Here is a 139,021-nt window from a genome sequence, read left to right as displayed (position 1 = left end):
TCTTTCCTGCAGTTTCTGGGTCTGGGTATACTTTCAGGATGCCTCATCCTCCTGGACAGAAAGTCTTGTCCTTTAGTGGCAGAGTGATCTTATCCCCAAATGAGACAGTTTCCAGAGATATTGTCATTCTCTGCTTTTCCCCTTCTCTTCAGCTGAAGAATACAATCTGCTAAAGCTAGGAGAGATCACGCTGGCAATTTATTTTATTGATTGATTGATTTTGTCCAATACACAATGAGGGTTTTAGTGGGTATACACATAGTAAAATACATAATGAAGGTCACAGAGCAGGGGTCCCCAAACCTTTTACACAGGGGGCCAGTTCACTGTCCCTGACTGTTGGAGGGCTGGACTATATAAAAAAAAACTATGAACAAATCCCTATGCACACTGCACATACCTTATTTTAAAGTAAAAAACAAAATGGGAATGTACTATTTAGAGGGGGGAGGGAGAAGTCTGAAATTCATATATGTTTATGTTTTGTTTTTAATTTTCTTTTGTTAACATCTGATTGCAGGTTTTCTTGGCTTATAGAAAAATGTATAAAGAAAGAAGGAAGCACTTTGGCATAATGGTTAATAAGTTAGAATATAATTGGTGTACTTTTTGAAGGAACATTAAGGAGGGAATTTAATTAAAATAAAATGAATGTAACTGGGTGACAAAATTAGAAAAAAAAACTTTTTGCAACTTTTTTGATGATTGATATTAATTTATTTTATTTATTTATTTATTAGATTTGTATGCCGCCCCTCTCCGCAGACTCGGGGCGGCTAACAACAATAAAAAGACAATATAAAAAAATCTAATATTAAAAACAATCTAAAAAACCCCAAATTAAAGAACCAATCATACATACAAACATACCATGTATAAATTCTAGAAGCCTAGGGGGAAGGGAAAATTTCCGTTCCCCCATGCCTGACAACAGAGGTGGGTTTTGAAGAGCTTGCAAAAGGCAAGGAGGGTGGGGGCAACTCTGATATCTAGGGGGAGTTGGTTCCAGAGGGCCGGGGCTGCCACAGAGAAGGCTCTTCCCCTGGGTCCTGCCAGATGACATTGTTTAGTCAACGGGACCCGGAGAAGGCCAACTCTGTGGGACCTAACTGGTCGCTGGGATTCGTGCGGCAGAAGGCGGTCCCGGAGATATTCTGGTCCTAGTTACTAACAAAATACCACATTTTATTCATAGAAAATTAGATGGAACACTGTGTTGTGTCACTCATCCACGGGCTGGATAAATGGCCTCAGCAGGCCACATGCGGCCCGCGGGCTGTAGTTTGGGGGCAGCTGTTATAGAGGATATACTCATACTGAAATATATCTAAGAAAGAATACAAGAGAAGATATAGGAATAAAACATATCAGTGAAAGAGTAGAAGAAGAGATATAGGAATAGAAGAAAGGTATAGGAGATATAGGAGAGCAATGGGGTCTTTTAATTATTTTAAATATTAGATTTGTTATATGTTGTTTCATTATTGTTGTTAGCCACCCCAGTCTATGGAGAGGGGTGGCATACAAATCTAATAAATAAATAAATAAATAAATAAATAAATAAATAAATAAAATAAAATAATAAATAGGACAATGGAGGAAGGCACTGTAGTGCACTTGTGCATGCCCCTTACTGACCTCTTAGGAATCTGGATAGGTCAACAGTGGATAATCTAAGGGTAAAGTGTTGGGGGTTTGGGGATGACACTATGGAGTCTGGTAATGAGTTCCATGCTTCGACAACTCAGTTGCTGAAGTCGTATTTTTTACAGTCAAGTTTGGAGCCGTTAATATTAAGTTTAAATCTGTTATGTGCTCTTGTGTTGTTATTTAATTGTGACAAAACACTTCCCTTTCTGAAACTGAGGAGTGCTGTCATTTTAAATGTTTGCTTTCACGTGTGCAAATGCCTGGTTTGCTGGCAATGTCCTTTCATACCAGCCCCCTGATTTGGAAGGAACAGTTGTAAAACTGAGTTGGGACTGCAGGCTCCAGAGGTTCATGGCTATAGAATGGGGTGGGTTCCTCTTACCTTTCCTACCAGTGCACATCGCAATGTTTTGCATGCATGTGCTCGCTTTGCTCTGGTGTGTGTGCGTGCCCTTGCACGATTTTACTTCCGCGCATGCTCAGAGAGCCAAAAAATTGCCAATAATTGTGCCTGGTATTGTGCCTGGTATAGTTTTAAATTTCAGTTTTACTGGATCTTCTGAACTTGGAAAATTCTACCCTCTTGGATCTCTGGAAACTTGTGTTTATTATCTAAGAGACTTTACGGCTTAGCATGTTATGGTCTATTTCTGTGGTTGCATTCATCTTATTTTTTTAAATTATATAAACTGCCAGGAGTCGGGTTTGACCTGGGCAGAGGGGCGGAGAGGGGCGGCATACAAATTTAATAAATAAATAAATAAATAAATAAATAAATAAATAAATAAATAAATAAATAAATAAATAAATAAATAAATAAATAAATAAATAAAACAAACAAACAAACAAACAAACAAACAAACAAACAAATATAGAAATACCAGAAATGAATTAAGTAACTGTTGCATCAACCCAACTATTATAATTTATCCCATAAAACATAACTTATCAAAACAATTTCCTCACAATCTAGGAAGATAGGTAGGTGTGGAAAGAAGTCCAGTATGGGGCAAGAAGATGATTTCACTTTGGCCTGGCCCTGCAAGTTGTTATGCTACTCAGGATTGCAGTAAGTTGCACCTGATTGAAGAGCCACTTTAGAGCAATTATGCTGAAATATGTGGGGATAAATACTGACAGCTGTACAGGGTATTATCATCCAAGCAAAGTAAGGGCGCCATCTAGTGGAGTTGTTTAGATCAACACAGTATTTGTAGATGAGATAATTGAAGGTGGGGGACCAAGTTAATTACGATACAGTATACACATTAGATTAATCCATGGTGTCTGCAACTTGTCACACATTGCTGAGTACATATTTCATACTAAAACGTGGGTTACTAACTATAATGGTTGACTTCATACAAGGCGGTAATGAAAGCCAAACAGTTAGATTACAGAAAAATATAATGGGCAAACTAGCCAGCAAATTTTATAGTCAAGAAAAAGTTGAATGTATATTTCCCGGTTCAAGCCCAACAGTGAAATAAGACATCAATCTAATATTACTTGTGTAAATGGCCTTGCTCTCCCAAACCATTACAGATGTCTGGACAATCAATGGAGAGCAGTAAAGAGCCTTGGTAGTTAGCCCTAGGGATAAAATAGCCAATCTAAAAATGCTTTTGGAAAATTTTCCAATGTCAATTTTTCCCATATAATTTTTTAAAAATTTCAAACAGGTTTCACAATTTCAAACTTGTATAATACTTTACTTTTCAGACTATTGTTTTCAAAAACAGGGAGGTTAAAAGTGCATGGCAATTGCATCATATTTTATTGACTATTGTATTGCCTAATATCTTTCCAATTTTGTTTCCAACATTTGAAAAAGAATAACTTTTTTCCATACATCAAAGCTTTTTGTGTTTTTAAATATATTGCTCAACCTTTATGATAGAATAGAATAGAATTCTTTATTGGCCAAGTGTGATTCCACACACAAGGAATTTGTCTTTGGTGCATATGCTCTCAGTGTACATAAAAGAAAAAGATATATTTGTCAAGAATCACGAGGTACAACACAATGGTTGTCATAGGGATCAAATAAGCTATGAGGAAATAATCAATATTAATAAAAATCTTAAGGATACAAGCAACAAATTACAGTCATACAGTCATAAGTGGGAGGAAATGGGTGATAGGAATGATGGGAAAAAATTACTACTAGTAGTGCAGAGTTAGTAAATAGTTTGACAGTGTTGAGGGAATTCTTTGTTTAGCAGAGAGATGGCATTCGGGCGGAAAACTGTTCTTATGTCTTGGTGTGCAGTACTCTGGGATGAGGTTTTGAGGGTTGGAGTTGAAACAGTTTATGTCCAGGATGCGAGGGGTCAGTAGATATTTTCACTGCCCTCTTTTTGACTCATACAGTATAGAGATCCTCAATGGAAGGCAGGTTGGCAGCAATTGTTTTTTCTGATTATCCTCTGAAGTCTGTGTAGGTCTTGTTCGGTTGCAGAACCAAATCAGACAATTATAGAGGTGCAGATGACAGACTCAATAATTTCTCTATAGAACTGTATCCACAGCTCCTTGGGCAGGTTTGAGCTTTCTGAGTTGGCACAGAAAGAACATTCTTTGTTGTGCTTTTTGATGACATTTTTGATGTTAGGTGACCATTTTAGGTTACGAGATATGATAGACCTAGAAATTTGAAGGTCTCTACTGTAGATACTGTGTTGTCTAATATTGTGAGAGGTGGTAGGATGGTACACAGCCTTGGGGTAGCTCTGTGCTAATTGTACAGGTATCTGATGTGATTTTGCCTAGCTTCACCTGTTGCTTCCTGTCTGTTAGGAAGCTTGAGATCCACTTACAAGTGTGTTCAGCTACTGCTAATTTAAAAAATAAAAAAAAAATTGGGTAGGTTTAATTTCCCCCCCACATCAAATAATGTAGATCAAGTATGCTGGATATTGATACAACTATAGCAGGCAGATGTTGAGATCTTTTTTTTTTCAATCTTTTTTTTATTAATTTTCTTAAAATAACACACAGACTTACAAACATTCAACATAAAATGTGGGGATGTATCTTCCCTGCTTCTCTCAAAAGTATAAATGCAGATACAGAAAAAGGAATACATAGTTAAATGCATAGTTCAATACTACTCATACAAAATATCTAATAAGGAAAAAGTGATATTATAAAAAAGAAAGATAGTTATAACTAATATAAAACCAAATAATCTTATCAATTCTATGTATATAAACTAATTCTAATATTATTCTTAATAAAAGAAAAAGAAAGATTTAAACCAAAACATCTATACTTATTATTAATCTTCTGTTGTTGTTTTCTTCTTATCTATCCATACATAAACATTGTTCCATGTTTCATAAAATTTCGTTTCTTCTTGATCATTTAAGCGTCTTGTCATCATATCCATCTCCGCGCAATCTAATATTTTTGTGATAACTTCCTCTTCTTTGGGGATATTTTCCCCTTTCCAATTTTGCACGTAAATAATCCTTGCCGCTGTAAAAATATGTATGATTAAGTACAAAATTTCTTTTTTGTAATTTTGGTTAGTAATTCCTAGTTAACAGAACTCCGGGGTAATTTCTATGTTTTGCTTTGTAATCTCTTTTGTCATTTTCTCTATCATTCTCCAGTACATTTTAGCTTTATTACATGTCCACCATTGGTGGGAGTAGGATCCTATTTCTTTCTTACATTTCCAACACAAAGGTGATGTCTTGGGAAACATTTTTGCTGGATATTGATACAACTATAGCAGGCAGATGTTGAGATCTAACATGGAGTTTGCAAGCTTACAATAGGAATACTGCCTTAATATTGTTGTGAGCGTTCCCTGTCAGCCTTTGGAAATATCAGATTCAGAGGAGGAAGAAAATGCAGAAGCTGTGATATACCCTGATTTAAGAGAAGTGGAGGAGGGTAATGGGGATGAAAGCTTAGTAACATCCATCGGACGTAAGCATGGATAGCAATGCTTCTTCAGACAATGGGGGAGTAGAGAATAGTCCTTGGTTAAATGCTAGGTTTAGGAGGTTAGAGAAAAGAAAAGCCACGCTTTTTGGAAAGAGGTTTTGGATCTGCTAATTTAGAATGTGTAAATTAATTAATATGTCACATCCGGAGGTGGCCGGAAATGAAGGATGCTTTTCTGCAAAGTGAAGGAGACAAGATGGATGTCTGCCATTTCTCCGGCATAGTAAGTTTTTTAACATTTATTTTATTTTATTTATTTATTCAATTTTTATGCCGCCCTTCTCCTTAGACTCAAGGCGGTTTGCACCATATTAGCAATAGCACTTTTTAACAGAGCCAGCATATTGCCCCCACAATCCGGGTCCTCATTTTACCCACCTCGGAAGGATGGAAGGCTGAGTCAACCTTGAGCTGGTGATGAGATTTGAACCGCTGACCTTCAGATCTACAGTCAGCTTCAGTGGCCTGCAGTACAGCACTCTACCTGCTGCGCCACCCCGGCTCATTGCATGATAAAACTATTTGAAATTAGCTTGAACCTGACCCAGAGATAAGGAGATGCTAGAAGCCGACAATCTGCTCAATTAGAGAAAATTTATGACTCTGTATGACTCTGTTTCATGCCTAACTCAGCCTGTGTAGGGTTTCCTGCATAAGCACGGGGTTGGACTAGAAGACCTCCGAGGTCCCTTCCAACTCTGTTATTATTATTATCTTCTGTTGTGTGTTTTCCTCCATGAACCATGTGCTGCTTGCATTAGCTTCTTGTATGGCTTTTAACAAAGTCCTCTTATGTCTTGAGTCCTGTTTACATCAAGGAATAACTTACCTACCACCTTACTAGCTGAAAGTGGTGTTTGTCATCTATGGGTTTATTACAGGCATTACTAAGAGCACCTTATTACAGGCAGAAACAAGTAGGCCAGGACCTCTCTGCAACCAAGAAGTGGTCTTTGCTGACTCTAAGAGAAATCAAAGACCTGTTTTTATAAGCAAGCATTCCCTGTTTAGGTCTTGTTTGTTTGTTTGTTTGCATTTTACCTCTAGAGCTTGAGGACTTTGGAGGGGGTTGTTTATGCATGATTGATTTGCTTTATTCAATGCCATTATTCAACAGTGTTTAATATCTTATTGTACAACATTACAAACAGGCATGCCAGGGGTATAAATTCTACAATCAGCCAAAATGCATGCAAAATGCTAGAAATAACCTTATGGCAGCAAAATATATGTTCTAACATTGAGGGGGGCACTCTTTTAGCTGTAGGACTGAGGAATTTTGAGAATTCACTAAGTGGGAAGAGTTGATGGGTTTTTATCTAAAGAAGTTTGGCCTCCCCCCCCTCTTCTGGTCCAATCAAAATAAATACAGCTAAATGCTAAAACTAAAGAACAATATTTCTCCAGATAAGATTCTTGCTAGATGCATCATAGCTATATGACAGATAGCTAGATAGCCAGATAACCAGACAGACAGACAGACAGACAGACAGACAGACAGACAGACAGACAGACAGACAGACAGAGTTGATAGATTACCCTACATCTGAAATTGCTGTGCTTTGTTTTGGCTTGGTGTGATAATGCTTGAACTCAGCCATTGAACTCCAAGGCTTTGGAGAGGGGCAGCATATAAGTCCAATTAAATAAGTAAATAAGTAAATAAGTAAATAAGTAAGTAAGTAAGTAAGTACCGGTAAGTAAGTAAGTAAGTAAGTAAGTAAGTAAGTAAGTAAGTAAGTAAGTAAGGAAGGAAGGAAGGAAGGAAGGAAGGAAGGAAGGAAGGAAGGAAGGAAGTTGTTGTAATCATAGGTTTATAGGCACTGAACTTTGGGATAGAATATTGCTGAAGGGTGATGTTTTATCCTAATGGGTGCTGTATTAACCTTAATTCTTCCTCTATGGAAAGGCAGCAAAGTCCAGGCTGAGTAAGCAAGCTGCAGAATCCATGACCACGTGGGAAATAATTAACTTGATATACAGCATGAAGAAAACGTATAGCTAACTTCCATATAAGGAAATATATGCCTTACTCTCATTCCTTTGCTAATCACCAGTAAACACACAATCCAGGAAAAGGCAATGAATGGAGCTTCCATTAATTATCTATAGGGAAGTCACGAGGAGGTTGCCTTATACAGCGCATAAGTGAATGGTAGTTGGGGGATGGCTTAATGTATGTGGCGTTCGCGGATTGGTTATTCTGTACCACATGTCAGGAAAAGTAAAATACAATAAAAGGAGCGATCTCAAAACAATCGAGGTCGTCTCATTGAGGAATTTTTCTCTGTTGCTTCATTTTGATGTGGCAATTATGGCACCCTGTGCCTCCCTAGAGGTCGGCCCACTGGGGGAGGGCTGTTTGCCTTCAGGAAGTAAATAAATAAATGTAAACAGTCATTTATGGCTGAGAATTATGCATGAACTGGGAGATTATTTTAAAAAATTCAGAGTTAAAAGTCACAGCTTAATATGGTTTCTTAATATGGTTTCTTAATCCAGGCATCATCAACTGAGCATCTTCCAAACGTTTTGAGATTTTAATATCTGTTCCCATTTGGCAACACAATTTGGCAGCCAGTGGAGCAACTTGCTAGACGTGATAGATTCTTCTTCGCAGGTTGTCTTCAGAGGCTGGATGGTCATCTGCTGAGGGTTTTCTAGTGGGTCCTGCATTGAATAGGACATTGGACGAGATAACCTCTAAAGTTCATTCTGCTGCTTTGATTCTACAAAATGTGTCTGGAGGGCATCCAGCTAAAGGCGGCTATAGATAAAGGCTGTGGCCAGTCTTTCTCTTCTGTGCTTGTGCCTGGAATGCAAACACGTTTCAGCTTTCAATATGACATGCAACTAATTAAGCAAACATGAAATACACGGTGCCAACAGAACAGAAGCCATCTGTTAGGAGTTACAGCTCTGTCTCTGGTATCACATTTCAAGGAGCCTCAGATTTTCTCAATCAAGACTCTGACAGCCCTGAGAGACTGACAAAACAACAGATGATTGAGGTGAGGGATGACAAATCAGCCGGTGGCATCACTGACAGGTGTGTGTGGAGGGACGACTGTTTACATGGATTGATCAGGCGTAGACCCTGGAGATAAAATGAACAATGGAACTTCTGCCCATAAACAAGGCCAGAAGATAGTCTTAGAACTAAGACACCTTAAACAAGATCTAAGTATTGCCCACAAGATCATATACTGCAACCTCCTGCCTGTCGGCGACTACTTCAGCTTCAACCACTACAACACAAGAGCACACAACAGATTTAAACTTAACATTCACCGCTCCAAACTTGACTGTAAAAAATATAACTTCAGTAACCGAGTTGTCGAAGCGTGGAACTCATTACCGGACTCCATAGTGTCATCCCCAAACCCCCAACACTTTACCCTTAGATTATCCACGGTTGACCTATCCAGATTCCTAAGAGGTCAGTAAGGGGCGAGTACAAGTGCACTAGAGTGCCTTCCGTCCCCTGTCTTATTGCTCTCCTATATCTCCTTTACCTTTCTTCTATTCTTTCATTGATATGTTCTATTACTATATCTTCTTTTCTATTCTTTCATAGATATATTTTACTATGAGTATCTCCTCTATAACCTTCATCATGTATTTTACTATGTGTGTGTGTGTGTGTGTGTGTGTGTGTGTATATATATATATATATGTCACATGTTTAAGCTGAATTTGAAAATTAAGGGAGACTAGGATAGATCTATTTCGGCCTTATTTTGGCCTCATCAGCTAGCCATACCCACTGGGACTTGAACCTGCAACCTTTGCCTTGTAAGGCAGAGAATTATCCTCTAGGCCAGTGATTTTCAACCTTTTTTGAGCCGCGGCACACTTTTTACATTTACAAAATCCTGGGGCACACCACCAACCAAAATGACACAAATCTAATAAATAAATAAATAAATAAATAAATAAATAAATACATACATACATACATACATACATACATACATACATACATAAATAACCCCCTCATATATATAATCCCATGTAACATCCCCTTATAAATACAGTCAATCATCAATCATCCCTCCTGAAATTTATACCGCTGTCTCATTTCTGGGTACTTCTCCTGTCTTTCCCCCTTTTCTCTCTCATGTTTCTCATTTCTCTCTCTTCCTCCCTTTTTCCCTCATTCCTTCTCCCTTTCACTTCTCCTCTTTTTCCATCCCTGTCTCTCTCCCCCCCTTATGTGTGTGTATGTATACACACTCCAACCATTTCCAAAACCAGGTGAGGGCTGGGGTTTAATTCTCTTTTATTCTTTTCAAAAACAGGTGAGGGCTGGGGGTTTTTTCTTATTATTTGGGTGCTTTTTACCATATGCTTCAAGAATCACCTCTCTCTCTCTCTTGTTTCTCTCTCCTCTCATTCTCTGCCTCAATCATTTTCTCATTTCTCCTCCCCTTTTTGTTCTCATTTCTCTCTCTCTCTCCTTTCCTCTTCCTGTCTCTCTTGCTATCTTTTTTTCTCTCTCTCTCTTGCTTTCTTTCAGTATCTCTTGCTATCTCTTTTTCTCTCTTGCTTTTCTTCTCTCGTGCTTTTTCTTGTTCTTTCTCTCTCTCTGTTGCTCTCTCTCATTCTCTTATTTTCTCTCTCTCTCTCTTTTCTTTCTCTCTCTCTTAGTCTCTCTCTCTCTTGTTCTCTCTTATTTTCTTTCTCTCTCTTTCATGCTTTCTCTCTCTTGTTCTTTATCACTCTCTCTCTCTCTGTTGCTCTCTCTCGTTCTCTCTCTTCCTTTCTTCTCTGTGGAGGCCAGCGAAGGTTTCCCTTAGTTTGAATGTTCCGAGCAAGCAGCCCCTTTACTGACAGCCCGGGACAGGACTGTGAGAGGGGTGGGCGTTCCCACAGCGCTTGGAGCGGCTAGCGGCCAGATCGCCAGCGCCGCTGCAGCCACCGCTGTGGAAGAAGCCGCACCCCAAAAAAGCTTGAGAGAAGGAAGGATCGGGCTGGCGGGGACAGCCACAAGTGGAAGCCTCAGCCCTGGAGCCCCCTCGCGCCCATGGCTTCTCGTCGATGTCTCTGCCTGCCCGATCCGCTGGAGTGCTAATAGCAGCGGCGGGCAGGAGCCCCTCCCGCTATTCCCGCCGCCGCCACCGCTATTAGCACTCCCGCGGATCGGGCAGGCAGAGGCATCGATGAGAAGCCATGGGTGCGAGGGGGCTCCAGGGCTGAGGCTTCCACTTGCAGGCCCCCCCCCTATTCCCGCCGCCGCCGCTATTAGCACTCCCGATGCCATTGCCACCGTGGGGAGGCAGGGGCAGCCGCGGCTCCCTTTACTCCTACTGCCGCACCTCCCTGCCCCTGCCTCCCCACGGTGCCTCCGGCCAAACGCGCCTCTGGCTTCTCCGCCCTGCCCCATTGCCCGCCCACTCTCCTCCTCCGCCGCCTCCTGCCTTGGGGCGAGGAGTCCGGGACTGTGTGGCTTTGCGCCATGAAGAGAAAACGGCAGCAGGGAAAAGTCGGCCGTTTTCTCTTCATGGCGCAAAGCCACACAGTCCCGGACTCCCGGCCAAACGCGCCCCTGGCTTCTCCCCCCTGCCCCATTGCCCGCCCGATCCGCCCACTCTCCTCCGCCGCCTCTCGCCGCGGCACACCGGTTGGGAAACGCTGCTCTAGGCTACAGTATCCAATCCCTTCAGCTCTGTACCAGGGAAGGGTTACGTTTTTTGTGTCGAATCACCCTGGTATATTGAAGGAACATCACAGCTCCTGTTTTTGCCTCTCGGCCCAACCCAGGGCCATTTCCAAGGCAGTTAATTTTATTGATAGCCGACAATTCTATCTGTATGTGTCACATGTTTAAACTGAATTTGAAAATTAAGGGAGACTAGGATAGATCTATTTCGGCCTTATTTTGGCCTCATCAGCTAGCCATACCCACTGGGACTTGAACCTGCAACCTTTGCCTTGTAAGGCAGAGAATTATATATATACCCACTAAACAAAATAAATAAATAAATGGACAAAATAAATAAACAAACAAACAAATAAATAAATAAATTAACAATCTGCAACTAATCCATCCTTTACCATTAGTTAATTTTGTTTTTCCAAACTTCTTTGCCTTTTGCTACTTCTGGAGTATATCAGAGAGTGAACATTGATATCTAGGCTCAAGGAAGTATTGCAGGATCCAATCTGGGTTGGCCACTGGGACCACAAGTTTTGTCTTCCAAGCTTTCGGACTCATGCTGGAGCCCATCCTCGTCTTGACCCAGAGTTGTTCCCCGAGGATGGGCTCTAGCAGAAGTCCGAAATCTTGGAAGACAAAATCTTTGGTCCCAGTGACCAACCCAGATTGGATCCTGCAACATTATCCTAGGACACGTATATTCACCTTCATTTGTCAAAGAAGTATGCATATTATTATTATTATTATTATTATTATTATTATTATTATTATATTATCAGTACAACACAGCAAACAAGATCACAATACTGGATTTCGTATTTCATCACCAGTCAGGCGCTTCCCAAGCACCTAGGACTGCGTGATGTAGTGGCGAATTATGTTTGCCGATCCCAGTAAAGCGGCCTTTTGCAATTGACAGATGGAGATTTTGTCAATTCCGATGGTTTTCAAATGTCCGCTGAGATCCTTTGGCACTGTGTCCAGCGTGCCAAGTACCACCGGGACCACTTTCACTGGCTTATGCCAGAGTCGTTGCAGCTCCATTTTTAGATCTTCGTATTTCACTAATTTCTCTAGCTGCTTCTCTTCAATTATTATTATTATTATTATTATTAATTATTATTATTAATTAAATTTGTATGCCGCCCCTCTCCGCAGACTCCATAGACCATATGTATACACCACATACATATGGTGTATGGATGATAACAAGAATCGTCCTGATGCATTGGGCTAAGGCAGTGTTTCTCAATTATTTTCTGTTACATCTCTTCTAGGAAGAAGGAAACATTTCGCATCCCTACAACTCTCTGCCAGGACGATTGTTTGCAATATTCAGCACATTTTCGCTGAAAAAAAATCAAGCGGCTTATCAATGTGATTGGGGTGTAATGTGTTGAAGTGACGCCTTAATTTATTTGGCTTCATGCTATCCGCTGCCAACATTTTTAGACACAGTAAACATACCGGTCTTTCCTTGTTTCCCACCATAGTCACAGCGAAGCCAAGCACTACATATGCTTCCTCATATTTCCTCGTCTTAGCTTTTGGGAGACATTTGTCTCATTATCTCTGTCGCTCTCCTCCTTTCTTTTCATCCCTGTTAAATATATTTCCATGGTGTCTCTTAGGGATTTGTTATCTGCACTTCATATCTCCTACTCTGTGCTGTGTGCTATTGTTCAGTGCAAAAAAACCCTACTCCTGTGGCAAAAAAAGGCACGTTCCCTGGGGTCATGTGGCCCCTGGCACTTTGTGCGCCCACAGGTCCCCCCGCCCCACTATTTGAAAAACACTGGGCTAAGGAGACCCAAATACCATTCCAGCCTCAGCCATGGAAACTTACTGGGCGAATAAGGGGCCAACTGCTCTTAGTCCAACCTACTTAACAGCTTTGTTGTTGCATCGGTCGGAGTGGGGCATTGATTTTCAGGGAAAAATAAGACGTGAGCAAGTTTTTCTAACTCACAAGCAGCTTAGCTTTCCAATTTGCTAGCTGGTCAGAGGTGGCAATGTTCCTAGGTTTCATTTTCTTTCTTTTTTTTAAATGAGGCATTTTAGGTGAGAGATTTATTTATTTATTTATTTATTGGATTTGTATGCCGCCCCTCTCCGTAGACTCGGGGCAAAACCACATGCGACAATCCAATACTAAAACAGCTAAAAACCCTTATTATAAAAACCAATCATACATACAAACATACCATGCATAAATTGTAGCAGCCTAGGGGGAAAGAATATCTCAGTTCCCCCATGCCTGACGGCACAGGTGGGTTTTAAGGAGCTTACGAAAGGCAAGGAGGGTGGGGGCTATTCTAATCTCTGGGGGGAGTTGGTTCCAGAGGGCCGGGGCTGCCACAGAGAAGGCTCTTCCCCTGGGTCCCGCCAAACGACATTGTTTAGTTGACGGGACCTGGAGAAGGCCCACTCTGTGGGACCTAACTGGTCGCTGGGATTCGTGCGGCAGAAGGCAGTCCTGGAGATAATCTGGTCCGGTGCCATGAAGGGCTTTATAGGTCATAACCAACACTTTGAATTGTGACCGGAAACTGATCGGCAACCAATGCAGACTGCGGAGTGTTGGTGTGACATGGGCATATTTAGGGAAGCCCATGATTGCTCTCGCAGCTGCATTCTGCACGATCTGAAGTTTCCGAACACTTTTCCAAGGTAGCCCCATGTAGATGGCAACATTTACCTTAAAAGTCCCTCAAAGTCTTTGTCCATTCCACAGAAACCCCTGCAACTGAGTAAGTAGAGTACCTCTACTTAAGAACTTTTCTAGATAAGAACCGGGTGTCCAAGATTTTTTTGCCTCTTCTTAAGAACCATTTTCTACTTGAGAACTTGAGCCCAGAAAAATTTCCCAGGAAATTTGAGAGTGGCACGAAGGCCCGACCAGTTTCCTGCCATTCCCCCTTTAATCCCGGCCATCTCGGGCTTTTCTGGAGAAGAGGAGCCTTTCTGGCGCGCTTAACGAGGTTTTGGCAATCCAGAGTGAACAAAGCATTTTCCTTTCTCTGGGCATTTGGAGAAGGAATAAACCTCTGCCAGAGCCCAGAGAAAAGAAACGCCCCCTTCGCTCTGGGCAGCTTGGAGAGGGACTAAACCACTTCGCTGTGGTGACTCCCTCATGCTACTTCCCACCCACCTGGTACAAGGTTGCACCAGGGAGCATCTGGGCACAGAAAGGCAAAAGGGGGCGCTTCGCCCCCGCTGGATCAACTTGGCTTCAGCCAAACCAAGGAGTCACCACAGTGAAGGAAAGGCGCCGGCTACAAAGCAAGCAAGAGTAGAGGGGAGCCCTTCAGCATGGGAAGGAAGAGGAAGCAGGTAGCAGCTGCCTTTTGGTCAAAGGAGCAGGAGGTTCCCCTCTCTCACCCACCTGGGTTTCTCTCTCTGGCGCAGTGTATGGGAGGCAGCCTAGCGCCGGGTGTACGGGAGGCACGTGCTCCTCCTCACCGCCTCAGAGTCCCTCTTTTTTTTTTTTAAGCCTTAAAGTTTTGGATTTCTTTGATTCCCCTCACCTCACCTTCTTCCTTCAGCAGCGACTCTCCTCCTCTTCCTCCTCCTCATCCCACCCAAATTCCGAGCTTTTATTTCTTTCCTAATGGGTTTGCACGCATTATTTGCTTTTACATTGATTCCTATGGGAAAAATTGCTTCTACTTACAAACTTTTCCATTTAAGAACCTGGTCACGGAAAAAAATAAGTTCTTAAGTAGAGGTACCACTATATAAGTAATCTCACTATTTGGTCACTGAAAATGAAAGGTATGATCTTGGGGTATTTCTGAAGCTACAAATGGAATCTTGGACCATCTAAGGCAGTGGTTCTCAACCTGGGGATTGGGACCCTCTTGAGGGTCAAATGACCATTTCACAGGAGTCGCCTAAGACTATGGGAAAAGACAAATTTCCCATGGTGTTAGGAACTAAAGCTTATATTCTAGCGCCCTGGAACATATTTTTATAATCTGACCAATCAGGTGTTTATAACCTGATAGCTGAAATCTTGGATCAGTGGTCCCCAAACTACGGCCCGCGGGCCGGATGCAGCCCACTGAGGTCTTTTAACTGGCCCGCGGCAGCACATGAGATTTTACCGATCGATATAATAAGCTCCCGAATCTTCTTTCCACTCACCGCAGTCGGCTGCTGAGCGAGGAGGAGGTAGACAGGCAAGAGGCGGGGAGGAAAGCAGGCCTGCAATTGGCCCCTTTCTTTGCCGCCTCTAGGGAGATAAACTGCTGCTGCCCTATGGCAGAGCCTTCCCAACAGCTCCCGCCGCCGGCGGGCAGCTCTGCTCACCCGAAGCCTGGCGTTAACGCTGGAGAGTGGGCTTCGGGCTCTCGGCCTCAGCGGCTGCCATGGGGCCGTTCTTGTTGCTGTTGTCGTGGCAGCTGCCCTGTGCCGGCCAACAAAGCTGCTTTCCCGGGCAGCTGGCTTTGCTGGCTGGCTCAGGGCAGCTGCTGGCGGCAGGAGCTGTTGGGAAGGCAGACGCAACACCTCCGCCGGGAAGTCCTATCAAAGAGGCCCTGAAGGGGGACAGGGTGGTCCCCACCGCCTTGGTCAGGGGTTTGCAAGCAGTTGCAATGTGGCCACGCCGGCTGGGGCAGGAGAAGGCTAGAGTTGCGCAGAAAGCGGCACCCGCTGGTGGGGCCTGGTCCAAGAGGAACCGCCGCTGTTGCTGCACCAATGGCAGCTGCCGTGGGGCCAGAGTGAAGGGGAGGGCAGGGAGGCGGTGCCCGCCGGAGAAGCGGAGAGAGAGAAGTGCACCAAAAGAAAGAACAGGGAAAGAGAGGGAGGGAAAGAGAAATGGAGAGGAAGGAAGGAGAGAGGGGAAGGAGGGAGGGAAGGGAGAGAAAGGGGGAAGAGAGGGAGAGAGATAGAAAGGGAGAGAGAGAAAGAGGGAGAGAGAAAGAGGGGGAGATAGAGAAAGAGTGAGAGATACAAAGAGGGAGTGAGAGAAAGAGAGAAGAGAAAGAAAGCAAGAGAAAGAGAGAAAGAGAAAGAAAGGTAGAGAGAGAGAAAAGGGAGAGATACAAAGAGGGAGAGATAGAAAGAGAGTGAGAGAAAGAGAGAAAGAAAGAAAGAAAGAGAGAGAGAGATAAATAGAGAGGGGGGAGAAAGGAAGGAGAGAAAGAAAGGGAGAGAGAGAAAGGGAGAAATAGAGAGGGGGGAGAGAAAAAAGTGTGAGATACAAAGAGGGAGAGTTAGAAAGAGAGTGAGTGAAAGAGTGGAGAGAGAAAAAAAGCAAGAGAGAGAAAGAAAGAAAGAAAGAGGGACAGAGAGAGAGAGAGAGAGAAGAGGGAGAGATGGAAAGAGAGGGAGAGAGAAAGGGAAAAATGAGAAAATGATAGAGGGAAAGAACGAGGTAGAGAAAAATGAAACAAATGAGAGAAAAGGAAGAGGGAAGAGAGAAGTGGAGAGGAAGGAGGGAGGGAAGGAAGGAAGGAGAAATGGAGGGAGTTTGTTGATTTAAGTTTAAATTTGTCAATAAAGTATAAATTACTTTATTACTTAATTATTAATTACTTAATTACTTATCACTTCTTTATTTTAAATATTGTATTTGTTCCCATTTTGTTTTTTACTTTGAATAAGGTATGTGCAGTGTGCATAGCGATTTGTTTATAGGGTTTTTTTATAGTCCGGCCCTCCAACAGTCTGAGGGACAGTGAACTGTCCCCCTGTGTAAAAAGTTTGGAGACCCCTGTCTTGGATAATCTAGACTCTACTCTATGTGGCCTTGACATGACTCAAAATCAAGGCAGGAGAAAAATAAATAAATAATAGTTTGCCCCGGCTCCTGCAAACTACTAAAAGCCAATGGATATTCTGTCCACCCCTCGAACGCTGTTTCTTTCCCTCCTCCGCTTGCCCAAGCCACTGCCGCTGCCAGCACAAACATTTCCTGTCAGCGGTGTCCCTGCTGGGCTCCACTTTGCTCCTCCCAGCTCCCCCGCCTTGGCTCCTCCCAGTGTAATCCTCCTGCCTGGAAAATGAGGTGAGATGAACACGTTTCCAAGCTTTCCTCTCCTCTCTCTCTCCCCCCCCTTGCTTCTGATTAGCTAAAGAGGAAAATTGCATTTCTTCCCTGTCATGGCTGCCATGTTTGGGGGCGTGTCTAGTGTGTGTGCGCAGAAATGCCTAAAGCCACGCCCCCAAACAGCCATGACATCGGATGAACTGGAATGTCGGATATCGGATATAATATATGTGAGCCGTCCCAAGTCTTCGGAGAGGGGCGGCATCCAAATCTAATAAAATGATAATAAAATAATAATCCGAAGGACAGATAACCGAGACTCTACTGTATTTTGAAATTTTAGGTGAAAATACAATATTCTCACAAATTCTTCTGAATGAGATAACAAGAATCTTATAAAATTCCATGGCTGTGTATGTCAACCATAATGTACCAAAGTGGGGTGGGTGGGTGGGCTGTCTCATAATTTAAGATGGTAGTAACATCTGGCACCTGAAGCGATTGCTATCATTACATTAAGCCAGTGTTTCCCAACCTTGGCAACTTGAAGATATCTGGACTTCAACTCGCATTCGCTGGCTGGGGAATTCTGGGAGTTGTAAGTCCAGATATCTTCAAGTTGCCAAGGTTGGGAAACACTGCATTAAGCTACCGCTTAATACGCAATATGAATAGGCAATAACTTGATAGTTAGATACATTATGTGTGAATCCACAATGTCTGGATTCACTCTTGGTACTCTGAATGCAGAGAAATTAGTGTTTGTATGTTTATTTATTTGTTTGTAAAACGTATTGGCCACCTAACTTATTCATCAGGGTTTAGTCTTCTATCTTTTTAATATGACCCTAAAGAATGACAATGCGGATTATAATTAAATAATAATAATAAATAAATAAATAAATAAAAATAATTATAACTGCGGTAGGAAACATAGTAATTGTTTGGATTCACACATTAAAGCAAAATATTGTAACCCATGTTTTGTTTTAATGAACCAGAATTGGCTAGATTCTCAACCAAAAACAATGAATGAAATTATGGCTATGTGCGATGTGTACATGAATGCAGACATCATCTCATTTCAACTACACCATACAATTGCTAGAGGGGCTAAAATTGTGTTTGAAATTTGGACAAGTGAGGTGTCCAAATGCTGATAAGTGACATCTTGGACAGGAGGCAAAGTCTACACAAAGCACTTTCACTTGAAGGCATAAGTCTTCAAATCAACTCTCCCCTGAGTTTGGACCATATCAGCTTTTCATGACATCACCAATGTCATGTCATGTCTAAAATTGCCCGAGGCAAATGAATTTTGAGTGTCCAAGAGCAAGACAAGGGGAAACTGATTTGCGGGTCAATGAATATTTGCTTGAATATGCATCTTGTAGACATAGAAACATAGAAGACTGATGGCAGAAAAAGACCTCATCATCCATCTAGTCTGCCCTTATACCATTTCCTGCATTTTATCTTAGGATGGATATATGTTTATCTCAGGCAGGTTTAAATTCAGTTACTGTGGATTTACCAACCACGTCTGCTGGAAGTTTGTTCCAAGCATCTACTACTTTCAGTAAAATATTTTCTCACGCTTCTTCTGATCTTTCCCCCAACTAACCTCATACTGTGCCCCCTTGTTCTTGTGTTCACTTTCCTATTAAAAACACTTCCCTCCTGAACCTTATTTAACCCTTTAATATATTTAAATGTTTCGATCATGTCCCCCCTTTTCCTTCTGTCTTCCAGATTGAGTTCATTAAGTCTTTCCTAATACGTTTTATGCTTAAGACCTTCCACCATTCTTGTAGCCTGTCTTTGGACCCGTTCAATTTTGTCAATATCTTTTTGTAGGTGAGGTCTCCAGAACCGAACACAGTATTCCAAATGTGGTCTCACCAGCATTCTATACAGTGGAATCACAATCTCCCTCTTCCTGCTTGTTACACCTCTAGCTATGCAGCCAAGCATCCTTTTGCTGGGAGTGACAATTCACACCCAATGCCATACTTGCACCTGCAAATGAATGTAAACACTTAACACCATCCGGCAAGCCCAAGAAAACTGAACATACCAGCCACCCCCAACTTGGCAATTTCAGATATGTCAAGACTCCAGATCTTCCAGTCTGCACCATTTCAATATCATGAAACTGACAAAGGCTGGAATACCGAAAAGACATTTGAACCTATGTAGAGAATTGTTATGCATTTCTTTTCCCCGTTCCCTGCTGTAACTTAAAAAGTGCAACATTGCTAATGGCTGAAAGCCAAACTATGTGATATTTACTCTAATACCTTTATAAATAAATACAGATTGCCAACGTCTCTTACATATGAGGATATTTGTTCTCCATATGCTCCGTGATTATTGGAACACACCTAAAATAATATGTTCTGGAAATACTTAAAAAGCCCCCCCCCCCCCAAATATGTCCTTCATTGTTCAGTGCATTGATTCTGTTGCTTAAAGTTCTTCCCCCTTGAGAAGGTTAAATTGAGACTCCTTTGTCATTGGCCTTCACAAGTGATGCTTCTGTGTACCTGGTTAAGGAAAATAAAAATGTTGCTTCTTCGTTTTTCCAAGCACGAAACATCATTCGAGTAGAAGGAAATGCCAGGCAAAACACACTGTTGCAAAACCAACAGCTGAAAGGTTTGTCAATTCTTTGCCTCTGAGTCCCTGATAAGTACAGTACGCAGGGTCCTCTTTTGCAAGTCTCACTCTCTCTAGCTGCATAATGAAAACGACTCTCTCACAAACTGCCGGCACATGGGGCACTGTTGGAAATACTTCACGCATTCATCGCATAGGCAGGTGTGTCGGCAAGGAAGAAGCACCCAATTGACGGCTCGGTTTTGGCAGACAATGCAGTCCTTGCTGCTCTCCTCCAGCACTTCAGGCTGGGTCTCCACCAGCCCAGCCTTTTCAAGCAGGGCGTGGTCTTCGGTCCTTTCATTGGAGAAAGAGCCGCTCAGAGAGGATGCGTTGTTGCTGGCAGACATGAACAGTTGCTGGTGGAGGGAAGATGGGAAAAATTAGAAGGGAGAAACCAGCATTTACCAACATAGAAACATAGAACAGTGATTTTCAACCTTTTTTGAGCCACGGTACATTTTTTACATTTACAAAATCTGGGGGCACACCACCAACCAAAATGACACAAAATGACACTCTAAGACACTCTCCTCTCTTTTTCCATCCCTGTCTCCTCCCCCATTGTGTGTGTGTGTGTATACACACTCTTGAACCATTTCCAAAAACAGGTGAGGGGTGGGTTTTTCTCTCTTATTCTTTGGGTGCTTTTTATATATGCTTTAAATTAAGTCACTTCTCTCTCTTTTGTTTCTCTCTCTTTCCTCTTATTCTCTGTCTCAATCATTTTCTCATTTCTTTTTTTCCTCCCCTTTTTGCTCATCTCTCTCTCTCTCCCTTCCTCTCATAATCTCTCTCTCTCTCTCTTGATTTATTTATCTCTCTTTTTCTTTCTCTCTCTTGCTTTCTCTCTCTCTCTTGCTTTCCTTCTTTCTCTCTTGATTTATTTCTCTCTCTCACTCTCTTTCTCTCTCTCTTTCACCCTCTCTCTATCTCTCTCTTGCTCTCAGCAAAAAGTTGCGAGACCGGAACCTGAGCTTCCTTCTTTGCGGCACACCTGACTATGTCTCGCGGCACACTGGTTGGAAAACACTGACATAGAAGACTCCTCTCTTACATGTTAGGAATCCTCAACGGGGGCTTCCGGTTTGGCGGTGATCGCGGCGGGACATCCTTGGCAGGGCTCTGCCAAGCGATCCCTTCTACCCCCTTCGAAGGTCGCATTTGCGATCGGATCGGGCTCGGATGGCCCGATCCCAGAACAGGGGGCTCCCCTCTGCCCGAGGAGCCATCGCTGAGACTCCAGAGGCAGCGGTTCGCCCCGCAGCTTCGAAGACGGGAGAACCGATCCTCTTCGCCTGAGAGGATCGGCCAGCGCTTTCTCCCCTCACCCAGCGGGAAGCTGAGAAAAAGCTCTAAATTGAAAGTTCTACATTTAACTAACTGAAAAAGAATACATCCGATAAAGGACTCAAGGTAAAAAATTTCCTCTTTGTTTCAAGACCAAAATCTGAAGATTTGATCGTTCGCAAGCCTCAAGGGAAAGTTTTCTTTAACGAGGCGAAAGTGAAAGTTTTTTTTTTCCTGAGTCTCATCCGCAAATAACAGCCGAGACTAAATTCTCTCATTTTCATTGTTTCCATTTTGTATTTGAATTTTGGAATCTATAAAACATTTTTTTACCCTATGCTTTAATAAAAGATCTTGAACTGGAAATGACTATTTAGAAGATTTCAATGATTAAAAGAAATTAGTAAAGATGACTAAAATTTCTTTTTTATAGTCTGTCAAAACATTGTGTTCCGGGCTGACATCTTAACAGCGGAGGAATATTACTTTGTTGCCTTATTTTTTCTCATCCTGTTGTCTTTGCAACATAATAACATTATATAACAACTTGAAAATAAATGGGAAATAGAAGGAACTGATACTTTTCCTTTGGAATATTTACCTTTGGATTAACCTACTTGGATTACTTGCTGATTGCCTTTGAACTACTTTGGATTACTTGCTGATTGCTTTTTTTCCTTGGGATTATTTTTTCTTCTGAGAACCTTTTTACATCTGCCTGATCATATGAACTTCTGACTTCTAACCTGACTCCATTTTGGGATCTATTTTTTTTTGCCTTTGTCTAGAATTTGGAAAAGAACATAGACTCCATTTTAACTACAAGAAAATTATTAATTTGACTTTTTTTTTCTTTTCGTGAGACCTGCAATTGGGATTAAGTACAATTGTATTTTCTGACATTGGGATTCACACTCTTTATTCATCTAATATAATTTCTTGATTTATAAGAAGAACATAACTATACATATTGTGTTTTCTTTTTGATTAATTAACTCTTTTTTTGTTCTCCTTCTGATTTTCCTTCTTTTTATTCCTATTTTTAAAAGAAGTTTGAATTGAAGACTATGCATTGTTAGCAAACCTTGGTTTCCTGCTCTATTCTAATTATTTGAATTGAAATACTCCCCATTTCTTTTTTCTCTCTCCCTTTTTCTCCCTCTTCTTGCTGCCTTATTAAGTCTTTTTTCTCTTCCTTTCTTTTCTCTGTACTTTTTCAAAGTCTCCCTTTTTAAAATAGTTATTACTCTCTCTTTGCTGTCATTTATTTTGTCTTTTTATTAGACCATTTATTTTTAACTTTTATTGGTTTTCTATTCCTAAAAGTTTTATATTTGTTTCCTGAGTTATTATATCTTTAAATTTTTAAATTTTTAAAATAATTAATAACAATATATATTGGATTTTGAATTTTGAATTTTCTTGATAATTGAATAGTTATAATTTAAGCGTAATTGCTAATAAAACAGATTGAATAGATTTGGAATTTATAGAAATTTTCTCCTTTTCACTATATATAAATTTAGATTGATTTAAATTGATTCAAATTCTAAACAGCGGATCCAAAATTGATAATGTCAACTTCTTCAACCGTTGTTAAAACAGTCAAAAAACAACCTACTGCAACAATCTCTTCTCCACAAGTGTCCCCACGTCCTTCCCCGACGCACCAGGCCTCAGCTATGTCTTCCAAGGATAAAGAAAAAGACAAAACAATGCAGCCCAACTTTGCAACATTACAAGAAACTTTAAACAATATGCAGGACTCTATCTTTAAATCTCTAGAGAATGCCACCCAACAAAGAGAGGCTATAAAAGAGGATGCAACACAACAAAGGGAAGCTATAAAAGCAGACTTGGCAGAATTTAAAAAGGAGATGGCCCAACTGAAAGCTGATATGGGCGAGGTGAAAGACCAGATAAAGGTGATCCAACAAGCACTACAAGAAAGTGATGATCGAGTGAAAAAGGTTGAAGAGAAATCTGACAAAAACGCAAAAAGAATTGATTATCTCGAAGGGAGAGCCGATGCAAGACACAGAAGACATGATGAATCAATTATTCAGCTGGAGATGCAACGTGCTTCGTATGGACTACGATTTCAGAACATGAAAGAGGAAAAAGATGAAGATTTAAAAATGACTATGGCGGAAACGATTGGAGGAATACTCCAGGAGGATCCTGCTGCGCTAGTGAAAGAAATCGATGAAGTTTACAGGACTTCGAATAGCTACATCCGTCGCCACAATCTTCCAAGAGAGATTCATATCAAATTCACCAGGAAAACTTTGCGAGATGACATACTCCATTGGGCAAGAAACTCCAAACTTCAACATCAAGGAGTGGAAATAAAAATATTAAAACAAGTTCCAAGAAGTGTCAGAGAGAGCAGAAGAGATTACCAGTTTCTTACCAGAATTTTGATCAAAGAAAATATAACCTATCGTTGGTTAATCCCACAAGGTCTCTCTCTGACATGGCGTTCTACAAGATACAAGCTGGAAAATGTAGAACAAGCTAGGTATTTCTTTGAAAATAGTGGCATCAGCCACATGGACTTTTCAGATAAACAACAAGAGGCTCAACAACAACCAGCACAACAGCAACCAGGGGAGATACTAGCAATCCAACAAGAGGAACTATTGGGGGCCTCAGCTCAAGTAATAGAGCAGGACCAAGGTGCTATAAGAAGAGTTCAGCCTCAGCGAGAAACCAAAAAACCCACTAAATGACAACAACTAAAGATCTAAAGATCTTTTCGGTAAACGTTAACGGACTTAATGAACCAAGGAAAAGGAAACAAATCTTCTCTAAAATCAGAAATCAAAATGCTCAAATTGCAATATTACAAGAAGTACATATTAAAAAAGATAACCAAAAATTATTGTTGAATCCCAAAATTGGAAAAATGTATGCTGCATTAGCAGATCAAAAAAAAAGAGGTGTGGTGATGTATGTAGAGAATTCTATAAATTCCAAACAGATATATAAGGATAACGATGGTAGAATATTGATTGTACAAGTTGATATTGAACCTAGACCTATAGTGGTTGTTTCTATTTATGCTCCCAATGAAGACCAAATGACATTTTATAAAAATTTACATCAAATAATAATAGATTTAGCTATTGAGAATGCATTAATAATAGGTGATTTTAATGCTATTGTGAATAGGCAATTAGACCATTCAGGGGGAGGGAGCCATAATAAAAGGAAAAAAACAAAAAGAAATCTACTACCTAGTACTTTCCAAAAAATGAAAACAGAATTATTGCTAAATGATATATGGAGGGAAAGACACCCCCATAAAAGACAATTTACGTTTTATTCTAATCCCCACAAAATCTGGACAAGAATAGACATGGTATGGACATCAAAAATGGTCGCAGAAGAAATAAGGGAAGTAGAGATAGATGTTAATACATGGGCTGACCACAACCCAATAGTGGTTTATATAAGAAGGAACAATAAACAGAATATTTGGCGGATGAATAGAAATATACTAAATGATAAGAAATATAAAGATTGGATCGAAAAGGAATTAAAAATATTTCTTGAAATTAATAAAACCCCAGACACCACTCCACAGAATATATGGGATACACTCAAAGCTTATATAAGAGGGTTAACAATATCTTATACAGCAAAATACAATAAGGAAAATAAATTAAAGTACGTACAACTAATAAATGAATTAAAACAATTGGAATTTGCATCGCAGCAACACACCAAGAACAGAGACTTTAAAACAGAAATAAATGTAATTAAACATAAAATTAGAATTATAGAACAAAATCAAATAACGGAAAAAATTAAAAGAGCAAAACAACATTATTTTGAACATGCAAATAAACCAGGCAGATGGTTAGCATATAAACTTAGAAAGCAGAGTCAATCCAAATTGATAAAAAAATTAGAAGACAAAGATGGTACAATAAAATATGATACAGAAGGAAAGGCGGACATTGTTTATAATTTTTATAAAGATCTTTATGCCAAAGACAATGTTAGTGAAGATGAGGTTTTTAATTACTTACAGGCCTCAAAATTACCACAAATAACAGAAGATCAACAGACTATGTTGGATGGTCCAATAACAATGGAAGAACTCCTAACTATAATTAAAAAACAGAAAAACAATAAGGCCACTGGTCCGGATGCTATACCGGCAGAATGGTATAAGATAGACAATGAAATAATAAGAAACTATATGCTAGAAATTTTTAATTTATGTAGACTTGAGGGTAAAATTCCGAAATCTTGGTCAGAATCGCTGACAACTTTAATACATAAATCCGGCACTGACCCACTAAAAATCAAAAATTATAGACCCATATCTTTATTAAATGTAGATTATAAAATATTTATTGCCATTTATGCAGATAGACTTAAAAGAATTATAAATGGAATAATACATCAAGACCAAAATGGATTTCTACCAGGGCGACAAATTAAAAATAACCTTAGAACAGTAATAAACACATTAGAATACTATGAACAACACCCAGATAAGACAGCATCCTTAATGTTCTTAGATGCTCAAAAGGCCTTTGACAACGTTAACTGGACATTTATAAAAATGCAATTAAATAAAATGAGATTTGGCTCAAAATTTGTTAATTTAATAGATACTATATACTCAAAACAAACGACTAAAATAATATTAAATAATAACCAACTACAAGCACTTGACATAAACAAGGGAGTTCGTCAAGGATGTCCTATATCACCATTGTTATTTATTATGACACTTGAAACTTTATTAATTAAAATAAGAGCGGATTCCGAAATAAAAGGTCTAACTATAGGAGACGAAACTTACAAACTCCAAGCTTTTGCAGATGACTTAACGTTTATAATTGAAGAACCGATAACAACTGTTCCTTCCTTATTGCAAACTATTGAACAATACGGAAAAGTAGCAGGTTTAAAGATAAATAAAAGCAAAACTTCTTTCTTAACCAAAAATATGAATAAAATACAAGAAACTAAATTAGAAAATATTTCTGGAATAAAAACCGTAAAGAAAGTAAAATATTTAGGAATAAATTTAACAGCGAAAACAATAACTTTAAAAAATGATAATTACATAAAATTATTATCAGAAATTAAAAAAGATTTAGAAACATGGAATAACCTGAAACTATCATTTTTAGGAAGAATTGCCACAATCAAGATGAATATTCTGCCTAAGGTTTTATTTCTCTTTCAGGTAATTCCAATAAACCCAGGGGGAACTTTCTTTAAAACTTTGACAAATTTAGTTAAAAAATTTATATGGCAAGGGAAAAAAGCAAGGATAAAAATAAACTGTTTGGAAGACATTAAAGAAAGAGGAGGATTTGGTCTTCCAAACTGGAAATTATATTATCAGGCCGCCGCCTTAACATGGATTAAAGATTGGATAACCTTAGAGAATAAAAGAATATTAAATTTAGAAGGACATGATCTTATGCTGGGTTGGCATGCATTTATATGGTATGACAAGGAAAAAAATCACTCATATTTTAAAAGACACACATTAAGGAAGTATTTACTAGAGGTTTGGAAGGACATAAAGAAAAATCACTTCTTAAATGTTCCAGAATGGATAGCCCCCTTAGAAGCAATAACACACCCAAAATCTATAAAAGACACGAAAATATTTTATAGATATAAAGAATTATTAAATGATCAGATGAAGCTAAAGCCTAGGAATAAATTACAAGAAGAAGGGATAATAATAGATTGGTGGCATTATGCCCAGATTCGATCCAGATACCAGAAGGATATAACTCTTTACACTTTTAATAAAAGTAAGAATTTGCTAAGTCATTTAATTATTAATAATTCAGTAAAAATGATAGGGAAAATATATAAATTTCTTATCGCTCACAAAAATATAGAGTTGACTCTAAAAGATACCATGATAAGATGGTGCAGAAATATAGGTAAGGAAATAGATATAGATACTTGGGAAAAAGTCTGGATTAATAATTGGAAAATGACCAAGTCAGTTTCATTAAAAGAAAACCAAATTAAAATGTTTTATAGATGGCACCTTCCACCAAACAGGATAGCTAAAATGTTTCCTAAAACATCCCCACTGTGTTGGAAATGCAAGAAAGATATAGGAACTTATTACCATCAATGGTGGACATGTAGCAAAGCTAAAACTTATTGGAAGATGATTGAGAAGATATTAAAAGAAATATTAAAATATGACATAGATAACACCCCGGAATTTTACTTATTAGGAATTACTAATCAGACTTATAAGAAGGAAACTCTTTACTTAATCATACACATATTAACTGCGGCTAGAATAATATATGCGCAAAACTGGAAGGGGGAGGAAATCCCCAAGAAAGAAGAAGTTATAGCTAAAATATTAGATTGCGCCGAAATGGATATGATGACAAGACGATTAAACGATCAAGAAGATACAAAATTTTATGAAACATGGAACAACATATATAAATGGTTAGATAAGAAAAAATAAGAGATAGATCTGTTTTTATTTAGGTAATAACAATATTAGATGTATTTGTTGATGATTTTGATATAGTAGTTTACTCACAAGCGATATATTAAAAATTTTGTTTTATGTATGCTTAGCAATTGAGATTTGTTTGAATGTTTGATTAGATGAATATATTACACATAAATAACATATTAAGCATTTTTACTTATACCGTACTAATATTGCATTTAAGATTTGAAAATTTTTTACTAGACTTTTTAACATTTAACAAATGTTTGATTATGTATTCTTTTTTCTATTTGAATGTATACTTTCAAAAGAAGCGGGGAAATACATCCCCATTTTATGTTTAATGTTTGTACGTCTGTATGTCTGTTTTATGAAAAATAATAAAAAAAAATTGAAAAAAAAAAAAAAAAGGAATCCTCAACGTTATAAACTGTCAGATATTTGCTGAATTTTAGAACATTTTGTGGCCACTTCTGCAAAAGGACTCCTGGAGAAGCCTTGCCCCTTGCCAAAATAAATGCATTGGCAGGTAAACAGGGAATCAGCTCCCTCCAGAGTTTAGAACTGCCCCCACCCTCCTTGCCTTTCGTAAACTCCTTAAAACCCACCTCTGCCGTCAAGCATGGGAACTGAAACATCTCCCCCTTCCTATGTAGTTATTTGTGTATGATATGACTGTATGTATGTTTTTATATATTGGGGTTTCTTGTTTTTTAGACTTTTTTTAAATGTACAGTGATACCTTGTCTTACAAACGTAATTGGTTCTGGGATGAGGTTCTTAAGGTGAAAAGTTTGTAAGATGAAACAATGTTTCCCATAGGAATCAATGGAAAAGCGATTAATGCGTGCAAGCCCAAAATTCACCCCTTTTGCCAGCCAAAGTGCCCATTTTTGTGCTGCTGGGATTCCCCTGAGGTTTTCCTCCATAGGAAACCCCACCTCTGGACTTCCGTGTTTTTGCGATGCTGCAGGGGAATCCCAGCAGGGGAATCCCGGCAGCGCAAAAACGAGCGCTTCGCTGGCAACGGAAGTCCGGAGGTGGGATTCCCAGTGAAGGGAGCATCAGTGAAATCGCAGCATCGCAAAAACACCAAAGTCCTCGAAACCCCACCTCTGGACCTCTGTGTTTTTGCGATGCTGCGATTTCACTGAGGCTCCCCTCGCTGGGAAACCCCACCTCCGGACTTCCGTTGTCAGCGAAGTGCCTGTTTTGGCGCTGCTGGAATTCCCCTGCAGCATCACAAAAACACGGAAGTCCAGAGGTGGTATTTCCCATGGAAGGGAGCCTCAGGGGAATCCCAGCAGCACAAAAACAGGTGCTTCGCTGGCAACGGTAGTCCGGAAGTGGTGCATCCCAGCGGCGGCGGTGGGTTTGTAAGGTGAAAATAGTTTGTAAGAAGAGGCAAAAAAATCTTAAACCCCCCGGTTTGTATCTCGAAGTTTGTATGATGAGGCGTTTGTAAGACAAGGTATCACTGTATTATTGTTATTTTAGATTCTAACTATTAGATTTGTTACTATATATTGTTTTTATCATTGCTGTAAGCCGCCCCGAGTCTACGGAGAGGGGCGGCATACAAATCTAATAAATAATAATAATAATAATAATAATAATAATAATAATAATTTTAACAGAACTATTCCCTGATATTCAGTTACCCTTTGACCCCTTTCTGGGAAGAGGATACATTTATATACAAAGCACAAGACTTATATTTATTTTCTAATAAACCAAATGGGGGTCTTTATCAGTCATTTCTTAGAAATAACATTATAAAGACATTTGTTTCTTCTCAAAATCTAAACATTCAGGATAGTCTGGAAGTTTGGCAAACACCAAGGAAGATGGCTGTGGATTCACTGAGTATCCATATGTCACTTTAGAACAGTGCTTCTCCGTTATTTTCTGTTACACTCCCCCAGGAAGAAGTAAACATTTAGCGTGCCCTCCAACTCTCCACCACGACTATATCGCGGCCACGGCCCGGTCCACCCCCAAATTGCGCCCCACCACGAGACGGGCATCCTATCTGACTCTTGTACCAGTACCTCCGTCATTTTCCTCAGCGTTGTGTCCAGGGCAGCCTGTTCTAAAAGAAAAAGTCTCACGAGTTTGAGAAGTTTGAATGAACTTGCGAGATGTTTTCTTTTAGAATGGGCTGCCCTGGACACAACACCAAGGAACATGACGGAGGTACCAGTACAAGTGTCAGGTAGGGCAGTGTTTCCCAACCAGTGTGCTGCAGCACATTAGTGTGCCTCGAGACATGGTCAGGTGTGCCGCGAAGAAGGAATGCGAAGAGCAAAAAGTTGCAAGACTGGAAGCTGAGTTTCCTTCTTCGCGCCTTCCAAGTTTTCCGGCAGCTGCAGCGCCCCACCCGGCTGGAGCTTCCCTGGTGGCAGCAGTAGGTGAGCTTTAGGGCCCGGCGGGAGGGCGCTAGCAGCAGCGGCACCAGGCAGTAGCCGCGGGGCTGCTGCTGTGAGCGATCGGCAACAGTGTACACCACGCCACCGCAGCAGCAGTAGCCGTGGGGTGGCGGCAGGGCGGTCAGCTGTGAGGTGGAGCTCCCGAATGGAGGCACCGACTGCGGCGGCTGGACTTGTTGCTAGATGCCGTACACGCTGGCTGGGCCGGGACGGAGGCTCCAGCCCCACAGCCATGCCCAGCGCCAGTATGTACGGCGTCTAGCAACACGTCCAGTCGCCGCCATCGGTGCCTCCCTTCCGGAGCTCCACCTCACAGCTGACCGCCCCGCAGCCACCTCATGGCTACTGCCCAATGCTGCTGCTGCGGCGTGGTGTACGAGAAAGAGAGAGAGAAAGAGAGATAGCAAGAGAGAGAAAGAGAAATAGAGAGGGAGAGAGAGGGGGGAGAGAGAAAGACAGCAAGAGAGAGAGAGAGAAAGACAGCAAGAGAGAGAGAAAGACAGCAAGAGAGAGAGAAAGAGAAAGAAAGCAAGAGAGAAAGAGAGAGAGAAAGAAAGCAAGAAAGAGAAAGAGATAAGAGAAAGAGAGTGAGAGAAGCAAGAGAGAGAGATACAGCAAGAGAGAGAGAGAAAGAGAGAAAGCAAGAAAGAAAGAGAAATGGTTCAAGAGTATACACACACACATACACACACACACAAGGGGGGGGGGGAGGAGGCAGGGATGGGAAAAGAGAGGAGAGTGTCTTAGAGTGTTATTTTGTGTCATTTTGGTTGGTAGTGTGCCCCAGGATTTTGTAAATGTAAAAAATGTGCCATGGCTCAAAAAAGGTTGAAAATCACTGAGGTAGGACATGCGTCCTGCTTCCTACAGCAAAAAATCCCCATGTTCCCCAGGGTCATGTGCCCCTCCCCCCGGCATTGCTCCGTGCCCCCCCTCCAGGGGGCCCTGCCTCACTATTTTAGAAGCACTGCTTTAGAATAATGTTTAAGCAAGCTTTAGATGTGTGGAAGTTCCAGCGTTTAAATGTGCTGACATTGAAGAAAACAACTTTAGGAACAAAATATGTAGGATTTCAATTCGGGGCCAAAGTCTGGATATCTGAGACTCCCCACGGTCCCTCTTCTGTAAATAGAATTTAGGGAGCAAATACTGCAATGACAATTTCATGATCAGCAATCGGGGAGTCTCAGAGAAGGGAAAGGAGAATGAAAAGTAATGCAAAGAAAAAAGATACCTCACATATTGCATTGGCATGTTGCATAACAGTGGAAAACTAGGAATTGGAAAGTAGTGAAAGTTAGGAGGTTAGTGGAAAAGAAAGAGAATGGTGCCCTTTTTCACCATGTTGTCAGAAACATGAGAAAAAGCGCATTGATTCCTGGAACTCAGATAAGTGTGTAAAGAAAATTAAAAAAAGAGACTTCTCTAAATGTGGCTTAATTTTACTTTCTAATCCCACTGAAAAAGGAGCCTAGAGGGGGAAAAACAAATACAAATTTTACTATCAAATACACTAACAGATCTACAAGTCTGTGATAATAGAACGATGATTAGTTTTTAGAGCGCTACAATAGGGATAGGAGGAAAACTGTAATATGGCATATATTTGATTTTGGCTTATTTTGATCTAGGAGTTCAACAATAATGATGTAAACCATAGTTTAATGCAACCTAATGTATGAAATGAGCCAGAATGTTTGTCAACAAACCTAATGAAGAATGCACAGGGGAAATTTAGAGAGGCAGACTGGAAAAACTTGCTCCAGGGAATCCAGACAATTATAACCTTCAATTACGAAAGATTATAGATTTGCTGATGTATAAAAAAGCTTTGCTCTTACTTAACGCATCACTACACAAGACTTCCGCACCAATTAAAAATCAGTTCTAGATGTGTGTAATCAAACAAGACTGCCTGGTTTAAAGAATACAATCCTTTTTCTGGTTTAATGGCCGTTTTTTCAAAATCCTAACATCAACAACATCATCAAAAAAGCACAACAAAGAATGTTCTTTCTGTGCCAGCTCAGGAAGCTCAAACTGCCCAAGGAGCTGCTGATACAGTTCTACAGAGGAATCATTGAGTCTGTCATCTGCACCTCTATAACTGTCTGCTTTGGTGCTGCAACCCAACAGGACTGACACAGACTTCAGAGGACAATCAGAACTGCAGAAAAAGCAATTGCTACCAACCTGCCTTCCATTGATGACTTGTATACTGCAGGAGTCAAAAAGAGGGCGGGGAAAATATTTACTGACCCCTCACATCCTGGACACAACCTGTTTCAACTCCTATCCTCAAAACGTCGCTACAGAGCACTGCACACCAAGACAACTAGACATAAGAACAGTTTTTTTCCGAAAGCCATCACTCTACTAAACAAATAATTCCCTCAACACTGTCAGACTTTCTACTAAATCTGCACTTCTATTCTACTAGTTTTTCTCATCATTCCTATCACCCATTTCCTCCCATGTTGACTGTATGACTGTAACTTGTTGCTTATATCCTAAGATTTTTATTAATACAGTATTGCTTCTTCATTGCTTATTTGACCCCTATGACAATCATTAAGTGTCGTACCATATGATTCTTGACAAATGTATATTTTATTTTATGTATCCTGAGAGCATATGCACCAAGACAAATTCCTTGTGTGTCCAATCACACTTGGCCAATAAAATTCTATTCTATTCTATCCCTGGATATCACATTTTTTTCCTCTGCAATGTGGTGGTTCCAATGGGGGCTTATGAAGGGTCTAGTTATCTGTGGGAATTCTTGTCTCACTCTGCTTCTGAATTTCGGGATTTCAGCTCTTTTTTCCGGTCTTTTTGAAGAAAGCAACCTTTAGTAAAAATAAAATAAAACCCTGATCTAGAAAATGAATATGAAAGCTTACCTTTAGATCATGAAATTGACCTTGCGCCAAAAGGAGATACTGATACAGTATCCGGCAGGAAAGCCTGTAACTGGCATCTGGAATATGTATTATCGATACCATTGAAATCTTTAACAAAGACGGAAACATTTATTTCAGCACACTGTTCCTTTGAGTTCAAGCAAATCCTAACCAGACCGCAGCATAGTTAAAAATGTTAACAGGTGATATCAATTGTTAACTCAAGTTGAGTCTCCAACAGTTTTACTTAGTATCTTAGACTTTACATATTAAAAATGCACCTGTTAAATGTTGAGTCGCCTTTAAACCCACACATATATTTTGAAGCTGTGCTATACAAACAAAATTATTACTGTTTATTCTATCTTTCCAATCATTTAATTTCAGAACGGTAAATCAAACACCTACTTTGATTATGATACTTGCCTATTAATGCCCTGTGATTTAACTGATTTATGTGGTCATGTTAATTACTGTTTTTATATAAATGCTTCCATTAGCTGTGAAATAGTTTGAAGTTATTTTGAATTCAGATTGGGCTGTACCTTTTTATTAAGGTATAGCCAATCTGAACTCAAAATAAGTTCAAATTATTTCAAAGCTAATGAAAGCATTAATATAAAAACAAAAAGGCAATCACTGTGTAACCCTTATTTCAATTATTTATTTTGAAAATAATACATTTTGTTTTCAAACAAGATTCTAGTGAACTACTGCTCCCACTGATAGTGATTTCTGTCATGTGATATTTTATTTTAAGATCGCCTAAGAAAATTATTTTGGCTTCATTAGTTGATTATGCAAGTTAAAAACTTGCCAAAATATTAAGATTTACAGTGTTCCCTCGATTTTCGCAGGTAACAGGCCGTTTCCGGCCTCCAGAGAGCCTCTTGGGGATGGGAGCTGTTTTTGCCCTCCCCAGGCATTGAATTATTGATGTGGGCACTTGTGCATGCGCAATAACATAAGTCCACACTCTTTTGGCACCCGAGGAAAAAAAGGTTCGCCATCGCTGCCTTAGCCAATTCTATTCAATGGCACATTTTTTAACACATGTATAGAACAATACAAATTTCTCCCTGTTTAGAAAAAGTGGCGACTACGTACAATGTCATAGATTTCTCTGTTGTCTTCATCAGCAAGGGTTAACAGTACCACTAGTGGGTACCGAGATCTAGGCACTAGACCAAAATCATTGGTGTCTGCCCCTTCTGGTAACCGGCTATGCTTTTCCTCTTCTTCTGTCTTCTTTATACTTTGTTGCGTCAAGGAACGGTCTTTGTCATCACAAATAAAGATTATTTTGTTAATCATGCCATCAACTTGTAAAACAGTCCTGGCCTGCTCTCAAATTGCCATAGGCAGGAGGGGGGGGGGGAACTGAGGGAGCAGCACTGGAGCTAAGACCAGAAGCACATTCCAGGCATACCTTTTTCAAGGCTGTATCCCAAGCTACTGGAACCAGCCAGAGAGGCATGATTTTTACAGCCCACGAAAGTGCTCTTTTGAAGAACGCTATTTATGATGCACCCTGGGGGGAAGGGGGAAATAGGGTCATGGTTAGGCCATAAATTACATAGGGCTGAGCTGACTTTACTTGGTAGTGCTGACATGTTGTTCCTAATAAATAACTGGATTTCTTTTGAACCTTGGCTCGAGATTCATGGTTTAATTAGGGCATCCTTCGGAACCCTGACAGCTGAGATTGTTGAATAGTGGTCATTCAAACTACATAACAACCACTATTCTACAATCTCAACTGTTTTCACCTGAGACAAAGGAATAACTTTATTATTCAGGAGCCCAGAAATTAGGATTGAACCCTTGAATGATTGTGTTCAGTTTTAAAAGCATTATTAGCTCCTACAAACAGCATCCAGCATTGCATAAGTAATTTTCAGTTGAAAGAAAAGGATTTACTTTTCATCATTAATCTTTCAAATTATTCTATAATATTTACCTGCCAAGGATGTACATATAATTCATTCTAGTGGACAAATTGCTAACATGTTGTAAGCTGCCTTGAGTTTAAGGAGAAGGGCGGCATTAAAAATAAATAAATAAATAAATATTGCACACAAGTTAAACACACTTTGAAAATGATTAGGAATAAGAATGGTTGAAGCTATATAAGCACAATACTGCTCTGCTATTTGTAAAAGCAGACACTTCCATGTGAGCCTTAAAAAAGACATGGCTATAGGTAGTCTTTGCTTACTGACTCTGTTTCGGGAACATTTGAAGTTACAGTGACACTGTCTTCACATACAATTGTCACAGCATTTCTGCTATCACATAATCATTATTTACACACTTCAAAGCCAACTTCCTACAGACAGAATCATCTAAGAAGCTGGCAGTAAAATTGTAAGTTGCAGTCACATGAAATCTCACTTAACAACAGCAAATAATTTATTTAATGACTGCAAGGAAATGAGGCAATAATTACAAGACGACTGGCTTAGCAATGGAGTTTCCTGTCCCAATTGTGGTAATTGAGGTTATATACCTGTATTTTAATGAGCTGAAGTAATTTAATGGGACTATCACAACAATTGTGTCATTTTTCAAGCTTGCATACAAGTCAGTAAACATAGCAAAGCAAAGTGAAAGAAAGCTATGATCATCTGAATTCCAATGTAATTCTTCCAAACTGTTTTCAAAGCATGCCCAGTCTTACAAGTACTACTGGATTTCACTCTGCGAGGGCAGTAATAATCACTATGCCACATAACTTCTTTGGATTAGTATACACTTTTTAAAAAATGCAAACATTTTGCCAAAAAATAAATGAAGTGCAATGCATGCAATGTTTGAATTTTAAGAATAATTAAAATAATAACTGGCACAAAGACATTCATGACTTTGCAACCATAGTGAAGTTTTGCTTACAAATACATGTTATAATTTACAAATGAAAACTTTCCCCTGTATAATTAGGCAAAATTTAAAATACACAAGCTTCACTAAAGGATACCAATACTGTTGACAATAGAGATACTCATGACACATTGCATCCTCAAATGACTGGGGAGTTTTTATTCGAAAGCTGTAGGCATGTTTCTGCAGAGCATCATGGACTTTTTGCACGCTGCAGCCCCAATAGCATGAAAGGAGACAGTCTTCCAGGCAATTAGACACCAGGGTAATGCCATCTTGGGGAAAACGAAAGCAATGGTACAAATGTATAACAAAGAATTCTGCTACTCAAAACTCAACAATGGAAACAAAATGCAGTGGTACCTCATGATACGAACCCCTCGTCTTACGAACAACCCGAGATATGAACCCGGAGGTTCGGCAAAAGTTTGGGTTTGGGAGGCCACTGGGAAGCCCCGCCGCCCGGCTGTCACCTTTTAAAACAGCCGGGGGGCTTCCCAGCGTCCTCCTGAACCCAAACGTCAAACCCGAGCTTCTGGGTTCGGCGTTCGGGAGGCCGCCGCGACCCCCCCCCCCGGCTGTTTTAAAAGGTGACAGCCTGGCGGTGGGGCTTCCCAGCAGCCTCCCGAACCCGAACTTTTGCCGAACTTCCGGGTTCGGCGTTCGGGAGGCCGCTGGGAAGCCCCGCTGCCTGGCTGTCACCTTTTAAAACAGCCGGGGGGCTTCTCGGCCGCCTCCCGAATGCCGAACCCAGAAGTTCAGGTTTGGCGTTCGGGTTCAGGTGGACGCTGGGAAGCACCCCCGGCTGTTTCAAAAGGTGACAGCTGGATGGCAGCGTTTTCTTTTTCGTTGCACGGATTAATTGATTTTACATTGTTTCCTATGGGAAATAATGTTTCGTCTTACGAACTTTTCGTCTTACGAACCTCTCCCTGGAACCAATTAGGTTCGTAAGACAAGGTATTACTGTATTATCTTCACACCATGCTAGTATATAATGAATCTCATATTCGCCTGGTCTCGTGATGGCGAACCTATGGCACGTGTGCCACAGGTGGTACGTGCAGCCATATCGGAGGGCACACAAGATTCTGCCCTGTGTCAGCTCCAGCGTGCATGCGTGTGCTGGCCAGCTGATTTTCAGCCCTGGGAAAGCCGTTTCACCCTCTGGATGGTTCAGGGAAGCTTCCCTGAAGTCATGGAGGCAAAAAAAAAGTTTGGAGAAATGCACTTTCGGTTTGCCGTTGTGCTATTTGTTGCACTCCAGAGTTTCAGGAAGACTCCCTGTACCCTCAGGAGTACAAAAAACAGCACCACAGCAAACCAGAAATATGTTTTCCCGAACTCAACCCTGACAAGACAGAGTGGCTGTGGGTTTTGTCTCCTAAGGACAATTCCATCTGTCTGTCCATTACCCTGAGGGGGGAATCATTGACCCCCTCAGAGAGGGTCTGCAACTTAGGCGTCCTCCTTGATCCACAGCTAACATTAGAGAACCATTTTTCGGCTGTGGCGAGGGGGGCGTTTGCTCAGGTTTGCCTGGTGTACCAGTTGCAGCCCTACCTGGACCGGGAGTCACTGCTCACAGTCACTCATGCCCTCATCACCTCGAGGTTTGACTACTGTAACGCTCTCTACATGGGGCTACCGTTGAAGAGTGTTCGGAAACTTCAGATCGTGCAGAATGCAGCTGCGAGAGCAATCATGGGCTTTCCCAAATATGCTCATGTCACATCAACACTCCACAGTCTGCATTGGTTGCCGATCAGTTTCCGGTCACAATTTAAAGTGTTGGTAATGACCTATAAAGTCCTACATGGTATCGGACCAGAATACCTTCGGGACCACCTTCTACCGCACGAATCCCAGCGACCAATTAGGTCCCACAGAGTTGACCTTCTCTGGGTCCCGTCGGCAAAACAATGCCGTCTGGCGGGACCCAGGGGAAGAGCCTTCTCTGTGGCGGCCCCAGCCCTCTGGAATCAACTCCCACTGGAGATTAGGACTGCCCCCACCCTCCTTGCCTTTTGCAAACTCCTAAAAACCTACCTTTGGGACAGGCATGGGGAAATTGATTCCCCTCAGCCGCTCCGTTTATGTATGGTTTGTTTGGGTTGTATGAATGCTTTTAAATCAAGGGTTTTTAACTGTATTGCTTTTTAATCATTGGATTTGTATTTTGTATTGATGTTGGGAGCTGCTCCGAGTCTTCGGAGAGGAGCGGCATACAAATCTAATAAATTATTATTTATTATTATTATTATTAGCTTCCGGTTTGCCCGTTTGGGCATTTTTTTTCAGGTACCAGGCTTCAGTAATTGCCTGTGCGCAAGCGTGAGGGACAGCATGGGTGGATGTGCCTGCGTGAGGGGGTAGGGAAGGGGTGTTGGTATGTGCATGCATGATAGCACGCCCACACACAACTTTTTGGCATGCAAATCCAAAAAGGTTCACCATTACTGGCCTAGTCTGCCTTTCCAACTTCCATGCTCAACAGATTTTCTTCCAGCAATGAAAATATAAAACATTCGGAAACTGACCCATTATTTTTTTGAGGCCATATAAGGTTGTAAATATATTCAGATTAAAACTGTCAGTTCCAAATTGTGCTATTAATATGATGACCTAATTCTTGCCATGTAAAGTTAACCAATGAAGCAGCTGCATACTTTCTGGTGATTCTCTGTAATGAGCTTATAGTGTTTCAGCTCTCATATCCACAAGGACAGAGAACCATTATCCACAGATAAAGGGTGTTTTCTTTTCCCCACAGTGGTTCTTATTTAAGTTTATAGTGCAAATCAAAACCTATAAGGGACAGATTTTTTTTTAATACTTATTGCTTAAGGAGGGATAATAACAGAAGTGATGCATTTCATCTATTTCTGATAAATAGAAATAAAAATGGAGGGAACAAGAGAAAACAGAAAATGCCAACAAATATTATAACATATATTATATACAATATACTGACTTGAAGCTGAAGCAGTTTCTGGATTTTTGATATCTAAACTGAATGGATTTTTCACTTGCCGCATCTGTTTCTGAGACACTTTCACAATTGATTCAGTTTCTTCTGAATTCCTCAGAATCACAGGAACATCCCATCCAAACCTAAGAAGCACAAAATGTTTCCAGTCATAGAATTAAGAAATCTGAAAGAACAGAGCGTAACCCATTATTCAGTGCAACTTAAAGCATAATGAAATAAAAGATCTGTATTAATACCCAAGTCTGAATATTCAAGGAATAATCATTTCTTCAAAGAAGCCACCCTCCAAATTAGGTTACATTTGCTTTAAATTACCCTCTATCGATCAATTAATTTTTCCTTACAAGTTTTTTTTACATGGAAATCATTGTTATTTTTCCTCTCCTGCTAAAAAAATATACAAGCAGAGCCATATTTTCAATCCTGCCTAAGCATCACTCCTGTCAAAACCATTGAGTCTCCGGAGAGGGGCGGCATACAAATCTAATAAATAATAATAATAATAATAATAATAATAATAATAATTCCCTTTCTGTTTTCTACAAAGCCCCATGCTTTATTCCACCTTATCCAGATTTTAAATTTCTTAGATCTCTCAGATTATCTTGGTCCAATTCCTCTCCATTTAAATGGTCCCTCTCACCCAACCCATGAGGTTCCTAATACTGGTTTCCTTTACAAGCATATGACTTCAGCAATAGAGTGATCAATGCCTGGAATGCACTACCGAAATCTGTAGTTTTCCCCCCAAATCCCCAAAACGTTCACCTTAGATTGTCTACAGTCGACATTTCCCTATTTCTAAGAAGTTTGTAAGGAGTGTGTATAAGCACATCCCTGTGCTACTGTCTTATTGTCCTCTTTTATCATTACTTTTAAAATAATAATAATAATAATAATAATAATAATAACAACAACAATAATTCATTAGATGTATATGCCGCCCTTCTCTGAAGACTTTTATTTATGTTTATACAAACTACTACTATCCTATACATGTTTGACAAATAAAATAAATAAAATTTTAATTTATTTATTGGTTTTTAATATAATCGGGGATTTTAGGCTAGTTTATTTAGTTTTAATTAATTGGATTTAGGATACTGTGTTCTATTGTTTCTTTTTATATGTTGTAAGACCCCCCCTAGTCCTCGGAGAGGGGCGGTATATAAATCCAACAAATCAATAAATAATAAAAATAAATAAAATAATCAGTGGTCATGCTTTCAACAGTGTGGTGGGCTACATTAAATCCCATGGGAATCATTCCCATCCCAGACATGCTGGACTTCTTATCTATGCATGTAATATAATTTTATATTAAAACTATTAAAAATACACTTCCTCCTACGCACACACATCCTATAGAACAGTGTTTCCCAACCTTGGCAACTTGAAGATATTTGGACTTCAACTCCCAGAATTCCCCAGGCAGCGAATGACCCACCTTTGTCGTCAGGCATGGGGGAACTGAGACATCTCCCCCGGGCATATACAATTTATGAATGGTATGTTTGTATATATCTGTGTTTAGAAAATGGGGTCTTTTAAATATTTTTAAATAGTAATTTAGATTTGTTGTAAATTGTTTTCACTTTGTTGTGAGCCGCCCCGAGTCTGCGGAGAGGGGCGGCATATAAATCTAAATAATAAATAAATAAATAAATAAATAAGTTGCCAAGGTTGGGAAACACTGCTATAGAAAGATCCGACAGTAGGAATTCCTTGCCCATCACAAGTGGAGGGTATCTGGTTACAGCAGTGTTTCCCAACCTTGGCAACTTGAAGATATCTGGACTTCAACTCCCAGAATTCCCCAGCCAGCTGGCTAGGGAATTCTGGGAGTTGAAGTCCAAATATCTTCCAAGTTGCCAAGGTTGGGAAACACTGAGTTAGAGGACAATCGCTTTTCTGCATAGCTGCTGCATTGAGGACCCAGATTGTTTGGGGGCAGTAGACTGACTCTGCAAACCGCTTGGAGAGGGATGTAAAAGCGCTGTAAAGCGGTATATATGTCTAAATGCTATTGCTATACTGTACTGCACATCTCCCCCCTCCCCAAAGACTCTCAGCCAATCTTCGCGGTTCGATTCCAAAAAACCCCGGCGCGAAACTGTAAAACCATCCACCGCCTCCCCACGACTTACCAGCCCATGATGAGGCCGCTGGTCACCAAGAAGCAGACGAACACCAAGGCGATGTAGAACAGCGGGGAGTACTCGTACAGCGTCACCAGCAACGCAGCAGCCATCGGGAAACGGAGAAAGAAAGAAGCGACTCTCCCGCTCTGAACCCCCACCGTCTTTTTGTTGTCATCCAAGAGCGCATGCGCAAATGAAGCGCATGCCCGCCCAGAAAGCGGCAAGCGGCATCTCTCCACCTGCTACTTCCTCCTCCTCTTGTTTATTGCAGATCTGGTTGGTGAGAGCTTTTTGCAACCGCGCCTTCCCAGTTCGCCTCGTGCTCCTGTGATTAATGCAGATGTCTTCCCGTATATTATACCACTCTTTCAAATCAGCGGTACCGTATATTATTATTAACACCCCATTGCAATACAGTACACCATTTGTTTCTTTGAAACAATTGAACGATGTTTTGGTAATATGCAGCCATACCCACACAAGGCACTTACAGGAGTCGATGTCACTATTAGATTGAAGCGCACTATCCTATAAAAGCCATCCTTCAGTGTTGTTGAATTCCAACTTAAGGGAGGCTAATGGCGAGAGGGGGTGGGAATTGCAGTTTCTGGAGGTTCAAACTGTGGTGATCTTAAAACAAATAGAAAAATATAGTACTACTTCACTAGTAAAGTGCTTCATGCATATCTTAAATGGATCCTTAGATGGATTAAAATAAATAGAATAGAATAAAATAGAATTTTTTATTGACCAAGTGTGATTGGACACACAAGGAATTTGTCTTGGTGCAGATGCTCTCAGCGTACATAAAAGAAAAAGATACATTTGTCAAGAATCATGTGGTACAACATTTTATGATTGTAATAGGGGTCAAATAAGCAATGAAGAAATAATAAGAAAACAAGCGTACATAAATTATCCCAGTTGTTTTTCTCTGCTAACGCCATTTGTATTTTTGAACATTGGTGTACATTTTGCAAATATTTGTCATAACTTGTATACGTATGTATTAAAATTATTAACAAAAACACACTCCATCTTATTTATTTATTTATTCATTTATTTAAATTAATTGATTAATTAATTTTATTTTAATTTATAGGCTGCCCAACTCCTTTCGGACTCTGGGCAACGTACAACATCTAAAACAATGTCAAAAAGGTAAACAACCCATAAAGAAAAAAAAGAATACAAATCATTCATATCTGTACTATACATTTTATTATTATTTATTTATTTATTGGATTTTTATGCCACCCCTCTCCAAGGACTTGGAGAGGACTCAAGACCATTTACTGGACTTGAGCTCAGTTTCACATGATTTAGATCCAAGTAGACATCTCAAACCAGGACCCTTAGGGTTTAAACCACCTTTTCAAAAGAGTGATTGATTTAGGTTTCTATGGAGCCTGCATAACTTCTGACAAGATGATTAGTTATTAGCACACAGATGCTGTGTGTCTAGTTTTTCTTGCAATCCAAAGCTGTCCGGTCAAAAGTGCCCAGAGATTGTTGAAACAATTGGGATAGTATCTTTCAGAGGTAGTAGTTCCCAGCAATGGCCACTTTTAAGATTACATTGGGCGATTTTGGGAATTGAATTTCACACTAACTGGGGAATTCTTGAGTTTGAAGTCCACAATCTTTACAACATTGCCAAAAAGGCACTAAGAATTGTTAATCTAATCTGAGGGAGCTCCTTCTCTGGCAATATTACACTGCTAACCAGAGTTTATGAAACATTTGTTAGATCAATTCTGGAATACAGCTCACCTGTTTGGAACCGGCATTGCATATCAGGCATTAATACAATTGAGAGAGTCCAGAAATATTTCACAAGAAGAGTCCTTCACTCCCCTGGTCTCAACAAAATACCTAATTCCACCAGACTTGAAATACTGGGATTAGACAATTTTCAACTACGTCGCCTCCAATCTGATCTAAATGTAATTCATAAAATCATATGTATATCAAAATGTCCTTCCTCTTAATGACTGCTTCACCTTCAACCGCAACAATACATGAGCACTAATAGATTCAAACTCAATGTAAACCGCTCCAAATTTGACTGAAGAAAATACGACTTCTGCAATAGAATGATCAATGCCTGGAATGCACTACCTGACTATGGTTTCTTCCCCAAACCCCAAAAATGTTAACCTTAGATTGTCTACAGTCGACCTCTCCCCATTGTTTTACATGTTTTTAATATTAGTTTTGTTTCATTGTAATATTGTTTTATGCCCTGAGTCTTTGGAGAGGGGCGGCATACAAATCTAATAAATTATTATTATTATTACTGTCTTTGATCCTTACTTTTTTTTTACTTATGTTTATACAAACTGCTACTATTCTATACATGTTTGACAAATAAATAAATAAATAAATAAATAAATAAAAATCTTGAGCGTAACTAATTGATTGTAATATAAAATCAAATTAGGTATTCACCAGGATTATAATGCCAACCAGGCTAATAGGGATACAATGCTGGTTGGGAATGACAGAAGATGGGGTCTAGTAGTTCACTATGAAAACACCAGATTGGTGAAGGCTGGAACAAGCCTTTGTGAGAGGAGTCTCAATCTCATGAAGTGGTTGAGTCTTCAACAGCATATGCCAAAAATAATTTCCTTGTTGTAACGTGATTACTTCTATATAGTAGAGATATTAACAATTTTAGTAGCACTGATGATGTTTGGGCAATGAAAGGTCTGCAAGAAAACAAAGTTTAGAGTGCACCAAAGATCCCTCATTAACTATTTTAAACGTTAAATCTGAACTTTTGAAATAAGACTTACACACCCAAAATTACAAATTACATTTACAAATTATTTTTTTTAATTTTTTAAAAAGTAAAATAAAATGAAAAATATCGTTACTTTTTTACTTATGTTTATACAAACTATTACTGTCCCATACGTGTTTGACAAATAAATAATAAATAAATATAAATAATAATATTTATATAAATAATATTTATTATAAATAATAATAAATAATATAATATAATATAATATAATAATATAAATAATAATAAATAAACAAACAAAATTTAAGTAACTTATTTTTCGTTTAGGAGTACGTACTGTACTGTAATCACATTGTTTCGTTTTGCTTAGCTTGGCTTTGTTTCGGTTTTAAAGGGAGCGGTAGCGCGGTCTCATTTTGGGGGGATGGGGATGGGAAAATAAAAGCTCATTGGTTACCATGGCAGCATTGCTTTGTAGTTAACTGAGAAGAGGGAGAGCCGGGCACTCTCCCTCGCCACGGCCGGAATGATAAACCATCGACTATGGGACGCTCTTTATCCTCAAGCCTCTCTAGGCGTGGGCGGGCGGATGGAGGTCCGAATGGGAGGGAAGTAGGGCGAAACAATTGCTGTAATGATCCCCCCACTTGAGAGGGCGTGCCAGACCAACTCGCCTCTCGCTCACCGTAGCTAGGGTAGGCCGCCGCCGGAGGCGACCGATATAATTGATTGGTTCAGGGAGTGCTCAGGCCATGCGCACTAAGCGGGCCTGGAACTCGATTGGGGCTTGAGGTGGGGAGGACCCTCCCGGGTTCTTAAAGGGGCAGCGCTAAGGAAGGAAGCTGCTGCAGCTACAAGATGGTAAGTTCACGAGACCTCCTGCCGTGGAATCGCGATTCGGGGTGTTTGTGTTTCTTTTTAGCGGTAGGGTCTTCATTTTTTTCCCCTCCTGCGATTATTTAAGCTCTAAAGAAATAGCCCCCTCCCAGCGATTGAATGGAGAATGAGATCCCCTCCCGCCCCAAATTCAGTTAAATCGAATGCAATGAGCTTGTTTTGTTGCAAGTAGAAAGCTATATTGTGGCTTGTAAGCGACGTGCGGGTTCGCGAAAGCTTTGCCTAAATATTTGAAAAAGGAAAAGGCGATGAAGATCGTCCCTGTAAATGGAATTCTTCGGATTTGATGCTCCTTTTTAATGAAATTATCTCCCAATTTATTCCTCTCGTCGGAAGGGGGAAGGCCAACTTGAAGATATTTGGACTTCAACTCCCAGAATTCCCCAGCCAGCAAATGTATATACACATATGCATATTGCCCCCACCCTCCTTACCTTTTGTAAACTCCTTAAAACCCACCTCTGCTGACAGGCATGGGGGAATTGAGACATCTCCCCCTGGCCTATATAGTTTATGCATGGTATGTTTGTGTGTATGTCTTGCTTTTAAATAAGTTTTTTTCTAGATATTTTAGTTATTAAATTTGTTATTGTATATTGTTTTTACCATTGCTGTGAGCCGCCCCGAGTCTACGGAGAGGGACGGCATACAAATCTAATAAATAATAATAATAATAATAATAATACACACACACACTGCTCAAAAAATAAAGGGAACACTTAAACAACAGAATATAACTCCCAAGTAAATCAAACTTCTGTGAAATCAAACTGTCCATTTAGGAAGAAACACTGATTGACAGTCAATTTCACATGCTGTTGTGCAAATGGAATAGTTGTGCAAATGAAATATTCAATGATAATCTTTCATTCATTCAGATTCAGGATGTGTTATTTGAGTGTTCCCTTTATTTTTCTGAGCAGTATATATCAATGCAAAGGTAGGACTAAATTGCAATTTTCTTTCCTTGGTGGTCTCTTTCTAGCCACAAGCCCTTATTTATGTATGTATGTATGTATGTATGTATGTATGTATGTATGTTTTATTAATTAATTAATTAATTAATTAATTAATTAGGTTTGTGACACATTTATAGTCCTGCTGGTGCATTGTTTCATTGGGGAAAATGTCCATGGGGTTTAACTTAAACTTTATCCTAATTAGGATCTGTTGCCTAAAAATTCCTGCAAGGAGAATTGGAATCCATGAGAATCCTCTAGAAGTCTGGCAACTGACCGATTTGTTTTTTTATGGAGAAAAATGCCAACTGATTTAAATAGGGTTTTCAGTATGTGTAACTCTCGAAGGAGTTGGCCAAATCTTATGTTATGGCACCTAAATGTTCCTTGTCAAGCAGGTGACAGTATCTATCCAACCTTGACCGACTGATTAATTCTTGGATGAAAAATCATTAGAAAATCTCAGGATGTTAGACTGGAAAATAAAATTAAAAACAAACAAACAACCAAACAACTGGAAGAAGGCAGTAGCAAACCATTTCATGTTGCTACCAAAAAAATCCCAAATAAACTGATATGACTTGATGTTCATGAATTTATTAGTTCATTTGAATGTTTTATTGTTTTATTATTGCTCCTTAGCTGTCCTGAGAAAGAATAATTTGAAGAGCTAATGTTTTTTTTCTTACTTGTATTAAAGCCTACTTCTGAGTATACTTATTTTCATTTGTAAAAGTAATGGTATTACTGCTTATGGTTCTGGTCCCAAAAGTATGCTCATTTTCTATCTATAGCCAATGTTGACAGATAGAAATAGTTTGTGTACATTGCAAGGAAAGATTGGTCTGAATGGCCTTAGGGCTCTTCATTGCCTTTCTCTCCAAATCTATTCCCTTGTGTTCTTGCAATTTCTAATTCTTAACTACAAATATTGCTCAATATAGAGGAATTTGACTTATCTCTGTGTGCTCATAAGCTGTTGGTGAAACTTCAGCCTAATTGAAAAAAATAAGACTCTTGTAATTCCAAGCTGTGTATTTATGAGAGATTTTAAGATTTTGGTATGAAGAAATGCAGCACATACCTGTGTTTCTAAACCCATCAGATGAAGCCAGGATCTTCTTCCCGCCCCTAACTAGAAATCATTTTATTTTATTTTATTTTATTTATTTATTTTGTCCAACACACAATGAGGGTTTTAGTGGGTATATATCTATATACACATAGTAAAATACATGATGAAGGTTATAGAGGAGATACTCATAGTAAAATATATCTAAGAAATAATAGAAAAGAAGGTATAGCAAATAGAACATATCAATGAAAGAATAGAAGAAGAGATATAGGAATAGAAGAAAGGTATAGGAGATATAGGAGAGCAATAGGACAGGGGACGGAAGGCACTCTTTTGAAGCAACTTTTTTTAGATGTTATGTTTCCTTAGAAATGCATTTTTTGTGCATTATGTATGCTTTGGAGGAATAGATGCAAGATAAACAAAAAAACAGTTCTTATCCAAAACATTTTGAATCTTTTTGCAAAGAGAGAGGGGGAAAGGTCAATAAACTAATCTTCCTCCAATCCTGTGGTTGTTATACTGGCTCCTGCTGTGGCACAGGACAGATACCAAATCTCTAAACAGAAAGATACAGAAGATGAAGACCTTTGACTCCATTTTACTTTTTTCCCTTGGCAACAAGATTGCGATACTCTGTTCTCATGCTCAAGGATTCTTTGCCGGCTCAGAACCTTCTGTTATAAGCAAATGTTTTTTGAAATAGTTGGTTTGCACATCATAACAAATGCCTGAAAGTCAATCTGTTCGGGAAACTCATTTGTGGCTTTTCTGGCTTAATGTAATTGTGTGCAATTGTAACTGCCAGGATATATTTTCATATAGCATTTATACACTGTGAGTATTGTAAGCATACAGTAAAATGGATTGCATTTGCATGTATACTGGAGCAAGAGGGTTTTAAAAAAAAACAACAACAACACAAATGTAATGTCTGTTCTGATTTATTTGTGTAATATGGAATAATTGAATATCTGTTTTACATATTCTGGAGAGAGAGGAGTTCCTTGACGATGGGCCTTATTATGAGCCCAAAAGCTTGAAATAATAAATATTTGGGCCCTGTGACTGATTTGATTGCATCCTGCAATTTCCTGGGACATCTATATCTCCCTTCATTTGCAATACCTGTTTTGAATAATTTTGCAAGTTAGTGAGGTGAGAAGTGGGTGAGATCATCCAAGGGCATGGGGTGAGGTATCATCAGTATGCTGATGATACTCAGCTGTACATCTCCACCCCATATCCAGTCAGTGAAGCAGTGGAAGTGATGTGTCGGTGCCTGGAGGCTGTTGGGGTCTGGATGGGTGTCAACAGGCTCAACCTGAACCCTGACAAGATGGAGTAGCTGTGGGTTTTGCCTCCCAAGGACAATTCCATCTGTCCATCCATTACCCTGAGTTGGGGGAATTACTGCCCCCCTCAGAGAGGGTTCGCAACTTGGGCGTCGTCCTCGATCCACAGCTAACATTAGAGCACCATCTTTCGGCTGTGGCGAGGAGGGCGTTTTCCCAGGTTCACCTGGTGCACTAGTTCTGGCCCTATTTGGACTGGGAGTCACTGCTCAGTCACCCATGCCCCCATCACCACGAGGTTCCACTACTGTAACGCTCTCTATATGGGGCTACCTTTGAAAAGTGTTCGTAAACTTCAGATCGTGCAGAATGTGGCCGCGAGAGCAATCATGGACCTCCCCAGATATGCCCATGTCTCATCAACAGCCCGCAGCCTGCATTGGCTGCCGATCAGTTTCCGGCCACAATTCAAAGTGTTGGTTATGACCTATAAAGTCCTACACGGCATTGGACCAGAATACCTTCGGGACCGCCTTCTGCCGCACAAATCCCAGCGACCGAGTAGGTCCCACAGAGTTGGCCTTTTCCAGGTCCCGTTGACTAAGCAATGACGTCTGGCGGAACCAAGGGGAAGAGCCTTCTCTGTGGCGGCCCCAGCCCTCTGGAATCAACTCCCCCCAGAGATTAGGACTGCTCCCACCCTCCTTGCCTTTCGCAAGCTCCTAAAAACCCACCTATGTCGCCAGGCTTGGGGAAGTTGATATTCTCCTTAGCTACTATGGTTTATGTATGGTTTGCTTGGGTCGTGTGATTTATTTTTATGATAAGGGTTTTAATCTATTTTTTAAAATATTGGATTTGTACATTGTGTATTGTGTTGTGAGCCGCTCCGAGTCTTCAGAGGGGGGCGGCACACAAATCTAATAAATTATTATTACAGTATTATTATTAATAGTCCCTGAATAAAAACATCTGAATCACTTTAGTGTCGTAGTCTAGCAGTTTAGTGTCCTAGTCCAGCATATCCATGTTGGACAACCAGATGCAGGAGCTTTCTTTTTTTGGAACCAGGAGCAATTTTTTTTTGGAAATTCAAACTCAACATAAACACATGGACTAACGTTTTCTTAATGTTGAAAATCTTGCTGCCTTGGTAACTGGAAGCAATATATAGCAGTTGTGACTAATAACTACTATTCTCCATAAATTGTCTTACTTCCTTTTATAATTGGTGCCTGTTGTTAAATTTTTTAGAAATTTTGTACCTTAATTACACACTTTGTGAAAATGCATAGTTTTTTTTAATTGGACATGGGAATTTCCAATTTGTTTATTGCTGAATGAAAAGAAACCTGGGTTTGCTTAGCTGTTGATTTAGTAACACATAGTTACATGTATTAGTTACGTTGGATCAGAGAGACTTGAGTGTTGGCCTCTTACCTGAGGTTGGATCACCTTACCAACTGCAATGCCAGATCTGTAAAGTCCACAAATTGCTCTTGGTTGACTGCATCCTGTATTAACTCATGGTTATTATAACCGTATGTTTCAGATGCATTCTAGCCAAAATCAAAGTAACATTATGGTTCTGTAAAAGACATGAACATACCCTACAATTACTACTAGGTCTTGCAGAAGTAAATCACATTGAACTCAATAGGATATATTTCCTCAGAATTGTATTTAGCCCATATTGAACTCTGATAACAAGTTGTGTATTGGGCGATGTTGCCATGCAGTACTGGGAATAGTCAATTGCAAGTAGAGTGGTACCTCTACTTACGAACTTAATTTGTTCTGTGACCAGGTTTTTAAGTAGAAAAGTTTGTAAAAAGAAGCGTTTTCCCCATAGGAATCAATGTAAAAGCAAATAATGCATGCAATTGGGGAAACCACAGAGAGGGTGGAGGCCCTGTTTCCTCCCAGGAGATTCCTAGAGAGGCCCCACAGAGGCTTCTCCCCACCTTTTCCGGACCTGTTTCCTCCCAGAAGATTCCTAGAGAGGCCCCACGACGGCGAGTATTCTGAGCAGAGTCAGGTTACAAGCGGTGTGCCACAAGGATCTGTTCTGGGTCCTATTCTTTTTAATATATTTGTGAGTGACATAGGGGAAGGTTTGGTAGGGAAAGTTTGCCTATTTGCCGATGACTCTAAAGTGTGCAATAGGGTTGATATTCCTGGAGGCGTCTGTAATATGGTAAATGATTTAGCTTTACTAGATAAATGGTCTAAGCAATGGAAACTGCAGTTTAATGTTTCCAAATGTAAAATAATGCACTTGGGGAAAAGGAATCCTCAATCTGAGTATTGTATTGGCAGTTCAGTGTTGGCAAATACTTCAAAAGAAAAGGATTTAGGGGTAGTGATTTCTGACAGTCTCAAAATGGGTGAACAGTGCAGTCAGGCGGTAGGGAAAGCAAGTAGGATGCTTGGCTGCATAGCTAGAGGTATAACAAGCAGGAAGAGGGAGATTATGATCCCACTATATAGAATGATGGTGAGACCACATTTGGAATACTGTGTTCAGTTCTGGAGACCTCACCTACAAAAAGATATTGACAAAATTGAACGGGTCCAAAGACGGGCTACAAGAATGGTGGAAGGTCTTAAGCATAAAACGTATCAGGAAAGACTTAATGAACTCAATCTGTATAGTCTGGAGGACAGAAGGAAAAGGGGGGACATGATCGAAACATTTAAATATATTAAAGGGTTAAATAAGGTCCAGGAGGGAAGTGTTTTTAATAGGAAAGTGAACACAAGAACAAGGGGACACAATCTGAAGTTAGTTGGGGGAAAGATCAAAAGCAACATGAGAAAATATTATTTTACTGAAAGAGTAGTAGATCCTTGGAACAAACTTCCAGCAGTTGTGGTAGATAAATCCACAGTAACTGAATTTAAACATGCCTGGGATAAACATATATCCATCCTAAGATAAAATACAGAAAATAGTATAAGGGCAGACTAGATGGACCATGAGGTCTTTTTCTGCCGTCAGACTTCTATGTTTCTATGTTTCTATGTTTCTCCCTGCCTTTTCCAGCCCTGTTTCCTCCCAGGAGATTCTTGGAGAGGCCCCATGGAGGCTTCTCCCTGCCTTTTCCGGTTACAGTTTCAGAGGCTCAGGTTTGTAAGTAGAAAATGGTTCTTGAGAAGAGCCAAAAAAATCTTGAACACCCGGTTCTTATCTAGAAAAGTTTGTAAGTAGAGGCGTTTGCAGATAGAGGTATCACATTATTATTATTATTATTATTATTATTATTATTATTATTATTATTGTCTGAGAGAGACAAAATGGAAAAGTTGGGGAATTGGAATCATGGACAATCAAGTGAGAATAGTTTTTATAGTCATAGTAAGATTCATTTCAGCTGAATGTCGAGATCGCATTTTGTTGCATACTTTACAAAACAAGCTAATGAAGGATTTGAAGAAGGAAAGAATGGATGAAAGAAAAGTAGCATGGTAGAGATTTTTTGGATGGCAGAGAGGATTGGAAATGGCAAGTGGAATTATTTGAACCGTTTAGAAACTTTTCAACAGCATGAAGGATGATCGAAGAGGTGGCCACAAATAGGAAAGCCTTGGGACACCCGAAGGAACCATTTGGTCTAGTGGGAAAGGCACCAGCCGAGGGAACGGGAGGCAGTGAGTTCACACTGTAAACAAACAAAATATTGCCTAGCAAGCTTGCAAGCATGGCCAGAGGCAAGGGATGCTGCAGTTGTTAATTCAACAACAATACCTGAAAGATCTTGTGTTCTCCCACCAAGGATTTTGAGGAAAGAAAAGGATAATTACTGTATCTTCCCTCTAGTTCAGTGATGGCGAATCTTATTTGGTTTGCATGCCAAAAGGGGCATGTGTGGGTGCACATACCCACAACCCTTCCTGCCCCCCCCCCCCGTGCTGCCCCCTGCGCATGCACACCGGCCTTTCTGAAGCCCGGTAGGTGAAAAAAATGCCCCGCAGGTGGCCCATATATGCACACACACCCGCCCCTTATGCATGTGTGTGGGACAGAGACCCGATAACCAGCTGGCTGGCAGGAATAGTGCACAAATGTATGGTGGAGCTGAACTAGGGTGATGGCTTGCGTGCCCATAGAGAGGGTGCTGCCACAGGTTCGCTATCATAGAACTTGCTGTGGTTGGCTCTGGTCCAGTTCCTGCTCCAAGGAATGTGGAGGTGGATGCAGGGGAAACATCAACATGTCATAGGCCTGTTTTATTGCCGACAGAGTCAGGTAGTGCAGTTTCCTAGGACGAAGAAGAAGGTGGGAGTGACTTGGAAGAGGGGGGCTTGGCACACAGCCCAGGCAGCCAATCTCCATTATCTTCGGTCGATTCGGATGCGAAAGTCTTGGACCCACGTAGGCACAGAGTTATGCATAGAAGAGACCGATTGAGGACATATTACAGGAGATAAGAGAGGCCACCTGTGTTTGGGTGGGGCTCCAGTAATTAGAGCTGCTGATACAAATAGCAGCGTGTTGGTTTGGCCATTGTGGAAGATTATCTGATCGCGGTTCTTCAGGACTGTGCCTTGCTATTTTCCGGACTTTGTTGATTTTTCACGCCTTTGAAACCAAAGCAGAGCAAAGTGTGTGTGTCTCACTTCCTTGGAAGAAGGAGGGCTGTGACGTTTCTTCACAGCTGCTAGCTAAGTACTTAAGGGAATTGTACAGCCTACAAGGTTGTATTGGGACGAGTGCTCTTTGCAATACAAAAAGGGTGCTTTGTTTCTTTTGAATTTTGTGATAAAGAACATTGTTTTGAATTTCCAAACGTGTGTGTCTGAAATTTGTACCCTTGAATTTTCGGGAGACTCTTACCATAGAGCCCGGCAGAACAGAACTAAAGCTAGCGGACTAGGAAATTGCAACAGTTGTCCTCATGCATATTGTACTACATTCTCATTATGTGTTTTTTTCCCTTCAAAACACTTTGTATAGCTTTTCTCTAAATACAATTTTGCCTGATTTTTAAAAATTATTATATGCATTGCATCTCCAGCAGTTAAGGATTGGAGTGATATCTACAGCTGGAATAAAGAGACCTTTTGTTCATCTGTGCCTTTTTTCTTCCACTCCCCCCCCTCTTCTCTTTAGAGTGAATCCCTAGTGGTTTGTGATGTTGCTGAAGACCTTATAGAGAAGCTGAGGAAATTTCGTTTTCGTAAAGACACGAACAATGCAGCCATTATCAGTAAGCTAAAACACTCAGAAGGGGGAATAATACAGACTCATGTTCTCTTCTCTGGCGGAAATTAACTTGGATTTTTGTTTCTGAATCTGTGTGTGCTCTTAGATTTGCTTCCAATGCTTAAAAGGCTTTTTAAAAAGTGTGTACGTGTACACACACACAAACACAAGTTTTAAAAAGCCATTAAGTCCTTGAAGCAAATCTAGGAGCATTTGGTTGTACAGGTTTGCCCTATTTTGAGTTGGTTTGAGTACATTGTAGGTACAGTGTACTTTCCTTTTTGTGCAAACAAAATTACATAGAATCCACATTTCCTGTGTATCATTTCCATTGTTTTAATTGTATTTGAATTACATGTATAGTCTGCATTGAAAAATTCCGAAGAGTGCAGATTTGGCATACAAATAGTTTAATTGTGGTTGGCATCCAGTGGGGAATGTGAGACTTCTGTTGGCTTCAAGACCACGCTTTATACAACATATCAAAGGCCACATTCCAAAGTTGGCCAGACTGTTTTCAGAAGGGATTTCAGACGTTTAAGAGGGTGATACAGATGTTTTTAGCATTTGTAAACAACAGTGGATCAATTAACAAAATGCACAAATCCTAAGCCAAACTACATGTACAGGATTTTAATGCAGAAACAATAACATATGTCGCCTTTGTTTGCTTGAGGGCTGTACTACTCTTGATGTGGCACACAAAAACTATTTAAATCATGGGTGTCAAACTCGTGGTGTTATGTTGCTGTCACGTGATGTATCACATTTTTCCCTTCGCAGAGCTGGAGTGGGTGTGGCCTGCATGTGACGCATCTGGCCTGCGAGCCACCTGTTTGCCACCCCCTGATTTAGATACTAGATTTTTTTAAAAAAAATCCCACCATTGTTTTTATAAATAAGTTAAATCAGTGTACCTATCGTTCCTTCCTATTCCAATATAGGTAGGACCAGGATTCTTTCTGTGGCAATGGAAGTGTTTAATGGAGAAATTGGTGCCTTGAATCTTTATGGGTTTTAACTAATAAATGGTTTATTAGTGTCAACTCCCCTGAAAAAATGCCGAAATGACAAATTAGATGAGGGTGGACCAGACAAACTGCTCCTTTGGCTAAATTTGATGAGTGAACTAGCCTGTTTGTGGTAAAAGCCAGCTCAGCCTGAGTGATCACAGGTAGTTCTCAACTGACAACCACAATTGAGCCCAAAATTTATATTGTTAAGTGAAAAATTTATTAAGTTGAGTTTTTCCCCATTTTACGATATTCCTGGCCACATTTGTTATGTGAATCACTGCAGTTGTTAAGTTAATAACACGGTTGTTGAGTGAATCTGGCTTCCCCATTGACATTGCTTGTCAGAAGGTAGGCAAAGGTGATCACATGATCCTGGGACACTGCAAACGTCATAAGTGTGAGTCAATTGGCAAGGAGCCAAATGTAAACCACACGGCCCTGGGGATCTGCAATGGTCGTAAATCACTTTTTTCAGTACCATTGTAACTTTGAATGGTCACCAAGTGAATTGTTGCAAGTCAACAATTTGTGTTTGTACAGTTTGTCTAATGCAGGGGTCTTCATACTTGGCAACTTTAAGACTTGTAGACTTCAACTCCCAGAATTCGCTAGCCAGCATAGCGTAGCTGGCTGGAGAATTCTAAGAGTTAATATCTACAGGACCGCCTTCTGCCGCAGGAATCCCAGCGATCAGTTAGGTCCCACAGAGTTGGCCTTCTCTGGGTCCCGTCGACTAAACAATGTCATTTGGTGGGCCCCAGGGGAAAAGCCTTCTCTGGAATCAGCTCCCCCCAGAAATCAGAATTGCCCCCACCCTCCTTGCCTTTCGTAAGCTCCTTAAAACCCATCTCTGTCATCAGGCATGGGAGAATTGAAATATTCATCCCCCCCAGGCCTATACAATTTATGTATGGTATATTTGTGTGTAAGTTTGGTTTTTAATAAGGGTTTTTAGTTATTTTAAATATTAGATGTGTTATATGTTGTTGTTTTATTACTGTTGTTAGCCGCCCCGAGTCTACGGAGAGGGGCGGCATACAAATCTAATAAATAAATAAAATAAAATAAAGTCCAAAAGTCTTAAAGCAGCCAAGTTTGTGGGGACTCCTGATTTAATGGTCTTCTTGTATTTAGTTAGTTCAGGTGAAAGAGAAAAGCAACCAATAACAAAGGCATCTAAGTGAATGATAAAGTGTCATAACCCCCCAAGTAGCATACTTAAAATTAACTTTTTTTTGTTTCCTTCTTTTTATTGTATAGTGAAGATTGACAAAGAGAAACAGCTGGTGGTTCTGGATGAAGAACACGAGGTATAATAATAATGATGATTGTGATGATGATGATGATAACAGAGTTGGGAGGGACTTTGGATATGTTCTAGTTCAATCCCCTGCTTAGCCAGGAGACCCTACACTACTTCAGACAAAAGGTTATCCAACACCTTCTTAAAAATGTCCAGTGTTGGAGCATTCATAACTTCTGGAGGCAAGCTGTTCCACGGATTAATTGTTCTAACTGTCAGGAAATTTCTCCTTAGTTCTAAGTTGCTTCTCTCCTTGTTTAGTTTCCACTTCTTGTTCTACCCTCAGGTGCTTTGGAGAATAGTTTGACTCCCTCTTCTTTGTGGCAACCCCTGAGATCTTGGAACACTGCTACCATGTCTCCCCTAGTCCTTATTTTCATTAAACTAGACATACCCAGTTCCTGCAACTGTTCTTCATATGTTTTAGCCTCCAGACCCCTAATCATCTTTGTCGCTCTTCTCTGCACTCTTTCTAGTGTCTCAACATACTTTTTACACCAGGGTGATCAAAACTGAATGCAGTATTCCAAGTGTGGTCTTACTAAGGCCTTATAAAGTGGTATTAACACTTCACATGGTCTTGATTCTAGCCCTCTGTTAATGCAGCCTAGAACTGTGTTGGCTTTTTTTGCAGCTGCTGCCCACTGCTGGCTCATATTTAAATTGTTGTCCACTAGGACTCCAAGGTCCCTCTCACAGTTACTACTGTTGAGCAAGATACCACATATACTATACCTGTGCTTTTGTTTTTCTTGCCTAAATGTAGAATCTTACCCTTTTCACCATTGAATTTCATTTTGTATATCTGTGTAAGAGGCAGAAGTAACTTTTTGCTTTGCCAAGCTTAAATATATAAACATTTTGTTTTTTGCTAAACATGGTCTCAATAGGTACATTATTTATATCTATTTATATATGTATCCAGCCAAACAGATCATAATAATCTGTTTTTTAAAGTCCTGGTATTGACTATAAATTCAGTTTTAAAATGAGTGAAGGCTGTAATAATGTATGATATCTCAGCTATAAAGTACATTGCTAAAATACTAGTTGTTGTGACTCCTACAGGGCATATCTCCAGATGAACTAAAAGATGAACTTCCAGAAAGACAACCTCGATATCCTTTATCAGTGATCCGAGTAATGATTTGGTACATAGAAACAAGTTTCTGCTGTCATTTGGTGCCTGAGCCAATAAGCTTATGTTGGGCTTCTTCGCATAGAAGCTAGAGGTTAATGAATGTGTGCAGAGTTTTCTTAGAAACTTACTTCTGGCATAGGGTCCAGGAAGGGAAGAGATTTGTAGTAGGCGAAAGAGCTTTTTTAAAAAAAAAAATTAAATAAAAGATTTTATTGAGATATTTAGCACACATATACAAACTTCACACATATATAATCATAATGTAAAAATAATAGAAGGAATAATAAAGACAAAAAACAAAGAAAATCAAAAAACAAAAAAAACCCAAAACCAAAAAATCATAAGAAAAAAGAAAAAAATGTTTTTGTTAAAAACGAGAGAAACAATCCATTTCTCTCCAAACTTCCAAATAAATGGGTTCATGCATTGCTCCAAAGCGGACTATAGTTTATTTGGTTTTAGCTTCGGTGCTTGTGAACTGGGGAATATTTCACAAACCACACTTAAGTTCCCTAGTTTCCTTACCTTTAGAGCACATTCATTGTCTATAGCTACAAGTACCAGCATGATGATGGGCGAGTCTCCTATCCACTCTGCTTCATCTTCTCAAGTCCAGTTGGTAAGTGAAAATGTAGTGAACTAATTGTGCAAACTGTCTTCAGTAGAAATAAAAAGATGGCGGCCAACCAAGATAAAAAGTACTTGATGTATTAAAGATTTTAATTTTGATTAGCTGGGAAAAGTTCATTGTGTTTGGCTTCTGAGTGTCATTATAAGGGCTTTTGGGTTGGGTCAGCAGATGCAAAAGATAAGCAGTGCTGGTTGAAGCCTACCTTAATAACAATTGTAGGAACAGTGGGACAAGTAGCCTATAGCAGTGTTTCCCAACCTTTTCAACTTGAAGGTATCTGGACTTCAACTCCCAGAATTTCCCAGCCAGCATTCACTGGCTGGGGAATTCTGGGAGTTGAAATCCAAATATCTTGGTTGACAAGTTTGGGAAACACTGGCCTATAGCAATAGCATGTAGACTTATATTCCGCTTCATATGCTTTATAGCTCTCTCTAAGTGGTCTTATAGAGATCATCAAGTGACGGATTATCAGAAAAGGGAGTGAAAACACAGAATGGCTGTAGACTTTGGTAACAATTCATTTTGTTAGCTAAAAGGGGGTGCAGTTGTTTTCAATCTCACCGGGACTGCAAAAAAATTTAGAAGGCTTCTTTAATATAATTTGTAAAGACCTCAGCAATTTTGGACTTTATTCTACATTGATTTGATGAATAACTTTCGACAGCAATGGGATTTTGAAATGTAAGGGAATTTCTCACTCTCAGATTCCAAAATTCTACAAGACTGGAAAAAAAAAATCTAACATAGACATTCCGGGTGATCCCTGGATGGTATTTAGAAAATGAGTTGGGAATTTTAACTCCTAGCTGTTATGTAGATAGTCCCAACTCCTCATTTAGACCATCCAGGGATCACCAGAATGCGTATACTGGATTCCCCCCCCCTCCCCCCAGTCTTGTGAAATTTTGGACTCCTTGCAAGAGGTCTTGTAGAAGAATATCAACATCTCAAACTCTAAGCAAGAAATTTAAAATTGTACACATTGGAGAGGACTGCAACATTGTATTGTGGCAGATGACCCTTCACTAAGCCATAATGACTTTTGTTTAGTTTGGCTTAATATATTTTGTGAAGCAAGTAGTTGTTGAGTGTAAGTCATGGAGATGACTTAGTATTATGTGCGAACCTCTATAAATAAAACAATAGCACCACTGGCATCTGCAGTAGCCAAATAATGCACATATGTTATGATGTCATAATGGAAATATAATTTTGCATCATTTGTATAATGACATCATGATACACATTCTGACATAAGACAATATTTCAATACTTGAGTGTGTATTATGTCAAGGGATAGTATACCAAATGAACAAAATGGGTGAACACTGAGTCTCTGTATGTGAATGTTAAGGTTTAATATACCAAATTGTCTTAGTTGCTTAAGATATATTTCCTCACATCTTAAATTACCATCTCTTTAACACAGGGCTAATAATGGCCTGCTGTAATGTAAATAATAAGAATCACTCAGTAATGTGTGTAAACTTTTAAAGTGCTTTTTAGAACATTCAGTGGATGCTTATTATATGTTTCCAATCTGACAAGCTGGTATAGACTGTGGAACATATGTTCTATGTCGAGTGCTTTGGGCGTATATGAACACAATTGGCAGCTGATGTTTTCAGTAAATATCTTTTTACTAGCTCAAAGAGGATAGTGAAATAAATGATTCCACTTTACTTATCAGAATTTATCAGATTTCATGTTTAGTATGTATGCATGGTGCTAGGCAACCTGGTGCCTTCCTATAGCCCCTGCTAGTAAAAGATTATGGAAGTCATAACCCTAAACATCTATAGAACATGAAGTTGAAGATTTTGGTTTCTATTATAAGCATGTATTAAAACAACTATAGAATGCTTTACAACCTTCAAACGCAGACATATATTATCTTCAATAAGCAGAAATAAAAACATCAGCCTTAAACTAAAGCATTCTTAATCAACATTTCTTAAGATTTAAACCCAGAGACTAAGGGTAGCTGCCACAGAAAAAGTTATGTCCTAATGCCCACCAATATAGTACTTGTAATAATTTTAGATAGATTGTAAAGCATAGACATATTCAGGAGTCAAAAGGCACCCTGGTCTTTTCAATATTTTTGAAGCACTTCTTTTAACAAATAACTATAGCTACTGCTAACTGAATATTTCTTGGTATGCAGAATTAGCCAATCAATTTTTTTTCAAGCTGATGTTTTCGAGATGTGTTGTAAGACTTTCAACCCCTCCTAGTTTCTAGCCAGTCTGTTGTTTGATACATCTGGAAATCATTAGATGGGGAAGTTGTTATGTTAATTTTAAAGCAGCAAGTAGGATAAGGAAAAGGCCAGTTGTTTCTTGTGTATGCAGTAAAGACTGAGGACAAATAGCCAAATAGACTGACTAATGTGGTTTTATTTGTCTCTGCTTGTCTTCCTCCCTTTTTACAATTACAGGGTGTAAGCCTGAGCAACAGATGATGTATGCTGGCAGCAAAAATAAGTTAGTACAAACAGCAGAACTCACAAAGGTAAAACTGAAGCAAACCTTGGATGCATTTGTTGTGAAGTTGATGTTTTTCCCCCTGGCCCTTAGATAGTCTGTTAGTTCAAACTCTGATATTTACAGGATGTGCAAAATGTGGTACTTACCAAAATTTTATCTCAAGAGAAAGCTGAACTTTGTAACATGTGAAATTGCTATTCTTGAGGGGTTCCCAGGCAGCTCTCAGTGTCAGGCTGAAGCCATTGTTTTGAGTTGGAGACTTTGGCCTGCCACACGTAGTATACATTAGTACAGTGGTACCTCTACTCATGAACATAATTTGTTCCGTGAACAGGTTGAAAAGTTTGTAAGAAGAAGCAATTTTTCCCATAGGAATCAATGTAAAAGCAAATAAAATGTGCGATTGGGGAAACCACAAGGAGGGTGAAGGCCCTGTTTCCTCTCAGGAGATTCCTAGAGAGGCCCCACAGAGGCTTCTCCCTGCCTTTTCCGGCCCTGTTTCCTCCCAGGAGATTCCTAGAGAGGCCCCACAGAGGCTTCTCCTTGCCATTTCCGGCCTTGTTTTTCCCCAGGAGATTCCTAGAGAGGCGCCACAGAGGCTTCTCCCTGCCATTTCCGGCCCTGTTTCCTCCCAGGAGATTCCTAGAGAGGCCCCACAGAGGCTTCTCCTCGCCATTTCCGGCCCTGTTTTTCCCCAGGAGATTCCTAGAGAAGCGCCACAGAGGTTTCTCCCCGCCTTTTTCCAGCCCTGTTTTTTCCCAGGAGATTCCTAGAGAGGCCCCACAGAGGCTTCTCCCTGCCTTTTCCGGTTACAGTTTCGGAGGCTCGGGTTTGTAAGTGGAAAATGATTCTTGAGAAGAGGCAAAAAAATCTTGAACACCCGGTTCTTATCTAGAAAAGTTCTAAGTAGAGGCGTTCCTAGGTAGAGGTAACACTGTACTGTGGGAAATTGGGAAGGGTGGTTGCATGAAAGGGAAGAATACTAGCCACAACAAGTTATCTTCAGAGATTCAGGGTCATCATTTGTTCACCACCTGCCCGGAAGTCAATGGGAGGATCGTGGACATTGGGATAATCAGAGTAGTCCATGTGATGAACTTGTGGGTGTGGGGACAGAGGATGAACTTTAAACTGGGTGGAGAACTGTAGGGGAAGTTAGATTTGGCTTCCTACAGTTCGTGCCAACATGACTCTATTAATAAATTGGAACTTGGAAGAAGGCCAAGCCTTGGACTCTGATTTATTTCTCGAATGTTAATTGGAACGCTAACGCTGACATTAACCTGATACTATGCTCATTGGAGATTTGACTGGTGAATGTTGATCTTTAACTATGCAAATTGATATTTTATTTGGCTTCCTAGAGCTATTGGTGGCAAATAATGATTCTGGGATGCAAGTAACTAAATGTGTATGGTCCTTGGAGTGCTCTTTGAGCATAAGGTTAATAAACATTGATCTGGAGAATAGAGAACCCAGAAAATAATTACCAACTGTTGAATTTACCCTTCCTTTCCAGCTGTGTGTTTCTTTTTCTGCTTCAGAAATCTGGTATATCCCAACAGGATCTTTGTGGACAACTTAGTGTATTCCATGCTTCTTGAGCTATTGCTCCTACAAGAGGCTGATGCACATCCAAAGTATTTTTGAGCACCATATTTCAGTAAAGAACTGGGCCACTTTATACAGCACTTCCATATAGTTGACTTTCCTATTTTTTCCCATTCCTAATTGGTGAGCTTCAGGAGAAAATCCCAGGCTTCAAGCCATAGATGATCTTTGCATGACTGTGCATTCTCCCTAGTAATGATTAATATATCCATAAATAGAAAAAAAATCTAAAACGCTGAGGAAGAGGTTTTGACTTAGATTACTCCTTGATCTGTTGTCCAAGGAAAGAATGGATTTCTATCATGTAAGATTTACTTTCAACTAAAAAGATTCTGTCTTAGCCTCGATTATCCTGTTTCTATGGGAAATAAGTACAGTGGTACCTCGTGATACGAACCCCTCGTGATACGAACCCCTCGTGATACGAACCCCTCGTGATATGAACCCGGGGTTTGGAAATGTTTTGCCTCTTCTTACAAACTTTTTTCGGCTTACGAACCCACCGCAGATCGCAAAATGGCGCTCCGCTGGCCGCCGCCACCAGGCTGTCACCTTTTAAAACAGCCAGGGGGCTTCTCGGCGTTCTTCGGGTTCGGGTTTTTGGAGGTCGCCGAGAAGCGCCGCCGCCCAGCTGTCATCTTCTGAAACAGCCGGGGGGTTCTCGGCATTCTCCTGAACGTCGTACCCGGAAGTTCAGGTTCGGGTTCCAGAGGCCGCCGAGAAGCGCCTGGCTGTTTCAGAAGGTTACAGCCGGCCGCCGCCGCTTGGCGGAGCGCTGTTTTTGCAATCGGCGTCGTCGTTTTCAGCTGATCTGGAGGCTGGAAATGAGATGGGGAATCCCAATAGGGAATTCCATGGGCGGAGCTTTGACGTCACGAAGACGTCTGGACGGAGAAGCCCTCCGGCTGTTTTAAAAGGTGACAGCCGGGCGGCGGCGCCCAGCGGAGTGCCATTTTGCGATTTTTTTTCTTTTTGCACGCATTAATCGCTTTTACATTGTTTCCTTTGGGAAACAATGTTTCGTCTTACGAACTTTTCACCTTATGAACCTACTTCCAGAACCAATTAAGTTCGTAGGACGAGGTATTACTGTACACTGTTTTGAAGGCCCCAAACCGAATGGCAATATATTTTTTAAGACATCCAACTTTAGCAGTTTCTAGGTCGAGGATAAATGATCATGTGCTTTTTCCTGGACAAATTTATCTGCATCAGAAGTAGTAGTAGAAGACTTTCTTAAAAAGTTAAATTAAAAATACATTATGTAATATCTGTTTCATATTCTCTTTTTGAGCAGATGTCTTATCTTTTTGGCTTAGCACATACAACACGTTAAACCAAGGGTCTCCAAACTCAGCCACTTTAAGACTTGTGGACTTCAACTCCCAGAATTCACCAGCCAGCAAAACAAAGCTGGCTAGGGAATTCTGGGAGTTGGAAATCCACAACTCTTAAAGCGGATGAGTTTGGAGACCCCTGTGCTAAACCGTAATGTAAATTGGTTCAGGTTTGGCTTAGTGGGTTGTATCAACGTAGTCAGTTTTGGTTTATCCTTTAAACCAGTGTTTTTCAACCAGTGTGCCGTGGCACACTAGTGTGCCGCGAGACATGGTCAGGTGTGCCGCACAGCTCAGCAAGAGAGAAAAAGAGAGAGAGAGAAAGAAAGCAAGAGAGAGAGAGAGAGAAAGCAAGAGAGAGAGAGAGAGAGAAAGAAAGCAAGAGAGAGAGAGAAAGAGAAAGAAAGCAAGAGAGAAAGAGAAAGAAAGCAAGAGAAAGAGAGGGAGGGAAGGAGGGAGAGAGAAAGAGCAAAAAAGAGAGTAAGGAAGGAAGAGAGAAAGAAAGAGGGATGGAGAGAGAGAAGAAGGAAGGAAGAGAGAGAAAGAGGGGGAGAAATAGAGCGAAAGGGAGGGAGAGAGAGAGAGAGAGAATTTTTTTGTCCAAACTTTTTTTAGCCCTCCCACTCCCCCCCTCCCCCGCTCAATGTGCCCCGTGATTCTCCGTACTGAAGGAGCGGGTCCAGCAGTCACATGGGTTGCTCACGTCCAATCCGATGGAACTGAGCCTAGTATTAAAAAAGCTTGCCGGATCCGCCCCTTCCCCAGAATTCGCTCAGTTCGCATATCCTGCGGTTGTATTGTGATAGCTCGTTCAACATTCTAACACCTTCCCTTCGATCTTTCCTTCAAAAAATAGTAAGATTTATTGTCTTTATTTATTACTTGCACCATTGCGCCAGCCGTTTAAAGGAAAAAAGTAAAAAAGCGGCTCGGCTTTGTCCCTTAGGAGAAGTTGCGGTTTCGTTTTCCCCCGGCGGTTTTGCCGGTTACGATTCCTGCGGCCGCTAGTGGATTCTTCTAATCCCTTGGCCCGGAGGTCCTGGTGCAAGTATTTATCGATTACATTATTGATTATTTATCGTATAAATATATTTAAGGGCTTAAAAAATACCTCCTGCGGAGTGAGACGCCTTCCAGTCTCCTGGACTTAGTCGATCGCTTTTCCCTTAAGAAATTCTACGGAGCGATTTTTTCGGCGCGAAGGCCTTCGCGCCCTTTTTTAAATCTAGGCCTCTCGTGTTGGCCTCCTGCCAGCCGCGTAGGCCTCAGTCCACCGCGTGGATCCCGGAGCGGGCCTTGGGGGTCCCAGGCTAAATTCTCCACCGGCTAAGCCTCCAACCAGAGTGCCTTGGTTTACTTAATTATTAAGTTTAGGGAGGCTGGCCCCGCTGGATTTGGGGGCACGAACTCTGGGTTTGCCCAGATTGTCCTCACTCTTCAGCAGCTTCGAGGCCTCGAAGCAGGATCCATTCCTCTTGGGAAGTCCTTGAAATTCTTCTCCTTATTATTTAATTATTGGCTCAGCCTTGTCTTCTGTTAATTGTCAGACTATGGCTTCTTTTCCCAAGAGAGGCACAACTAAAGGTCCCAGAGAGGCCAGGCCTACTGGCGATGAGATTACTAGCATCCCCCAGGCCTCTTCCTCCTCTTCTCCAGGGGCCCGCCCCCCGACCAAGGTCACCAGGGCCGAGAAGAGAAGGGACCTAGCCCTACAAAAAATTCATGACAAATCAGCAAAACGTTTGAAAGTGCAGGCCCAAGTAATCAGTAGTCAAGACCCCCCAGAGGCCTCTAGCCTGCCTCCTTCTGGGGTCCCTGTGTTATCTCTGGATGAGCCAAACCTAGACAGACCCCAACCTAACCTATGGGGCATAGGTCCAGAGGAACCAGATATTATTGAAGATTCCCCCCAGCCAGGATCCTCCCAGGCCTTTAGGGATTCTTCTGCCATTTCTGCTGATATTTCCAATTTACCTCCTGAGTTCCAGTCTATTTTTGCTGTGTTGTCCAAAGCCATTGATGCCAAACTCTCCACCATCAATGCGCTTCCTCTACCTCTTCCTCCTTCTCGTCCCTCCCGCCCCTTGGGTTCTTCCCCAGCGGTCAGAGCTCCTATTCAGGATGATTCAGATTCCTCCCAGGATGAATACGAGGAGATGGAGGATGATGAGGACCCTTTCCAGGGATTATCTGATGATGAGGAATCCCAAATAAAGGTTCCCCCTCCAATTACTATTTTCCCCTCTCAATTATTCAAATCTCTTCTCCTCAAAGCTAGAATTTCTACGGGATTAGCGGCCCAGGAGAAACAAGCCTCCACTTCCACTGATCCCCCGGAGGAGAATTTACCTTACTTCACAGAGGAACAGGAGGATAACGAGGTAATTCCTATGCCTAAATTGTTTAAAGATGCCTTACTCAAACAGTGGGAATTTCCAGCCTCTGGCCTTAATCCCTCCACCAAGGACAGAAAGTTGTACAAACTTTCCTCTTCCTATGAGGAACTTCTATCCTTTCCTAAACCGGATGAACCTGTCAAGATTCTTCACTCGGCAGCGGCTGTGCCAGGAGAGGCGGAGGAAGTCCTCCGCCCAGAGGACAAGCGCATTGAGCAAATGCTCAAAAGGGGATTCACCTCTGATTCCTGGGCCATTAAAAGTTCTGCAGCGGCTTCCTTTTTTTCCAGAGCCATGCTGCTGTGGCTTCGCCAACTGCAACAGCATATTCCTCCCGATGACTTGAGAGGTCAACAAGACTTCAACAAGGTCTTTGCAGCTGCCCAGTACGTGGCTGATGCCACATTGCAATCTACTAGATTTTCTGCTAAGTCTATTGCAGCTTCTACAACGGCAAGAAGACTCCTTTGGATTCGCCCTTGGCAAGCGGGAGTTCGCCAAAAGTGGCAGTTATCCCAGGGCCCCTTGAAGCGCGACCTGCTCTTCGGTGATCTTCTGGATCCACTCCTCACGGAAACCACGGACAAGAAGAAAGTTTTGGGTCCAACCACTAAAAAGGCTACCAAAACGCAGTCCTTTCGTCGCCCAGGGCGCCAGCAAGACCAAGCGGCGTCCTATCAGAGGTCTCCAGGTCAGTATTCCCCCCGCTTTCGTTCCCAAGGTAGGAACTCCAGGGGTAGAGGGTTTCGCTTCCAAAGGGGAGCTTCATCTAACAGGGCTTCAAAGAAACCTAGATGGTAACCTTTCCTCTATTCCCATAGGGGGTCGCCTAGCTCATTTCGCCTCTAATTGGCGTTTCACCTCCAAAGACCCTTGGGTCATTGACACTGTTCAAACAGGTCTTCTTTTAGAATTTGTTTCTCCTCCCCCAAGACGTTTTATTTCCTGCCCTTCTCCCAGGTCATCCTCTGATTGTAACCGTATGGAGGAGGCCATTTCTCATCTATTGTCCATCAGAGCCATTCAACCGGTCCCTTCCGATCAGAGGGGCCTAGGTTTTTACTCCATTTTATTTATGGTTCCAAAGTCCTCCGGAGGTTGGAGAGCTATTTTGGATTTAAAGAAACTAAACCTATTCATCAAATATAGGAAGTTTAAGATGCACTCCTTGCCTTCTATTTTGGCCGCCATCCACTCGGGAGATTTCATGACTTCCTTGGACCTCACTGAGGCCTACCTTCACATTCCTATAGCCAAATGCCACAGAAAATTTTTACGTTTTTCTTTTCAAGGCAGGCACTTCCAGTATAGGGCGATGCCTTTTGGCCTCTCCTCGGCCCCTCGGGTCTTTACAAAACTCTTGGGGTCCCTGGCGGCCTATATCCGGGCGTTTCCCATTCACATTTTATGTTATCTTGATGATATTTTGATTCATGGGAACTCCCTAGAGAAAGTGAAAACAGACCTTTCTGTTACCATGTCAGTCCTTCAGGACCATGGATTTTCCATCAATTTTGATAAAAGTCATCTCCAACCTTCCACATCCATTGCTCACCTGGGATCCATTATTGATTCAGAATCCTCCCAGGTGTTTCTCTCTCCCGAGAGAAAACTCAGTATAGTGGAGTTAATTTCTAACATTTTATCTAATTCTTCAGTATCCATAGTCACTCTATCTTCCCTTTTGGGGAAGATGGTGTCATGCATAGGCATCATTCCCTGGGCTCGCCTTCATGCTAGGGAACTCCAGTGGCTCCTGTTACCTTTTCAGAGATCGGGGCACAGCAACTCAAATCGACGCATTGTCATCCCACTGAGTGTTCGCAGATCCTTCAAGTGGTGGAAGTCTCCGGCCATGGACAAAGGATCCCCGTTCAGGTGCCCGGATCAATTTGTCATCACCACAGATGCCAGTCTATCGGGATGGGGCGCCCACGCCCAGGGGATGATAGCCCAGGGCACGTGGTCCCCGGAGGAAGCTTCCAGGCCAATCAATTGGCTAGAGTTAAGAGCCGTTTCCCTGGCGCTGAAGCATTTCTCTCCTCGCATTCCCAACCGGCACGTTCTCATTCTCACCGACAACATTGCCACAAAAAGCCATATCTGCAGACAGGGGGGCACGAGATCCAAGGCTCTCATGAGGGAGGCTCTCAAGTTGGGCCTTTGGGCGGAAAAACATCTCCAGTCGCTCCTAGCCGATCACATCTCCGGGAGTCTCAACGTCCAGGCGGATTGGCTATCCCGAGCAACGATAGACCCAGGAGAGTGGAACCTCCATCAAGACCTGTTCCATCAAATCACCCTCAGATTCGGCCTACCAGTCCTGGATCTCTTCGCGACCAATGCGAACGCCCAACTCCCTCGCTTCTATGCCAGATTTCCATCCCCGGGAGCGGAAGCAATCAATGCCCTCCGGAGTCCATGGCCTCCAGGCCTACTCTACGCATTTCCTCCAATTCCAATCCTCCCGGACGTGATTCACAAGGTCCTCACCGAGAGGGCCCGAGTAATCTTAATCGCCCCTCATTGGCCCCGCCGGCCCTGGTTCGCGGATCTCCAACAGCTGTCCGTCCAGGACCCTTGGCGACTCCCCGTTTCGGGGGATATGCTGCGGCAGGGGGCCTCTTTCCATCCAGACCCGGAGTGGTTCCACCTCACCGCCTGGCTGTTATCAGGAGAGATTTAGAACTGCGTGGCCATGACCCCGATTCAGTGGAGGTCATCTTAAAGGCCAGAAGGGGCTCGACCAATCGAATCTATGACCACACGTGGTCCAAGTTTCACCAGTGGTGTCTACAGGAAGGTTTCTCCCCTCTGTGCATCCCCATACACAGAATTATTTCCTTCCTTATGCAAGGCTTCCATAAAGGGCTTTCCACCAGCACCCTCCGGCGTCATCTGGCAGCCATCTCATCTGTCCTGGGGGGCCCCCGCAGACAGCCTCTCCGATCCTTCCCTGAAGTTCAGGAATTCCTCAAGGGCATAGCCAACCTCAGACCTTCCAAGGTCCACAGGTATCCATCCTGGGATTTGCCACGGGTTCTCCATTCCCTCACGCAGGCTCCATACGAACCCCTAAAATCGGCATCCCTCAGGTACCTATCCTTTAAGGTAGCTTTCCTGGTGGCTATTACCTCTGCCCGACGCATTTCGGAGCTGGCTGCCCTCTCAATCAGGCAGGACCTTTGTCAATTCCATCAGGACAAGGTAGTTTTGCGACTGGACCCCACCTTCTTACCCAAGGTCAGTTCCATGTTCCACAGATCTCAGGATATTGTCCTACCTTCCTTCTGCCTCCAACGAGACCATCCCTTGGCAATTAGATGGCACACCCTGGATCTCATCAGAGCGCTGAGAATATATATCCAACGCACAGGACCCTTTCGAAGGTCAGAAGCACTTTTTGTAGCCTATCATCCCAGAGTCATGGGGGCCAAAGTGTCTTCAACAGTACTGGGCCGTTGGATCAGAGGGACTATATCTAAGGCCTATGAGTCGGCCTCCCTCTCCGTTCCAAGGAACATCACAGCGCATTCCACCAGGAGCGCAGCCACCTCGGCCGCTTGGGCGACTCAAGCCCCGTTGGAGGAGGTCTGCAAAGCAGCCACTTGGGCCTCGCCAAATTCCTTCATCAGGCACTACAAGATTGATTCTTACGCTTCAGCGGACGCTGCCTTCGGCAGAAGGGTACTCCAATCCGTTATCTCACACGATAGCAATCTAATCCCACCCTAGGGACCATCTATTGGGTATGTCCCATGTGACTGCTGGACCCGCTCCTTCAGTACGGAGAACAGGCGTTGATTGCTTACCTGAACGCCTCTTCTCGTACGGTGAGCGGGTACAGCAGTCACTTCCCGCCCTTGTATGTGTCTTCTTTACCTTTCTATACTTTTCTTCCTCTAACAATGAGAGTTGAACACTACAGAGCTTCACAACTGAGCCTAGTCTATGGATTCGCGAATTCTGGGGAAGGGGCGGATCCGGCAAGCTTTTTTAATACTAGGCTCAGTTCCATCGGATTGGACGTGAGCAACCCATGTGACTGCTGTACCCGCTCACCGTACGAGAAGAGGCGTTCAGGTAAGCAATCAACGCCTGTTTTGTATATGTAAAAAATGTGCCGCAGCTCAAAAAAGGTTGAAAATCACTGCTTTAAACTATGTTTTAATATACTTGCTGTAACTATTTTTGTTTCTGTTTTTTCCCCTTAGGTATTTGAAATCAGGAATACAGAAGATCTGACTGAGGAATGGCTTCGGGAGAAGCTTGGCTACTTCCACTAAAAGAAGAATTAAGCATTCCATCCGGTTAAAACTGGAACCAAGACACGACTCCTGCTTTCTAAACCTAACAAGAATGCACTGTACTTACAGTTGTTTTCCTGCAATGTTTGTATGTATGTACATATATATATGTATATATTTGTCTGTGCAAAATTTATATACACGAGGGGAAGAAGCATCCCCTGCTTAACCAAACTTTGCCCAGGATTATTCCTTTCCTTCTAATTGTTTAAAAGGGAACAATTTCCTTCCTGCAGGGATAATTTTTTCTTTTTGCACTCACATGACTAATATTTTTATCTGGACTAATCGGAATTGGGTATTGTTTACAGCTCTGGGGCAGAATCTCCAAAGGGACACATTGTGCTTTAGCTCTTGTTTGTATCAACGAACTATGTCAGAGGTCTTCAAACTTTGGCAACTTTCAATTCCCAGAATTCTTCAGCCAGCATGGCTTCTGGGAGTTGAAGTCCACAAGTGTTAAAGGTGCCAAGTTTGGGGACCCTGGGGCTATGTACTCAAGTAGTCTGGAAACTTACAGCAGACTCCCTGCTCCCTCTTGAGCTAATAATGCATCTTCTTTTCATAGAAACTGGACATTAATAATAACTGGACCTAATAGTATGTGAAAATAACACTGAATCCAGTGACATGAAAATGTTTGAATTGGGCCCAACTTATTTTAGGATAGATACTTTAGTATGGTTCCTAACATCTACAGATGGGGCTTTTAAAAGACCCCCAATTATTATATTTTCACATTGGGTCAAAGGTTTAACACTTATTTTTGTGTATGTAAAGGATAGCATTTTTACTAATCAAATAGAAAGTAGATTTAAAGCAACCTCTAAGGGCTTGGTCACATACCGTAGTGGACTTCCATTCCAAAAGTCTTTATACGTAGATCTATTCATATAAAAGTCTTGACTTTTCTGGACTTTTTATGCAAGCACTTCTCAATCTGTGTGCCTTTAAAAAAAATCTATCAAATGTTTGTAAGAAAGTCTTACACTGCCATTTTTTTTCTAAAGAAAAATTTAAATTTGATACAGGTTAACTTTGTCATAAAAGTATCTCCCTAGCAGTGTCTGATAGCTTAACCTCGCTTTCCATTAATTTCAGCTGTAGGTGCATACAATCTGATTTATACTGCTATGGTTTAAGGCAAAATGCTCTGCCTGGCTAAAAAAAAAAGAAAATTAAAATTCAACACATACTCTAAAGTTAATCCGCGTCCACCACATCTCTGCATTCTGTCTCTTAATAGACTGTGTGTGTGTGTCTGTTTGTCTGGCTTGTTACAAATGCAGCGGAGGAAAGAAGTAATCTATAGGGTGCAGAATTTGGTTTCCTTAACTACCTTGGTTTCCTTTTTGTACTTTAAAAATATGTAGCCAATGCCTTCTCCAAAGCCAGAGAAACATCCATTGCAATGCATGGGAGAGAGCAGCGTCTTGGTGTCCTGCTTTACATCTTGCGCTTCTCCTTGGCTGGACCTTGACAATAACATATACAGATCAAAGAATCCCATCTTCTTTTTATCAGCAACTTGAATTACTTAGCTGGAAAACTTGATTCTCCTTTCAATGGATGATGTGACCAATAAGTTGGCAATACTGTATAGTCTTTAGAGTCAAACAGGTGAGGTCTTTCCTGTCTATTGTTAATGAGATTCCTAAGACTTGGGGTCGCCAAAGCTGATCTGATAAAGTAGCAGAAATATATGTTGTTCCCCAAACTGACAGTTACTTGATCAAACACTGCCTGGGGTTTCCTCACTTGACGCACTATAAGTGGATTATAACTTTAACATTCCAAAATCTCAACATATCCTAGGCCAGGGTTGTCAAACTGGCGGTCTGTGGGCCAGATTCATCCCATGCAGGCCATGTCCAGCTGAGCTCCGTGAAGGGAAAAAAACCATCACAATATTTCACGTGAGGGCAACATGACTCGGCGAGTTTGACACCTGTGTCCTAGGTCATCTAATTGGGCCTAAATGTCAGATTCTGTATACCTAATCTGATACTGGTTGGCATTAATGGGATTATAACTCTGGTAATATGATTTCTTGATATGATACTTTCAAGCTTCCAAGGATTTCTCATTGCCAGGACAAAGGGAGGAGTAATTGTAAGTTTTACAATTCTTGTCCACTTCTTGTCTACTTTAGATAAACCATGCACTGATCGGGTTATGCTTTTTTGGCATCTGAGTGTGTTGCCTAATTCTGCAATCTTCTTATGTGTATAGAATTGGGCTGGTCGTTTTAAAGAGAACAATGATTACCGATAGGTAAAACTGCTATGCTTAAAATAACATGTTGAGGCAGACTATTATTAAATGACATAGAAAAATATTAGCTGCCTTTTTCCTTTTGTCTTCGTTAGTAGGGAAATATAATCCATTTTGGGCATTTGTTTCTGTTTTATATCATTTTAAACATACATTTCCCATTCTCTTCTTAAGGCGAAAGAGAACTCTTCTGTGGGAGAGAGAAAACCATAAACATAAATATACTTTTAAAATTACATGTATAGCTTAGGATTCTTTTCGAGATTTACCCTGCAAATAAGCCTCCAAAAAAGGCACACTTTGATAGTATTTTTATTACTTGATAGGGTTTATTAAAGAGCAGTTCTGAAGCTCCTGGGAGGAGGAATATTTGTACTCATCATATAAACAGTTATTTCTATGCAAGACTTGGAACTGAGGTTCTAGTTTCTTGGGAGGTTGTTGAAAGTGACTATAAATACCTAAAGTAAAACTTGTACTCTGAGAAAGTAAAAACCCAGATTTTAATGTCATGAGTGCTACATTGGAAGAATAAATTCAATGCAGATAACTCTTCCAGTGAATTGTGTCTTGGGGAGCTGTCTGTAAACGATTTTGCAATTGATCATCTAGGCTCTGACCTCATAGTTCCATCTTGAACGGCATTACAATGAACTGCAGCTGTGTTATCCCTAAACTATTAAGAGAGTACAAATAATACAGAAGCTGTTTTATGTGGATTTTTTTTGGGGGGGGGGAGTATGTCAGATTTGTTCTTTGGCTGAAGGAGGATATACATAGAAATCCTTTATGTACCAAATATAGCTGAAATTTATTTTGTGCTTATCTGCCTTCGTTACCACTCGTTAGGTTTTTTTTTTGTAAACCAGTGTTTTTTCTAGAAATATCTTTTTCTTAAGTGACTGCAGTTCCTCATCTAAGGTTATAATCCTTGGATGCTCTTAATTTGTATGTTCCCCTCTCCCTTTTATTAGAGTAGAACACGGGTCGGCAACTCGTGGCTCTGGAGCCGCATGTGGCTCTTTCATCCCTCTGCTGTGGCTCCCTGTTGTTGGTTGGTTTCACAATTGATAGGGCTTTCGGTTAAGACAGGTAGAGAAAAAAGGACGCCGCGCTAGGAGGAGTCTCTATGGTGGGAGAACCAGTCTTCCCGTCAGCAGAGGAAAAAGGATGCTACACTAGGAGGAGATGGTGGGAGAACTGAACTTCCGGCCGACTTCAGAATTGAATAGTTGGCTTCCGGTTAGGACCGTTGTGGCTCTTTGAGGGTTTAATTGTGCCGACCCCTGGAGTAGACTCTCAATCAGCTCAAGAACTATATTCCACTTTTTGTGAATCATACCCCATAGTGAAGTTTGGTTCAGTTTTGGATAAGTGTCAAAGAGTTTTAAGAAGTGAATTGTAAATCACCCATTTTGCCAGTTAAATGCTCCAGAAAGCATTAAAAAAAGGGAGTAGATTATTCAGTCTTGAAGGGCTGCTAAAAGGATTGTTGGTGTGCCTACTGCTACATGATGTTCCTGGGCATTAGGATAAAATGGAGGCGGAAGAGAGTCTGGAAGATGAATTATCTGTTGGAAGCATTTAAAAATTAGAAATACTGTTCAGTTGTCTGAAAGGTTTGGCAAGAAAAACACAGGTGCGCTCCTTGGCATTAAGTTTGGTCAAAGTCAGTGAAGGAAATTGCAGGCTTGATTTTAGGTTTAAAGAGATTGAGACTAAGTGCCACAATTTGGAAGCTGTTGTCTTTTCTAGGCAATTGCTTGTCCCTACCCTACCACAAGATTTCATTCTGTGATGACTTTGGGGCGATATGATGTGAACTATAGTTATTCCTAAATGGAATTCTGTTTGCAGCCTGGAAACACTAACATCTTCAGCTAATAGGAGAGCTTTTTCCCCCCCATGCTCCTCTGGATCTTGAAGGAGCAACATGTGAACAATTTCCATCAAAATATGTAGCTGTAATAACCTTTTGAATACTAACTTGGTTTTAAATCAAATCTTCATATGGATGCTTTAATAAGATGATAAAAATAATAATATAGTGGGATGACAAAATTTCTAACAGTGTTTCCATTTCTGGTCTTTTTCTGCTAGTACTTCTCATTTCTCTTTTGTAGATTATAATTGTCAGTATTTAAAAATTGAGGCCAAATATTTGGTTTTGAATTTCTTCCCTCCCCCCAATTCAAGCCCACATGTATACACAATACATATTTGTTGTAGCATATAAACAACAGGAAGATCCGAGCAGGAGGGAAGAATCATAGAATACATGTGCTTTTAATATTCACGCTACAATTGTATGAATCAATTGTATGAATGTATTCCCCTTTTCCTGCAAAAGCTTGTTTGAACTTAAGAAATATCATATCTTTATGCTTTATTGATAGTGCCGTATTCACTGGAGAAAATGTGAGACTGGCATTTGTGGATCCTTCTGTTAATCAACGCTAGTCAGCTTTCGTGAAAGCATGTGGGATTTACTAATTCATTCTTCTCTGGTGTGACCCTTTCCAGATGTATTGAATGGCACCAGATTAGGGAAAATTGAATAGACATAGCTTCTTATGTACATGGAAGATCCCCTCCCCTAATTGATGGAAGGTTATATTCTTGTGTGAAACATGCGAAAAGGCTTTCATAGCATGCAGGGTTTGGAAAAAAAAGAGTCTACTAATAAAACTGGATAGATTGCTAAAGTCCTGGTAGTTGTGCACAATTTTATATGTTGAAATCAGATTAGTACTATACAGTATAAGACATCTTTTAGGGAAGTTAATGCTTAATTTGGGGGCAGTAATTTGATGTGCACATTGTAAATGTACAAAATTGTAAAGCTATTGAGAAAGGATAATCAAGGATAAAGGCCAATTATAGCTCATTTACCATCTGCTCTAGTTGTACCTGAAAAGTGTGGGCTGTAGCATCCATAGTTCAGACTCTCTTGACCCAACCTTCCTTCTGGACCTTCGGCATAGCGTTCTACAATTCCAAGTGAGTTTGTTGGAAATTCAAGGACATATAGTCTGGATACTTCTGGAGGATGCCAGCTGGGGTAGTGCCATTAGTTCTGGTTCAATATTGCTAATTCTGCCCACAATCCAGAGTTCAATCCTGATAGGCTCAAGGTTGACTCAGCCTTCCATTATTTTCAAGATCAGTAAAATGAGAACTCAGATTGTAGGGTCAATATGCTGACATTGTAAACCACTTAGAAAATGCTATAAAGCAGGGCTCTCCAACTTTGGCAACTTTAAGGCTTGAGGACTTCAACTCCCAGAGTTTCTCAGCCAGCAAAGCTAGCTGAGGAATTCTGGGACTTGAAGTCCTCAAGCCTTAAAGTTGCCAAAATTGGTGACCCTTGCTGTAAAGCATTGCAGGCAGCATGTAAGTCTATTACTCTTGCTAGTATCTGGTAGAACAGTGGTTCTCAACCTGAGGGTTGGGACCCCTTTGAGGGTTGAATGACCATTTCACAGGGACCACCTAAAACCATGAGAATAGACAAATTTCCCATGGTGTTAGGAACGAAAGCTTCCTGGAACATATTTTTACAATCCGACCAATCAGGCTTTTACAGTGGGGGTGTCCTTCTGACCTTCCTGCCAATCAGCTTAAAGCTCTGTTGGGAGAATTGATGCTAGACTTATAGTTGGGGGTCACCACAACATGAGGAACTGTGTTAAGGGGTCGCGGCATTAGAAAGATTGAGAACCACTGTAGTAGAATAATCTTCCCCAGTTGGCACCCTTCTGTTATATCCAGACTCTATGTCCTTGAATTTCCAACAGGTATAGTTCTGCTTTTCTAAACTAGCTAAGACTCTTGGAATTCCATTTCCAACACATCTCAAGGGTGCCAAGTTGGAGAAGATCAATGGGCATTGATCGCTGGAATACCAGTCTTTTCTAGCCAATCTGAAAAAGGCAGCAGATTGAACCCGGGACTACTTCTTGTTTCTTCACTCAACTCCCCTCTCTAAATCTGCAAATTGTTAGTGAGTCTATTGGTCTCTTTACAATAACATATTATGAAGTATTGACTTAATATAATTAAACATTTCTAACGCTGAAAAGTTATTCTGTATGAGATAAGAGCAACAGTATTTATAGAAAGGAAAATACACTCTAATCTTGAGTGACAACTGCAATATGTATTTTTATTGTTCACTGAACTGATTGACTGACTGGAGAAGTCCTGACATTTCTGTGAAACTATCCAGCTTGACAGGTGTTGCAGTGATTGGGGTATTTTTTAATGTTCTGCTTAGTTGATTTTGCATGGTTTTTTAAAAAAAAAAATCATTTCCTTTTTTGTTTGCAAAGCATGGAGCTTGTATTGGTATCGATGGTCATACAATGTTAATAAAACCTGTCAAACTCTTTGTCTTCTATTTATATTGTCATATAATAAACTTAAAGGTGGGAGGAAAAAAATAACCTGACAAAAAATAATATATAACCTTTGAACAAGAGCGTTTCCTATTCAGGTTTCCCCTTTGGCAATAAATTGATTGGACTGTTTTAAGATAAAATAACAGGATGGGATGCTAACCCAGTTAGGGTATGCATAGTTAGCTTCTGACAAACATGAATGTTAACCTCTGCTTGTATTGAATACAAATTGCCATTTTCTCCTATCCAAACCAATGATGGAAGTGTTTGTAAAAGAAAAAGACAGGTGTTTAAGTATGCAGAACTAATTTGGCCAGACTATTACTTTTTCATTTGCAATAGTCCTGATTCTATGTCAGGCTCATTTGTACATGCTCAGGAGAAAATGTTACTCAAGTTGCAGGCATTGAGAACAGACATTTAAAGAAATTCTGGGACAAATCCGACTCCTCTGTCATTGTGATTTGGGGGGCGGGGGGGGGGGCGGTGATACTTAATGTTTTGATTTACAGGTGAGTGATGTATGCTGGGAATTCATGGATGTGAATATCAGATTTAGGAAAATCTGAACACCAAACGGTGATATAGCTGGAGATCAATATTCACCAAAACAAACCAGAAAGACATCTTATGAGATACAGTGAAAGATCTCGTGACATTCCTTGTGAAAACTTCAGCATGTTTTTCCAGTGTGAAAAGATCTAGAACAGTGGTTCTCTATCTTTCTAATGCTGCGACCCCTTAATACACTTCCTCATCTTATGGTGACCCCAACTATAAGTTTAGCGCCAATTCTTCCAACAGATCTTTAAGCTGATTGGCAAGAGGTCAGAGGGGCACCCTCCTGTAAATGCTTGATTGGTTGGATTGTAAAAATATGTTCCGAGATGCCAGAATAGAAGCTTTAGTTGCTAACACCTTTGGAAATTTGTCTTTTCCCATGGACTTAGGCAACCCCTGTGAAATGGTCGTTCGACCCCCAAAGGGGTCCCGACCTCAAGGTTGAGAACCACTGATCTAGAATTTAAAACAAGCTTGTATTTCTTGAGTTGTCTTGTTCACCTGAGTAAAATATTCTGTGTAATTTTGAGGGGTTCATCTTATGAAAATCCAGTACCTTGTTATTTGCAGACATAATCCACATCATGAAATTGGTCACTAGATGTAGTCAACGAATTTAAAAAAGAACATATGAATCCAAAGAAACCAAATGTGGATCTTTTATGATCTTGCTTGGAACATTTGGGTAAACAACACAATAAATAGAAATCTGGGAGATCCCCTCTAAAATGTTTTAAATAATTAAGAAATGCATGTAAATGTAAATGCATGCAAACCATCACCCCCTCATCTCCAGATTCATTATACCAGAATCTGATCTCAAAATAATTTGATTCTGAGTAAGTGCCACGGATTCAGAAACAAACATCAACTTTCCAGAAAGTAATTTCTCTTCACCCTCAAAGTTATATTTGTGGCAGGATGGGCAGATTTTATTTATTTTTATTTATTTATTGGATTTGTATGCTGCCCCGCCCCGTGGACTCGGGGCGGCTAACAATGATAAAAGCAGCATGTAACAATCCAATACTAAAACAACTAAAAAAAACCCTTATTATAAAACCGAACATACATACAAACATACCATGCATAAATTGTAAAGGCCTAGGGGGAAAGAATATCTCAGTTCCCCCATACCTGACGGCAGAGGTGGGTTTTAAGGGGCTTACGAAAGGTGAGGAGGGAGGGAGCAGTTCTAATCTCTGGGGAGAGTTGGTTCCAGAGGGCCGGGGCCGCCACAGAGAAGGCTCTTCCCCTTGGTCCCGCCAAACGACATTGTTTAGTTGACGGGACTCGGAGAAGGCCCACTCTGTGGGACCTCACTGGTCGCTGGGATTCGTGCGGCAGTAGGCGGTCCCCGAGATCCTACTTCAATTCCTATTCCTTGTAAAATTGCTGGCACACACTCCAATCATGACCCCAATCACTGAAAATCTCTACAGACCAATTTGGAATGAGCACCCTTTGAATGGTCTGGGAATAGGAATGGATTTTATTTCCAGCCCTAACCAGGTGCTAACAATGTTCCCAGCTCTTATCGCTTGCAAGGTCTTTCATTGTTATTCTCTGCTAATAATGTTTTCCAAGCCCTAAGTCTTTGCAGGTTTTTTTTTTCATTGCTCTACTTGCTCAGAATTTTTCTTTCCAGTCCTAACCAGGTTCTAACAATGTTCCCAGCTCTTACTGGCTTGCAAGCTCTTTCGTTGTTACTATCTCCAAATAAGGGTTTTTTTAGAACCCTAAGAAAGGGATAAAATAATGTGCTGAAACTGACCAGACTAAGGATACTAGCCAGATGAATTTCCCTATTTTCCTCCCCAAAAACTTATACTCCGAAAAATATGGTATTTCATGTACTGTACTCATGTCAATGATACAATCAGGATAACAAGAGTTGGAAGGGATCTTGGAGGACTGCTAGTCCAGCCCCTTTGCTAAGACAGGAAACCCTACACCACTTCACACAAATGATTATTCAATACTTCTTTAAAACTTGGAGCATTCACAACTTCTGGAGGCAAGCTGTTCCACGGATTAATTGCTCTAACTCTCAGGAAATTTCTCCTTAGTTCTAGGTTGCTTTTCTCCTCCACCCATTATTACTTGTTCTACCCACAGGTGCTTTGGAGAACAGTTTGACTCCTTCTTTGTGGCAACCCCTGAGATGTCAGAACACTGCTGTCATGTCACCTCTATTCCTTTTCATAAGACTAGACCAGGGGTAGGCAAAATTGGCTCTTCTATGACTTGGACTACAACTCCCAGAATTCCTTAGCCAATCGTGCTAGCTCAGGAATTCTGGGAGTTGAAGTCCACAGGTCCTAGAAGAGCCAACTTTGCCTACCTATGGACTAGACCAGTGATGGCGAACCTATGGCACGCTTGCCACAGATGGCACGCAAAGCCATATCTGCCGGCACGTGAGTCGTTGTCCTAGCTGAGCTAGAGTGCATGTGCGTGCCAGCCAGCTGATTTTTGGTTCAGGCGGAGGCTGTCGTAGGGCATTTTTGCCTTCCCCAGGCTCCAAGAAAGGACCTGGAGCCTGGGGAGGGCAAAAAACAGGCCTACCAGACCCACCAGAAATCAGGAAATGGGAGCAGGGGAGCGGAAGGGGGCGTACACACATGCACGGAGTGTGGCGGCATAGTGGGGGGCGTGCATGCAGGGGCATTGAATTATAGATGTGGGCACTCATGCATGTGCCATACCACATGTGGGCATGCTTTTGGCACCCAAGGGAAAAAACTTTTGCCGGACTAGACATATCCAGTACAGTGGTACCTCTACTTAAGAAGTTAATTCGTTCCGTGACCAGGTTCTTAAGTAGAAACATTCTTAGGTAGAAGCAATTTTTCCCATAGGAATCAATGTAAAAACAAATAATGCGTTCAAACCCATTAGGAAAGAAATAAAAGCTCATTATTTGATTGGGGGGAGGAAGAAGAGGAGCAGGACAGTCGCTGTTGAAGGAAGAAGGTGAGGTGAGGGGAATAAAAAAACCCAAAACTTTAAGGCTTAAAAAAATAAAGAGGGACTCTGAGGTGAGGAGGAGCACACGCCTCCCATACACCCAGTGCAAGGCTGCCTCCCAAAGTGTGCCAGAGAGAGAAACCCAGGTGGACGAGAGGGGGGAACCTCCCACTCCTTTGACCGAAAGGTGGCTTCTGCTGCTACCTGCTTCCTCTTCCTTCCCATGCTGAAAGGCTCCCCTCTCCTTTCGCTTGCTCACTTTGTAGCTGATGCCTTTACTGTGGTGACTCCTTGGTTTGGCCGAAGCCGAGTTGATCTGGCCAGGGTGAAGCGCCCCCTTTTGCCTTTCCGCGCCCAGATGCTCTGGGAGGCAACCTTGCACCAGGTGTATGGAAGGCAGCGCGAGGGAGTCGCCACAGCAAAGTGGTTTATTCCCTCTCCAGCGCCCAGAAAAAGGAAAACGCTCCGTTCGCTCTGGGTTGCCCAGAGCGAAGGGAGTGTTTATTTTCTCTGGGCCCTGGCAGAGGTTTTTCCCCCTCTTCAACTGCCAAGAGAAAGGAAAATGCTTTGTTCACTCTGGACTGCTAAAGCCTCCTTAAACACCACTGAGAGGCTCCTCTGGCAGCCCAGAAAAGCCCGAGATGGCCGAGATTAAAGAGGGAATGGCAGGAAACTGGCTGGGCCTTCGTGCTGCTCTCAAAATTCCTGGGAAATTTTTCCCGGCTCGGGTTCTTAAGTAGAAAATGGTTCTTAAGAAGAGGCAAAAAAATCTTGAACACCTAGTTCTTATCTAGAAAAATTCTTAAGTAAAAGCATTTTTAGGTAGAGGTACCACTGTACTTGCAACCCTTCTTCATATGTTTTATCCTCCAGTCCAGTGTTTCCCAACCTTGGCAACTTGAAGATATTTGGACTTCAACTCCCAGAATTCCCCAGCCAGCAAATGCTGGCTGGGGAATTCTGGGAGTTGAAGTCCAGATATCTCCAAGTTGCCAAGGTTGGGAAACACTGCTCCAATCCCCTAATCATCTTTGTTGTCCTTCTTTTCATTAACTTAATTAAATATAATTTAAAAAATATGGGCAAACACAGGACAAGCCCTTTTCCCGGGGCTGGCAAAACGATTCTTAAGTTATAACGGAGTCAGCTAATGTGCGCTTCCTAACGGCGGGATCTGCAGGGTGGTACGAACGGTACATCCGTACAGACTGACGTGACACTCTCCTCGGAGCAGAACCTCGCGGTTCATCTGGGGGCAACCCCGCCCCCCCCCCCCCCCCGCAAAACCCCGCTTTCCTTTCCATGCATCCTCTTGCTACGTTGCTATTCCGCGAAAGAAGCAGGAAACAGAGCGCTGAACCGGAGCACCACCTTAATTATCATTACGCGTGTCCCGAGTTCGTCAGACACTTCCCCAGGATGCGAATAACAAAACCATCCCGGCGTCGGGAAAAGGAGCCACGGTGCAGTTCCACCGCCGTCCAGAAGTAGACGCTGCGGCACGGAAACTTCGGTCCGTGAAAGCGGCGACGACGACGGTGGCGGCAGCTTCTCTCCCCGTGTGCGCTTGCGCGGTGACGTCGAAAGCCTCTGCCGCTCCCCCCCTCCGGGGCCTCTGCGGCCACCCTGAATGATCCGGCCCAGAAACTTCCGCGCGCCTCGACGTCGGGCCGGCCTTCCGTAGTGTGTCAATCGCCTCCGCCGCCATGGCGTTCACGTTCGCTGCTTTCTGTTATATGTTGGCGCTGCTCCTTACCGCCGCGCTGATCTTCTTCGCTATCTGGCATGTGAGTCGCAGGAGGAGCGTCCTGGCGTTCATTTGGGGCGGTGGTCCTGAAGGGGGAGAGCGCGGGGTGGAATTGCGGGCAGGGAGTTGAAGGAGAGAGGCGTCCCCTCATTTGGGACGCTTCTGGAGGAGTCGAGCCCCGAAGCGGCCGCCCATGCGGGGAGGGGCGGGCATTAAAAAAGCTGGTGCCACGACGAAGAAGAGGCAGGCGAGGGAGGCAGGCATTGCGCTCCCTCCACAAACACAGTTTGCATTTGGCATCTCACCTGGCGAGGCCGGGCTGGGTTTGGGGAACGTGGGAACCCGGGGTTCACCTGGTGCAGCGGGCACGGAAAGGTCGCCCTGGGAGTTTTCCTGCAATTGTAGGGCGTGACCGAAATTTATTATTTACTTATTTTATTTATTGGATTTGTATGCCGCCCCTCTCCGAGGAGGCAGCTCACAACATATCAAAACAATAAACATTATACATATCTAAAAAATTCAATTAATATAGCTAAAAAACTTTAAAAACTATTATTATTATCATCATCATCATCCTCATCACCACCACCACCACCATCACCATCATCATCATTTCAGGATCCCTCAACTGGATTACAGCATTCCTTTCAAAAAGACAACAAGTTGTCAAATAGGAAACGCCTTATCTACCCCTGTCCTAATGCAAGGTTCGACAAACCCAGGCGCCTGGTCGCCAGTGGCGCCTAGAAAATGTTGTCTGGCGCCTAGAAAATGTTGCCTGCTGTACTGTATGTGTATACAGCAGTGTTTTTCAACCGGTGTGCCGCGAGACATGGCCAGGTGTGCCGCGAGGTGGCTCCTGCAAGTGGGAGCTCCAGGGCTGAGGCTTCAGCCCTGGAGCTCCCACTTGCAGAAGCCGCCCCCCGGCTATTGCCCGCCGCCGCTACCCGCACACCCCAAAATACCCCCCTGCGTGCCCTTTTCCATGGGCGCGCAGTTCCCATTCCCCTGCCTGCCTGGGGGGGGGGCGGGGGCGGGGAGGCGCCGGCAGTAGAAGGCGCTGCCCCCGCCCACCCGATCCGCTCCCTCTCCTCCTCTTCCGCTGAAAGAAACGCGCGGAAGCTGCCTGCTTGAGCCTGGCGTTGCTCCACCCCGCTTCTTCCTGCTTGTCATCCTCCGTTGCCAGGAAAGCCGGGTTTGTTTTCCGTGAAAGCAGCGCGCCTTTTAACACGCTGCTTTCCTGCACCAGCGACGTTTGGCTGCCGGGGGGGCGGGGAGGAGAAAATCCTCCCCCCCCCAGGAGCAGCAAAAGCCTAAGCGGCGGGGTGCACCGTTTGCCTTCCGGCTCAGTCGCAGAGGCTTTTGCTGCTTGTGGAGGGGGGGGGGGTTTGGCGGTGCCGATGCCAAATGCTTTCCCTCCGTGGTGGGGGGTGCAGGGCAGGCGCAGTCAGCCCCAGGAGACAAAGATGGAATGAGAGAAAGGAAAGAGAGAGAAAGGGAGGGAGAGAAAGAAAAAGTGAGAGATAGAAAGGATAGAGAGAAAGGGAATGAGAGAAAGGAAAGAGAGAGAAAGAGAGGGGGAGAAGGAAAGAGTGAGAGATAGAAAGGATAGAGAGAAAGAGGGAATGGAAAGAGAGAGAAAGGGAGGGAGAGAAGGAAAGAGTGAGAGATAGAAAGGATAGAGAGAAAGAGGGAATGAGAGAAAGGAGAGAGAGAGAGAGAAAATAAGAGAGAGAGCAACAGAGAGAGAAAGAACAAGAGAGAGAAAGCATGAGAGAGAGAAAGAACAAGAGAGAGAGAGAGAAAATAAGAGAACAAGAGAGAGAAAAAGATAGCAAGAGAGAGAGAAAGCAAGACAGATAGGGAGAGGAAAGGAGAGTGAGAGAAATGAGAACAAAAAGGGGAGAAAAAAGGAGAAATGAGAAAATGATTGAGGCAGAGAATGAGAGGAGAGAGAAACAAAAGAGAGAGAGAGAGAGGTGATTCTTGAAGCATATGGTAAAAAGCATCCAAATAATAAGAAACCCCCCCCCCCAGCCCACACCTGTTTTTGAAAAGGATAAAAGAGAAAAAAAACCCAGCCCTCAACTGGTTTTGGAAATGGTTGGAGTGTGTATACATACACACACATAAGGGGGGGAGAGAGACAGGGATGGAAAAAGAGGAGAAGTGAGAGGGAGAAGGAATGAGGGAAAAAGGGAGGAAGAGAGAGAAATGAGAAACATGAGAGAGAAAAGGGGGAAAGACAGGAGAAGTACCCATAAATGAGACAGTGGTATAAATTTCAGGAGGGATGATTGATGATTGACTGTATTTATAAGGGGATGTTACATGGGATTGTATATATGAGGGGGTTATTTATGTATGTATGTATGTATGTATGTATGTATGTATGTATGTATGTATGTATGTATTTATTTATTATTTATTTATTTATTTATTTATTAGATTTGTGTCATTTTGGTTGGTGGTGTGCCCCAGGATTTTGTAAATATAAAAAGTGTGCCGCGGCTCAAAAAAGGTTGAAAATCACTGGTATACAGTATATTTTTCCCGCCTTGTGTTTACGCCCAGAAATGGTACATCTTGGCTTCCGTAGCTCCGCCCATCAACCTCGGAGCGAGCTGCTTTCCCAGCATCCCCTGCGCTTGCGTGCGTCTCTCCCTCCCCCCCTTGCCTCCATTCCGCCTCCTACTCGAACCCCTTCACTCCCCCCCACCGCACACAGACGCTCCGATCTTGGCCGCTCACCCGCCTTCGGAGAGAAGCGGAAGCCCCTCCCCTCCCGGCGTGAGGTTTTGTTCATTCCTCCTCCGGCCGCGTGCGCGGTGACTTCCGACCAGTAACCCCTCCTCCCCCCTCCCCCCCTCACCCGCGTCCCCGGCCCGGTCTCCCTTTCCTTCTTCTCTGTTTCGGTTTCTGACTAACGGTCTCCCCTCGGATCCCGACGGGAGTACAGCAGAGCCGGCTCGGCGGAGCCAGGCCTGCGCCGGGGGGGAGGGGGTGAAAGCGATGTCAGGTGGAGACTCGGCAAAAAACCAAGTTTGCTTAAAAAAAATTCTGGCTCCTAAATTTTTTGGCTGGCTCCTAGATTCTGAACAACTTTGTCGACCCCTGTCCTAATGTACCTCCTATAATTCTCTCTCTCTCTCTCTCTCTCCCATTCTTATATCTTTTCTTCTATTCTTATATCTTATACAGTATGTCTTATCTTATACCTATATCTTTTACCTATACCTTATATCTTATACCTGTATCTTTTCCTCTACCTTTTCATTGATATATTTTACTACGAGCATATCCTCTGTAACCTTCATTATGGTTTTTTTGAGGGGGACAAAAATGAATGAATGAATGAATAAATATAAAATAAAATAAATTATTATTATTAATTAGATTTGTATGCTGCCCTTCTCCGAAGACTCGGGGCGGCTCACAAGACACAATATAAAACAATGCGTACAAACAAATCTAATTAATTAAAAACTACAAGCTAAAATCCCAATACATTAAAATCAGTCAACCGATTCAATCACAACCATAATAACATTTAAAACCAATCATTCCCATTCACACTGTGAGACATACTGCACTCATCGGCCAGGGGTCTGAGGTCTAATGGCCCCAAGCCTGGCGTCACAGATCTTTAAACTTTTACGGAAGGCGAGGAGGGTGGCGGCAGTGCAAATCTCTGGAGGGAGCTGATTCTAGAGAGCCTGGCCCCCACAGAGAAAGCTCTTCCCCTATGTCGCACCAAATGACATTATCTAGTTGATGGGACCTGGAGAAGGCCAACTCTGTGGGACCTAACCAGTTGCTGGGATTTGTACGGCCGAAGGCGGTCCTGGAGGTACTAACATTGCATGCACACGAGTGTCATCCTTTATTTTGGTGAAACTGGAGGAAAAAAGTGCAGCAGGGTACTTGGTGCCTCTCGAAGCTGAAGTGATCAAAAGAGGAAAAAGCGTGTTAAGGAAAGATACAGGGAGTCCTCGACTTGCAACCAGTAATGGAGCCCAAAATTTAGGGGTGGTTAAGTGAGAAACTGGTTTAAGTGAGTTTGCTCCATTTTAACGGCTTTCCGCATTAGGAATAGGAATAGAATGACTTTATTGTTGCTTTGAACGTGTGCTAATTAGCATGTGTGCATGTTTTTTAAAAAAACTTTTTAATTGTTAATTGTTTTTAGGGGGTTTTATATTGCATTTTATGTTTATTTGGTTGTAAGCCGCCCAGAATCCTCTGGGAGTAGAGCGGCATATAAGTCCAAGTAAGGAATGAATGAAATGAATTTTTGTAGCATACTGCTCTCAAAGGGTCACCACCTCCAATATGCACTATATAACCAGGACAGAATAAAGAAATAAATGGAAAACTATGTATATATCCACGTATATATACATCTATACAACATATACATTGTTGTGAGCCGCCCTGAGTTTTCGGAGAGGGGCAGCATACAAGTCTAATAAATTATTATTATTATTATTATTATTATTATTATTATTATTATTATTATACAAAGAGAAACAACACAGTCTAGTTCGGATATATACATGTACATGGCAAGAAAAAAATAGTTGTGAGTTTTTAACCAGGCGGATGGGATAAGGAATGAAGCTCTTAGAGAATAGGATAGTGCTTCACTTTATTAAGTGAATCACTGCAGTTCTTAAATTAGCAACAAGGTTGTTAAGTGAATCTGGTTTCCCCATTGACTTTGCTTGTCAGAAGGGCACAGAAAAGGATTATTAGATTTGTTCCATTGTTATACTGTTTTTATTATTGTTGTGAGCCGCCCCGAGTCTTCGGAGAGGGGCGGCATACAAATCTAATAAATTGAATTGAATTGAATTGATCACATGACTCGGATGTCAAACATCTGAATATAAACCACATCACAAGAGGGATGCTGCAACGGTCATAAGTGTGAAAAATGGTCATAATCACTTTTTTCAGTGCCATCGTAACTTTGAGTGGTCTCTAAATTAACTGTTGTAAGTCAAGGACTACCTGTATTATAGAGCCTGGGGAAAGTGAATAGAGAAATTTAATTTAATTTAATTTATTAGACTTATAAACTGCCCAACTTCTTGCAGACTCTGGGCGGCGTAGAGTAATAGAAAGAATACAATAATAAGTATAAATAATGATTAAAAGACATGATAAAACAATAACAGTTTTAAACAATTAAAAACCCCAAAATGACACAATCATTCAACAAACATTCATTCTTCTTGGCTGGAGCTAGTTAGTCTTGTTCAATGGCCCTAGGCCTGCTGGCAGAGAGCCATGTTTTCTACAAAAATAGAAAAATACTACTTTTTTGTAGTGTTTTGAACATCTTAATCCATGTTTTTGTTTGTTTGTGGGATATTTAAAGTGGTTAAATTTAAAAAAGATGCCATGTATAGAAAAGGTTAAAAATAGGAGAATTGAAAGTTTAAAAAAAATAGATTACTTCCCGAACCCATAATTAATTAGTACAGGTAATTAGGATCAGTCAGCATAGGTGTCTGAAGAATTCTGGGAGTTGAAGTCCACAAGTCTTAAAGTAGCCAAGTTTGAAGACCTCTGCAAAGTTTAAAACACATTCCAAAATAAAATAAATAAATAAAACTAATCTGATACAATATTTCTAGCTCACACCTGTTACCTAACTTTTTGGAGATTAACTGATCAAAGTAGCAAACATTTCCTGGTTGCTTTCTTGGATTTTTCCGATTTTAATAGAATCATCCAGTCTTTAGTCAGAAACTTTGGAGCAGCCCTTCTTAGCGCCTCTTAGCCTCGGTATGTTGCTTCTCTATTAGATCTTTAAATAGCAAACACTTTTTTCTCTCGAGAAGGGTAGAGGGCCAGGGGGAATCCCCTTTTTATGCGTGTGCTAAGATAAACATCTTTACCTTGGAGAATCCTGTCTGACACCAAGAAATGTGCATTGGCGAAGAATACGGCAGCTGACAGTCTAGAAGACACTAAAGACAAATTGACCTCAACATTGACCCATGCTATAAAATAGAGAGCATGGACATTTTAATTGGATTATCAGATTGTGTTTGCATTGTATTCTCCCCTTTATCCTAAAATTACATAAATAAGTAAAGCCAAACTTATTGTATAGTCTGAATGATATACAATAAAAATAATAAAAATTTCTAGTAAGATGACATCATCTGATAAGAGTAAAAAAAAAGGATTCCTCCAAACCACAAAAAGAACAAGTTTTGATAATACAATCAAAGAGAAACATGTCAGAGTTATTTTGAATTTGCGTTGGAAACTTGGTGGATGCCAGGCACAAGGTAGTTCTCTCAATAAAGACACGACAGCAGGAGTTCTTTCTTCAGAAGGCTCTTTTACTTCTTCAGTAATATCAAAAAGTAACTATTTACTCTACACTATATTACAGAACAAACCACCAACCAACCAACTACTATCAGACCACACTATACTAAACCATCAAACCAGACCACACCCACCCAACAGGTGTATTACATTATATACATGTACTGACCAATCAGATCATAGAACAGATTGCATCATTTTGCTGAAGCACCATGACTCAGCATTCATTTTACTTCTATTGTACTTGTAATATTATTTCAGGTTTATATCCTGACAAAATATTCCTTATCTAGCCCTGGGGAAACAGACAATCTTTAAAGCCCCTAGTTGGGGCATCCTAATCTCTGGATAGGTTAGGGACATTTCCTAGGACCCAATAAATGACATTTTTTTTCATGGATGTGACCTGGGGCATACTCTCTGTGAAGAAGCATACAAGGTGGGCAATAGTTTGAATTGCACATAGAAGTCTATCAGTAATGAGCACAGCTCATGTAGGAGAGGTGCCACACAGGTGTGACATGTTGGGTACATGCGTGCCTGTACAGTTCCCAGCGACCGGTTAGGTCCCACAGAGTTGGCCTTCTCCGGATCCCATCGACTAAGCAATGTCGTTTGGCGGGACCTAGGAGAAGAGCCTTCTCTGTGGCGGCCCCGACCCTCTGGAACCAGCTCCCCCCAGATATCAGAGTTGTCCCCACCCTCCTTGCCTTTCGCAAGCTCCTTAAAACCCACCTCTGTCGTCAGGCCTGGGGGAATTGAAATTTCCCTTCCCCTTAGGCTTATAGAATTTATACATGGTATGCTTGTATGTATGAGTGGTTATTTAAATTGGGGTTTTTAAGATTATTTTTAATATTAGATTTGTTTACATTGTCTTTTTATATTGTTGTTAGCTGCCCCGAGTCTTCGGAGAGGGGCGGCATACAAATCTAATAAATACAATACAATACAATACAATACAGTTGCATTCTGGACCAGTTGCAGCTCTGAGTGGTCTTCAAGAGCAGTCCCTTGTATATGGCAGAAGTCAAATATGAGGTGATTAAGGTAGAAGTGATTATGAAAAAGAAATCCTGGTCAAGGTAAAGGTGAAATTGGTGCACTGGACAAATGGATGAAGGCCCTTCTGGTTATATCTGCCATTCCTTCAGCAGGATCTAGGAGGATTTTCAAATTGTGCACCAGCTCTATCTGGAGAGTGCAACTCCATCCAGAGCTAAAGATGGAAAATCTTGTGATCCCCTTATATAGAGCGCTGGTGAGACCACATTTGGAGTACTGTGTTCAGTTCTGGAGACCTCACCTACAAAAAGATATTGACAAAATTGAACGGGTCCAAAGACGGGCTACAAGAATGGTGGAAGGTCTGAAGTATAAAACGTATCAGGAAAGACTTAATGAACTCAATCTGTATAGTCTGGAAGACAGAAGGAAAAGGGGGGACATGATCGAAACATTTAAATATGTTAAAGGGTTAAATAGGGTTCAGGAGGGAAGTGTTTTTAACAGGAAAGTGAACACAAGAACAAGGGGACACAATCTGAAGTTAGTTGGGGGAAAGATCAAAGGCAACATGAGAAAGTATTATTTTACTGAAAGAGTAGTAGATCCTTGGAACAAACTTCCAGCAGACGTGGTTGGTAAATCCACAGTAACCGAATTTAAACATGCCTGGGATAAACATATATCCATTGTAAGATAAAATACAGGAAATAGTAAAAGGGCAGACTAGATGGACCATGGGGTCTTTTTCTGCCGTCAGTCTTCTATGTTTCTATGTTTCTATGTTTCTATGTTTCTACTGCAAGAGCTAAAAAACCTTCTTCCGTTCCATTTTGTTCCTCATCCAGATCTTCACAGAATACAGGCACTGGGGCATCATTTTGATGACATTGTTTGGGTTGGCCTAGAATCAATATGTACAACTGAGTATCTTCAGTATATTAAATTCTATATTGGCAGATGATCACACGCAGCAGCTTCGTGTAGATATCATACAGGAAAAGGAGGAGGATTGAGCTCTGAAATCTCCACTGATAAGGGGTCAATAGCCCACCAGCACCAAACGGAGTCCTCCAGAGAGAAAAAGAGAACCATAACGCTATATTTCCTAATACCCGTAGCCACCGCAGATGGATATAATGATTGTTTATATTAAAAGTTACTGAGAGATTTAAAAGTGTCAAGTTCACACAATATCCCTCCAGCCTCCACAAGTTCAGTCTCAGCCTGAAAGAATCCAGATAATCCTGTGGGTCTCTGAAACTCTAACCGGAGCAAGCTTCCTTGGAAAGAGAAGGTTGGAGGTTAGATAAAGCCCTTCATGGCACCGGACCAGATTATCTCAGGGACTGCCTTCTGCTGCACGAATCCCAGCGACCAGTTAGGTCCCACAGAGTGGGCCTTCTCCGGGTCCTGTCAACTAAACAATGTCGTTTGGCGGGACCCAGGGGAAGAGCCTTCTCTGTGGCGGCCCCAGCCCTTTGGAACCAACTCCCCCCCAGAGATTAGAATTGTCCCCACCCTCCTCGCCTTTCGTAAACTTCTTAAAACCCACCTCTGCCGTCAGGCATGGGGGAACTGAGATATTCTTTCCCCCTAGGCCTTTACAATTTACACATGGTATGTCTATGTATGTTTGGTTTTTATAATAAGGTTTTCTTTAGTTATTTTAGTATTGGATTGGACTGTTACATGCTGTTTTTATCATTGTTGTTAGCCGCCCCGAGTCTACGGAGAGGGGCGGCATACAAATCCAATAAATGAATGAATGAATGAATGAATGAATAAATAAATAAACTCAGAATTCAGAATTTGCCATTTTTTTCAGGGAATAAAGCACCACACATCATCTCCCAAGAAATTTTAATCATTTTGGAAGTGCACGGATTTGATAAAAAGGTTGTTGAGTTACTAGAACTCAAGATTCTGTCCACTTCAGCAGTGACGAGGTGAAACACCTCCCAGATAATAGGTCCAGATAAAGCCTCAGTCAGCTTACAGTAACTTGCTTAGAATCCAACTCCAATTCGTACAATTTGAATATTCAAGGCTTAGTGGGAGATTTGGGTGCTGTGTAGGGGATTTGAGTGAATACCTAAAAGTGTGCTTATTTATTATTTGAAGCTAACTGGATGAGTCAATGCCTTAGGACAGTGTTTTTTAACCAGTGTGCCGTGAGACATGGTCAGGTGTGCCGTGGGGAAATTAAACATGGCCCCCCAAACTATGGCCTGCGTGCCGGATACGGCCCATGGAGGCCATTTATCCGGCCTGCTGCCAGTCACCTCCATCTGAACATAAATATTCCCCTCACAATCCCTCCAGCTTTCAGCGACAGGAAGAGTGGAGGCACAAGGAACGCTCACTGACCAATCACCTTCTAGGATTCATCCCGACCACTAGCAATGAACCAATAGCAGGCCACCTCTCATCCACACCCAGGAAGACCCCCATTTGGGCTGCCGTGCACTTGTCATTGTGTGGCTGTGGCGAGTAGTTGAAGCTGCTACTCTTCCCCATGGTCCTGATTTCTAATCCTGGTCAGGACTGGAGGTAAATGTTATTTTGGTTGGTGGTGTGCCCCAGGATTTTGTAAATGTAAAAAATGTGCCACGGCTCAAAAAAGGTTGAAAATCACTGCCTTAGGAGATTCCCTTAAGAATTTGAATTTGGAGGTTGGGCTGTTCTAAATGCTGGACTTTACAAAACTAAGAGTTCTTATATTGTTGCTTAATCATTTTAATTTTATTTTAGATTATAGCTTTTGATGAGTTGAAGACTGACTACAAGAATCCCATAGACCAGTGTAATACACTAAATCCTGTAAGTTTATGAGACAGACCTTCATGAATGCTTAGTTAGTTATGTTTTTTGGTAAATGTATGATGATTTAACATAGATAATCATTTAACATGCATTTTATTTGATTCAACAATATTTAACTGATTTAAGATTTCTAGGTAGAATTGTGTCCCTGTACTCTTTCACACTTACCCTCACTCCCCATTCTTGAAATTCTAACTTATTTATCTGCTGGTGAACTTGTCAGTGGTCACACTAACATTCTTTCAATCTGCTTTTTACGTTTTCGGCACAAAGACAGTTGAAAAGGTTAAAAAGATTAAAAGAGTCAAAATTGCATTCAAGGTGTGTACTGCTTTTTAGTTTAATGTCTTAATCCCATAGTCTTTTTGCTTTCCATTTAATAGGATCATGTCTATGGTCTGTGTTAACTCTTGTTTTGGTCCATGTGCCTGTTCATTTGCTTGTCTTTTGTCTATTCAGGAATTGAAATAATTTTTTGAATTTTGCATTTGCTTAATAAGAGCTGGGGGAAACTGTTTCATGCTCAAATTCTTCTACGAGAAGTCAGTTACTAACAGGACTTGACTTGAACAATTCAATAAGTTCATGTTTATTTAAATGGAAGAAAGGTCACATTTGTGCCTTAATCAGAATTTGCAAATTGATTTCAAATCATGAACGATGGTTAAGTTAGGATTCTGATTAGAGCTTTATTATAGAGCTGATTAGAATATAAGGAAATTCATCTTGGAATTAGGGAGGAGCAATATTCTGGCTTCTTGATTTACTGTGGATTATTTGCATGGGAATAGCAAGAGAATAGTGTAATAGTAGTGTAATAATAAAAATAGTACTTTTCCTTTATTGCCCACCTTGATGGTTGGGTGAAGAAGGTAAAGGTTCCCCTGCACATGTGTGGTAGCGGTTTCCACCTCTAGGGGCAGTGCTCATCTACATTTCTAAGCTGAAGAGCAAGTACTGTCTGAAGACGTTTCTGTGGTCATGTGGCCAGCATGATTAAACAATGAAGTTGCATGGAGCACTGTTTGTTACCTTCCCGTCAAAATGGTTCCTATTTTTCTACTTGTATTTTTTACATGTTTCCGAACTGCTAGGTTGGCAGAAGCTGGGACAAGTAATGGGAGCTCACTCCATTGCACGACGCAAAGGATTCGAACCGCCAAACTTCTCATCAACAAGCTCAATGTCTTAGCCACTGAGCCACCCTTACCTTGATCTTATGGATGCTTATTTGCAGCCTCTCCTATGGGTGTGCTTAATGCCCACCAATTCTGTTTTTCCATGTTGTGACAAGTAAAACTGGAGTTGATCTTAGTGAGTTAGGTGCCCATTTCCAAAACGTTTAAAGTAGTCCTAATAGGTGGCAGTCGTTGTCTGACTTTGTGTGGACCTGGAAGTTAAGGTAGATCTGGAATGATTAAGGAGCTCTCCAAGGGAACCAGGGCTGCAGTCTGAATCTGAGCAGTTGGCAGAGCATTCCAAAAGTGAGTGGCAACCATTTCTGTATTATTGCCAAGATAATTGTATGCTCACAAGTATAAAATCACCAGGAATCAAAATTGACTTGAAGAAGACCTTATTGTAGTGTTTAATACTATGCAATTCCTGGGCTTATTAGACAGCAGATCCAAATTCTCCACTGCCCATATGATTTTGGTAAGAAATTACAGTATTCTAAACAAATTACAGCATACTTGAAAGGTTTGGAAAAGACTACTTCTTTTCATATATTTTTGACATGCACTGACCAGATAGTATTCCCCTAAAAATTATATCAGATATTCCCTGCTGAAGTTGAGCCACAGGAACAGGCACTAGTGCTAAATGCAATCTGGTGAATGAGAATTTTTTCCCCCGTTAGGTAGAATGACTGCTAAAACATATCTTCTAATGAAGAAGTAACATAGATAGAAGCTGTGCATGGAACAGTTTACCCTACTCAAATCATCTCTCATTTGTTGTGTGAGTGAGAGAGACTTTCATCTATGCATCCCCTTATCAGACTTTTAAGAAAAAAAGATATTACCATGTGCATGTTATGCTTCTCTGGGCTTTTTTGTTTAATACAGAGACATTTGCTGAGAGATTTTGCATATCGTTGAATTGTGTGCCGTAAATGAATCTTTGTCTGGAAATGTAGCATCTTGAGACTATATGCGGGGAAAAGTAATAATAAAAATAAGAAACTTCTAGCAACTTAGCAGGAATCTTAGCATTACAGTGACTTTTTATTTCACTTACTAGTCTTCCATGCCCTGGATGGTCTCTTAAACATTTGCCATAGACCTGGTTTACACCCAGCTGTTTATCTGTTCTTCTGCTTTCCTTTTTCTTGTTTCTGGGCAGCTGGAAACATTTTTCACACAAAGCTACTGGCCTGGCTGCTTAAACAGGGCATTCCCAAAAAATTCAATATTAAAGGAGGTAGGGACTTTTAGGTCCATGGGAGGTTTATTCCAAATAGGCATGTTGCACAATGTAACCTAGTTCAGCAGAAGTGCAATTTGAATGTATTGAGTCTACGCTGATTAAAGTCTGTGTTTCTTTTACACTAGATCAAGAGTCTTGGCAAATTTAAGACTTGTGGACTTCAACTTCCAGAATTCCTCAGCCAAGTCTTAAAGTTGCCAAGGTTGGAGACCCCTGCACAAGATTCATTTGCTTCTGCAAATTCAGATAAATCAAGGCATATCAAATCACCAATGGCTTTTGTTAAAGTGAATAGCTGCTCATTTTGTTCAGTACAGCTGCCTATATCAGGACCTTGTATAATCAGAATTTGCTACATTGGGTATATTGAAAAAATACAGATTAAAAAATGAATATATCAAAAAGTACAAATTGGAAATAAGTTTTCTTTAGAACAGAAAATCTAGGAAAGATTGAATATAGACACAGATTTTTTTTCTATTGTATTTATTCCTGTCTTTACATTGGAATTGCTGTGAAATATATCCATATTTAGTGATTTGTGCAACAGTTTTGGGCCTAAATTCCCCATAGGCTTTCTAACCTGGGTGTCTTAACCACTAAACCAAACTGCTCTCTTCATCTGCCTTTTCCCAATTTTATGAGTGTGAGGTATGTTTCTCTTTTGATGTCCCTCCCTCTATTTTGTCTTTATTTCTCCCATAAAGATAAAAAGACTGCTTCCAGCATTTTGTGACAGACCAGACTAAAAACTAGCCACCTTGCCCCTAGTAATAAAATTTATACTATGTTTTAAAATGTCAGATATGTCTACATATTCCAAGAGGTTACTGACCTTTCTTTAAGAAGTGTGTAATTCAAACTTGCACATATTTTAATGGTGAGATAGCGCAGTAAGATTATGGAAATATTTTTATCTAGGCAGCTAGGGTTCTACTTTCAATTAATTAGAGATACTAGGCAGCTTTCAAAGATTTTTAAATGTCATTGCCTAATGTAATATGGAGACTGCTAGAAATTGTGTAGCATAAATCTAACCTCTCCAAGTTACAAGTTGGAAATTGGAAGTACAGTATTGTATATGTGATAATGCAATTTGTTTAATGTTTACACTGCAAATTCTGTAAGAGATATTAACAATTTTATTCAGTTCCTCTAAATATGTGTAACACAAGTAAGTTATTATGACACGATAGATTGACATTTTGTTCACTGGCTTATCTTGTCTAATGGGCTTTTATTTCATTCCTTTATTGTTCCTATAAATAATGAACCTATATATAAAATAAGCCTTATTTTAAGTGCCCAAAAATAAAAAAGAGGGTGATTTAACTACGTGTCTTCTTTTGCAGCTTGTACTTCCAGAGTATCTCATCCATGCATTCTTCTGTGTCATGTTTTTATGTGCAACAGAATGGCTTACACTGAGTCTTAATATGCCATTACTGGCTTACCACATTTGGAGGTAATTTTGAACACAGTATGTTAAAGCTTTACTTGTACAGCTTTCATTTTTGTTTTTCATGTATTTCATTCTGTATGAATTATTCTGCAGGGATTTCCCTCTCCCTAAATTCTGCTCTCCAACATTACTTGATATTCAATTCTTTCCCCCATTCTTCACTTTTGGAAAATCCCAAGGGAACCAAGAGAAAGATAACAGTGTGTTGCATTCTTCTGCTATATCATAGTCAGAGATCAGTTGTGATCTTGTTGTTATTGCTCATAGTTAATACAATTGCTTCGTGCTTTTACTCCCAAAGAAACTAATACAAAACTTCATGTTTATACACTGCTCAAAAAAAATAAAGGGAACACTCAAATAACACATCCTAGATCTGAGTGAATGAAATATTCTCATTGAATACTTTGTTCTGTACAAAGTTGAATGTCCTGACAACAAAATGAAATTGATTGTCAATCAGAGTTGCTTCCTAAGTGGACAGTTTGATTTCACAGAAGTTTGATTTACTTGGAGTTATATTCTGTTGTTTTAAGTGTTCCCTTTATTTTTTTGAGCAGTATATCTCCATTCAGCAACATGAAAAAGAGAGGAATCAGGTCAGCACATTCAGAGGGATACTACCCTTCTGCCAGCTATCATAAGATACTCTTTCTACTATTAGAAATCACCCCTTTCACATTTTTGGTTATCTCAGCTGCAGAGACCATAGGATGACCATAAAGGATGCTTCACTTAGATTTGAGATTTCATTTGTTTTATGAAATCTGTCTTATTGTTTGAAGTTGGCCCTTTGCTCGGTATCTTTTGATATCAGAAACTAAATGTTGGCAGAGATAAACTGAATAGAGATTTTCAATTTTAACGGTGTATATTACATTCAGAGCCAATTTGGTGTAGTGGTTTAGGCACCAGGCTATAAACTAGGAAACTGCCAGTTCTAGTTCGTTCCATTTTAGGCATGAAAGCAGATAGGTGACCTTGGGCCAGGTCAGCCTAGGAAGCAGGCTATGGCAAACCATTTCTGAAATAATGCCAATAAAACTGCATCGTCCAGGAGTCAACATTGACTTGAAGGAACCAATTCCCCCCCGCCCCCCGTCCCAAAATTGCTGAATCAAGGAATTTGGAGTACATGGAACAGGATATAAAGCACTGTAAGTGTGATAATAGATGTAGTTTCTTGACAAGCAAACTCATTTTTACTGTGGCTTTTCACACCCCTCCCTCCCCAATTCACTTTTTCAGGTATATGAGTAGGCCTGTAATGAGTGGACCAGGACTCTATGATCCCACAACCATTATGAATGCGGATATTTTAGCATATTGTCAGAAGGAAGGATGGTGCAAACTAGCGTTTTATCTTCTATCCTTTTTTTACTACCTATATGGGTAAGTGATCTATTTTTAACAAATAGTGTCTTTTTGATAAGTAGTTGAACATGCAGTGTAAGAAAGCTAAATAAAAATACAAAGATGCTTTTATTGAATAGCAATGTCTTCAATAAATGCCCAGGAACTTAATATTCATTTCTTTTGATACAGGGAAGTCCCAATCTTTTTGGTCTCTGGGTATATTTAATGCCCAGAGATCAAAAGACTAAGTTACGACATTTTATAAAATGATTCCCATGGTGAGGCTAGACAAGAATTACTTGCATACGGTAATATGCATTATATAATCAGTTGCAGTCACTTACATTATTTTCCAAGAAATTTCTATATTCCATGAGTAACGGAGATCTTTTTGGAAATATATATTAAATTTTAGACTATAGCTTTGTTTTGTTGCATTGTGGCTTCCCTAAATAAGCACGGACACAATGAAAGGGGGAGGGGATGTTTATGAATGCCCAGTAGCATCTAGCTCAGTTTAATTCAGCAGCTTAAGGTGGCAACCTAATTGTTTCCTCCCATTTTCCACTACAGTAGAAATCCTGTAGCATAGACTGAAAATGGATGAGTGTCGGGTTCTGGTCCAATCCCTTAAATTATAATATCATACTGACTCATTGTGTGTCACATTGTTGATTCAGCAATAACAGGGATATAGAATTCCTGATTCTTTCGGAATTTCTGATCCTGAATCATTGACTTTTAAAGAACAAAATACTTGTTTAGAATTTTCTTACTAAATTGCTTTACTTTAGGCAAAACCTGTTTTCACTTTCAAAAATTAAAATAAAACCATAGTTATTTTAAATATTAAGGCAATTAAAATTATTTTATAATAAGTTGGGATTTGATATCAGAATAACATTAAGCACCAATAAGAGAATTAAATGATGAACAATTGAGTTAATTAATCTGAAGATGTGCACCCTCTTTCGTATAAAATATATTTGCTTGGTTGATTTCTATATTATTGAGAATAAATCCTGCAAATAAAGCATTTATGATATGATGGAAACTAGTAATTAACTTTAGTGAATCACTGGAGCTTAAATAAGGGTCATGATCATAAATTAGGAACTGTCCATACTATTTTCAATATATCAGCTTGGAAGAGGAAAAACATGTCACCTTTTCTTGGCAGAGCTTTTTAATTGGTGCATTGCAATTATTATGCTATTACACAAGTAAGTTCACTCTGGCTTTTAAATTTTTGTGGTAGGCGGGATATGCCATTAGCAATGTCTGGCCATAACCCTAGTCAGCCCAGTAGTGAAGCTTAAAGGTCGGTTACTAGTTACCCATCTCCAATGAAACAGAACAAACATTTAACAAAAACATATATTATTTTTTTATTCTTTTTTTTCCAACAGCATGATTTATGTTTTGGTGAGCTCCTAGAGAATGTCATACAGCAGACTTGATTCCAGTAAAATGCATGCGGAAAAGCCATAAAGCAAAGGATTATCTTTGAAGAAGAAACTGGTATAAAGATTTAACTATGGAATCTGATGATCATAGTAATAGTAGAAGGAAAAGGCTTCTACTGTTTCCTCCCGTCCAAAAGCATCTAGTCTTTAATACTCATGGACAGACTTTTTCAATTGGGATATTTAAAGTGGCAAGAATTACACATAAATTAATGTAACACAAATGCCTCTGGCTTTTGGACAGTTTTATTGCTGCCCTCCATAAGGATCAGTTGTATCTTCAGTAAAAATGTGAAAATTACTGTCCTTAGTATAAGAGGATTTCGCCCCTTTTGTTTAATGAACTTTATCGAGGCTTTATTTGGATAATGGACTTTTCATTCCCCCTGTCAATTGTAGTCAACATTTCTAAAACACTGAATGCTTTTCTGTATGTTATCTCTTAGGTAACCTCTGTGTGTCACGTAGATGAATACCTAAGTACAACTACCGGAAGAGTTGTAATTCTGTTTTTACTATTAGGATATACTCCAGTAATATGCATGGATCAACATTTTCCTATTAACATGAAACATTGAGCTTTAATTTCCCAGGCTAAATGGATGTTAGGAAAAGTAGAGCTCATTATTAACATGAAAAATTGAGCTTACAATTCCTTGCTTTAGTTTTCCAGACTAGATAGATATTAGGAAAAGTATTTTCATTTTTATTTCATATTTTTAAAAACCTCTACAATTGTCTCAAACTGCCATACATTTGAAACCAATTTAATAAAAAATCATTTTGAGAATGCAAGGCATATATTTTGAGTTATACATGCCATAAGGTTTGGCAAATTTATTTGCTATGTCACACATAAAAATCTCCAATTGAGATTTAAATATTAACATTTCAGACATAAGCGGTTAGCTGTTGAACAAGCATGGATACAATTCTCCTGTGGATTGTTTAATACCTGCTGATTTCTGGGAGTTTTATTTTGGTAAACTTTGCTATGGTCCTAAAAGAAAATGAAAGAACATGGTCTTTGGAGCAAATTATTTAAGTTTTCGTTCTGAAAGATTTCTAGATCATGTACTTTCCAATTTAAAGCACTTTGGGTAATCTCGGAAGAAAAAAGATTATTAAACTAGACCGAATTTTATTCACTCCATTGAAAGCATTTTAATCTATTCATGATGGAACTTCCCTTTGCAAATGAGTGAACTTTTTAAAATTCAGGTTCATAAAATGGGTGAAAAAGTAGTGAATATGGAAAACTTTAATTAGAAACAGTCCATGAAAATTTCTGGTCATTTTGAATAGCTGTGAAGCTGACTTCTTTAAAATGAGTTGAGTTTGCCAAAATGATAGAGAACACACGTGTATCGATTCTGTTGAGAGCTGTGCACATTTCTTGCCACCATCTTCAGCATCAGTATTTAGGTTAGGACTTGATATAAAAAATTATGTTCGTAAGATGCAGTTTCTAGATATGCAAGTTGCCGTGGAAAATTTCTAATTATCCACATCACTCCTTTAAATATGCGAGATATCCTTAGTGATATGTTCACATGGAAAAGTATCTGGTTTTGATATTTTCTCTTTTATAGTAGCACTGAATTTTTACATGAACTTGAATGCTAGCTGCACCATTGTGCTGCCTATTTGGGAGACCTGTAGTATTTTAAGAATAAAAATAACGGTCATGCATATTATGACCTTTGGTATTGGAACTTATATTACAGAATACATAATGAGTCTCATATGCTGGATAAGGCCTCTTGTTTATTTCATCTCTTCACCAAAAAATCTGCTTAATACCTTTTTTAAAGCAATAAATGTGTTCCTATACATCAGCCTGTCAGTTTATTAAATACGAAGTTGTAAAAATGACAAATCCCCTTTGCAGATGGGAAAAATGTATACTTTCCAGAGCTTACTCTACAAAAAAAGCCCATTTGTAACAGAGCAATTCTATTACTATTCCATTTTCTCAGCCCCTTTTATAGTATACTTTCTTGCTAGATGGGTTTGTCTTTCACTTTTTTTATTATATATGAAATCTGCCATTTATTAGTAAAACCATTAGCAGTGAGCAGGAACATCTTGAGGGAAAGGAGTCCTGTTCTGGAAACATAAATTCTTCCCTGCCTGACAGCATCATTTACATTCTAAATGTAAATTATATTTGTATTCTAAGAACCAGTAGCCACAGAATGAAATAGTCTTGCAAACTATTACCCAAACAGCTCTTTTTATATTTGAAATGGGAAATGGACAGAAGACTGGCAAACAGATCAAACTACCAAATTTAATTATGTCTTTGTAGCAATATGCACCAGAGTACATCAGCCAAACCAAAGCAAAGATAAAACATTTGTTGAAAAAAAAATAAGATACTGGTTTGTTGAATTTATATGTACTTAGGAATATTCTTTGCATGCTCTTTATCTGTTGACTGTGGGTCATTCAGCGTGACTTCAAAGATGGAGATATTCACTGCATGTGTAAAAGCATAATGAATCTCAACATTGGAGAACAAGAGTATGTATGATACTCTACGCCTCAACCAATAGTGGACCAACCAATAATTATGCTAATGCTTTTTGCATTTACATCATCTTTGTGTGAATGTAAGTATGTGCAATAAGTGAGGCATCAAGGCATTAAGTGAAGCAAAATCGTACCAACTTCTCCCTTACTTTGTCAGTGAGCTTTCGTCAGCCTTCTGATGAAGGGATCAATATAGAAGCTTCCCATTTGATCAGTGCAACATGTTTTACTGATGAAGTGATTCAGTTTGCCAAAATCTTGACTTCACCTGAGCAGTCCTTGCTGATAATTAGGGTCCTGACCTATTACTAGGACTCCTATTATGCAGGACTAACCACTAAATGGGGTGGATTAGGGTGTTGCCTAGGTGGTTCTGTGCCTAGTATCCTCACAGTTAAAGGGGGCAGGTAGAAACTCTTTGGTCTGAGAGATTGTTAGTGCTTTTTTTTTTTTTTTGCAGAGGGCAGATTACCAATCTTGAAGCTCTGGCATGCTCCCTTCTGAAACTACCATCCTTGGACCCAATTATTTGTTATCCAATTTCCACTTTGGGCGAAGGTTGAGATACTATTAGTGGACCAAGACACCCACTTTGACCTGTTAGATCTCTTGGCAGCCTTCCATACTATTGATTATGGCATATTATTGGACCATTTATGAGCAGTGTATTTATGTGGACTGATTTTTTTGCAATGGTTCTTTTCCTTGGTCAGATTTGATCTGTGATGGTGTGTGTGTGTGTGTGTGTGTTAGAGAGAGAGAAGTTGGTCCAATGATCCCAGTATGTGTAATACTATAGGGGATGGATGCCTCTCCTATGCTCTTCAACAGCTATATGGAACCACTGGGAGAAGTCATCTGACAGTTTGGGATGTGGCAACAGCAAGCTGTAACTTTATATTGCCACTTCAATTAGTAGAGTTTGAGAGATGCTTCAATTCTGTATCCTGAAATCTGTATGAAAAATAACAGGCTGAAGTAGAATATGAAGCTACTGGTTTTAAATCTCTCAACAGCAATACCTCTGCATAGGCAGGTACTATCTGTGAAGGAACAATTTGGGGGTCCTTCTGGATGCATGGCCTCTGCTTTAACTGTGGGCAGAAACTGGTTGAAGGAGCCCTTTGACTGATATGTAATTATAACTATCTTTTGCAGAGGACCCAAATATAGCAATTCATACCCTCATCACCTGATTAGAGGGATGTAATATGCTTTACCTGGACTGCCCTTGAAGACCACTTGGAAATGACAGCTGATTTAGAATACAGTGGTCCACTCATCTGTTCTTGGGCTAGGAAAATATAACCTTATTGTATATTAACATTACTGTGATATAACATACTTGCATTGTGGGTTACAATTTAGGATGCTGGAAGTGGGGGTTGACATATAAAACCATTTCTTTTAGTATCTAGATGATTATCTGCTCCAACCAGAATTGCCTGACCCACTAGTCCTTCCAGAGATAAACTAGAGTTCCTAAATCTGAATGGTGTGAAGAAGGCTCAAGCTTCATGATAGTGTTAATGTTTTTGGATAGCCTTTCAACAGAAATTAGGCTATTTGCCTCCGTGTTGACTTAAAAATGTTTAAATTATTTTGGAGAGCTTCCTTCTAAGTTTATGTACTGCAGTGTTTATTTTTTATTACAACTTTTTTAGTTTGGGTTTTAAATTTTTTAAAATTCTAACCATACCATGGATGTTTAACATGACATCGATATTTATTTTGCTATAAGCTACCATGTAAACTGCCAGGAGTCACTAGATTGTGGAGGATATAAATTTAATGAATACTGTAAGTATTGCCTCAAGGGGCAGACCTACTTCAATCTTATTTAAAAAATGAAATTGAATTGGTTTTAAATTTTTTAAAATTCTAACCATACCATGGATGTTTAACATGACATCGATATTTATTTTGCTATAAGCTACCATGTAAACTGCCAGGAGTCACTAGATTGTGGAGGATATAAATTTAATGAATACTGTAAGTATTGCCTCAAGGGGCAGACCTACTTCAATCTTATTTAAAAAATGAAATTGAATTGGCTGCTATAGCAGAATATTTGTTTCAGTTCAAGGGAGGCAGTATTTTTGTCCTACATGTTTCTTCATGTAAAGAGCAATGCAACAACATGCTCCTTGTAGGTTTTGTTTATGAAATAGATTTTTGCCACTTCCTAAGTAGTAGGTTGGACTGCTAGTCCTGAAAACATTCTGGTAGGCTAGTGCTGTAGTTGCAGTAATGATTGAGTGATCTTCCAGATGACAAACTTAAATGCAAGTTATTCTGCTTTAAGGGAGACAAGTGAATTGCTTATTCAAGGAACAGGCAAGCTCATAAGCATATCTACTTGTGAACAAACATCTGGTTTCCCATATGCATGTGTACGGGGACACAACAAAGTAAACATATATGAAACACAACTCACAATATTTCTATTGCTAGTGTCTTACAATACTCCACCAAAAATCTGGCACTGCATGTGATTCTCCTATAGAGACTTTCCCATAAACTGCATAAAGGAGTAGAAAACACCCATATCACGGCAGGGAAAATTAAACAGGAACTGGAAAGAGTCTAGAAGGAGTTGGGCGGCTTAGAAATCTGATAAATGAAATGAGATCAAGTAAAAAGATTTAAAATATTTATGATGCGTTCTGCTACATGCTATATTCGCTGTCAAAATACAATCTGCAGATGGAAATTTATTCAGAGATTTGTGCTATTTAGTCACATCCCTCGTCAAAGCGGTAACTGGCAGGCAGTTAATAAAATTATTTTCCACTATGTGTACAAATTAAAAACAATGCAATGTATACTTTCAAGTAGTAAGTTAACTCAGGGTGTTTAGCGGGATACTGATCTTGGTCGCTCACTTTCTGTTGCCAAATAGACATTCAAGGTCTCCTGAAAATCATGGAGGTAGTTGTATTGCTGCAAAGAAAGGATGGTTCAGAATGATTGTATTTCAACATTAGGACACTTAACATTTTCTAAAGATATGGGTTGGAATGAGTGGAGAACCACAGAAAAGGAACATAGAATGGATTCCCATTCTCCAACTCTACTAATCAGTAAAGTAGAAGGTGTAAATACTACACTGCTCAAAAAAAATAAAGGGAACACTTAAAAAACAGAATATAACTTCAAGTAAATCAAACCTCTGAAATCAAACTGTCCACTTAGGAAACAACACTGATTGACAATCAATTTCACATGCTGTTGTGCAAAAAAATAGTTGTGCAAATGAAATATTCAATGAGAATATTTCATTCAGATCTAGGATGTGTTATTTGAGTGTTCCCTTTATTTTTTTGAGCAGTATATTTGTTCATACAAGGGGACAGGCTTCTACAATATTTTCCATTAATAGTTGAACTGGCTGCATTGAATTCTCCCTACCTCCCTTGAAAAATCCTTGATTTTAGTAATCTTCAATAGAAAACACTCTGCCTCTGAAGGGAAAAAAAATACTTCACAGTATTTAATCCTAGCGTGAACCACTTAAAGCAAGGAGACTCAGCAAGTAAGTACAGACTAATTTCATAGAAAGTAGTTGAGTTACAGGTAATCTTTGACTTACAACTGAGTGCAATTATAGTCCTAAGTGGTACCAGTTATTAGGTTGGTCATAATGTGGCTGCTCAATTTTACAATGATATTAAAAAACTTGGCAAATGGCCATAAATGCAGACCAGTTGCTGAGCACTCAAAATGTATCATGTGAAGCTGTTGGAACTTCAAATCTGGGTCCTAAGTAGCTTTGGTGAGGTCCACTGTAAGTTCAGACAGTTGCTAAGCAAATAGTTGTTTCTTTCAGCTCTTTCTCAATACTTATTAAGGAGGATATGTTTCTTATATGTAGCAGAAGCAATTCCTCAGAAGAGGTGCCAGTGCCACCATTAAGATGATACTCAGATTCCCATAACTTGCTGATTTATAAACTATTCAATCCATTTCAACATGGATGAACATGTGTTGTGCAAGCCTAGCTATACAAAACAAGGAAAACTAAATAGGTTTTTGTTAAGCATTTAGCTTTAAAGCAGCCTAATAAGAAAGAAGCAATATAATTGACAGAATTTGTTAAACAAGAAGGGCAGGGCTATGGACAAGAAAAAATGAATGCAGGGCAAGGTTTCAATGTACCACTTTGGTGAGAAATACCTAGTGTGTAGCATTTGTAGATTTCACTGACATTGTATGCCTTATAGTAAATAAATAATGCTTAAATAAATAAATGTATAAAATGGACTAAAATGTTTAATAATATCAAGGAGTATCCAGCAGCAACCATGGATATGGTCTGAGGCCTGAGGGTAAATAGGGTGTATTTAATCCAGAAAAGACACTTAATGCCAAGCAAAATGTCTACAGTCAAATATCTTACAAAGTTTGGGGAAATATGGAGGTGTGCAAAAATAAACAAATACATTAAGCATCTTTTAAGTTCTACTTCCTCCTTGGCAGGTCTAACCTTTAAAGTTTGTATTGCACCTGAACCTCTCAAGTCCCTCATGCAGTCTATTGCCTGCTGCGGAGTTACATTGTCAGATATCTGGAGCAGAAGGCAAGCCGCTACTGTAAAGAAATCATAGTAATTTTTAGTAAGAAGGAAAAACCTGTTTTAAACATAAACAAGGTAACAGAACATAAGATTCCTATGCTTATTCATGAATTCTTTTTACATGTCAGCTGTTTTGGAAAACATCTGTGATTGCATTTATGTAGATTAGATGTATTAAATGCAGGAACACCTGAACTTGAAATAAGAATTCAAATCCTTTGTGTTTATAGTTTTTATAGGGATTTATCATAGAAGCTGGGCCAGCTGGATTCGGAGAGTGCAGGGATAGGGTCCAAAACCAAGATAGAACTCACAATCATACAATTCAAGCCCAATCCTATCTGGCAAATACACTCGTATGTAGGATTGTGGGGGAAATTACTTGCATTCTTCTCTTGGTTATGTTTTATTGAAAATATGGTAAAAGCTATAAAATAGAGATTTGCTAGACCAGTGGAGAGATCAAGAGTAGATTAGAGGTCAGCATAGAAATAACATACATAATATTTTCCTATTTTATAACAGAGATTCTTGGAAACCATAATGTGAGATGCTGGCAATTATGACGTCACCTTCCTGTGAAATGCTTTTTATATGATTTTTTTTTAAAGTAGTCAGGTAATCTGAAGCACTAAGGGAAGTTTACATTTACTTTTCTTTTTTTCAGTTTGTACGTAACCATATATGTATTCTAGCTTCCCATGTCTAGCTTTCTTGAAAATAAAACATTTCACTTTATAGAAAACTATGTATCTCCTTCAAACTTAAAAAAGCAATACTTTGTAATTTTTTAAAACAGCACTTTACTTACTGAGACAGGATCGTCCAAGTCCCCCATAACAACTGAAAGAAATTTAAAAAATGAATATATTGCAATAGTTATAAACATGACAAACTCTATAACCAAAAATAGTTTAAAAAAATTTGCTGTAAATGATATTTCTTCATATATAGAGGTTTTTAGGTGGACCTATTATTCCAAGGTATAACTTAAAAACAATGCTCTTTTTTCCTAGGACTATTAATATCGGTGCTTACCAGCTTTCTCACAATATGCTCTGATCATGTATTCTATAGTAGTATTTTCTATGGTAATGGAATTGTCAAATGAATCTGAATGGGAGACTGGTCATTCTACTCTTCAATGCAACCTTGAATCTTAGACAGAAAGATTCAGGTATTCATCCAGCACCCTACAAATTAGAGGCCATTACAGTATCTATGATCTGTATTTTGAAATGTTACAGCAGAAGCTGACTGCAGCAAACAGAAGTCAAATTTTGGCATAGATGTGGCAGATGAACATTTAGTGATGGAATCATTTTCATTTACTCAAATGAGATAAATGACTAGAATATCAGAACTCAACTGTATTGTGGCTTTTTGTTTACTTTCAAGGCAGTTCCTCAGTTCATTTAGAATAACACAGCATCTGGCAATATCTGGTGTACCTCCATCAGGAATAGGATGGTGATGCACAGTGATCCCATAATTCTGGTATGTTTCCATGAGGTGTGGGACACGGTACTTTGTGAGTTCTCCTTTGGTACAGAGTACAAATACATCGAGCACCCCATGACTTTTTAGTTCATCTATAAAAAAAGGCAACAAATTTACATATTTGCTAAAGTGTTAAATACTATCTGTATCCATACATATTTATGATATTGATGGAATTGATGGCAAAACTAGTTAGAAAACTGTAATCTGAAAACTTTTCTAAACAGCTTTGCCATCAGTTGTATTAAGTATATCCTCGTCTGCTAGGAAAATAAGATGTCAGATTTAAGCCTGCCTAATTTTAGTAGTAGAAATAGCACTTTGTTGTGAAATCTGCTATTTCGTTATTTCATTGTTAGCAAATATAAGAGGTTTCAAGAAAGACAACAATATTTACCGAATACATAGTTCTCAGATTATTGGATTAAAACTAACATTAATTAAAATGTCCCTTTCAGAAAAAAAAATCTTAAAATACTTACATTAAAAAAAAAGAATATACAAAAACTGCAAGTAGCAAATTATAAAACTGCATCATTTAAATAAAGGAACATCTATAGCCTTGCCTCTTGCTGAATCTTAAATATCACTAATGCAATTACTTTGCAGAGTTCTCTGTTCCTTATTTTTTTGTTTCTTACAACAGTGTTATAGGTTTGTGGGATTCAGGTCTTTAACACAAACAGATGGTTAACTGCAGTTCCAAGGAATTAAAACTAGACTTGTGAAAAATAAGCTACTGAAGGACATACCTCTGTGTCACTGATAATTACCTATATCTTTCTGAAGGTTTCTTTTAATATTTTTGAATCGACAACCTAAATCAAGTAAGAAAGATGAAAAGAAACAATGCTATTAATATCAAAACAAATATTTAAAATTTTATAGATTCATTCTTAGCGAATTCTATTCCCTTACCTGGTAGTGAGCAGATTCCTAGGAACTGAGAATAAGTTGGCGATAAGGGTAACCTACAGGAAGAATGCAGAAAACCCAATGGTAGTAAGTTTTTATAAATTGCCATTTTTATTTACTGCATTTATTCTCAAGACATACAACTAAGTCCTAGCAAGTTGAAACTATTTATGTATTGGGATCTTCCCCATTTCATATTTTAGATTTGAATACTGATTATAATCCAAATAAATGAGGACGAAGAAGCAAAGAGAGATCCAATCTGGAACTAAGGAGAGGTTTCCTGACAAGAACAACAATCCACGGAATAGCTTGCTTCCCTGAGTTGTTAGTGCTCCAGCACTGGAGGTCTTTAGGAAAAGATTGGACAGCCATTTGTCTAAGATGCAATAAGGCCTCCTGCCTTGGGCACAGTGTTGGACTAGAACACGGGTGTCAAGCTTGATAGTGTCATGTGGTGTATCAAAGTTTTTTTGCCATTGCAGAGCTGGGTGGGTGACACATCTGGCCAGCGGGCTGCCAGTTTGACACCCCTGGACTAAAAGGTCCCTTCCAGCCCTATAATTCTATGAATGGGGTTTCAGTGCCTATTAAGGAGCATCTTTCTAGATTCAGGGGTCCTGCCAGAGGCTGTGACTTTTGCTGAAGCTTTGGCAGTTTGCAGCTTCACTGGGATGAGAGGACCTGACTATAGTGGCTCAGATTTTCATCACCATCTGACTAAGCAACTGTAATGGGACTGTAAGTGCAAAATGGAAGGGCCTGGGTGTTTCAGAGGGATATATTGTATGAGTTTTGTGGACTCTGATTTGGCTTTCTGGGTGCAATTTAAAGTGCTGGTTTGACCTATAAAGCTCTTTATGGCATTATGCCTACTTCTTCAGGATTACAATTATCCACTTTATGGCTTTATGCCTACTTACTGCAGGATTGTACTTCTCCAATGGGAAATAGCTCAACCAATTCCTGCACTAGTTAGGGGATTGGGCTAGACCACAGGTAGGCAAAGTTGACTCTCTTCTAGGACTTGTGGGCTTCAACTCCCAGAATTCCTGAGCCAATTATGCTAGCTCAGGAATTCTGGCAGTTGAAGTCCCCATATCATATAGAAGAGCCAACTTTGTCTATCGCTGGGCTAGACAATCCCCAGAATTCTTTCAATCTGTACATTCTATGGTTCAATTTATGGAAAAGAATAATAAATATACATAATGATGGGAAAGTAGCTTAGTGAAAATATTCACCCCCAAATATATAAATTTTTTATAAGCAATAGAAATCACCTCCAAGACATGTAGAGTTAGACATATGGATAAAGTTCAGGCTGTGAATGTAACAGGCATGCCTAATGCTGGAAAGTAGCCATTAAGAATTCTCTGTCAATCTTTGTCAATCTTTACGTGTGCACTGAATATATAGAAGGGGAGATTATATTGATTCCAATGGAAAAGATTATTGACCAAATACTAGACCAACAGAAAACCTATACTGATCCCTTCGTTCTATATTCCAAAATTTTGGGATGAGCTCTATCTAGATATAGCCAGCTATATATTTATTGTCACACTTACAATCAGTATTCCTAATCACATTACAGGTGCAGTTTTTAAATAAAAGCTTTATATGCATACATTTTTATTCAAACACAAGTCATCTCTCAACATGAATGAGAGAAGTAGGACAATTTAATCCACCCAACACATTAAAAAAAATCTCCAAACCATCCACAGATAACGACATGTACAAAAATTTTTTAAAAACAAAAAAAATTAAAAGTGTTTAATGATTCTGTCTATATGCTTAGTCAGTTTACAGAAAAGACAAATTCTTGAAAAGAATTTAAATTCTTGAAAAGAAGCAAAATGACTATTATAGTGTTCAGAAGAGATTTATTTATTTATTTTGTCCAATACACAATGAGGAATTTAGTGGGTATATATGGATATATATACACATAGTGATATGGTTCCACATAAAGAGCTGATAGATAAATTAGTGAAGATTGGACTTAATCCCTGGATAGTTCAATGGATTTGCAGCTGGCTGAAGCGTAGACATCAGAGAGTTATTGTTAATGGCGAGTATTCTGAGCAGAGTCAGGTTACAAGCGGTGTGCCACAAGGGTCTGTTCTGGGTCCTATTCTTTTTAATATGTTTGTGAGTGACATAGGGGAAGGTTTGGTAGGGAAGGTTTGCCTATTTGCCGATGACTCTAAAGTGTGCAATAGGGTTGATATTCCTGGAGGCGTCTGTAATATGGTAAATGATTTAGCTTTACTAGATAAATGGTCAAATCAATGGAAACTGCAGTTTAATGTTTCCAAATGTAAAATAATGCACTTGGGGAAAAGGAATCCTCAATCTGAGTATTGTATCAGCAATTCTGTGTTAGCAAATACTTCAGAAGAAAAGGATTTAGGGGTAGTGATTTCTGACAGTCTCAAAATGGGTGAACAGTGCAGTCAGGCGGTAGGGAAAGCAAGTAGGATGCTTGGCTGCATAGCTAGAGGTATAACAAGCAGGAAGAGGGAGATTATGATCCCGCTATATAGAATGCTGGTGAGACCACATTTGGAATACTGTGTTCAGTTCTGGAGACCTCATCTACAAAAAGATATTGACAAAATTGAACGGGTCCAAAGACGGGCTACAAAAATGGTGGAAGGTCTTAAGCATAAAACGTATCAGGAAAGACTTAATGAACTCAATCTGTATAGTCTGGAGGACAGAAGGAAAAGGGGGGACATGATCGAAACATTTAAATATATTAAAGGGTTAAATAAGGTCCAGGAGGGAAGTGTTTTTAATAGGAAAGTGAACACAAGGACAAGGGGACACAATCTGAAGTTAGTTGGGGGAAAGATCAAAAGCAACATGAGAAAATATTATTTTACTGAAAGAGTAGTAGATCCTTGGAACAAACTTCCAGCAGACGTGGTAGATAAATCCACAGTAACTGAATTTAAACATGCCTGGGATAAACATATATCCATCCTAAGATAAAATACAGAAAATAGTATAAGGGCAGACTAGATGGACCATGAGGTCTTTTTCTGCCGTCAGACTTCTACGTTTCTATGTTTCTAGTGAAATACATGATGAAGGTTATAGAGGAGATACTCATAGTAAAATATATCTAAGAAAGAATAGAAAAGAAGATATAGTACAGTATTAGAACATATCAATGAAAGAATAGAAGAAGAGACATAGGAATAGAAGAAAGGTATAGGAGATATAGGTGAGCAATAGGACAGGGGACGGAAGGCACTCTAGTGCACTTGTAGTCGCCCCTTACTGACCTCTTAGGAATTTGGATAGGTCAACCACAGACAATCTAAGGGTAAAGTGTTGGGGGTTTGGGGATGACACTATGGAGTCCGGTAATGAGTTACACGCTTTGACAACTCAGTTACTGAAGTCATATTTTTTACAGTCAAGTTTGGAGCTGTTAATATTAAGTTTAAATCTGTTGTGTGCTCTTGTGTTGCTGTGGTGGAAGCTGAAGTAGTCGCCAACAGGCAGGACGTTGCAGCATATGATCTTGTGGGCAATACTTAGATCTTGTTTAAGGCATCTTAGTTCTAGGCTTTCTAGGCCCAGGATTGAAAGTCTAGTCTCGTAGGGTATTCTGTTTTGAGTGGAGGAGTGAAGGGCTCTTCTGGTGAAGTATCTTTGGACATTTTCAAGGGTGTTGATGTCTGAGATGCGATATGATATGATATGATGCGATATGATATGATTTAAATGAGATGGCAGAAAATGAAAAAGTTGCATCTCATTTATATAATGTGGAGTAAATAAAGAATGTCAATATGTTAATTAGATATGGACAGAATATTAAAATTTAAAAAGTGATTTTTGCTCTACCACCTTTGGTCTTACCAGGATATTTGAAAAGGTGTCTGTTCTTCCTCCAGAGGCTCCTCATCTGACGAGTCAAACTCGTTTACCTGCATCGCACACATCTCAAGGAAATATTGCAAAAAAATAGTTTTATGTCATAAACACATTTGCTGCATGACTTGACACAGGATAACATTAATTTCCCTTTCCACACATAAGAATTTAATATCTTGAAAGCCTTTACAATTGCCTGCAAATAACTAATTGGAATTGCTACATGTTCAGATTTTTAAAAATACTTATGCCTCTAAAATTTAGATTTCCTCTTAACATTTCAAATTAAATAAGAACAGGAAAAGAGGGATATGCAGTTTGGAAGGTAGAAATTAGGATCAGAAAGGAAGAGTTATCATAGTTATATTATAGTTGTAGCGTTATTATAGTTGGCCATCTCGGAATGGTTACAGTGGTGAAAAGAGGAGTGTCAAAGATTAGGATAGAGTTATGAGAAAAATAACACAAACAATGCTGAGACTTTGATGTTAAAAGAAACAAATATGCATTAGGTCCATGAACCACTGAAACCAGCTTAGGGAAACATAAGGATGTGATTAAAGGATATTTGTGTGAATAAAAGTTAGGATTGTCTTGGAAATGATTTTTGGCTCATTATTTTTGAAAAAGCAATAAAGAGTGGAAGAACTCTAAATGGTTTGTTAGAATTAGTTGTGGGACTATAGTAGATGGGAGAAGGAAACAAATATAGTAACTAGATAAAATAAATTTTATGAGAATAATGAGCTTTTAATTAGGTCTTTGCTGAGCATCAAATTTAATTCCTTACAATGTATGTTTTAAGCTATTCAGATTTGTTGGATACGAGATGGGCTACAAATAATTTTAATAAATAAATCCAGAAAACTGCTTTTGATCATGCAAAGCTGCCACCATAACATCTGTTTACAGTTCTTTAAAGCTTTTTCCTGGAATCACACACTATGCCATCCAGAAAAAGATGCAGTGGTTATATTTCATGTTCTAAAGCACCTTTATGGAACCAAATCTAAATATTCAACTCAAATTACCAATTCATTACCTTGGGAATATCACTTATATGTTCCCATCATACTATTCTTTTTCAGTTTAAGAAGCATTATAAATAGTAATTGACACAAATTATTACTATCTACCCTATTTATCTCACATGTGACAATTAATGACAGACACCATTAAAATAAAAATTACTACAGCATTAGCAATCATAGTTTGCTGGTAATAAAATGCTATGATAAAGAGATATCTAAAGGAGTCTGGTAGCACTTTTTCCAACCAACACATTTTTATGAAAAGGCATAGATTTTCAGGTAAGTGATGGGACACCACTTATGCTGTAATAGAATAGAATAGAATTTTATTGGCCAAATATGATTGGACACACAAGGAATTTGTCTTGGTGCATATGCTCTCATATGCTGTAAAAGAAAAGTTCAATAATCTCAAGGTAGAACACTTATGTGGTGAGAGGTGTTAGTCTATAGGTGGCAAGCTCACCAATGCTCATGTCAACTGTACTCATGAACCAGAGGGTAGGACAAAAAACAATGGATGGAAACTAATCAAGTAAAAACAACTTGGAATTAGGGAGAAACTTGGTAACAGAACATTTAAACAATGGAACAGCTTGCCTTCAGACGTTGTGGGTGCTTCATTACTGGAGGTTTTTAAGAAGAGATTGGACAATACCTTGTCTGAAATGGGATATAGGCTTTCTCCTGCTTGAGCAGGAGGCTGGACTAGAAGACCTCCAAGGTCCTTTCCAGCTGTATTCTGATTCTCACGTGTTAATCGGAACAGATGCTCCCAGAAATCGGATTTTTTTTGCATCAGAAGCGGGACTTTGCTTGAGGCTTCACGTATGAAAAGCTTTAATTCTATTTATGGGGCACAGAGATGGATGAGACGCCCATTCGCCAGCGCACTTCTATCAGGGTTCTCCAAACTTGGCAATTTTAAAATTTGTGGACTTCAACTCCCAGAATTCCTCAGTCAGCTTTTCTGGCTGAGGAATTGTGGGAGTTAAAGTCCACAAGTCTTAAAATTGCCAAGGTTGGAGAACCCTGCTTCTGATTGAGCCTAGGTTTCCAATTAGAGGGCAGCCATTGGCGGATTCCTCCCGGCTTCGTTCCTCCTCTTATTTATTTATTTATTAGATGTGTATGCCGCCCCTCTCCGAGGACTCGGGGCGGCTCACAACAGAGAACGTCATGGAACGTCAGTGGTAGTCCGGAGGGTTAATCCACCAATCATATCCCGTAACCTGTGATGAAGGCGGGGTTAGGCGGGGGGGGGAGGCAGGGCGGGGCCTTAGAAGTAGCGGACTTCATGCGGCAGCCACTCGGAACGCATCTCCAAGAGTCCGAATCGTTTCGGATAATTAGCCCAAATTGATAAAACGTTAGACATGGTGCCCTAAATCTGTTTAAAGAGGCAATTGGGCTTCCTGGTCCAGTTGGCTTCTTTTAAAAGCACCTTTGGGATAACCAAGAACTGCATGACTGAGAATCTCCACAGACAATTAGACGTGGTTTCTTTGATAATTTGGCTTCCTTGCTTTTTTTAATCTTTTGGTCCATTAACGGAAATATTTTTTAAAATAGTTTTAAAGAAACCGTCTAGCCTAGGGTAGGCAAGGTTAGCTCTTCTATGACATGTGGACTTCAAGTCCCAGAATTCCCGAGCTTGCATGACTGGCTCAGGAATTCTGGGAGTTGAAGTCCACAAGTCATAGAAGAGCCAATTTTGCCCACCCCTGGTCTAGCCTAAAACCAATAAAACAGAAGTAACAGTATTTAAAGTATAACGTTTGCCCACGGTGGGCGAAGGAAACTCTAAACTCAGGCCCACTTATCAATGCCCAAAGACTCAAAAACCTCCAGGGTTTTGTTCCAAAATGCAGAAAATAAAGCCGAATACAAACTCCCCTCCCGCTGTGTTGCTAAGATACCCCCTACCTCAGCGATACGGATTCCCGCCAAAAAGTCGCAAGTCCCCCGCCTCCCACCAACGGTTTAAAAAGGGTGATGCTCCACCCTTCGCGAAAACTTCCTCATTTGGCCAATCAACCGGCAGGAAAAGAAATAAATTTCCCGCCCAAATGCTTCAACTTTGAAAGGACGATTCTTATTGGATGATGACTTTTGAGAGTTGTAATACGGCGTAATAGACTTTGAAGAAAATGATGAGAAACTGAAGTTCTTTTCGGGTAGACGTTAGGAATACGCAGCGAACAACTTGAAAGATTTTCTTTGAAGAGAATGTAACGTTAGAAGATAAATTTTCATAAAAAGCAGGAAGTAGTTCAATATTTAAAATATGTTTCTGGGGAAGTTTGAATAGCAAAGGAATGACACTTAAGCAGGAATGTACCTCCAAGCAAAGAAAAATATTTGAGAAAAAGATGAAAATGATTTAGAAACAGCGGCTTTGAAACTTGACAACTTTAAGATGATTGGTTTAAAAGTGGTTTAAGGCATCAGGCTAGAAACCAGTAGGTCTTGAGTTCAAATTCTGCTGGGTGACCTTGGACCACTCACTCACTCTAGCTTACCCCAGCTCCTTCGTCTCATAGGGTCCATATGAAGAGACTAGGAGGAGCAAGGAGTATTATTTATAAATATACTGCTCAAAAAATAAAGGGGAGTTACATTATGTTGTTTAAGTATTCCCTTTATTTTTTTGAGCAGTGTATAAAACTGGGATTTAAAAAATTCTAAAAAGAGTGATGTGTGTACTGTACTTCAGATTCCAGAATATACCAAGGAGTGCATAATATTTAAAGCTGTCTATTCCAAAAAAGATGGTATTTTTTTCTTTACTATGGTGTTTTTCAAACTTGACAATATTCTGGAAGTTGAAGATTGCACATTTTAAAGATGAGACTATATTAAGGGTGCCTTAAAGAGCCATATATTGTGTGAAATAGTATCATCCAGGCATGTTGGCTATGATTCTGTCCATCCCCAGCCTGTGGTGACTGAGTTTCCCAAGCAGACAAGATAACAATAACCCTTTCCCATTTTTTTCTGATATTTAGCCTGCTGTTCCTGATTGAAATTTTCACATAAATTCCATAAGGTAAGTTATATTTTCTGCTCCTGTTCAAGAAAATAAAGCCCTGATTGTGGTTGCTCTTGGGAGAGAAGCCATGTGAACAGCAGCAATGAGTGACATTGCAATATGTTTTCAGCCTCCAATGGCTCTAAATTGCTATCTTGGAACAATATAATTTCTTCCATTAAAAATGTCAGTATAATCCATTTGGTATCAGAAAATGTATTTAATAAGCAAAGGTATGTTTCTGAACATATGTTGAATATATTAAGCTAGGCTAGGTTAAATACAGAAATTGATAGCTCTATATTTTCATATATATCAAGTAAGTCAAGTGAAACTTAACTTCCAGTAAATGGGTAAAGGCTTGTAGACTTCCTATCAATATGTTTATTACTAAATTTTATTAAAGAAATTGCAGCATCAATACATGCACACAGATACAAAGGTACAATGATATTTTTATTAATTATTGTACTGTATACTATTTTCTTAACTTCTGCTTCATTAAGAGCATTTTGACTTAACACTTCTGCAACTGTAGAGGGCACTCTTGCTTTACTATAGTTTAAAAATATTTTAAAATTGGTACTATTATGCAGAAAAATAAGGGATTCAGATAATCACAAACCATTGATTATGTTGAGCTTAAATGGAGTCTTGAGGAAGGTCTGGAGGAATATTGTCCATGGCAGTGTCACTAGCTGGTGGTCCATGGACTAGTGGTCTATGAGAAAATTTTGGTAGTCCGCAGAAAAATTATTTGCATTTTTTATACAGTATTGCACTAAATCAGAGGAGTGGCTGGGAGGGGAGGGGCAAATAGAGGCAAGCAAGGGACCACTTGATGTGAGTGACATTGAGTGGCATGCCCACCCAGTCACATGACTACCTCACCATGCCCACCCAGCCAGATCATATTAGTGGTCCACAGGATTTAAAATTATGAATTTACTGGTCCCTGAGGTCCGAAAGGTTGGTGACCCCTAGTCCATGGGGTCGTGATGGCTTGGACACGACTTTGCAACTAACAACAAAAATTGACTAAGTTAGGTCTTTGGCATGATTTAGCAATGAACTTTTGATGTGCTTATCAACTTTATTTTGCAAATGTAAAAGCTGGAAAATTTGTATTTTATGTATGTTAAGCTGTTCATTTTTTAAAACAAGAAGTCATTAAAATAAATCATGTTGGATTAAAAAGAAATTGTATTGAAGCAATTTTTTTACTTTTGTTTGTAAAACTGCCTTTATATTTTGAACATATTTTAATATTTGTTGATTTTATTCAGGTTTCTTTCTGCTATGTGTACATGTCTTGCTCCTGGTTAAATAAGCAAAGTATTTTTTTTTCTGAAAAAGTCAGTTGATGTAATTGTTTCTTTCGTTTAATGAAGTGCTGTATCAAAGCATAGCCATCAGCCTGCAGAAGCAATTTTATTTAATGGTGATCAGAATTACTTGTTATGTCCACTTCTACGCATCTATAATTTTTCATTTCTTACCCAAAATGTACCTATTTTCATACTGCAAATTTTTGATGCCTATAGTTTGTTGTGACCATTCTTCATGAAATGGACAGGAAATATTAGAATCTGGTAATAAAGATGATCCTTGTAATATTGGCGGGACCCAGGGGAAGAACCTTCTCTGTGGCGGCCCCGCCCCTCTGGAACCAGCTCCCACCAGAGATCCGAATTGCCCCCACTCTCTTCGCTTTTCGTAAGCTCCTTAAAACCCACCTTTGTCGTCAGGCATGGGGGAATTGAGATATTCCTTCCCCCCCAGGCCTATACAATTTATGCATGGTATGTTTGTGTGTATGTTTGGTTTTTAATAAGGGTTTTTAGTTATTTTAAATATTAGATTTGTCATATGCTGTTTTATTATTGTTAGCCACCCCGAGTCTACAGAGAGGGGCGGCATACAAATCAAATAAATAAACAAACGAACGAACGAACAAATAAATAAATAAATAAATATTATGCCAGCATATATGAAAACAAATAATGATTGTGATTTCTAAGATGACAGATAGAACAACTAACCTTAGAACTGAAAATGAAAATATCAAAGGGGTGAATGGCTTCTATCTTTTAAAATCAAGATCATTTAAGATCATCTAGTGTAAAGAAACAAAGCAGTCAAGAAATATATTGCAGACCACTTGATAGAACACTTGAAGGCTGATAGAGCACTTGATAGAGCAACCATGAAGGCCTTTGATATTCAAATTTGTGATGTGTCTATACAGGACCTATAAAGATCAGAATTCTGCTAGCCATCTTGCTTGCTTTGAATCTAATCTTCCTGGAATCAGATTTAAGCAAATAAGGCTTTGATCAATTTTAATTCAGCTGAAATAAATATTTTTGAACAATCTAGTTGTTGAACAACCTTAATGCAAAAGTTAAGCTGCAATAAAAAGGGAATTTTACCATAGTGTATGTAGCAACACTAGTCCCTCCCCCCTTCAGTCTTAAACAGAATAACAGAGTTGGAAGGGATCTTGGAAGTATTCTAGTCCAGTGTTTTTCAACCAGTGTGCCGCGGCACACTAGTGTGCCGTGAGACATGGTCAGGTGTGCCGTGGGGAAATTAAAAATGGGTCCCCAAACTACGGCCCGCGTGTTGGATACGGGCCACGGCGGCCATTTATCCGGTCTGCCGCCAGCTGCCTTCATCCGAACATAAACATTCCCCTCACAATCCCTCCAGCTATCAGTGACAGGAAGAGTGGAGGCACAGGGAACGTTCACTGACCAATCACCTTCTAGGATTCATCTCAACCACTAGTGATGAACCAATAGCAGGCCGCCTCTCATCCACACCCAGGAAGGTCCCCACTCGGGTTGCCGCTCACTTGTCATTGTTTGCCGCGGCAAGTAATTGAAGCTGCTACTCCTCCCCATAGTCCCGATTTCTAATCCTGGCCAGGACTGGAGGTAAATGTTGCCACCACTAGATGAAGTCTCAGCCTCAGCTGGTTATGTCTATCCTTCCCCCCCCCCAATTTTTTTATTAGTTTTCATAAAATAGACAAACAGACATACATACATTCAACATAAAAGGTGGGGATATATTTCCCCCGCTTATCTCAAAAGTATAAATTTAAGTACATAAAAAAGAATACATAATTGAATATATAATTGAATGTTAAAAAAAGATTTGTTAAACTTTTCATTAAAGAAAATTCTTCTCATAATAATTCTTTGTATATAAGCTAATTCTGATATACAGTGGTCCCTCGAGTTTCGCGATCTCGATCTTCGCTAAATGCTATATCGCGAGTTTTCAACCCGGAAGTAAACTCCACCATCTGCGCATGCGTGCCCTTCCACGCATGCGTAGATGGTGGAGTTTCCCCGCCGGGCAGAGGCTTCCTTGGGTCTTCCCCCTCTTGCCCCGGTAAGGCGCGAGCAACGGCGTGGGCGGGTGGGCGGCACACGCGCGGGGAAACCCCAGGGCCGCTTCTCAGCTGAGAAGCGGCCCCAGCAACAGCGCGGGGGGCGCGCGCGCGGGGAAACCCCAGGGCTGCTTCTCAGCTGAGAAGCGGCCCCAGCAACAGCGGGGGGGGGGCGGGCGGCGCGCGCTGCGCGCGCGGGGAAACCCCAGGGCTGCTTCTCAGCTGAGAAGCGGCCCCAGCAACAGCGCGGGGGGGGCGGGCGGCGCGCGCGCAGCGCGCGGGGAAACCCCAGGGCTGCTTCTCAGCTGAGAAGCGGCCCCAGCAACAGCGCGGGGGGGCGGGCGGCGCGCGCGCGCGCGCGGGGAAACCCCAGGGCTGCTTCTCAGCTGAGAAGCGGCCCCAGCAACAGCGTGGGGGGGCGGGCGGCGCGCGCGCTGCGCGGGGAAACCCCAGGGCTGCTTCTCAGCTGAGAAGCGGCCCCAGCAACAGCGTGGGGGGGCGGGCGGCGCGCGCGCGCGCGCGGGGAAACCCCAGGGCTGCTTCTCAGCTGAGAAGCGGCCCCAGCAACAGCGCGGGGGGGGGGGGCAGGCGGCACGCGCGCGGACAAGCAGCAGCAGCGAGGCGGCGGGGAAACCCAATCTTCGGCTCCTCGCTGCTGCGGTGGAAATAAAAATACCATCTGCGCATGCGCAGATGGTGTTTTTACTTCCGCACCGCTACTTCGCGACAAATCGATCATCGCGAGGGGTCCTGGAACGGAACCCTCGCGATGATCGAGGGACCACTGTATTTCTAAACCAAACTTGATTTATCTAACACTATTATAACCAAAACAATTTACACATTTATTTCTTAATATTCTATTATTTTTTCTTATCTATCCATATATAAACTTTGTTCCATGTCTCATAAAATTTCGTATCTTCTTGATCATTTAAGCGTCTTATCATCATATCCATATCCATATGTACTGTGTTAGAGTGTCATTTTGGTTGGTGGTGTGACCCAGGATTTTGTAAATGTAAAAAATGTGCCACGGCTGAAAAAAGGTTGAAAATCATTGTTCTAGTCTAACCCCATTCTCAAACAGAAGACCCTGCCTGGACCCTTTCAGATTTATATATTTATACTGAATATGCCTAAATAACAGGCAAGGTAATCAAGCCTTCCTTGTAATTATCTGGATTTGAAAGATATGTGGAACAACTGCATCTTCCTATCTATGAATGAAATTTATTTTTGTTTATAGCTTTAAGGCTTAGCCTAGCTACTTCTCTGGTTAATCTTACTGAAAATAAGCCCTGTCCTCCTTTGAGCCTACAGTATCCATAGACATACATTCAGGAAGCTTGCTATTTCCGTTTGTCATCAGCCTGTCCCTCTCCTTGTCTCACATATGCCATTCAGATAAATATGTTCTGTTGGTTATTTAAAGGAAGTGACCTCATGGGTTTGTCTTTTCAACTGCAAAATGTTAGCCGCAACGTGGCATTCCAGGCCAGTTCTCTGGCTTACACCAAAATTCAGCTCATGGCCTGCAGATCCTCATCACAAAGAGCAAAGAGTGACTGACCTTGACAACCTCATTTCTCATTCCTTTCTAGTTATAGGTAATACAGTGAAGAAATGTGGTTTTAATTAGGGCACTAATGAAAACTGAAAATCCAGACAGACACTTGACAAACTCTGGTACGCTTTATATTACATTTGTGTTTACTACAAAGTATCCAGCTGAGGGTAACTTTATCTCCTCTTTTCTTGAGCATCCGCTTGACTTAAGCTGGATAATTAATGTGTACTTTGGCTAGAGGTCAGCTTACAGTTGGTGCCATTATATGGTTTTTATATTTTTTAAAAATTGTAATGAAACAAATATGTTTATTATCTCTTCTGCTTGCATTCCACAAGAATATTGCAACTGTGAGGCAAGACACACTGCTTAGTAAAATAATAGGAAACTATTAAAACCTAACAAGCAATTTGAGGGGAATCCTAGACAGAAACGCAGTACTGATAACGGAATGTGAGATGCCGCTCCCAACCAGGCAATCGGGTGTCTCTATAGTTGGAGTCTTGTGGAAGTGAGAAATCTTTCCATAGATTTTTCTGTCACCTGAGGAAAGTTTACTTCCTAAAACAACCATTCCAACAACCTACAGTAGTTTGCTTTAAGTGCTCTTTGCACTAATCAGAGGAAAATCACAGTTCACTTAAACTGTACCTCCTATTCTCCAACCATAGTGATGTAGCTGGAAGGGGTCAGAAGATTTTTGGCATCTCAGCATCAGTAATTTTGAAAGGGACAGAAAATAGCAACATGCTGATCAGAAACTTACATGACCAGGCTGACAGTCCAGTGTGTTCTATTTATTTATTTTATTTATTTATTTGTTTGTTTTGTCCAATACACAATAATACACAATGAGGGTTATATAGGATATAATCAAGTAGAATGTATTAAAGGGAGAACAGAGGAGAAAATAAAGGGGTGAAATATAACTATGAGAGAATAGCAGAAAAAGATATAGGTATAGAAGAGAAGATATATGAGATATACGAGAGACAATAGGACAGGGGATGACAGGCACTCTGGTGCACTTATTTTTCCCCCTTACTGACCTCTTAGGAACTTGGTGAGGTCAAGGGTAAAGTCTAAGGGTAAAGTGTTGGGGGTTAGGGGATAACACTACAGAGTCCGGTAGTGAATTCCACGCTTCAACAACTCGATTACTAAAGTCGTATTTTTTACAGTCAAGTTTGGAGCGGTTAATATTAAGCTTGTATCTGTTGTGGGCTCTTGTGTCGTTGTGGTTGAAGCTGAAGTACGTAGTCTTTGACAGGCTAAGAATTGATACTGATTGGCTGGTAATTCTTACCTAACTCTTACTCATAGCATCCAATTTCTCAAAAACATGAAATGGTCAGGACAGTCCAGAATGGTACTAAGTGGACTTTAGATTGGAATCAGAAGACTTTGTGTCGAAAAGATGGTTGTTTGAAAGTTCCCTTGGTTTGCCTCTGAGATCATTGTGGCAAACAGGAAAGGCAGTTGTATCATTCTGATTTATGGTAGATTAAATTTATGGTGTTCTTTTAGTTGTTATATTTTCTGATTGCAAATCCAATAGCTATTTAGTTATACAAACAAAATGAAAAATGTTTTATATCTATCCTAATTTTTAAACATTCCTGTTTCCCAGAAGAAGAAATCTATGTGAGAAGAAATCACTGAACAAGTTTGGATTTCATTTTTAGGTTTTTTTCTGTTTTTCTTTTCAACTTAGCTTATGATACTATAATTTAAAATGTAAATTATATTCCTCCCTGGTCTTAAAATATTTTTGAAGTCTTGGCTTTTGCGATTTATGGAATTTTTGATTCCTTCTTAGTCAGGAAATAATGTAATGTTACATGTTTTTGTTTTAACAATTTACATTGTATTTACATTTGTTTTATCAATTTATATAGAGCATGAGCTTGGAGACTTTGGATTCTAGACATGTCTTAGCTTTAGGCATGAAAGCTGGCTGGATGTTTTTGAGCCTGTTATTCTCAGCCCACAATGTCAGGCTTGGGTGATAAACCAGTCAGTCATTTTGTATTGCAACCAATGGATCTTGATTAGTTGAGACGAAAAAAAGCAGATCCTGTAGTCACTGGAAAATGTTGGGAAGAAAAAAAATACATGTTATGTCTTGAAAGAATAATCCTATCTCAAAGTATGACTTGTTTTGAAATAAACCTTTGATTCTACAGTATATTTGGACTGAACAGTTGTGATTTGAGATATATATATATCTCAAATCACAACTATTCAGTCCAAATATACTGTAGAATCAAAGGTTTATTTCAAAACAAGTCATACTTTGAGATAGGATTATTCATATATATATATATATTCGCCCTAGAACAAGGACAGAAGCACCAGTCTGAAGATGATGAGTGGGACCTTGTCGAAATGTCACCAGAAAGCTCTAAATCCTACATGGGAAAAAACCCGAATATACCAAGACCGTCATATATATGATGTATATATGTGTGTGTTTTTTAATGTCGGATCACCCTGGTATATTGAAGGAACGTCACAGTTCCTTTTTGCCTCTAGGCCCAACCCAGGGCCATTTCAAGGCAGTTAATTTATTCATAGCCGACAAACTATATTTTTGTATGTCTCACATATTTTTTTGCTGAATTTTTAAAATTAAGGGAGACTAGGATGGCACGATTTTGGCCTTGTTCTGGCCTCATCAGCTTGTCACACCCTTACTGGGATTTGATCCAGCAGCTTCTGCCTTGTAAGGCAGAGAATTAATCTCTAGGCCACCAGATCTGATCCTCTCAGCTCTGTACCAGGAAGGGGCTATATGTTTTTTATGTCGTATCACCCTGGTATATACATGAAGGTCTTGGCATATTTGGGTTTCTTCCCGTGTAGGTTTCAGAGATTTCTGGCGATGTTTCGAAGAGGTCCCACTCGTCATCTTCAGGCTGGTGCTTCTGTCCTTGTTCTAGGGCAAACACAGTGAGACCTGAGCTGCCTTCCCTCTATAAGTACTGGTGGGTGGGTGGGTGTGGTGTGCTGGCTCAGCAGCTGAGCCAGCACACCCACCCACTGAGCTTGTTGATCAGAAAGGTCGGCAATTTGGCAGTTTGAATCCCTAGCACTGTGTAACAGAGTGAGTTCCTGTTACTTGCCCCAGCTTCTTCCAACCTAGCATGTAAAAATGCAAGTAGAAAAATAGGGACCACCTTGGTGGGAAGGTAATAGCATTCCATGCCTCTTCGACATTTAGTCACAGTGGTCACATGACCATGGAATCATCATCAGACAGTGCTGGTTCTTTGGCTTAGAAATGGAGATGAGCACCGCCCCCTAGAGTTGAGAATGACTATCTCATATGTGTGAGGGAAACCTTTACTTTAAGTTCCATTTTGGGATCTGTTCAGAACATTGAATTTTCTGTTTAATTCTTTTTAATGAATTGAATTGGCAGTTGAGATACAATGTGATGTATAATTTATTTTCTTCAACACTGAATTTATGCATACATTAATATTTAAGATTAATTTTTAGAAAAAATTATCTTATCAAATGAAAGAAACTGAAAGTACTGTATATGATTGCCAATTTTTTATCAAATTTACAAGATTGGCTAAATCTAGCTGTCAAAATTATTTCAAATGAAACATTGATCCAAACAAACCAGCGGATGAACACTGTAGTCCATATAACCTTTGAAGAAATAAAATCATTAAGAAGGGAAAATCTAAATGGAAAATTTCTTTGGAATTGAAAAGAATTCATGTGGATTTAAAGAATTGAAAATCTGAATTAAATCAAAAATCAATTGTGCATGAAGCATGAGCTAGAAGAGGAAAAAATGTAGAACAATTAAAATAAAGAGTCATGGATATTGTAGAAAGCATCAAGTGATATGACAAATTATCCTGATGAAGTGGATAAATATATGATAGGGTTTTATATACTTCTTTTAATATTAGATTTGTTTTGCTATAATATTGTTTTTATTGTTGTGAGTCGCCCCGAGTCTTCGGAGAGGGGTGGCATACAAATCTAATAGATAGATAGATAGATAGATAGATAGATAGATAGATAGATAGATAGATAGATAGATAGATAAATAAATATATGCTGAGGCCTTATAAAGAATGTAGAGAAGAGCAACAAAGATGTTAAGGGATCTGGATGATCTAAGGGTATTGATTGCAGTCTTCCAAGGGGCTGTCACAGGGAAGACGGCCTCAATTTATTCTCCACAGCACTTGAGTGTAGGACAAGAAGCAACGGGTAAAAAAGCTTTCAGAAGAAGATGGAATTTGGAACTGAATAATTTCCTGACATTGAGAATGATTAATTAATGGAACAGCTTATCACCCTGAGCTGTGGATATTCTCTGGAGGGTTTCAAGAAAAGATTGAATAACCATTTGCCTAGGATGGTATATGAACAAGTCTTGGGTAGGGGGTCTCCTAGGTCCCTTCCAGCTCTATGATTCTATCCAATTCCATCAGAAGTTACAATTTAATGCAAATCAGCGTTTTACAAAACCTTGAAAATGGGAAAAAAAATGACCACAAATAATGGAAAATCTAACAGAGAAAAAGTTTCTAAAATTTTCAAAACGTTTGTGGGAAAACCACAGGAGTCACAACAGAAATACAAAATAGATTAAGCAAATGATCAAGCAGTGAAAATATCTAGCAGGGAAGAAATTAAGATAATTAATATGAAACAATCTAAGCAGATCACAAACTGGAATGTTTCTGGATCAGATGAACTCTAGGGATTTTGGCTAAAGTCAGTGACAAGGTTATAGGCAAGATTAGCAGTCCAGATGAATAGAATTTTAGAAGTACAGTGAACCCTCGAGTTTCGCGTCCTCAAGTATCGCGAAAGGGCTATTTCGCGAGTTTTCAACCCGGAAGTAAACTCCACCATCTGCGCATGCGTGCCCTTCCACGCATGCGTAGATGGTGGAGTTTCCCCGCCGGGCAGAGGCTTCCCTGGGTCTTCCCCCTTCCCCCAGAGGCTTCCCTGGGACACCCCAGCTCCGCTCCCCAGCTGGGAAGCGGCCCCAGCAACAGCGTGGGCGGGCGGGCGGTGCCCGCGCGCTTGGGGACATCCCAGCTCCGCTCCCCAGCTGGGAAGCGGATCTAGGGAGTCCCCACCGCGCGCGCGTTGCTGGGGAAAGCGCGCGCGCTTGGGGACATCCCAGCTCCGCTCCCCAGCTGGGAAGCGGATCTAGGGAGTCCCCACCGCGCGCGCGTTGCTGGGGAAAGCGCGCGCGCTTGGGGACATCCCAGCTCCGCTCCCCAGCTGGGAAGCGGATCTAGGGAGTCCCCACCGCGCGCGCGTTGCTGGGGAAAGCGCGCGCGCTTGGGGACATCCCAGCTCCGCTCCCCAGCTGGGAAGCGGATCTAGGGAGTCCCCACCGCGCGCGCGTTGCTGGGGAAAGCGCGCGCGCTTGGGGACATCCCAGCTCCGCTCCCCAGCTGGGAAGCGGATCTAGGGAGTCCCCACCGCGCGCACGTTGCTGGGGAAAGCGCGCGCGCTTGGGGACATCCCAGCTCCGCTCCCCAGCTGGGAAGCGGAGCTAGGGAGTCCCCAAGCGCGCGCGCACCCCAGGCGCGAGCAACGGGGTGGGCGGGCGAAGGGCGGGCGGCAGTGGAAGCAAAAACACCATCTGCGCACGCGCAGATGGTGTTTTTACTTCCGCACCGCTACTTCGCTAAAAATCGATCATCGCGTGGGGTCCTGGAACGGAACCCTCGCGATGATCGAGGGTTCACTGTACCAGAAAATGAAGAATGGGTAACAATCTGAAGAATGTTTCTAATTAAGAAGGAAAGGGAGATGAGAAATAAGCTTGGAAATTACAGACTCATAACTTGTTTGCCAGCAACATACAGATGTTGTTGACTTTCCACCACAATTGAACCCTAAATTTCTGTTGCTAAGCGAGACATTTCATAAGTGAATGTTGCCCCATTTTACAACTTTTGTTGCCATAATTGTTAAATGAATCACTGCAGATGTTAAATTAATGACATGGTTGTAAAGTGAATATGGCTTCTTCATTGACTTTGCTTGTCAGAAGGTGATCACATGACCCCAAGATACAGTGATCCCTCTATTATCGCGAGGGTTCCGTTCCAAGACCCCTCGCGATAATCGATTTTTCGCGATGTAGGGTTGCGGAAGTAAAAACACCATCTGCGCATGCGCGCCCTTTTTTTCTATGGCCGCGCATGCGTAGATGGTGGAGTTTGCGTTCCCCGCCGCCCACGCAAAGGGGAAACCCCGATTCGGCTCCTCGCTGCTGCTGCGCTACTGAGCAGATCAGCTGCTGGGCGGCCGAAGGAACCCTCCCTGGGTCTTCCCCCTCTTGCTGGCGGGCGGGTGAGCGGCGGGCATCAGCGAGGAGCCGGGGTTTCCCCTTTGCGTGGGCGGCCGGGAAGACCCGGGTTGGGGGTTCGGGGGGGTGCTGGGAAGCCCCCCAGGCCGGCTGCGACCTTTTAAAACAGCCGCGCCGCTTCCCAGCTGACTCCCGAAGCCAAACGTGGAAGTGGGTTTTTTTTAAATTAATATTTTTTAAAAAATAGCGATATAGCGTTTCGCGAAGATCGAGATTGCAAAACTCGAGGGATCACTGTACTGCAAATCTCATAAATATGAGTCAGTTGCCAAGCATCTGAATTTTGACCATGGAAATGTGATGGTCATAAGATTGAAAAGCTGTCATAAGTCACTTTTTTTCAGTGCCATTGTAACTTTGAACGGTCATCAAACAAACCTGTAAGGCAAGACTACTTATACAAACTATTTACAGGCCTAATTGCATATCAAATCCATAACTTTTTGAAAATAAATGATTTGCTTCTTTTAGAACCAAAAGGGTACTACAAAAATTGGAGGGGAAGAAAGAACCAGTTATTGATTGACAAATTAGTTTTGAAGAATTAAAAAAGCCCCATTTATATATGGCTTGGATAGATTATAAAAAGGCATTCAATTGTCTTCTGCATGGCTGGATTGAGAAATATCTTCAAATTTTAATGCCTCAACATTCAGTCTTAACAAAAAGTCCATTAAGAGTTACCAGTAATAACAACATATACCTTTGTGCCTCGGTTTCAGTAAAGGGAGGAAACATACATGCAACAGACTAACGAAGTTGCTGAGTAGGGATACACATAATATGGCAAGAATGGAGCATTTGATAAGATATAAGATAACTTTATTGTCATTTTTTTTCATCCTGAGGCTTCATCCAACTGCTTTTTTGTCAGAGATTGACTCTGAGCTCCAGTTCTCTCATTTCAAAGGGAAATAAATGGATGATGTGCTTCTCTTCAAGCTTTTTGCAAGTCTAGGTTCATAAAAACAGGCTCTGCTACAGTGTATTCACCCTTAAACCTGAGCCAAGTGAGAATAGTCTTTTGTTGGCATAGATTAGTGCTCTTAATGCAAAGTGAACACTCTTAATGAGGCCTTTCACTGCAGGTTTTATACTTTAATGAGACAGATATTTAATCAATTTTAAAGTACTTCAGCATCCACATTTTGCATGTGTTTTGAATAACTATGAAATTTATACGCAGATGGAGTAATTGAACGATGGCCGTACTTCAGAAGGGCATGTGGTCCTTAGCAGAGTGTAACATAAAGAGGGTTGGGGACCCATCAAAGGGACTTCATGGGAAGAATTTTATGCAGCTGTGTGACACTCCCAAAGAAGCTTGATATGTTTCAATTATGATTTTAAACCCAATCTTGACATAGTGGCTATATGTATGCATAGGTCCCACAGAGTTGGTCTTCTTCGGGTCCCGTCGACTAAACAATGTCGTCTGGCGGGACCCAGGGGAAGAACCTTCTCTGTGGCGGCTCTGACCCTCTGGAATCAGCTCCCTCCAGAGATCAGAACTGCCCCCACCCTCCTTTCGTTTCGCAAACTCCTTAAAACCCACCTCTGTCGTCAAGTGTGGGGGAACTGAGACATCTCCCCCTGCCTATGTAGTTTTTGTGCATGATATGACAGCTAAAAAACCCTTATTTGTAAAACCAAACATACACACAAACAAACATACCATGCATAAATTGTAAAGGCTTAGGGGGAAAGAATATCTCAGTTCCTCCATGCCTGACAGCAGAGGTGGGTTTTAAGGAGCTTACGAAAGGCGAGGAGGGTGGGGGCAATTCTAATCTCTGGGGGGAGTTGGTTCCAGAGGGCTGGGGCCACCACAGAGAAGGCTCTTCCCCTGGGCCCCGCCAAACGACATTGTTTTGTTTATATGCTCTTCAATGTGAGAGCTAGTTTGGTCTAAGGACTAAGGCACCAGGCTAGAGACCAGGATACTGTGATTCTGGTTCTGTCTTAGGCATGAAAAGCCAGGTGGGCGACTCTTCATTCAGCCCACAATCTCAAGTTCAGGAGACAAATCAATTGGTCCATACCTGTCACAAACTATCAGCATTTGGTTGAGCCAGGAAAAAAAAAACTTGCTGGAAAACACTAGGAAGAAAAGAAAGAAAAATAAATATATGTCATTCACCCCTCCATTCAAAATACTGTAAAGGCAAAGAGCCAAATCTGATGTGGCAGGTTATAGTGTTCTTCTCTCCACTTGTCTACTCCATTCTCCAGTGATTTCAGGACAGAACTATCTTTATTTTTGGAAAGAGATAGGCAGAGCCTTAGAGAGAACAGCACTATTGGGATAGGAGTTAACTGGAGCTGCCAAGTATTAGAAATCAGCAATATATGGGACGACACCGGTTCCCTTTCCTTGCCTTAAGGCCCCATTGCATTGTCATGAGGCAGAATTTGAACTTGCTCACTTATCCATTAACAAGAGATCCTCAGATTGAGTAGATTCCGCTCTCTGAATATCTTTTTCCTACTTTCTGTTGTTGTAATTCATAATGAATGGCAAAATACATTGTAGTATAAAATTTTAATGGCCATAGAATACATCTTAAATCTCTTTTCCAATCTGTTGCTATTTTTCTTCTTCCAGGTCAGTTTTCAATGGCTGGCATTTCATCCATGCTGTTTTTGCAATCTTTCCAAGTTTTCAGTTTGGTGGTTTTTCTGTGTGAAAATATTCTGTGAGTTGTAACTATAGTGCCTCTCAGTTATAACTTTAGTCAGCTTTACCTACTTTTACAAATCTAGGAAAAAGGCAATAATTCATAATCTAGAAATAGAGGAGCGTATTCAGACATATCTGCTTTAGTCCAACAGGACTTCAGACTTTCTCCAAAAGAGATCTTAGTAGTAGCAACACTGGAATGAAAGTTTCTAGTTTTACATACACTGTCAATTCTTTGGATATGCTGAAAATTTTCAATATTTTCATCAAATACAATAAAATTGAATTTCTGTAATTAGATTGTTACATAATCAACTTACTTTCATGGAAAATGTGAAAAAAATGTAAGTATTTAAAACCACATGAAATATTAGCCTTGCTTTACATTCATTGGTTAAGACCACAGTTGGTGTATCCAGTTTTGGTCACCATGATACAAAAAAATAAAGAGTGCAGAGAAGAGCAACAAAAATGAGAGCGCTGGTGAGACCACATTTGGAATACTGTGTTCAGTTCTGGAGACCTCACCTACAAAAAGATATTGGCAAAATTGAACGGGTCCAAAGACGGGCTACAAAAATGGTGGAAGGTCTTAAGCATAAAACGTATCAGGAAAGACTTGGTGAACTCAATCTGTATAGTCTGGAGGACAGAAGGAAAAGGGGGGACATGATCGAAACATTTAAATATGTCAAAGGGTTAAATAAGGTTGAGGAGGGAAGTGTTTTTAATAGGAAAGTGAACACAAGAACAAGGGGACACAATCTGAAGTTAGTTGGGGGAAAGATCAAAAGCAACATCAGAAAATATTATTTTACTGAAAGGATAGTAGATGCTTGGAACAAACTTCCAGCAGACATGGTTGGTAAATCCACAGTAACTGAATTTAAACATGCCTGGGATAAACATATATCCATCCTAGGATAAAATACAGAAAATAGTATAAGGGCAGACTAGATGGATCATGAGGTCTTTTTCTGCAGTCAGTCTTCTATGTTTCTATTAGCGAACTGGAGGCTAAACCATACAATAAATGGTTGCTTTGACTAGATATATCTAATCTAATGAAGAGAAGAACCAGGGTTGGCATAGTAGCAGTCTTATTTGAGGGGCTATAACAGAGAAAAGGGACACAATCTATTCTCCAAACCACCTGAAGGCAGGACCAAAAGTAATGGATGAAAGATTATCAAAGAGAGATTCTATTTTAGAATTAAGAAATTTCATGAAAGTGGGAACAATGAATCAGGAAGCCTTGCCTCCAGAAATTGTGGGGGCTCCATCACTGGAGATTTTAAAGAAGAGATTGAATAACTATTTGTCTGGAATGGTATAGGTTTTCTGCTTGAGCATGGGTTTGGACTAGATCCCTCTCTGTTCTGTAGTTGATAAGTTCATGAAGCTACGGGGGAAAAAGCCATTTCTTCATCTACATGAGGAAGGCTGGATGCATTTAGAGGCATTCTCTCTGCTTTATCTTTCGTATCAGTAAATGAAAATAAAACTGCTATAAAACTGTGCTGGGAATACAGCTTTAAGTACTGAGATAAGAACCCAAGCAAATAGAGGCTCTCCCCCCATTCTTAAAGAAAACTGGTCAGCTGCCCACAGAACCTGCTGATAAAGCCCCATCTGTTAAAACAAAGTGCTGGAAAGAGGGTAATAAATTTCAGAAAGAGACCAAGAGAGGTTATTTTTGCTTAACAGGATTTGGTGAGAAGTTTCCCCCTCCTCCTGTTTTTGGAAAGCAGCAAAACTATTTTGAAAGTGAAATATAGATTATGACTATCAGCTTTAGAGTTAGCTTTACACTTTTTTATGGAACCAGTGAGAAATCTCGCTGCACATTTCATTTCCCTGGCAAACGGCATAGCATGATAAACTGTTATGAGAAGAAAGTCAAGAAAAAAACCTTTGCTTCAGAAAATGACCTATATATAAAAACAGCAGATGTCGGTGATGCACAGAGCCGACCCATTGCCAAGCCTTTGGAAAATGCAATTAATTTCCTTTTGACTTTGATAATAATGATGTAATGGATTGAGGAGGAATAGCCTGCCATGTGTACAGTTATTACAGTTATTAAATGAAGAAATGTTTTGCCATGCGATGGTGCGGGGGGGGGGACACCTTGGGGGTATTTATGGATGTGTCTGGCAAATAGCAACAGAGAACTGCAAGGTGATAGATTTTATCTGGGTTGAGCATGAAAGGTGGTCCTATATTTATTTTGGTATCAAGCTATGAAAGTTTTATGCAATGAAACCAGCCCACAGAATTATACAGTGGTACCTTTACTTACGAACTTAATTTATTCCGTGACATGGTTCTTAAGTAGAAAAGTTTGTAAGAAGCAGCAATTTTCCCCATAGGAATCAATGTAAAAGCAAGTAATGTGTGCAATTGGGGAAATCACAGGGAGGGTGGAAGCCCTGTTTCCTCCCAGGAGATTCCTAGAGAGGCCCCACGGAGGCTTCTCCCAACTTTTCCAGCCCTGTTTCCTACCAGGAGATTCCTAGAGAGGCCCCACAAAGGCTTTTCACCTTTTCCGGCCCTGTTTCCTCCTAGGAGATTCCTAGAGAGGCCCCACGGAGGCTTCTCCCAACTTTTCCAGCCCTGTTTCCTAACAGGAAATTCCTAGAGAGGCCCCACAAAGGCTTTTCGCCTTTTCCGGCCCTGTTTCCTCCCAGGAGATTCCTAGAGAGGCCCCACAGAGGCTTCACCTTGCCTTTTCCAGCCCTGTTTCCTCCCAGGAGATTCCTAGAGAGGCTCCATGGAGGCTTCTCACTGCCTTTTCCGGTTACAGTTTCGGAGGCTTGGGTGTGTAAGTAGAAAATGGTTCTTGAGAAGAGGCAAAAAAATCTTGAACTCCCAGCTCTTATCTAGAAAAGTTTGTAAGTAGAGGCATTCTTAAGTAGAGGTACCACTGTACTTGGAAACCTATTCACAGTCAATGCAGTGATTGTATATGGTTATGCTGGCTATTGCCTGGGCTTTCGCATTAGGTTAATCTTCAAAGCAAAGTCCATGTAAAATACATTGCAATAACCCTGTCTAAAGATAATGAAGGCAATACAGTAGTTAGATTTATTGGATTTATATGCCGCCCCTCTACGTAGACTCATTACTTTTACTTTTAGCAAAGCCTCCTACTCAAATAGAATGGCAACTGGCATACTAGTTATGGCTAGTTAACGGGCTCTCCTAATCATGGACCCCACCTGCCAGTCCAATATGGCTAGGGAAACTATCAAGTCGTGAACCTGCTCCTTCAATGGGATCATACTGCTGACTAAAATGAAAGTAGTGCCTATCTTGTGCTACAATTCAGTTCAACTACCTATCCAGATACTCTTTCTCTAGCCTCCAGACATGGGATTAAGGCCTCTACTGCATCTTTAACTCGGTTGGGATACAAATGTATGGAGGGTATATAATCAATGAACTGATGATAGCCATTCTCCGAGGTATCAAAGGCAGAGTCCAGGATGGGTTTGCTCTAGTCCAGGGATGGCAAACCTTTTTAGGTTCGCGTGCCAAAATGCGTGGGTGTGTATGCTAGCATGTGTGCATGTGCCCACACCCCTTCTCTCCCCCCCATGCATGCGCACCCCGTGTGCTGCCCCCCACGCATGCGTACAGGCCTTTCTGAAGCCTGGTAGGTGAAAAAAATGCCCAAATAGGCAAACCTGAAATTTGGGGAAATGTACTTCTTGTTTGCTCATTGTGCTGTTTTTGTACTTTGGGCCTCCGGAGTGCAAAAAACAGCACAATAGCAAACTGGAAGTGCATTTTTCCAAACTTCCGGCTTGTCCGTTGAGGAATTTTTTGCCTCCCGGGCTCCCTGAAGCGTCCGGAGGATGAAATGGTCTTTCCCAAGGCTGAAAACCAGCTGGCCAGTGCACGCATGCGCTCAGGAACTGAAACATGGCAAAGTCTTGTGTGCCCTCTAATATGGCTCCATGTGGGACTAGAGCTGTGATGGCAAACCTATGGCATGCGTGCTACAGGTTCCCCATCACAGCTTTAGCCCCATAGCTCTATGGACTGGGTTGAATTTCTTACGATCTGCTTTCCTGGTGACGTTTCCTTAGTTGTTCAACTCAGTCCTCAGATCATGGATGCCTTTTGGCAGCTCTTGTGAGGTTTTTGGCTGTAGTTGTGTTTTCCTGGACTTACCCTGGACTTCTCTGTGTGTGTTTTTGGTGACTTCTAAGTGGTGAAATATAATAATAAAACACTCAGGGCAGATCATCATATATTCCTTCCTGGAAAATGCAGTTTCAGGGAAACTTGCAGAAGATCTGTAATTATAGTGTAATAAACATGCAGGGGGCTTTTATTAAGAAAAGGTAAGGTAGTAAGTAAGAAAATGTTAGGTTTTACTGTTAGGCAAGAAAAACCAAATGTACAGGTACAGATTTGGTGAAACTTGGTGCAATACCCGTAACTGAGAGAGGAATCTTGGAGTCCTAGTGGACAATCAATTATGAACCAACATTATTATTATTATTATTATTATTATTATTATTATTGTTATTATTATTTATTGGATTTGTATGCCGCCCCTCCGCAGACTCGGGGGGCGGCTAACAACAATGATAAAAAACAACATGTAACAATCCAATTTAATAAAACATCTAAAAACCCTTATTATAAAAACCAAACATACACACAAACATACCATATGTAACTTGTAATGGCCTAGGGGAAGGGATATCCTAACTCCCCCATGTCTGGCGACAAAGGTGGGTCTTGAGTAATTTGCGAAAGACAAGGAGGGTGGGGGCCGTTCTAATCTCTGGGGGGAGTTGATTCCAGAGGGCCGGGGCCACCACAGAGAAGGCTCTTCCCCTGGGGCCCGCCAAATGACATTGTTTGGTCGACGGGACCCGGAGAAAGCCAACTCTGTGGGACCTTATCGGCCGCTGGGATTCGTGTGGTAGAAGGCGGTTCCGGATGTATGCAGCGGCAACCAAAAGAGTTAACACAATCCTAGGTTGCATTAACAGAGGTATAGAATCAAGACCACGTGAAGAATTAATACTGCTTTTTAAAGCCTTTGTAAGATTATACTTGGAAAAACTATCCAGTTCTGGTCACCACAATATTAAAAAATCACTCTGGAAAGAGGGCAGAAAAGAGCACCAAAGATGATTAGGGGAACTGGAAACTAAAACATACAAAGAATGGTTGCAGGAACTGGGTATGTTTAGTCTAGTGAACAGAAGGACTAGGGGTGACATGATAGTAGTATTATAATATTTAAGGGGCTGCCACAAAGGAGGGAGTCAACCTATTTTCCAAAGCACCACAAGGCAAGGCAAGAAACAATGGCTGGAAAGTAATCAAAGAGAGAAGCAACCTAGAACTAAGGAGAAATTTCCTAATGGTGAGAACAATGAACAAGTGGAATGGATTACCTTCAGAAGTCTTTTAAGAAGAGATTGGACAGCCATTTGATCTGAATGGAATAGGCTCTCTTGCTCGAGCAGAGGGTTGGACTACAAGACCTCAAAGGTCCCTTCCAATTCTATTACTTTATGTTCTCTGTTCTACACAGCACCCCTACATTTTTGCATTAATAATAATAATAATAATAATAATAATAATAATAATAATAATTTATTAGATTTCTATGCCGCCCCTCTCCGAAGATTCGGGGCGGCTCATAACAATAACAAAAACAATATAATAGTAATACAAATCTAATATTAAAAAAAATAAAATAAAACCCCAACAATTAAAACCATATAACACATGCATACCAAACATGAAATATAAAAGCCTGGGGGAGGTGTCTCAGTTCCCCCATGCCTGGCAATATAGGTGGGTCTTGAGTAATTTGCGAAAGACAATGAGGGTGGGGGCCGTTCTAATCTCCGGGGGGAGTTGATTCCAGAGGGCCGGGGCCGCCACAGAGAAGGCTCTTCTGGGGCCCGCCAAACAACATTGTTTTGTTCGACGGGACCTGGAGAAGGCCAACTCTGTGGGACTTAATCGGCCGCTGGGATTCGTGCGGTAGAAGGCAATTCTGGAGGTATTCTGGAGACCCTCTAAATAGGTAGGTAAAGGAAAAAGTTAAGGAGTCCCTGTGAATTTTACTCTGCTAGTCATTGCTGACTTTAGGGGGCAGTGCTAATCTTCATTTTCTTGTAAACAGGGAAGGTATATTTTATTGTAACATGAAGCTAATAAATTTATCTTTAGACTTCTTAGAAGAACTTCTATAAAAAAATAGGGGTCTCCCACATCCCCATCAAGAGCACATCAAGTTGTATAAACCCAAACATTTCACACAAATTAAAATCCAACTAGGTAAATCCACAGTAACTGAATTTAAACATGCCTGGGATAAACATATATCCATCCTAAGATAAAATACAAAAATAGTATAAGGGCAGACTAGATGGATCATGAGGTCTTTTTCTGCCATCAGTCTTCTATGTTTCTATGTTTAAAGCGTTAAATAAGGTTCAGGAGGGAAGTGAACACAAGAACAAGGGGGCACAATCTGAGGTTAGTTGGGGGAAAGATCAGAAGCAACGTGAGAAAATATTACTTTACTGAAAGAGTAGTAGATGCTTGGAACAAACTTCCAGCAGACGTGGTTGGTAAATCCACAGTAACTGAATTTAAACATGCCTGGGATAAACATATATCCATCCTAAGATAAAATACAAAAACAGTATACAGTGATAGCTTGTCTTACAAACTTAATTGGTTCCGGGACAAGGTTCTTAAGGTGAAACGTTTGTAAGACGAAACAATGTTTCCCATAGGAATCAGTGGAAAAGCAATTAATGCGTGCAAGCCCAAAATTCACCCCTTTTGCCAGCCGAAGCGCCAGTTTTTGCGCTGCTGGGATTCCCTTGAGGTTCCCCTCCATAGGAAACCCCATCCCAGCAGGGGAATCCCAGCATTGTAAAAACAAGTGCTTCGCTGTCAATAGAAGTCCGAAGGGGGGGGGTTTCCCATGGAGAGGAGCTTCAGGGGAATCCCAGCAGCGCAAAAACGGGTGCTTTGCTGGCAATGGAAGTCCGGAGGCGGGTCATCCCAGCGGCGGCGGGGGGTTTGGAAGGTGAAAATAGTTTGTAAGAAGAGGCAAAAAAATCTTAAACCCTGGGTTTGTATCTCGAAAAGTTTGTATGACGAGGCGTTTGTAAGATGAGGTATCACTGTAAGGGCAAACTAGATGGACCATGAGGTCTTTTTCTGCTGTCGGTCTTCTATGTTTCTATGTAGTGTTATTTGTTTTTTCTGCTTTCTCGGAAACTTTGACAGACAGTTCTGTTCAGTCCAGGCAGACAGTTTGCTATGGACAGGGTAAGGTATGCAGCAGCAAACGCTTTTAGTGGGAAGAAGAGATGTATATCTTAAGCACAAGGCTACATGTGGTGGACATTTGCTGGAGATTGCAGCTAATGAAAAGGATGCCCCACAGAGTGAGAAGCTCCACAAGGCAAAAATTGCCAGGTGCAGAAAATAATTTATTGTTGGATTAATTCCCTGACACATTTGAAACTTGCAAGCTTTGCCACAGGGGAAAAGTTAAGATATGAAAATAATCTTGTAGTCTGGTCTGTTCTTTTCCAGATCACATCAAAAGTATAGACTTTTTGGGAACCATTCAGAAATTTTGGAAATGGATATTCCCAAATCTAAAGCAAAAGAAAAGAAGAATGGAATATATCCCATAATACAATACAGTACAGTTATGGAAACAGGAGTCACAGTCATAACAGTAAATTGTACTATTCTCCCTTGTTCTCATTTTTTTGCTTCACAAAAAAATCCATTGTATTTAAAATTTGCGAGACATATTATTTGGAAGGTTCTTTGTGAAAATGCTTTATCCTTATTTCCCCCCCTCTTTTATTTCAGCTCTATCTCATTCCTATTACTATATTATCACATTATTTCCCCAGCTTTGTAGCTGCTAGGGCCTCTACAATTGTACAATGTAAAAATTTATTTTAACTATTAATGAATTTATAAACCGCTCCAATCAAGGTGACCTTAAACTGTATATCAAAACCAAACAGTCATTAAATTTACAATAATCTAAATCTCTAGTTCAGGAAAGCCAGTTTGTTTGTTCTCTTTCAATCCAGAAATGGATGATATTTTTAAATTTATCCAGTAAAAAGATTTTTTTTTGTCATTAGAGAAACTTCCTTTCCCTGTCTGGCCTGGATATACTTTTAATAGCATACACATTTGCAGCCATGTAACAGACTTAGAATTTGCTAGGAAAACACTTGTCATCTACCATGCTGATCTAGCATGATTTGGCATCATTGGAGAGATAAAGGCTTGTCAGGATGTCCTGGTGGTGCATTTGCTAATACTTTCCAAAACCTTCCTTGAAACTACACCCCTAAAGATTTATCAGAAAGGATGTTTGGTAAAGCAACAGACCAATATTTGTAAATACCCAAATATACATCACACCAAATACAGTGGTACCTCATCTTACGAACTTAATTCGTTCCGTGGCCAGGTTCGTAAGTAGAAAAGTTCGTAAGAAGAAGCAATTTTCCCCATAGGAATCAATGTAAAAGCAAATAATGCGTGCAACCCCATCCCAAAAGTCACGTCTTTTGCCTTGAGCCGCTGGGAATCCCTGCCTCTGGACTTCCGTTGCCAGCTGAAGCGCCCGTTCTTGCGTTGCTGGGATTCCCCTGAGCCTCCCCTTGCTGGGATTCAAAGCAGCGCCAGCAAAAATGAAGGGAATCCCAGTGAGGGGAGCCTCAGGGGAATCCCAGCAATGCAAGAATGGGTGCTTTGGTGGCAACAAAAGTCCAGAGGTGGGGAATCCCAGCGCTTCAGCTGGCAATGGAAGTCCGAACGCGGGGCATCCCAGCAGTGGCGGCTCGGGTTCGTAAGATGAAAATAGTTTGGAAGAAGAGGCAAAAAAATCTTAAACACTGGATTCGTATCTTGAAAAGTTCGTATGAAGAGGCGTTCACAATACGAGGTACCACTGTACATGGTATGTGGCTATGAGCACTATAAAATTATTGTGATCCCTTTTTAGAAGGGGAAAAACCTATTGGTTAATTCAAAGAGCATTAGAAACTCTATGGGCAATAGTTAGAGGATATGAGCCCTCATTGCCTGGCACTCTATGCCCAATCATTAGGCAGTTTGGGCTGAACAATGATTGATAGGAGGAGGTGCTCTTCACAAGATTCAAACTCATGAGTATCACCAACATCATCCTGGAA

General features: G+C 40.5%; 4 protein-coding genes across 4 annotated transcripts; 2 read left to right on the top strand and 2 right to left on the bottom strand.

Annotated features, from left to right (window-relative positions):
* Window positions 1–18,228: 18,228 nt before the first annotated feature.
* Window positions 18,229–41,218, bottom strand: CGRRF1 (cell growth regulator with ring finger domain 1). The gene is made up of 6 exons (XM_070733028.1): window positions 41,030–41,218; window positions 38,865–39,004; window positions 35,988–36,165; window positions 34,118–34,265; window positions 33,011–33,118; window positions 18,229–20,275 (listed from the first exon to the last, which is right to left on the bottom strand). The coding sequence occupies exons 1-6, from the start codon at window positions 41,131–41,133 to the stop codon at window positions 19,991–19,993; spliced, it is 963 nt and encodes a 320-aa protein (XP_070589129.1). The 5' UTR covers window positions 41,134–41,218; the 3' UTR covers window positions 18,229–19,990.
* A 3,275-nt stretch (window positions 41,219–44,493) lies between these two features.
* Window positions 44,494–76,103, top strand: GMFB (glia maturation factor beta). Its single transcript, XM_070749519.1, has 7 exons — window positions 44,494–44,636; window positions 53,115–53,211; window positions 55,484–55,533; window positions 56,595–56,646; window positions 57,206–57,286; window positions 59,742–59,815; window positions 69,349–76,103. Exons 1-7 carry the CDS (start codon window positions 44,634–44,636, stop codon window positions 69,418–69,420), a joined length of 429 nt encoding a protein of 142 aa, XP_070605620.1. The 5' UTR covers window positions 44,494–44,633; the 3' UTR covers window positions 69,421–76,103.
* Window positions 76,104–81,100: 4,997 nt separating this feature from the next.
* Window positions 81,101–100,122, top strand: CNIH1 (cornichon family member 1). Its single transcript, XM_070749506.1, has 5 exons — window positions 81,101–81,433; window positions 91,504–91,572; window positions 95,358–95,470; window positions 96,716–96,859; window positions 98,233–100,122. The coding sequence occupies exons 1-5, from the start codon at window positions 81,353–81,355 to the stop codon at window positions 98,258–98,260; spliced, it is 435 nt and encodes a 144-aa protein (XP_070605607.1). The 5' UTR covers window positions 81,101–81,352; the 3' UTR covers window positions 98,261–100,122.
* A 3,338-nt stretch (window positions 100,123–103,460) lies between these two features.
* CDKN3 (cyclin dependent kinase inhibitor 3) lies at window positions 103,461–114,743 on the bottom strand. The gene is made up of 8 exons (XM_070749493.1): window positions 114,670–114,743; window positions 111,698–111,780; window positions 107,819–107,871; window positions 107,674–107,718; window positions 106,770–106,992; window positions 106,212–106,243; window positions 105,311–105,414; window positions 103,461–103,767 (listed from the first exon to the last, which is right to left on the bottom strand). The coding sequence occupies exons 2-8, from the start codon at window positions 111,778–111,780 to the stop codon at window positions 103,681–103,683; spliced, it is 627 nt and encodes a 208-aa protein (XP_070605594.1). The 5' UTR covers window positions 114,670–114,743; the 3' UTR covers window positions 103,461–103,680.
* Window positions 114,744–139,021: the final 24,278 nt, after the last annotated feature.

Source organism: Erythrolamprus reginae, chromosome 1 (genome assembly GCF_031021105.1).
Source record: "Erythrolamprus reginae isolate rEryReg1 chromosome 1, rEryReg1.hap1, whole genome shotgun sequence".
Lineage (NCBI taxonomy): Eukaryota > Metazoa > Chordata > Lepidosauria > Squamata > Dipsadidae > Erythrolamprus > Erythrolamprus reginae.
Note: the sequence above shows the minus strand (reverse complement) of the source record. Positions and strands in the feature narration are given on the sequence as shown.

Coding starts and splice junctions, on each gene's coding strand:
- CGRRF1 (XM_070733028.1), bottom strand. CDS start 41,133: ATGGCTGCTGCGTTGCTGGTGACGCTGTACGAGTACTCCCCGCTGTTC. Junction 39,005..41,029: donor AGCGGCCTCATCATGGGCTG/GTAAGTCGTGGG, acceptor TGTGCTTCTTAG/GTTTGGATGGGATGTTCCTG. Junction 36,166..38,864: donor AGAAACTGCTTCAGCTTCAA/GTCAGTATATTG, acceptor GTTTTCCCCAAG/ATGGCATTACCCTGGTGTCT.
- GMFB (XM_070749519.1), top strand. Junction 57,287..59,741: donor CATCTTCTCAAGTCCAGTTG/GTAAGTGAAAAT, acceptor TTACAATTACAG/GGTGTAAGCCTGAGCAACAG. Junction 59,816..69,348: donor AAACAGCAGAACTCACAAAG/GTAAAACTGAAG, acceptor TTTTCCCCTTAG/GTATTTGAAATCAGGAATAC.
- CNIH1 (XM_070749506.1), top strand. CDS start 81,353: ATGGCGTTCACGTTCGCTGCTTTCTGTTATATGTTGGCGCTGCTCCTT. Junction 81,434..91,503: donor TCTTCTTCGCTATCTGGCAT/GTGAGTCGCAGG, acceptor ATTTTATTTTAG/ATTATAGCTTTTGATGAGTT. Junction 96,860..98,232: donor TTTTTTTACTACCTATATGG/GTAAGTGATCTA, acceptor TTTTTCCAACAG/CATGATTTATGTTTTGGTGA.
- CDKN3 (XM_070749493.1), bottom strand. CDS start 111,780: ATGTGTGCGATGCAGGTAAACGAGTTTGACTCGTCAGATGAGGAGCCT. Junction 106,244..106,769: donor AAACAAAAAGCCACAATACA/GTTGAGTTCTGA, acceptor AATTTCTTTCAG/TTGTTATGGGGGACTTGGAC. Junction 103,768..105,310: donor GTGCAATACAAACTTTAAAG/GTTAGACCTGCC, acceptor CTTTCTTTGCAG/CAATACAACTACCTCCATGA.